The sequence below is a fragment of the Mangifera indica genome, chromosome 10 (assembly GCF_011075055.1).
Source record: "Mangifera indica cultivar Alphonso chromosome 10, CATAS_Mindica_2.1, whole genome shotgun sequence".
In the NCBI taxonomy this organism is placed as follows: Eukaryota; Viridiplantae; Streptophyta; class Magnoliopsida; order Sapindales; family Anacardiaceae; genus Mangifera; species Mangifera indica.
Genome location: NC_058146.1, coordinates 3727161 through 3866309, shown reverse-complemented (window position 1 = coordinate 3866309; position 139149 = coordinate 3727161). Strand labels below are relative to the sequence as shown.

The 139149-nt window shown below is 33.0% G+C and overlaps 19 protein-coding genes and 1 long non-coding RNA gene across 49 annotated transcripts in view; 12 read left to right on the top strand and 8 right to left on the bottom strand.

Moving 5' to 3' along the window:
• LOC123227457 overlaps positions 1 to 4083 on the top strand; it is a 6379-nt gene extending 2296 nt beyond the window's left edge. For 2 of the 6 annotated variants that reach the window (XM_044652258.1, XM_044652260.1), the window contains exons 2-3: positions 1 to 2383; positions 2831 to 3301. The exon at positions 1 to 2383 is cut by the window's left edge. In XM_044652258.1, the coding sequence (XP_044508193.1) occupies positions 1 to 2344 (2344 nt within the window). In that variant the 3' untranslated portion in view covers positions 2345 to 2383; positions 2831 to 3301. Of the gene's footprint in view, positions 2385 to 2830; positions 3302 to 3616; positions 3636 to 3763 lie in introns of those variants that run through there. The other 4 variants (XR_006504475.1, XR_006504474.1, XR_006504476.1 and 1 more) reach the window with 4 other exon arrangements.
• Positions 3394 to 3868, bottom strand: LOC123227458 (low temperature-induced protein lt101.2-like). The gene is made up of 2 exons (XM_044652261.1): positions 3746 to 3868; positions 3394 to 3662 (listed from the first exon to the last, which is right to left on the bottom strand). The coding sequence occupies exons 1-2, from the start codon at positions 3824 to 3826 to the stop codon at positions 3576 to 3578; spliced, it is 168 nt and encodes a 55-aa protein (XP_044508196.1). The 5' UTR covers positions 3827 to 3868; the 3' UTR covers positions 3394 to 3575.
• A 1674-nt stretch (positions 4084 to 5757) lies between the features above and the next one.
• LOC123227403 lies at positions 5758 to 8124 on the bottom strand. 4 transcript variants are annotated; one of them, XM_044652192.1, is made up of 4 exons: positions 7978 to 8124; positions 6499 to 6768; positions 6016 to 6131; positions 5758 to 5901 (listed from the first exon to the last, which is right to left on the bottom strand). In XM_044652192.1, the coding sequence occupies exons 2-3, from the start codon at positions 6715 to 6717 to the stop codon at positions 6018 to 6020; spliced, it is 333 nt and encodes a 110-aa protein (XP_044508127.1). In that variant the 5' UTR covers positions 6718 to 6768; positions 7978 to 8124; the 3' UTR covers positions 5758 to 5901; positions 6016 to 6017. The 4 variants fall into 4 exon arrangements, with proteins under 4 accessions (XP_044508127.1, XP_044508124.1, XP_044508125.1 ...); XM_044652189.1 differs by having other exon boundaries at positions 5758 to 6131; positions 7978 to 8123; XM_044652190.1 differs by having other exon boundaries at positions 5758 to 6131; positions 7672 to 8102.
• Positions 8125 to 8163: 39 nt separating this feature from the next.
• LOC123227402 (pentatricopeptide repeat-containing protein At2g16880) lies at positions 8164 to 14112 on the top strand. Of its 4 annotated transcripts, XM_044652187.1 has the most exons (5): positions 8164 to 10749; positions 12103 to 12181; positions 13061 to 13142; positions 13408 to 13533; positions 13702 to 14112. In XM_044652187.1, the coding sequence occupies exon 1, from the start codon at positions 8303 to 8305 to the stop codon at positions 10673 to 10675; it is 2373 nt and encodes a 790-aa protein (XP_044508122.1). In that variant the 5' UTR covers positions 8164 to 8302; the 3' UTR covers positions 10676 to 10749; positions 12103 to 12181; positions 13061 to 13142; positions 13408 to 13533; positions 13702 to 14112. The 4 variants fall into 4 exon arrangements, with proteins under 4 accessions (XP_044508122.1, XP_044508120.1, XP_044508121.1 ...); XM_044652185.1 differs by lacking the exon at positions 13408 to 13533; XM_044652186.1 differs by having other exon boundaries at positions 13061 to 13533.
• An 11058-nt stretch (positions 14113 to 25170) lies between these two features.
• Positions 25171 to 26558, top strand: LOC123228177 (LOB domain-containing protein 1-like). Its single transcript, XM_044653467.1, has 2 exons — positions 25171 to 25514; positions 26033 to 26558. Exons 1-2 carry the CDS (start codon positions 25221 to 25223, stop codon positions 26378 to 26380), a joined length of 642 nt encoding a protein of 213 aa, XP_044509402.1. The 5' UTR covers positions 25171 to 25220; the 3' UTR covers positions 26381 to 26558.
• Positions 26559 to 32635: 6077 nt separating this feature from the next.
• On the top strand, positions 32636 to 34848 carry LOC123227909 (ATP synthase subunit d, mitochondrial). Its single transcript, XM_044653043.1, has 5 exons — positions 32636 to 32857; positions 33642 to 33723; positions 34244 to 34308; positions 34406 to 34492; positions 34576 to 34848. The coding sequence occupies exons 1-5, from the start codon at positions 32687 to 32689 to the stop codon at positions 34675 to 34677; spliced, it is 507 nt and encodes a 168-aa protein (XP_044508978.1). The 5' UTR covers positions 32636 to 32686; the 3' UTR covers positions 34678 to 34848.
• A 359-nt stretch (positions 34849 to 35207) lies between these two features.
• LOC123227905 lies at positions 35208 to 40931 on the bottom strand. The gene is made up of 7 exons (XM_044653039.1): positions 39246 to 40931; positions 38498 to 38915; positions 37980 to 38124; positions 37180 to 37295; positions 37004 to 37082; positions 36272 to 36505; positions 35208 to 35865 (listed from the first exon to the last, which is right to left on the bottom strand). Exons 1-7 carry the CDS (start codon positions 40441 to 40443, stop codon positions 35518 to 35520), a joined length of 2538 nt encoding a protein of 845 aa, XP_044508974.1. The 5' UTR covers positions 40444 to 40931; the 3' UTR covers positions 35208 to 35517.
• Positions 40932 to 42140: 1209 nt separating this feature from the next.
• LOC123227906 (protein IQ-DOMAIN 3-like) lies at positions 42141 to 46363 on the bottom strand. The gene is made up of 6 exons (XM_044653040.1): positions 46025 to 46363; positions 45127 to 45216; positions 44692 to 45021; positions 44108 to 44335; positions 43867 to 43989; positions 42141 to 43294 (listed from the first exon to the last, which is right to left on the bottom strand). The coding sequence occupies exons 2-6, from the start codon at positions 45199 to 45201 to the stop codon at positions 42581 to 42583; spliced, it is 1470 nt and encodes a 489-aa protein (XP_044508975.1). The 5' UTR covers positions 45202 to 45216; positions 46025 to 46363; the 3' UTR covers positions 42141 to 42580.
• A 1773-nt stretch (positions 46364 to 48136) lies between these two features.
• LOC123227907 (cyclin-L1-1-like) lies at positions 48137 to 52351 on the bottom strand. 2 transcript variants are annotated; one of them, XM_044653041.1, is made up of 9 exons: positions 52223 to 52351; positions 51663 to 51828; positions 51463 to 51544; positions 51066 to 51206; positions 50688 to 50857; positions 49250 to 49523; positions 48727 to 49159; positions 48555 to 48593; positions 48137 to 48466 (listed from the first exon to the last, which is right to left on the bottom strand). In XM_044653041.1, the coding sequence occupies exons 2-9, from the start codon at positions 51812 to 51814 to the stop codon at positions 48405 to 48407; spliced, it is 1353 nt and encodes a 450-aa protein (XP_044508976.1). In that variant the 5' UTR covers positions 51815 to 51828; positions 52223 to 52351; the 3' UTR covers positions 48137 to 48404. The 2 variants fall into 2 exon arrangements, with proteins under 2 accessions (XP_044508976.1, XP_044508977.1); XM_044653042.1 differs by lacking the exon at positions 51463 to 51544 and having other exon boundaries at positions 51742 to 51828.
• A 145-nt stretch (positions 52352 to 52496) lies between these two features.
• LOC123226969 (nucleolar complex protein 2 homolog) lies at positions 52497 to 57630 on the top strand. 2 transcript variants are annotated; one of them, XM_044651559.1, is made up of 14 exons: positions 52497 to 52642; positions 52742 to 52867; positions 53104 to 53164; positions 53326 to 53434; positions 53529 to 53568; positions 53686 to 53780; positions 53996 to 54064; positions 54376 to 54906; positions 55219 to 55521; positions 55673 to 55996; positions 56206 to 56412; positions 56893 to 56982; positions 57062 to 57159; positions 57268 to 57630. In XM_044651559.1, exons 2-14 carry the CDS (start codon positions 52759 to 52761, stop codon positions 57308 to 57310), a joined length of 2079 nt encoding a protein of 692 aa, XP_044507494.1. In that variant the 5' UTR covers positions 52497 to 52642; positions 52742 to 52758; the 3' UTR covers positions 57311 to 57630. The 2 variants fall into 2 exon arrangements, with proteins under 2 accessions (XP_044507494.1, XP_044507495.1); XM_044651560.1 differs by having other exon boundaries at positions 52527 to 52642; positions 52750 to 52867.
• Positions 57631 to 58593: 963 nt separating this feature from the next.
• LOC123227812 lies at positions 58594 to 59250 on the bottom strand. The gene has a single exon (XM_044652937.1). It carries the CDS (start codon positions 59248 to 59250, stop codon positions 58594 to 58596), a length of 657 nt encoding a protein of 218 aa, XP_044508872.1.
• Positions 59251 to 62383: 3133 nt separating this feature from the next.
• On the top strand, positions 62384 to 65123 carry LOC123227642 (elongation factor 1-alpha-like). Its single transcript, XM_044652731.1, has 3 exons — positions 62384 to 62530; positions 63297 to 63777; positions 63875 to 65123. The coding sequence occupies exons 2-3, from the start codon at positions 63316 to 63318 to the stop codon at positions 64754 to 64756; spliced, it is 1344 nt and encodes a 447-aa protein (XP_044508666.1). The 5' UTR covers positions 62384 to 62530; positions 63297 to 63315; the 3' UTR covers positions 64757 to 65123.
• Positions 65124 to 66785: 1662 nt separating this feature from the next.
• Positions 66786 to 69426, bottom strand: LOC123226866. Its single transcript, XM_044651405.1, has 2 exons — positions 69273 to 69426; positions 66786 to 67664 (listed from the first exon to the last, which is right to left on the bottom strand). Exons 1-2 carry the CDS (start codon positions 69343 to 69345, stop codon positions 67012 to 67014), a joined length of 726 nt encoding a protein of 241 aa, XP_044507340.1. The 5' UTR covers positions 69346 to 69426; the 3' UTR covers positions 66786 to 67011.
• A 4994-nt stretch (positions 69427 to 74420) lies between these two features.
• Positions 74421 to 78268, top strand: LOC123226968 (transcription factor GTE1-like). 3 transcript variants are annotated; one of them, XM_044651557.1, is made up of 9 exons: positions 74421 to 74649; positions 74753 to 74877; positions 75004 to 75222; positions 75505 to 75582; positions 75777 to 75992; positions 76157 to 76255; positions 76427 to 76485; positions 77407 to 77569; positions 77661 to 78268. In XM_044651557.1, the coding sequence occupies exons 2-9, from the start codon at positions 74755 to 74757 to the stop codon at positions 77874 to 77876; spliced, it is 1173 nt and encodes a 390-aa protein (XP_044507492.1). In that variant the 5' UTR covers positions 74421 to 74649; positions 74753 to 74754; the 3' UTR covers positions 77877 to 78268. The 3 variants fall into 3 exon arrangements, with proteins under 3 accessions (XP_044507492.1, XP_044507491.1, XP_044507493.1); XM_044651556.1 differs by having other exon boundaries at positions 74421 to 74877; XM_044651558.1 differs by having other exon boundaries at positions 74424 to 74877; positions 77419 to 77569.
• A 1786-nt stretch (positions 78269 to 80054) lies between these two features.
• LOC123227060 (E3 SUMO-protein ligase SIZ1-like) lies at positions 80055 to 91995 on the top strand. 6 transcript variants are annotated; one of them, XM_044651684.1, is made up of 18 exons: positions 80055 to 80279; positions 80400 to 80447; positions 81432 to 81512; positions 82335 to 82405; positions 82611 to 82773; positions 82941 to 83071; positions 84392 to 84460; positions 85396 to 85483; positions 85599 to 85674; positions 86648 to 86721; positions 86900 to 87007; positions 87393 to 87554; positions 87802 to 87906; positions 87989 to 88069; positions 88164 to 89331; positions 90097 to 90276; positions 90367 to 90389; positions 91443 to 91995. In XM_044651684.1, the coding sequence occupies exons 2-18, from the start codon at positions 80427 to 80429 to the stop codon at positions 91518 to 91520; spliced, it is 2679 nt and encodes an 892-aa protein (XP_044507619.1). In that variant the 5' UTR covers positions 80055 to 80279; positions 80400 to 80426; the 3' UTR covers positions 91521 to 91995. The 6 variants fall into 6 exon arrangements, with proteins under 6 accessions (XP_044507619.1, XP_044507620.1, XP_044507621.1 ...); XM_044651685.1 differs by lacking the exon at positions 90367 to 90389 and having other exon boundaries at positions 80057 to 80279; XM_044651686.1 differs by lacking the exon at positions 91443 to 91995 and having other exon boundaries at positions 80073 to 80279; positions 90014 to 90387.
• A 1280-nt stretch (positions 91996 to 93275) lies between these two features.
• On the top strand, positions 93276 to 99776 carry LOC123228101 (beta-taxilin). Of its 2 annotated transcripts, XM_044653321.1 has the most exons (13): positions 93276 to 93391; positions 94554 to 94774; positions 94850 to 95011; positions 95708 to 95796; positions 96022 to 96130; positions 96631 to 96698; positions 96914 to 96991; positions 97487 to 97551; positions 97655 to 97721; positions 97819 to 98001; positions 98554 to 98610; positions 98711 to 98806; positions 99352 to 99776. In XM_044653321.1, exons 2-13 carry the CDS (start codon positions 94564 to 94566, stop codon positions 99532 to 99534), a joined length of 1368 nt encoding a protein of 455 aa, XP_044509256.1. In that variant the 5' UTR covers positions 93276 to 93391; positions 94554 to 94563; the 3' UTR covers positions 99535 to 99776. The 2 variants fall into 2 exon arrangements, with proteins under 2 accessions (XP_044509256.1, XP_044509255.1); XM_044653320.1 differs by having other exon boundaries at positions 94554 to 95011.
• Positions 99777 to 100334: 558 nt separating this feature from the next.
• On the top strand, positions 100335 to 102156 carry LOC123228273 (general transcription factor IIF subunit 2-like). Its single transcript, XM_044653622.1, has 6 exons — positions 100335 to 100604; positions 101085 to 101202; positions 101295 to 101425; positions 101507 to 101575; positions 101664 to 101810; positions 101897 to 102156. The coding sequence occupies exons 1-6, from the start codon at positions 100395 to 100397 to the stop codon at positions 102011 to 102013; spliced, it is 792 nt and encodes a 263-aa protein (XP_044509557.1). The 5' UTR covers positions 100335 to 100394; the 3' UTR covers positions 102014 to 102156.
• Positions 102157 to 106156: 4000 nt separating this feature from the next.
• LOC123226668 lies at positions 106157 to 108666 on the top strand. The gene is made up of 4 exons (XM_044651186.1): positions 106157 to 106324; positions 107007 to 107163; positions 107275 to 107559; positions 107789 to 108666. Exons 2-4 carry the CDS (start codon positions 107029 to 107031, stop codon positions 108413 to 108415), a joined length of 1047 nt encoding a protein of 348 aa, XP_044507121.1. The 5' UTR covers positions 106157 to 106324; positions 107007 to 107028; the 3' UTR covers positions 108416 to 108666.
• Positions 108667 to 109840: 1174 nt separating this feature from the next.
• LOC123228061 lies at positions 109841 to 117071 on the top strand. 8 transcript variants are annotated; one of them, XR_006504597.1, is made up of 8 exons: positions 109841 to 110064; positions 110180 to 110229; positions 110828 to 110911; positions 111247 to 111436; positions 112021 to 112555; positions 113165 to 113246; positions 115727 to 115802; positions 116043 to 117071. It is a non-coding gene; the product is annotated as an uncharacterized LOC123228061 (long non-coding RNA). The 8 variants fall into 8 exon arrangements; XR_006504595.1 differs by having other exon boundaries at positions 113165 to 116498; positions 116578 to 116640; positions 116734 to 117071; XR_006504592.1 differs by having other exon boundaries at positions 113165 to 116498; positions 116578 to 116640; positions 116730 to 117071.
• Positions 117072 to 117105: 34 nt separating this feature from the next.
• LOC123228060 lies at positions 117106 to 125763 on the bottom strand. 2 transcript variants are annotated; one of them, XM_044653260.1, is made up of 5 exons: positions 125369 to 125763; positions 124799 to 125077; positions 123562 to 124419; positions 121771 to 122913; positions 117106 to 120204 (listed from the first exon to the last, which is right to left on the bottom strand). In XM_044653260.1, exons 2-5 carry the CDS (start codon positions 125007 to 125009, stop codon positions 117224 to 117226), a joined length of 5193 nt encoding a protein of 1730 aa, XP_044509195.1. In that variant the 5' UTR covers positions 125010 to 125077; positions 125369 to 125763; the 3' UTR covers positions 117106 to 117223. The 2 variants fall into 2 exon arrangements, with proteins under 2 accessions (XP_044509195.1, XP_044509196.1); XM_044653261.1 differs by having other exon boundaries at positions 117106 to 120198.
• Between the last annotated feature and the right edge of the window lie 13386 nt (positions 125764 to 139149).

Below are 139149 nucleotides of genomic sequence, written 5' to 3'. Positions count from 1 at the left end.
TTCGATATCTACCCTACAAGCAGCTCTTGAGGCTGTCAGTGGTGAGAGTATGACTGTGGATGATGTTCCAAAATACGTGAATGTAGAAGTTCTTCATCCATGCTCTTCTGAGTTTGATGTTACTCTATCCTGCTCAGGAAATGAACAGAGCTTTAATGCTGAGGTAGTTTGTGCAAGTACAGAAATGTGTAACCAAGTCATGAATGGTGGTGAAATTGTTCTGAAGTACAGTAAACAACTTCTGGATTCCAATGTTGGAGGTCTGGAGCCGGCTTATCTTTATGAAGTTGATTTAACTGTAGGGCAAGAGATGCAAGTTGAAGAACAAGTTATTGATGCTGAACAGGTTGATTTGCATGAACCAGAGGAAATGGAAGTTGAAGAACCAGATAGTGAACACGGTCATACGCATGGAGCAGAGGAGAAATTTATTAAATGGACAACTGTGAAGGCAGGGAACTTAGTCAAATCCCATCAAGCTAGTTATCAGTTGTCGCTGGAGGATAAAGGAGAGTTTGATGTGTTTGATTTGGTCTGGGGTAAAGTGAGGAGCCATCCATGGTGGCCTGGACAGATTTTTGATCCTTCTGATGCATCTGAGAAGGCGATGAAGTATCATAAGAAGGACTGTTTTCTGGTTGCATATTTTGGGGATCGAACATTCGCGTGGGTTGATGCATCCCAGCTAAAGCCCTTCTATTCACATTTCTCCCAGGTAGAGAAGCAGAGCAATGCAGAAGTATTTCAGAATGCTGTCAGTTGTGCTCTAGAAGAAGTGTCTAGACGCGTGGAGTTGGAGCTAGCTTGCTCTTGCATACCAAAGGATGCTTATGATGAAATCAGGTTCCAAATTGTTGAGAATACCGGAATCCGACAAGAGTCGAGTATGAGAGATGGAGTGGATGAATTTGCGAGTGTTCAATCTTTTCAACCAGATAAATTAGTTGAGTACATGAGAGCATTAGCACAGTCTCCAGTTTCTGGGGCTGACCGACTAGAGCTTGTTGTAGCTAAGGCTCAATTGTTGTCCTTCTATCGTTTAAAGGGATATTATCGGCTACCTGAATTCCAATTTTGTGGAGGGTTGGTGGAAAATAGTGTGGATGCTTTTGACTTTGATGACAAGATGCATGCAACTCCTTTTAGTAAGGATGATGAGCATGTTCACTCTGCCCAGGAGATTCCTGGAACTCAAAGAAGCTCATATCATAAACGTAAACACAATTTGAAGAATAGCATGTACCCTAGAAAGGAGAGAAGCTTGTCTGAGTTGATGAGTGGTTCATTGGATTCTCTAGATGATGATGAATTTGGTACCAGCAGGTTGGTTTCACCATCGTCTGGAAAGAGGCGGAAGGTGGTTGATTCTACTGGCGATGACTCACTACAAGATGTGAGGAAAACTATTTCTCTTGCAAAAGTATCTGCCACGACATCTCAAATGCCTAAACCATCCTTTAAAATTGGTGAATGCATACGTAGAGTTGCCAGCCAAATGGCTGGGTCTCCATCTATCCTGAAGAGTAATAGTGAGAGGTTGCAGAAATTTGATGGAGATGGAGCTGATATTTCATTTGAGAATTTTGAGGATTTAGAAGGAAAGAAGATGATTCTTCCTGCAGATTATACGTCACTAGATGATTTACTATCTCAACTTCATTTAACAGCACGAGATCCCATGAAAGGATACAGTTTTTTGAACACTATTATTTGTTTCTTCTCGGATTTCAGAAATACAATAATATTTAGCCGGCCTGTGGATAAAGCAGGTGGAAAAAGGAAAAGATCTTCTCATTCAATTTTTGGGTCTCCAGAAACTTTTGAATTTGAAGATATGAGTGACACTTATTGGACAGACAGGGTAATTCAAAATGGCTCTGAAGAGCAACCATCAGGTAGGAATGGTGGAGGGTATAAAATTGTTCCTGTTGAACTGGAGAAACCTGCTCAAAAGAGTCGTAGATCATATTCCAGGAAGCAATATGCTGATGGCAATCAGGATCTTGCCCCTCCAAAACCGCCTGGCTATGTTGACGAGAATTCACCTGCAGAACTTATACTGAACTTCCCTGAGGTAAATTGCATTCCTTCAGAGACAAACCTGAATAAGATATTTAGGCGCTTTGGACCATTGAAGGAATCTGAAACAGAAATTGATGAGGAAACTAACCGTGCTAGAGTGGTTTTTAAGAAATGTTCTGATGCAGAAGTTGCTTCCAGCAGTGCTGCAAAGTTTAATATCTTTGGATCAATGGCTGTAAATTATCAGATCAGCTATATTATATCCCTACCATTTAAAACTTCACCCATTGCCACAACCTTAGGCGAGGGATATGCAACTTGATGTCCACACCTGCAAGTTGAGTTTTGATGTGAACTTAAGGTATATTTTTGCCCTTGGACAGAAATTTTCATACTTTTATTTCCTGTCTGTTGAAGTAGTATTGGTATCAGTTCTCAAGGACGGCAGAAGTTGAGGACTATATTACTGACCCTAAATTGTATTAGTCGGAATTGATGTTGTTTTACTCTCTATAGCTTAGAAAATTTGTCCTTGGAAAATTTCAACTTTTAAGCTGAGTGAGAGCTGCATTTGTTTATTTAGACTCTGAAACCATCTTGAAACATTTCCCTCGTGTATCACTGAATATTGTTACTTCAGCCAATTGATGTATGTTAAAGGGTTTAATCCACTCATGTGCCAGGGGCCTAACTAGGATTGATGTTGATCCAATATCTGTTACTGTAATGCTATATGTTGCAACCTTTAGTTTTTTTTTTTTTTTCTGGTGGCTTCATTTTTAACTATTGATTAATGAATATGTTATAGGAAAGAGCCGAGACTAAAGGATATAGGCTGATACAGTTCCGAAGATAACAATGCTATGGCATATGCTGATTAAACTGGCTGCTTTAGAAGGTAACCGGACTCTTAGTTCATCTAGTTATCCAATATTTCTTCGGTTGCAATATGTCTTTTCAGATTCCTGATGTTATGTGGTTAAAATTCAGTTAGTGTAATATATTAACTATGCTGTTCTTGAGGATTAAAGATTCCATTGACAAATCGTGCTGCATATCTATGGTTATCTGCTGGTGTCTTTTGCTTTGTATGAGATGGTTGCTAGTCACTGTCAAAAACTGGGTGAAGGGCCTAGGCTTTTGCTGTCTGCTTGAGTTATGCCAGGCATTGGAAACCTGAAGCCAACTGGGAAGACTTTATGGAACCCTGTTCTCATTTAATATTCAACACAGGAAATTCATCCCCTTAAATTTCTATTATGATTTTGTATTCATTCTACCGCTCTGTTTTGCCTGCTAAAAAGGAACCATGAAATTGTTGCATCTTTGAAAAATTTAACAACCATAGCATGAACACAAACCCTGAAAACATTTGCACAATTCATCTTCTTCTTTTGGTATTTCATCTTCAGCATAAATCTCATTACATACGGAAATTGGTTTTCCTTGTTTCAGTACACAGATACATACACCACATTTAAATGATCACATTATTGAGAAAGAAGAAGAAAATATTCTCATATACGTATGCCCAACATGAAAATGTTCTTCATTTACTGTACAACTAAGACATAAATTGCATATACAATCCCAGGTAAATATCCCAACATTGTCAGCACCAAATCTATCCAAAACTCCACCTGCAAAACAAGGCAAACAAAATTATCAGAACAGATCACAATGTTATTTTAATTTCTTCTAAAAGAATTGTATATTTACTGACTCCAAGGCCATAACGTAGGAGGACTCCAACAGGAGGAATCAAGATGGCCAGTATTATTTGTATGAATGTCTCTGAACCCATGAAGGCGACGACAGATGATGAATGTTGGAGCCTGAAACTGGTAAATTTGATAATGTGATGGATGTTTACGCTAAAAATGAGGGTGCAAGAAGGGGACAGCGGTATAATAGGTATTAACAGGTGTTAATTTCACATGAACGGTCCTGATGAATTATCAGGGTTTCTATCTGCCCTGATTCTGTTGTGGTCTTCATCTATTTCAGGGATACTCTCAACTCCATTATATTGATTGATAACAAGAACAAAGCTTTATTCAACTACAATAAATTTGTTCAATCATACGCTATTGCAACGCCAAAATTTATGTTTATATTAAAGAAAACTACGCGTACAAATTTATTTATATAAACTGAGGTGACAACTTATAAGTAAGTGATGTGAGTATTTATTTTTCTTTTTATTTTAAAGTCACTTAATCAAATACGATCATATAAAGTTATATAAATAATTTGTTTGTATATACAATATTATTTGTTCATATTTTATATTGCATATTTTTTATAAAATAAAATTATGTGTACAAATAAATTGTACAAACTAATCTGTATAGATTAAGGTAGTAGCTTATGATTAAAGAATGTGATTTTTTTTTTCTCATTTTAAAATTACCTAATTTTATATTACCATCTTACAGTTTATACAATTTTATTTATATATGTAGTTTCCATATCATGATTGGAAGGTCTAGCAAAGAAATGTGTTAATAGAAATAAGGAATATCAAATTAATGCCTAAACATAAAAACCTGCCTCAATCTAGCGCAACAGCAATGCAGATGTTGATAGCAAAGAAACTGACAAAAAAACAATGGGGATTTGTACCACTCTGATTTCCAAAACTTTGGCTCCTTTTGGTTGGTACTTGATAGCAAAGAAATTAAATCTAAAAGACAATAGTCAATAAGGGACTGAATCTAAAAAACAATATGGATTGGCTTTGCTTTCGGATACAGATGCAGTTTCATGTGGGTTAATGGACTATTTCCCACATAAAGTATGTTGATTTCTTAAAGTTCCTTCGTTAACTTTAAAAATTTTATTTATTTACTCATAATTATTTAAATTTGTTAATTTTAAAGATAAAATTGTTATTTTATACTTAATATTAAAAATAAACTTAAATATGATTTTATTTTCTCCCTAAATTTAAAAAAATAACTTTTCTTCCCTAAACCAAGTTTGAAAAAAATCATATTATCCCCTTAGGGTTTAGTTTCAAAACCTTGTCACTTTCTCTGGTGCCATTGTCGGCCGTCTCTCCCTCCCAACGGTTTTCCTTCCTCCGATAACCTATCTCAACTCTATCCCAAACCCCCAGCACCAAGAGAAATCGTATGGGAAGACGATTTCTCTTCTCATATGACTTTCCTCTACGTCGAAGAGCTTGGGGTGAAGTTAAGACAGACCTTCAGAGAAAGGAAAACCGTTGAGAGGGAGAGACGACCGACAATGGCATCAGAGAAAGTGACAGAGTTTTGAAACTAAACCTAAAAGGAGAAATATGATTTTTTAAAACTTGATTTAGGAGAGAAAATGTTAATTTTTAAACTTTTAGAGGAAAAAATGAGATTAATTTTTCAAGAGTTAGAATTCTATTAATTTTAACTAATTATGAGTAAATAAATGATAAAAAAATTTAAGAAATTAACATACTTTGGGTGAAAAATAATCCCTTGGCCTTTACCGTGCTACACTTAAATCATAGAAGTGACAACACCAAACAATAAACATGGTGGCGTGGTGTCACTAGTTGTCGCTTCGGTTGAACACACCGAAGGTCTCGAGTCCAGGTAACGCCACATGTCTATATCTATTTCATGTTTTAAAGTGAGGACCCCAATGCTCTGAAACAGGTAATAGGGGAAGTACAAGCTGATCATGAGAACAGACGGCTGCATTTTCACTATCAGAAATAATATATTCTTCCTCAAGTTCAAGCAACCATAATTTTATTAGTGCGGCAAATATTTCGGCCAGCAACTGGTTCAGGCAACAGCAGTAAACATACTTTGAAGAAAATGAAAATGGATCAACCAAAACACTGGTTCCATTTGGTTGACAGCAAAGAAACTAGACCTATAAACAAATAGGGATTGACTCTAATCAGATTTCCAATACAGTATTATGGGCTACACAGGAAGTAAAATTGACTTCAAAGTGAATATGTTAAGGCGCTCGACACCTACTGACCATCAAGGCTGGTAAGGCTCAGGAAGACGAAGGCCAACACTGGCAGCAGATTTCCCGAGTACTCTTTTCATTTCATCTGATCTATCAACAGCAATGTTGTAAGAGAACAATAAGTCCTGCAATAACCAAAATATGAAGGTAAAATTGACAAAATAACTAGCTCTTTCATTACAACAATACCAATAAGTAAACAGGAGAAATAGTTGTTCATTGACAAAAACGACAAACCACACAACTGATAAAACTATTTTGCCCAATAGTGGAAATAAGTATTATTTTAACCCATGCCATTATGTATCAATGCTAATAGAATAAGCTGAGCAATACTACATGCAATTATCTGGAAAACAACTGATTTCATGTAAAGTATGAGACAGCCAGAATCTGCCCGGAGATTGCACCAAAAAAAAAAAAAGTAAAAATACAATAGCCTTCAAAATGGAAGAAAGGATAATAAAATTAGACCAACTGAAGAGAGCATGCCTTATGATGGTGCACACTGTTAATAAGAAAAGTATAATCATAGGCAAGTCTAATCTTTTGTTGTATAGATGAAGGATCAGACAAGTTGATGTTCTTCCGAAACTCCTGTGTTATATATTCCCTGAAATGCCTCTTATAGTCTTCCTTGCCAATATGTTTCCCAACAGCTTTGAGAAGATGGCGATACACCTTAGCAGCTTGCAACATTTCAGAACTCATTTCCAATCTTTACCTCTAAATGTCAATTGTTTTCTTTTCTTCTTCTTGTTCCTAGATCAGAATCATAATTATAGCACAAAAAGAAATTAACTCTCATAAACTCAATTGACAAACATGAAAGAATGGTTTGTAAAAGAATGGATACAAAATCTAGATTGAACACTTTAGAGAAGTTTACTATTTTCAAAACAAAATTGTTGTGTCTACATGTCACAAGTTTAAAAAAAAAAAAGCACTGTGAACATACTGAAACCAATTAAAAATAGTATTAATACTAGAAACATTGAACTATGGCAATTACTCTTGTCCCAAAAAAATCTTCTTCTATTTTTTCAATAACCCAAAATTCCTAAAAGATTACTAATACTAAAAGTATGAACTAGGGTCATTACTCTTGAATCAAGCTTCATCTTCCCTTATCTAATAATCCCAATAACCCTAAACCGACTTAGCGAATTAGACACCGAGAGTGGACCTTCTCAACCCTCCCATCTGTGGAAAACAATATACTCAGTCACTTTTCCTCAGGAATGAGGCTCTGGGCAGTTCCAGAACTAGTAAAAAATTATTTCTTTCAACTCAGAATCGAAAATTTGCCGGAATGGAACCAAATTAATTCATTGAAGGTTTCACCGTCAATATCCTAAGTACTACGCTTTCTTTCTCTTTCAAGCATTTCATCAAATATTAAAACTCCATCCAACACTTGAAATTAGATCGAAATTTTGACTTGAACCAAATTCTACTCCATGATTCCTGATAAATAAACACATTACTAAATTACAATAAGTGAGAAAAAAAAAAAGCTTGCTTTAATACATTAAAATGCAGTATTCAAATAATAGTAAACTAATTAACTTACAATGAAATCTGAACCAAACCAATAATTAAAAGAAACTCATCAAAAATTGACGAAGTGAATGCAAACATATGAAATTAGGAAGCTAAGCGCACCTGGGAGCACGCGAGTGATGCAAGGAACCCTAAGAACCGAGACTTAACCAAGAAAGAAACTCAAAAATGGTAAATATTTTTTTCTTCCTTGTTCTTCCCCGTTTATTTTAATTTATTACATTTTTCGCTACCCAACTTTGCTCATTCTCTATATAGTCCTCATAAATTATAGGTTACTCGACAACATTTTTGAGATTGAAATCTCGGTTGGTTTGTCCTCGGCGATAAGCCTACCTTTGAAAGGATACCAAACCGAATACAACAACTACAGGAAAACAAGAAAGTACAAATACTACAACCACTTACTGCCTGAACAACCCAGCTCGGATTCAAATACGAAAACAAGGTTGCTAACAAGGTCAGATGTTTCTGTGATTATATACGGGTTTTCTTCTTCGGCTTTGTCCCAAACCTTTCCTTTCTTTCAGTCGAGCAGCTCCACCAATAGAGAAAAGGTGCGTAACGGAAACACTTGCTTCTTAGCCGCTCTCTTTGACTTCGAATATGGACGGACCTATCCCTAGGCCCAAGCCCAACTTGCTTACAGATATTCTTTCTTGAATGAATTAGTGCTTGCTTAGGGCATTTTTTATCATTATTCATAATTGAGAAAGACTACTGCTGAGTAGGGATGGCAACGGGGAGGGGCAGGGAGAGGATCTCACCACCTATCCTGAACCAAGAATCAACAGAATCTCAACTCTTAAGAACCCTTACAGAAATCCTAACAAAAGATAAAGCTCCACTTGAATCACTCGCTCCACACATTAAAAACGTCAGTCAGCCACTCCTCCTATCGCTTCTCTCCTCCAAAACCCTAGCCCAAAGACCCAACACTCTCCTCTCCTTTTTCAAGTGGGCACAAGCTCGTTTACCTCTCTCCCTCATGCAGTCCCCTCTTCCTCTTCTTTCTCTGCTCCCTTCACTTCTTCAGTATCACAAACATTTAGATGCCAAATCTTTACTCGTTTCTTTCATCAAGTCTGATCGCCAACACGTTCTTCATGGCTACATTGTTAACCCCAGTAATTCGGACCTCAAGAAATATGGTATTAAGTTGTCAAAACCGCTTTTCGACACGTGCATAAGTGCCTATGTTGATTCTGGGAAGCCTCACTTGGCTGCTCAAGTTTTTAGTAAAATGAAGAGGTTGAAACTTCAGCCTAGATTGTTGACTTGCAATTTGCTTATAAATGGATTGGTAAGACACCCTTCGTCACATTCAATTTTGCTTGCTAATAAAGTTTTTAAAGATATGATTAGTGTGCTTGGAGTCAAACCTAATACTAGTACTTTTAATGTTTTGATATATGGATGTTGTTTGGAGAATAAGTTCGTAGATGCACTTGAGTGGCTGAGAAAAATGGAGGATTTTGGTTGTTCACCAGATAATATAACGTATAATACGGTATTGGATGCTTTGTGTAAGAAAGGTAGGTTGAGTGAGGCTAGGAATTTGTTGTCGGATATGAAGGATAAAGGTTTGTTACCTAATCGGAGCACGTATAATATTTTGATATGTGGATTTTGTAAGTTGGGTTGGTTAAAGGAGGCGGTGAAGGTGATAGAGTTGATGACTTTGAATAATTTGTTGCCGGATGTTCGGACATATAATATGTTGATTAATGGGATGTGTAATGACGGAAAGTTGGAGGAGGTGTTCAGGTTGAGGAATGAGATGGAGAATTTGAAGCTGTTGCCTGATGTGGTTACTTTCAACACTATGATTAATGGATGTTTTGAATCAGGTAGTAGTTCAGAGGCATTTAAGTTGATTGATGAAATGGGTGAGAAAGGAGTGAAGCCAAATGCAGTTACTTATAATATTATAATTAAGTGGTATTTGAAGGAAGGGAAAATAGAAGAGGCGAGTAATACTATGAGGAAAATGGAAGAAAGTGGGTTTTCACCGGACACTGTTACTTTCAATACTTTGATAAATGGATATTGTAAGGCGGGGAAGATGGCTGAAGCTTTCAAAACAATGGAAGAAATGGGTAGGAAAGGTTTGAAGATGAATAGTTTTACACTTAATACTTTTCTTCATACTCTTTGTGGGGAGAAGAAGCTTGATGAGGCGTACAACTTGCTTAATAGGGCCAGCAAGAGGGGTTATTATCTTGATGAGGTGAGCTATGGCACTCTTATCATGGGATATTTTAAGGACGAAAAGGTGGACCGAGCTTTGAAGCTTTGGGATGAGATGAAAGAGAAAAAGATCATTCCTAGTATTGTTACTTATAACATTATAATTGCAGGGCTATGCCATTCAGAAAAGACTGAGCAAGCTATTGACAAGTTGAATGAGCTTCTTGAGAGTGGTTTAATCCCAAATGAAACCACATATAATACAATTATGCATGGATACTGCAGGGAGGGACAAATTGAAAAAGCATTTCAGTTTCACAACAAAATAGTTGAGCACTCATTCAAACCTGACGTGTTTACCTGCAATATTCTTCTTAGAGGACTTTGTAGAGAGGGTATGCTAGAAAAGGCTCTTAAACTCTTCAACACGTGGATTTCAAAGGGGAGGACAATTGATGCAGTTACTTACAACACGATTATATCAAGTCTATGCAAGGAAGGGAGATTTGAGGATGCATTTGATCTTCTATCTGAAATGGAAGAAAAGAAATTAGGGCCGGACCATTATACATTTAACATCATTCATGGTGCACTAATTGATGCTGGTTGGCTTCAAGAAGCTGAGGATTTCAAGTCTAAAATGGTTGGAGGAAAGTTAAAGGATCTGCCAATTCAAGTGGAACAGGGGGAAAGTGTGGTAACTTCTGAGACTTCAGAGAGATTTGATTCAAGGTCCATTGCTTACTCAGAACAGATGAATGAGCTTTGTAGTCAAGGGAAATACAAAGATGCAATGCACATTTTTGAGGAAGCAACACAGACGGGTATCACTGTAAACAAATCGACCTACATGAAATTAATGGATGGACTAATCAAAAGGCGAAAAAGCATTTCAAAAGCTGACCGTGGTAGCTAACTTCCCTTGGGTGTTTCACAACATCATCAAAAAGAAGAGTTTTATGCAAATTCAGCTGCTATTAAACACAGAAGGTAAGTTTTTTCATAAGTTGTTTTATTTACTGAAGCTCCTGCTAGCTTGTAATGCCCTTTTTGGTGTGATGTTTTTTGTGGCATACCATTGTATTTGAACTTTATCAAATTTCTATAATTGACTTGTAAGTGAGGGTTTATGAAATTTATATTTAAAAAAAATTGTAAAACAGTCTATAATAAGTAATAATGTTTCATGAATTAACAGTGGATTCAAAGGTAAAAAACACTGATGTGTTATTACATGATTAAATAATTTAAATTAAAGATAAAGTAACATCCAATCATATGATACTTTTATTTATACTTATTTTTATTACGTGTAAACATACCCATTGTTAATAAATATAGTATTAATGCTCCAAATAAACTTTTTTTTTTTTTGCACATACTAAATTCTAAAAAGAAGAGGTGTGTGCTGAGCTCTTAATTTGTTCAATTTTCAATGATTTAAATTGATTAGATCAGGAACACAATGCACTTTAAATTTCATAAGAACAATTTGATTTATCATTTGGTGTTAAATGCAAAACATTGAGAAATTAGTGAAAGTTATGAATGATAGTAATTTTTATGGAGCTCAACAGATGTACAAGTCTATCAGCGCATGGTAAGAGCTCGATTATTATCATTGTTATTATTTAATCATTGATATAATTTTGTTAATTTCTCTTGTTTTGGCTGAAACTTGTGTTTGTTATGGATTATAAATCACTTGAAAACGAGTAGAGTAGGGATTGTTTTATTGAAGTAAAAGTGCTTTCTGTAAAATCTGATTCTTTGTTGTGAAGCACTGGAATTGTCTCTTGTTCCCTTTCATGGTCTTCGAATTTGTGTTCGTTTGTTGATCATTTCAAGTGTTCATTTAGCATTTTATTTCAAGTAGAAGTTTTTTAAGCAAAATCTTTTCTTTTCTCGAGTGGCACCTGAATTTTTCTTAATCATGTTTTTCTGTAAATATGTGTTCCTTTGATTGTCATTTCAACTGTTTGTTTGACTTTAAACTAATATATATATATATATATATATCTAAAGCATTTGTTAAATGTTACATTATTGATTATTTGAATGTGTTTTTGATTGTATCTCAAGCATTTCTAGATACAACCTATATGCTCCAAATTGAATTTTTAAGATATTATTATAAAACCGTTGAAACTTGTGAGATATTGCTTATTCATTTTTGTGCACAAATCATGGCTACATGGTCCTTGACTGTGATTTCTATTTTCATTTTATCTCTGGCTAATAATTCTGGACTTAAAAATTCTTTTTTGTCTTTGTCATTTCACCAGAGGTTATTATTTGTTGTGGGAGTATTTTAGTTTAATTAACAGTCATGTCTTGGTACAGATATGTCAGTGCACAGAGATTTTCGGAGGCATTGGATGTTGAAAATTCTGGTGCATGCATCCAGCTGAAAAACAACCAGGTTTTCTCTTATTTCTAGTCTGTGATTCTTTTATCTTTTTTCCTTTTCCTTTTTTGGGTTCAAGGCTTTTGTTTATGGTTTGCAAAATTTGTTCAACCGAAAAGAGTACTAAGTTGCTTTTGCACTTCCAACAATATGACTTTAGCCAGTTAACATTGTTGTTGAAACTGTGACGGGTTTGAAGTTTGACCTGTAAATGACTTTGATGTAGGCTGATAGTTGGTTTGGTTTGGTTCTACTCATACCTAACTGTTCCAGATTAGATATGAGTTTAATTGTTGGATTGGAATCATTAGATGATAGTAAGATAGTGACAAAATGGTAACTGTGGTTGCATCTTGTATTAATGCCAAATTTGGATGATTTAGACCTTTGAGCTCCATATTAATTTATTCAACTTATTAATCTGGTTACCCAGTCATGCCATCTGTTGCATTTCCAAATTCTAGGTAGACAAGCTTAAAATTTGGTTATGATAGACTTTTATATAGAAACACATATATTGATAGATTTGCAGCCAGTGTTGAAATTGAAGATTGGATTTATATTGTAATGCGAGTTGACAAGGCATGAGGTTTGTTATGTAGACTATGGCTCATCCTGTCTGTAGTTTCAATGTTGTATAAGTAAAAGAATGGTCATCACTGCATGGATGAATAAAAATGCATATAGTACGATAAAACAGTGAATCTTGTGGTTAAATTGTAGAAACGGGCTTATTTACTTAAAATTCAACTCTTTAAGTAAAACACCACCCCCTTTTCGCGAAACCAAAAGAAATAAAAATCCTTTGTTGAAGGACCATGTTATAAATTTCTCATTTTGTACCCTTTCTTAGTATTTCTTTTATTTTAATTGATTTGCATGAAAATTTTTCAGATTACTTGTAGAGCAGAGCTTGCTGTGTTGTTCGTTGAGACACTTGTCAAGGCAAAAATTCCTTATGATAATAAAACCCTTGGTCAGTTTATACTTATAATCTTTCAAGTTTAAACTCTAACTCCCTTTGTCAATTGCAAATTTTGTTATGCAGGATGTAATGAATATTAGTTGCCCCTTTTTGAGTTCTTGTAACTTTATTTGAATAATTTTTTTCTCACATACAGGACTATAGGTGAAAATATTATTTAATATAAAAACAGCTATTGTACTAAATTTTCTAGGGTGTTTGTCTTCACAATTATAACAAAATATGTATGTTAGATTATATTAGAAAAATCTTTCAGCCATTTCCGTGGATCCCTGTACCACATGACTTGGAAGATGATGATGACATGCATGAACTTACTGAAGCCCATATGGCAAAAACAAATGTAGAGGGATGCTCATCATTTCTTAAAGGCTGCTATTGAGTGAGATATTTTGCCCTTACTAAACTTTTGAAACTATTATGTGCATGCATGCTTTTGCTGGATGTTTAGATCTGTTGTTTCCTTTTTCTTAGCAATGTTTGGGAGTGAAACTATACAATGTGTTTCATTAATTTTGTGGTTTGCCATGACTGTTTCTTTGTTTTTCAGGTGGTCGATGGAGTTTGGAGCTCCGAAAACTGGATTATGCTAGCTGAATATATGTATTTGGAATCGCTCGAACTGGTAGGTTTTGACTAGAAAAGACATGGGCTTCTAATTTGTCCAGTAAATGACCTTCACAGTTTCTCGGTAACTGTTCAAGCCATTTAAGATTCAGTACCATGAATTTTTTTCTCAATCCTCAATAATGGGGAAAATTAAAAGTCAAAATTTTTCTTATTCCGGACTGCATAAATGTACTCACATAATATGCCATGTAAAGAATGACCCCTATTGTGCGCAAGGTGGTGTTGAGGCCTCTGATTTGAGTCAATTTTTGTAGTGAAATTTTTTGAAGCCTGGTTCTGATTTCTGAACAATATGGGCCATTTAATCAGTTAATTTGGGATATTCTGTTTTTAAAATCAGTAATATCATGGAAAGTGTTCTATGATGATAGAAAACTACTATTAAATATTGAGGAGCGAGGTTATGAGAATCGTGATAATTGTCGAACTCTTATCTTTACTATTATTTTTGGATAGAAAGATCTATCTGCACGCTAAATCAACTTATGCTATTGATGCATTTGATCATTGATCGTGTATCTTGTCATTATCTTATGACTAATCACTTTTTGGATATTAAATCCATAAGTTTTACAGACGAAAGAGTTTTGACATCTTCAACACTATATCCCATAAAAGCTGAAAAATGAAAAAAAGCCATTCTTGATGGTTGAAGCTTTAATCATGCGGGCAAATGATATTATTGGAACCCAATTATTTGCAATAATCTAAAGTAAATGATAGGAATAATCTTGAGCCCCACCGGAAGATTCTTCGGAAGGGGAAGTTTAACCCCACTGCAACTACAGACAAGAATCGCTTTTAAATCATCTGAAAAAGTATTTCTCTCGGGCATTATCAAAACTTTTGCCCATAATGAATTTCCATTTTTGAAGTGTGCAAGTTCCATTCTTCTCCTCTCCTTTTATAAAAAGTGAAAGAGCTCTTTTAAAAAAGAAAAATCGATTATTATTTGAGATAAGTGTTTGTAGCCATGATCCCAGACATAATTGGGATCCAAAATTTCTTAATAATTAATGCCAATAATTCAACCACCATTTATTAATTTTATTATTTAAACGACAAAAATGAGTTTAAATATCAAACATCATAAACTTTTTACTATTCTAGTATAGAAAGTATAGGATAAATCAGTAAACCGTAATTATTAGATCAGTTATTAAATCTGAAGTTTCGTTTATTTGATGAGATTAGTTTAACTCCGATTAAATTATGTGGCTCAAATAATATTTTCTTGTAAAAAAAAAAAGGGTTTTGTTTAATATTATAAATTGCCAAAACCATCATAATAGTAGATAGATTTTTTATTTTTTTGGTACACTTAAAGTTGGAAATTTTACTTTTTCTTGAATTAATACAACAGAACATTCGCCAAAAGACCTGTTCAACGTAGCAACAAATTAATTTTGTATAAGAATTATAAAGCATCAAACGCATAAGGTTTATTATAATAACTTTTTTTTTTCAATAATTTGTTTAAAGAATAATGTTATACGTATATATTTTTAATATATAATTAAATATACAGATTATATATTATTATATGATAAAATCATATTTTATTTTTAATTTAAAATTATACAGTTATATAATAACACATTGTTTATATATTTAATTGTATATTTATTTATTATGTTAGTGCACCCAACTTTTTGTCCCTAAGATGGGTTCAAATTTTCTGGTAATTTAAAATTGCAAATACAAAGGTCAAGAATTATGTGGGACTTAATAAGTTATTATAAATCGGTGAAAAGACTTATTCCCACCCAATGTATAGTGAAAACTCAAACTCTTATTCTTTTATTTTGAAAAATCCAAACACTCACCCCTAAACAAATTTTTGTTAAAAATCTTAGTTAGGGTTAGAGATAAAATCATTATTTTTTAAAAATTTTATCACATTTTCTTCTTTAGATTTAAAAATCTTATAATTTTTTTTCCAATTCAAATTTTGAAAAGTGACAAATACTCTACTAAGGTTTGTGTCCCTTCTCTCTAATGATAATTTGCCCTCTATGATTGTTGGTTGTCCTTTCACCCACTTTATCTCTCTCTTTCACTCTCTTTCCCTTTTTTTTTTTTTTCCGGTCGTCTTCAATCAAGAGAAAGATGAGTTCAGGTTTTTGCTATACCTTGGGTGGGAGTAAGTCTTTTGGCCTTACAAGTTTAATCGTCAAAAGAGAAAAGAGACCTGAGACCTGAGACCTGACCTGACTTGCCTCCTTTTATTTTAATTGCTTAAAGTATCCACTTGCAATTCAACTCTCTTCTCTTGAAAGACTTCAATATTCTAAATAAATATTTCCTCCATTTCCTTCTTTTTAACAGTATCTACTTTAAAATGTGATGATGAGAGGCTGGAGACTTAGAAAGAGTACTGATTTTCTACCCAAGACTTATTCATAATTAAACAAACAAAATTTCAACAATAACTCATACTAATGGTCCAATTGTAAATGATGAATTTTGTATACTTTGTAATTTGTGGCATCCTATCCAAATTGTATACTTATCCACTTCAAAATTCATCTTAAGATTTTTCATTCAACAAGTATAGATAGACTTTATAAGAGAGGGAGCAATGTTATGTGCACCAATGGTGTGCAAAACAAAACCGAATCAAAATTGGAATCGTAAATACTCGATTTTTGGTTCCAGTTTCTATCTAGATCGGTCTATTACAGGTAGGTTTTGATTACAATTTTGTGAAACGTATCAGTTTCAGATTCAATTTTGGTTTTAGCTTGTAAAGAATCAAAATTGAAAACGAAATCGGAATCTAAATATGAAATGAGCTATAGGGTTCATTTGATTAGAAAAATCCAATAAAATCAATTGGAAAAACAAAAAAATTAAAAGAAAAAGAGATAGACCTTTAAACGAGAGTAATGTTATATATACGAAGTTTTAAGTATTCAATTGGATACTCAGAAAATATGTTATCATATGATTTAATATTATTGTATCATTAATTAATTCAAAATCACCTAATCACATGATGATATATCATTTACATAATTTGATACTTAAAATTGGATATACATATATTTATTATTTAAGGAATGATTGGAGGATAGACCCATTCAATTTTTTGGGGGGGTTAATTTCCTTTACATTAATTTTGAGCAATATTATGTATACTCATTTTTTAATATCTAATTAGAGATCCAAATAATGTATCATAATATGATTGAGTGTTATTTCATTTTTAGTTTAAAATAACTCAATTACATAATGACACATCATCTGAAAACTTCATTAAATACTCAAAACTGAATACACATAGTTTCACCAGTTTATTTTTCTCTAATTTGATATAATTTACCCTGCAAATTGATTTCATCCGTCTAAAAGTAGAACCAACTTTTTTTATATTATTTATCAAACAAGTAGGGTTTTATTTGTTTAAGAAAAAAATTTATTAATTAATTATATTTTATATTGTTTTCATAAATTAAAAGCAAATTAAAGAATATAAAATAAATAGTAAATAAAATATAGGTCTCAAAGGTTAGTAAAATTGATAAAATATTAAAATTTAAAAAAAAAAGACTTGGGTTATCAAAATTGACAAAACTTTGACTTATTCGATATCATACGAGAAAATCTCTAGTTGAAAAAAAAAAGGAAAATAGAATATAAACTCGTAGGTTTATCCTTTGTTTAGTAACTTTCTTGGTATATGTCTTTAATTAATCAATTATTTTTTGTCAAATTAAATGGCTGCAAAAAGTTATTTTCAATTTTTAAGCCATGAAGTCTGAACTTATAGTTATAATATGAATTCTCTAATAAAGAAATTAACAAGCTCAAGTCATGACCCTTAGTTGGGCAGGAGAAGTGGTATCCAACCTACCTTATTTGACAGGCCAAATCGTTTATAGCATCCACTTTTCTAACTTTAAGACTTAGAAAAATCTGTTAATGTGCTACACACATTTCACTGATCAAACTTCTTCTTCTTCATAAATATAATGAAAGAATTTGAAAGTCAGTCACTCTCTCTCTCCCTACGACAACTCTCCCTGTAACACCTTCTCTACATTGAAGCTCTCTCTCTTCGACTGACATTATCTCGCAGGATAAACGTTGATGGGGTTGTGATATTGTTTATAAGAATGTTTAGAACTGATATCTTTTAATTGACGTAAAAAGATATGAGAATTATTAAAAATTCTTGTTGAGATTTGGGAATCCACAAAAACCCTATTTATAATCATGTAATTAAGTGAATAAGAGCTATCACATTTATGTATTTACAGGAGAACAATACTATATGTACTTAGTTTTAAACATCGAATTGGATATCACAACATTTTGATATTCAATTTAATACTCAAAATTATATACACATAATTTAATTAATTTACTAAATTAGGAAAACTTAATAACATATAGGGGGTGTTTGGTTTGAGGAATATTTTATTACTAAAATAAAAAATTACCTTAAAAATAAATTACTTTAAAGATTTCTGAGTATAAATTATTACTATATTTGATAAAATTTAATAGAAATAGATAAATATAAATAATTATTATGTTTGGTTAGAGGTAATAAAAGAATACTAGTATATTATTTTACTTAAATACTTTTGGGTATAATTATTCTAAAATATTTTTTATATTATTTTTTATATTAATTGAAGATGAAATTATTTTCGCCCTAAAAAAATTAATAAATAAACATATAGTTATAATAAAATCAAAATTATCTGGTAATCTTTTAATATCAAAGATGGAAGTGGTAATTAGATTATCCTTTATACTACCTATTATATTACCATTGATAATAAAAGATTATTAGAATTTTTTATTATTTATAAACTAAATAAAGTAGTATAAGTAATAAAAGAAAAATTACCAGAGTAATTTTTATAGAACCTCAACCAAACACCATAATAATATAATTTTGAGATGTTAATGGTGAGGTAACCTATATCACTTTTTTTTCTAAGGCCAAATGACTATTTCCCACCCAAGGTTTAGTGCAAACACAACTCCCTACCTGTTAATTATTGAAAATATAAATATTTACTTTTTTGTTAAATTTAACTGTTACTGTTAAGGGGAAAATTATTATTTGATAAAAATATTTTAAAAACTAAAAATTTATCATATTTTCATTTCTCAATTTAAAAACTAACCAAGTGAATCCCATCGAAACTTTGAAAAACTTACATTATCTCTTGGGTTTGTGCAATAATTGTCGACAGTTAGAGGCGACGACGACGTTCTCCCTCCCTTTTGACTCTTCTCTCAGTCATGGTTGATTTTCGACCATCATCGATTGTCTTCTTCGCTCATTGACGATGCAAAAAAAAGATTAAAATTTGAGTCTTTTCGTCGCGTCATCGTACAACAAAGAAATCTCAGTCTCTTCATCTCTTTATTGTGCGATAAACAACAAAATGTAATGGATTTATAATTTTTAAAATATTTTTATTAATTGATAATTTTACTCTTAATAGTAATAATAAAATTTAATAGAAAAATAAATATTTTAAATTTTAATAATTACAAGATAGAATATTCAATATGCACCAAACCTTGGGGTGGGAAATAGTGGTTTTGCCTTCTTTTCTTAAAAGTGAAATTGAAATGGGAGGAGGAAGCCATGTGAGAAACCCACCGAAGTCCAACTAAGCAACGACGTGTGGAACTTAATCATCAGGCTAATTAAGACTATAAATTATAATTAATGATGGACAGGCATTTACGCTTAAGCTAAGCATAAATATAAAAATATTAATGTCATGTTTAATCAACACTAAATACTGACAGTACGTTATTTGTAAATTTTTATTTAAATATAGTAATTATTTAAATTTATTTTTTATCTAATATAATAATAATAATAATAATAATTTATTTTTAAAATAATCTTTTATTTTATCCTGACCAATCACACCCTGTATTGATTTAGCTTCGGCATCTTTATTATATAAAATCATCTAATATTTACTTTGTAATTATTTTGGCTTCTTAAATATTATATAGTATAGTTGAGTGATACTTCTGGTCACAGTCATTTAGTTAAAAACGTTACTCATATGGTACAACTGCTCCTACGTATCAATATTATAATAAAATATCATATATATATATATATATATATATATAAATAATATGTTATTATTTAATTAAATAATTTTAAATAAAAAATTAAAAAATATTAAATTATATAATAATATATTATCTATATATCTATATAGCTTTGTTCTCAATTTCTTAATATTATTATTATTATAATTATACAACTAACTGTGTGCTTTTGTATTTATAAAGTTTATAAGCTTCCTTAAATAAGAACAAATCTTTGATAAGAGTAAGGCCAAAGGATTTATTTTCACCCCAAGTTTACTCTCTTCTTAAGTTTTTATTTGTTATCTTACAAAAATTTAAATACCCGTCTATCAGTTATTAAAGTAAATCAAATTTATTAATTTTAAAGATAAAATTATCATTTAACCAGTTATATTAAAAAAATAAAATTTTATCTTATTTTCTCCTATAAACCTAAAAAATTAATAATTTTCTCTTAAATTAAAGTTTTAAAAAGTTACATTTGGCTCCCCCCCAGTCCCCTAGGGTTTCAATTTTTTGTTGAGATTTTCCGACAAATGGTCGCCTTCTTCGGTTGCTCTCTCGGCAAAGTCTCTCCCTCTTTGGGACCATATCTCTTTACCAGTAATCTCTTAGCATACCAAACAATGTCATCTAGATGAATGATTCACTTTGGAGATGAATCATTTGTTTGGACAATGAATTATTCATCTTTGGAGACAAATAGGGATGGTCGGGAAAGAAAGACGACGTCGGAAAGAGAGAGAGAGAGAGACTTTTCTAGGAGAGGGTCAGAGAAGACGGTCGTTTGTCGAAAAAACTTATTGAAAAATTGAAATTCTGAAGAAAGAAAAATGTAATTTTTTAAAACTTTAGTTTAACAAAATTTATTAGAGTTTAGAGGGAAAAATAAGATACAATTTTAAAATTAATAAATTTGATTAATTTTAATAACTTATGTGAATAAATATTTAAATTTTTTAAAAATAATGAATGAGAAAACTTAAAAAAAAAAAAAAATTGGGCGGAAATAAGTCCATCAGACTAAGACTAATCTTAATTTCACTGCATCAGCATGTTACACGCATTTTTAATTCCTTTTTACGTAAAGTAAGTCATGATGAAGCATCTGTAATCTCGTTGCCTAATTTTGTCAACCTTTATCGAAAGAAATTAATTAAGAATTGACGTTAGATTTTAGATTGACAAAACGTTAGATTGTTGGCGACAACCGTTAACATTTACTTTCACATCAAACGGTGTGATTAGTCTCAAGATTGAGACTTTCCATCATTTAATTAGCGATGAAATTTTAGACTAAAATAAATAAATAAATAATTACTGCCCACTTTAATTAGTTAAACTCTCAATTATTATACTATTTAATTACTTTTTGCATTGGAATAATTTTGTTTTGGTCCACACGCAAATGACTAAATGGCATGGCTCGCTGTCGCGACAAAGGTGCTTCTGCTTCTTCTTCTTCTTATTCTTCTGAGTTGAAGAATTCCTGCCCTTCTAGTGAACTGGATTGTAGACTAAGTAAACTCTTGCACTCTGGCATGCATTTGATCTAATTTAGTATTTCTTGTGTTCTAACTCAGAATCCGAAACCCAACTCCCGTCAACAAGCTTGAGTTACAGTAAAAATATGCGTTTATATTTTTGAATACGCAATTAGTTAAATAAACAAATGATATATTATTATGTGATTGAGTATTCATTTATCTTAATTTAAAACAATAAAATTATATGTATCTACTTTGAGTACATAAATAAATACAAACTTGATGTATGTCATTATGTGATTGGATGATTTTAGATTAAAGATAAAATAATACTTAATTGTGTAATGACATATATAAGTATGTATTAACTTGTGTACTAAAAGTGGGTATATATAATATTGCTTAATTTAAAATTATCTAATAACATTTTAGCGTATCATCTATATACCCAATTATGTATTTAAAAGTATGTATAAATAGTTTTATTATATTCTAAAACGACATCAATAAAAGGGGTTTTAGTTCTATCAACAAAACTATATTAACACAATTTTGAGTACACAATTAGATATTTAGATGATATGTCATCATGTGATTGAATAATTTTGAATTAATGATAAATTAATATCTAATTATATGATAATATATTATTTGAGTATCTAATTATTCACTCGTCAAAATTGTGTGAATAGGGTTTTGCTCTAGTCCTGTTAGTTTGTAAAATAGAAATTCCAAAAGGAATAAAAAGGAGCAAGAAAAGAAAAGTCCAACTACTTCCACTAAAAACAACGTTAAAGACTTGGAAAATTTCTGGTGTTGAGAAAAGAATGGCATTGGATGAGTGTGGAAAAAAATTGTACAACAAAGTCTTTTTCTAATAAGATACATCATGTGAATAGCCATGGCTGGTTCTCTCTCTCATTGTCTTGCTCGGCACGAGGCTACCGATTTACCGAACCATTGTCCCACCCTGGACCCAAATTTACTTGCATTTTGTTGGTTGCGTTTATCTCTTCAAGCTCAAGTCATCGTCAGTTACTTATCACCAATTCAATTAGTTGTAATTGTTGGTGGCTAGAATATATGCTGTCTCTCTTCTGCTTGCATATCCCTTCCATCCTTACTTTTCCATATTCTTTTTATTCATTTTAGGGATATCAATAGGATGGGTGTCCTCACTTTTCCATATACTTTTTATTCATTTTAAGAATATCAATAGGATCGATACTTAAAAATCAAATATGTTAATTTTTGTCTTTATCCTCAATATCCTATAAGGGAAATCTTTCTCTCTGTCCCCACCTTGTCCCTCGATACAGGGATGATAGGGAATACTTATCCCCTCCCTGTGGTGAAAATTTCTCTTTTCTTCCCTTCTTTATCCCCGTGGGAAAATTTTTTCATACTTTCCCCTTTCCATCCCCATTAGAAAAATAATTAAATATTTATTATGGTTTATAACAAATTTGTAATAATTTAAAACTTTTAAGGATAATATAATTTATAAGGATTTAAGGAATATATAACAAAATAGACAAATTTGAGATTGCATAGATTAGGAAGAGAACATATCGGAGATATAATCTTCATCCCTATACTATCTCTAACGGTAAAGATTTTAATTATTCTTATCTTTTTTCTCGTCTTTATAAGAGTATCATTTTTGCATTAGAGACTGAATTGTCATCTCTAATTTATTAATAAATAAATACATTTATCAACAATTTATTAAATATGTGTATAACGAAATGGTCATATTCGTCTCATCTAAGACTTTTTTTTTTTAATTTTTATAATAATTGAAACTTTTTTTTGTTATTATTAGCTAGATTCTGTGCATCTTTGAACGAAAATGTGTCGACTACATAAGTTCCACGTTAAAAATAAAAGCCAGAGCTTTAAAATATATGCAACTACGCATGAACTTTCCAGAGAGATCATAAAAAAAATCAACATTTTGACAGAATAGAAACCTAACTACAAAGATTATCAATCCTTTTGGCATAGCATATGATCAAGTACTCATAACTTATCCATCCATTGACTCGTTTATTCACCAAAATTCCTACTTTTTAGTTGAAATCAATGGCCTCTGGCATTCAAAACGTTTATTTTTTTTAATTTTTTAAGTAAACATTGAGTGAAGAAACAGAAGATTGGTTGTCAAAAATTCAATGAACTTCATATGTAAAACTGCTAATTAACATGGCAAAATTGTGCTTCACCTTTGAACAATGTAAGCAAAATTCAAGAAACCAAACAATTTGATTGCTGATTGCATCAGCCATGAGGCCACGAGGCCTTCCAGAATTACGTGCTTCAACAGTTGTCGAAGGAGAGCAAGTCGTGATCAATACCTACTCATATTTGAAAGATTTGACAATTTTGCTGACGATATTCATGAATATTTAGGGGTTAAATTACAGTTTTTTAACAGAAATATCGTCAGAATGTGAATTATAATTGTGACATTGATGTAAATTCAGTGATTAGAAGGAGCAAAATTATGGTTATTCCTGCAGAAAGAAGGAAAAAAAAAATTGTGGGAAATGATAATGACAGAAAAGAAAGCAGGATTAAACTTAAAAAAGAAGGAAATATCCAGTCCTATTTTGAAGTAATCAAGGCACTGTGATTGCATCAGCTTGGAGACAGAGTGGCTAATGGGATATGTATTTGGACAAGTTTCTCTGCGTTCTAATGGCCTTGTGACACGACCAAAACCAACAATTTTATCCATTATTAAGAGCTGCCTCCCTATTCTAGCTGCATGTGCTTAAAACAAATTCATTAGATTCTATGAACAAAAAAGTCAGCTCCTTGTGAGATACTGGGAGCTTGTTTATTTGATGTGATCTGGGTTTAGGTAAAATAATAAAATTATGTATATATATATTTTTGAAAATATAATTAAATATATAAATAATGTATCATTGATTGAGTGATTTTAAATTAATAATAAAATAACACTTAAATTATATTATAATATATTAGTTATGTACTCAAATGTGTGCACATATAATATTACTTTTAGGTAAAAAGCTGCACAATTTTTCAAAAAGATTAATATATATAAAAATAAATTTTACTAATTTTTTTATATAATTTAACGTAATAATATATAAATGAGTGATTTTAAAATAAAAATAAATAAATAATTATATTATTTAATCACATATTATTAAATGATACAATATGTGATTAAATGAAGAGATCTTTAAGGCCAAATGGCCAAGGTGGATTGTATATCAACCAACAATCTAACCCCTCAGAGAAGGGCAAAATTAAGCAGGAAAATTCAGCCATTAAAATCTGCATGTTCAAACACAACCTAGGAGACAAATGGAATCATGTTATGATTTGACTTGGTCAATCCTTTTATGCCAAACATAGTGTGAACCTCATTGCAATGATCAAAAACCATGACCAAACGTTAATCTCAAATATTAAAAAAAAAAACACAATTTCTTTTTGATAACAAAAAATATTATTTGAATTGAATTTTTTTTAGATTGAATTAATCACAAAAAAATAATAAAATTTTAGATTTAATGATCGTCCTAATAATTATTATACTAAGTAAATTAAAAAAAAAAATTATACCCTCTTATATGTATAACCGCTCCGTACTTACTCAAATTAGCCTCAAAGGCTTCAAGTGACAAATTGCTTTCTATTATTTTTTTGATCAAAATGGGAAATATTTTTTACATAAAAAATATTGATATAATTTCAAACTTATGACATCATATCATGTGCTTCGTTTCGAGCTTTGTCTCTATATATATCCCATTTACCTTCAGTTTTACTTCAACTAAAGCAGCTGTTTTTCTCTTATTCTTCCATTTGCTTTCTCACCAAAAACGCCATGGAATGTAAAGACAAACTTGCTCTTGTTTGTCCATTCTCATCGTCTCCATCTTCTTCTTCCATTTCTTCACAAAACCCTTTGCAGTCTTCTCCAAGTTTCCCTTCTTCTTCACAGTCATCTCCACCGTCTCCTCCACATGTTGTTCTCAGCCCTTGTGCCGCCTGCAAAATCCTCCGCCGCCGCTGCGTCGAAAAATGTGTTTTAGCTCCGTATTTTCCACCAACTGAACCTTACAAGTTCACCATTGCTCATCGAGTCTTTGGAGCCAGCAACATCATCAAATTCTTGCAGGTTTGCACTGTTTTTTTTCATTCTTTCTTTCACCATGTGAAACCAACATTTTACTTTTCTGTTAGTTCCGCACAACCCATTTGGGAAAAAAAAAAAATTTCCCTTTGACATAGTTGTTTTGTTTAGACTTTAAACAGTTAATTTTTTTCTATTCTTTTTTGACAAACTTGAGGACTTTAATTGCCCTCAAAAGAAAAGTAAAACAGAGACATTCTAAGTGGACCCTTCTTTTATTTTCTCCTGTAAAGCATAGTTGTTCAATTGGGTATCTTCACTTTTCTTCAACAACCAACATGGCTCAGACCTAAATTTTTCTTTCTCTCAGAAGTAATGTAAATTATATGTACAATTCCAAGACCAATAGGGGTCCAATCACTACCTAAATTACATGATAGTAAATATTTTGATAAGTCATTATTGTACTACCAAAATAACTATTGCAAATGGGTTCAAGTTTTAATTTTCATAAAGACCAATCTTACAGAATTTTGACTAACAAAAATTTAAATTTTGATCAGGATCTTCCTGAGTCTCTAAGAGCTGATGCAGTAAGCAGCATCGTGTATGAGGCAAATGCGAGGATACGAGACCCAGTTTATGGTTGCGCTGGAGCAATTTGTCATCTTCAAAAACAGATCGGTGAGCTGCAAGCGCAGCTGGCCAGGGCTCAAGCAGAGCTCGTCACGATGCAATGCCAACAGCGCAATTTGATCGCCTTGATTTGCGTGGAAATGGGGCAATCTCAAGAACCGATTTTGCAGCAGCAACAATTACAACAACAACAGCAGCAGCAACAATTCACCGACACAAGCTGCTTTCTCGATGACAACAGTTTTGGCTCCTCTTGGGAACCACTTTGGACATGATCGAATTGAGAGATCAATGTGTTAAAATATAATTAGGGAAAACTAAGTGTCAACTAATAAGGGAGATTTGGTCTGTCAGCTAGAATTTGAGTGATTATGCCTTTTGATTCATGTCAACAAACGAAATTAAATTATGGGAAATCTCTAAAAAAATTATATATATATATTTTTTATAGAATTTCTCTTGTGCTTATTGATATCGATTCAAAGCTCTATTGGGTAACCTAATTCTATTTTCTAAAATTGTTTTTCTTAGTTTCTTGCCAAACAGTCTCTTGACTTTATTTTGCCATGTATCACTTTCTTAAAAGGCATACCAACTCTTGCTGTCCTGTCTACTGGCAGGGCTTGCACAGTTGTGGTCGGGTTCCTCTTTTAGGCTCGCCAGTTTTTCTTCTTTAATTTATTTTTTTTTTTAAAGAAAAACTAATAAAAGGCATACCGGTGGACATGAAGCATATCATTAACATTAAAAATTCCTTCATTTCAACATTTAATTGCCCAATTAATTTAGTAGCTCGTATATGCCAGTTGAACAATGCTTGAATCCAATTAATATACCCAATTTATCATCTCAATAACATTACTATATTCATAACTTGGAGTGCGGTATAACGCTGACCATACTACTATAATATAATGAATTCCCTCTTAATTAAGAAATATAACTGTAGATATTTTTGTGCTATTATACTTCACCTTAGTCAAATACATAAGAATGACACCAAAGAAGCTATCAGCTTCCCAATAACACCAACCTAGCTTGGCACTTGGAGTGCAACCGATAACACTTGATGTAACGCATGATTGAACAATGTCATTCGTGATCTAACTAATGTTATCACTGATTTAATCCAATGAATGGACAATTATGCCTTGATAACTTTATTTGACACCTCAATCCCTTCCAAACAGTAAACAAGTATGAGAATATAAGTTTCTTACACGACTAAAATTGAATTTAAATTGAGTTTATTCAAACTTAAAAATAATCTTGGTTCAAATGAATCTGAAACGAGTTTGATAATTAAATATTTTTGAACTTAAGTTTAAGCTCAAGTTTTAAGAGTATTCAATTGCCAAACCTTTCAATAACAATTAACATGGGTTGAGCCATACCTATCTTCCTTTAGAAGAATATGACCGGTGGGATCCTAGCTCTAGAGTCAATTGACGTGGCAACGTGACAACAGAAATTAGGGCAGTATAATCCTCATTCGGGCTTTTCAAACTGATTTGCTGCAGTATTCAGACGGCAATTGTAATTGTGAATTGCAGTCATCGGTCTTTTTCTTGTTTTCCATAAACAGCTGAGGAACGTGCATGGCTCGCTTAATGCGTGGGTGATGACAAACGAAGAAGCTTCATTTCTTCAGTAATTGAAGAATCAAGACCTCTAGCTAACTTTTGACCAACTCCATTTGAGAAACAAGACCCAACTTCAATTCCAAGCCCCTCAAGTACGTACAACATTAAGCCTAACTAGCTATGTCATTCAAGCATGAACATTCACATTATCAATAGCATTACTTTCATACCAGAATTGTAATATTACTGATAAAATGATATTTTATTTAGTATATATATGATACTAGAATGCCCTAACCTAACCTAATCATTAAGTAAGAGAATACTTACTCTTTTTAAACGATAAATTTTATCTAAATTAGATTATTTTTTTAAAATTAAACCAATCATATTTAACAAATAAAATCTTCGATCACTAACCTTACAATCATTAACACTCGTTGGTTGGCGTTTATGGCTTTTGACCTAATGTATATTTTAAAATTATTTAAAGATTTCACATTTAACCGATCAAACTACTCTTTTCGAACGTAAATACTAATGCCAACACTTAATAATTTTGAGATGATATCTCAGCGATCTCAAGGGCCATCAGGCATAAGAGATGATACGTACCCATTACTGTAGTGACCTTATCCAAATCGCCAGATTTCTTTTCTTTTTGTTGTTTTTTTAATCTTAATTTCTGGGTGTTGCTTGCGTTCTATGGTCAATAGACTCAATACTTATCTTCTAAATTGGTAGCTTTTTTTTTAGTACTTTATTATTACTTCCAGTGAATGCATGTAAAACTTATAATGAGATAGGGCCAACTCTTGATCTTCTTCTAGGAAAAATGAGAATCCGTTTTAACATATGATTGACGCTCAGTAATCCTCTTGCGTGAAACTGTAAATTCATCATCCCTAACAAAAATTTTCTAAACTCTTCTTTTTTTCCTTTGAATAATTGAAGATTCCACTCGTATTTATTGAACTTGGGGCATAATAAATAGACTTATAACTATTATACCAAATAAATTAAAGTTTTATAAATATGATAGAGATTCAAACTCAAATCTTTACTGTTTTATAAATGTGACAAAGACTTGAACTTGAGTCTTCATTAAATAACTCAAAGTTTCACAAACATGACAGAGATTCAAACCAAAGTCTTTAACTTGAAAGTTTTAATATTCAACAAGTTTTACTAACTCATTGTGCCATATTTTATCTTTTCTCTAATCATCCCCCATCATCCACAAATTTTAAAAAATAATTTTATATGTATATATTTTTAATACATAAAAATATATATATTAAAATCAATCATTATATGATCAAATATTAATTTATTTTTAATTTAAAATTATATAATTATATAAAAATATATATAAAATATATATCCATTTATATATTACAATCATATCAACTTCTCAATTGTACTTAGACAGTTGCACTGCTCTTCCAGTCTCATAGTCTCTATATAAGACAATAACTCTTTATTAATTCCTTCTTAACAATGAAGAAAATTGGAAGTGATGTTTATCGTCAAACTCTTGTGCTCCTATTTTCCCATTGAGTACTTTGACACCAGAAAAAAAATGTTTTCAAATTGGTAATCAAAAGCTTTTTTTTTTTTTTTTGTTTATTATAGTTGTTATGATATATATTTTATCATGTAATATGATATAAATAAAAAATAATATATATAATAAAATATATTAAATTAATATGATATAATAAATATATCATATAATATGACACATATTATTGATATAACTTAATACATATTTTTAAAAAATAATGATTAATAAAATTATATATACTTATTTTGAATATATAAATATGTACATACTTATACGTATTGTCATATAATTAGATGATTTTTAATTAAAGATAAAGTAATATTCAATTATGTGATGACATATATAAATGTGTACATAATTATATATTTAAAGTGGATATACATAATATTGCTCAATAATGATATACTAAGGGTGTATATGAGAAATATTAAATTTTTAAGAGTGTTTATGACATTTTCTAAAATGATGACATGTTATTATATTTTTTTATTATTTTATTTTTTAAAAATTGTATCATATGATACAATATTTGATAGATGATATAAAATATAAAAGATTAAAATTTTGATATATGATAAAATACGTAATTTGATTACCATAATGTTAATATTTAACCAAAGAATAAAATTAAAAAAAAAAACCCTTCATCAATAAGAAATTTCTGATGATTTTACTGCAGTAAAAAAATGTATGGGAATGTGACATTTAATTTAGATGCCATTATCTTATTATAATTATTTTTAATTGTGTTTAATTTTTCCATGGATAGTCCGTCAAATAAGTATGCTCAATTGCATTGACAAGTCACAAACTTATTGGTCTAAGTCAGTAAGTCTAGATAGAGATCAAGTCTATTTAATAGCAACGATTTGTGATGAGCAAAATAATCAAACTTGTATTGTGAATAAATTCTTGCCAAAAAGGGTTCGACTGGGACAGACATGTGCACACACCAGCAATTAAATCAGTCAATTTTTAGACCTTGACTTTTCCATTAACATTCTAATAAAATATTTAAAAAAAAAAAAAAAATCTATACTGAAGCAATATTTACTTAATTCAGAGAATGAACCTATAAACTTAAAAAAAAAAAAAGAAGATTTTTTTGGTATTTGTCTTTTATAAATAAAAATTAGGCCAAACGACTATTTCCCACCCAAGGTTTAGCGTTTTCTCAAAAGTCCCCCCTTTAACTATGGAAACACCAAACACCTACCCATGGCCTATTAGATTTAACCAAACCCTAACGGTGGTAGGGGTAAAATCGTCATTTTGGCTATAATATTAAAAATAAACTAAAATAGAATCTAATTTTGCCCCCCTAAACTTTAAAAACTAAAATTTTCCCCCACCCTAAGTTTTAAAAAATCACAGTTTCACCCTAGAGTTTGGTTTTGAAATCTCCGGCGACCTCTCCGGCTCCGTTGCCGACGGCCGCTCCCTCCGGAAGCAACCTCTCCTTCCGACGATCTCTTTTCTCCCATTTGGAGGTCCGATCGGCGCCCGAAGACGCCGTGGGAGACGAAGACTTCATCGGGAAGACGAAGTTCTTCGTCTTCCCAGAAGAAGACCTTTGGGAAGACGACCGTCTTCCCAGACGAGGACGACGGCGTCGGCTTCGTCTGGGAAGACGAAGAACTTCGTCTTCCCGACGAAGTCTTCGTCTCCCACGGCGTCTCCCACGGAGCCGGAGAGGTCGCCGGAGATTTCAAAACCAAACCCTAGGGTGAAACTGCCATTTTTTAAAACTTAGGCGGGGGGAAAATTTCAGTTTTTAAAGTTTAGGGGGGCAAAAGGAGATAAAATTTTCAGCCGTTAGGGTTTGGTTAAATCTAACCGGCCATGGGTGGGTGTTTGGTGTTTTCATAGTTAAATGGGGGACTTTTGAGAAAAAGCTAAACCTTGGGTGGGAAATAGTCGTTTGGCCATAAAAATTATGTTAGGGATCGTATAGATTGAGTTAACCTACCATATATTAAAAACCTATGACATGACCTTCATTTTAGTAGGTCGTATTATGTCGAACCCGTAATGGGTCAATCTAAGTGTTTTAATTGGTCAATCTACTAAGTTATATGTTTTAATAGTTTTTAATTATCTTAAGGCCAAATGACTATTTCCCACCTAAGGTTTGATGTTTTCTCAAGTTTCCACCCTTTAACTATGGAAACACCAAACACCCACCTATGACCGGTTAGATTTAACAAAATCCTAACAGTGGCAAGGGTAAAATAGTCATTTTCTTTATAATATTAAAAATAATCTTAAATAGAATCTATTTTGCCCCCCTAAACTTTAAAAACTAAAACTTTCCCCCAGCCTAAGTTTTAAAAAATCACAGTTTCACCCTAGGGTTTCTTTTTGAAATCTCCGGTGACATCTCCGACTCCATTGCCGACGGTCTCTCCCTCCCAAAGTAACCTCTCCTTCTGGCGATCTCTTTCCTCCCATTTGGACCCCCCATCGGAGTCGGAGAAGCCGTGAAAGACGAAGAACTTCGTCGGGGAAGACGAAGTTCTTCGTCTTCCCAGTCGTCGTCGTCTTCATCTTCCAACTGCGATCGGGCTTAATCTTCGTCTTCATCTTCCAACTACGATGAAGAAAACTGCATCGGCGTCGTCAGATAAGTCGTCTGGGAAGACGATTTCTCTTCCCAGACGACTTATCTCATGCTTTGAATGAGTAGTGCAAGAGTTTAGGGCGGTCGTCGGTGGAAGAGAAACCGTCGGGAGGGGAAGACGGCCGGTGATGGCGCCGGAGAGATAAACTCTAGGGGGGAAATGCGATTTTTCAAACCCTAAGGGGGGGGGAATGCAATTTTTTCAAACTTAGCTTAGGGAAAAAATGTTAGTTTTTAAACTTTTAGGGGAAAAAATGAGATTAAATTTACCACCGTTAGGGTTTTGTTAAATCTAACCGGTTATGGGTGGGTATTTGGTGTTTTCATAGTTAAAGGGTAGAAACTTGAGAAATCATCAAACCTTGGGTGGGGAATAGTCGTTTGGCCTTATCTTAATTTTTAAATTTTCTTTTAGTACCAAGTCAACCCGTAATCCTTATCTTAAGGTCTCAGCACGATTTGCAGGCCTAACACAATCTATTACAATTATAGATCGTACCCCTATCGGCCATATCGGAAAAAGGAGACCTGAGCCGTGCGCTGCTGGGCCGGCCTCCTTTCATGTCTAGGGAAAGCCAAGCCTTCTATGTCCTTAAACAAAATTGACAGTCCCTATTGGTTGGGCCTAATTGAAGACATTCAGGCTCACTTAAAAAGCCGAAATTGAGTACTGAGCCTCAGTGGGGAAACAAACAGTAAGGCCCAATTGAGCCCAAGAATCCAGGTAGCTAGCCACAGCTAAAGTTGATGATTCCTCTTTTCCTCGGTTTCTTTGACAGCCGGGAAAGTAAGCGAGAAAATCAGAGAGAAAATGAGCGGCGCAGGAAAGAAAATCGCTGACGTGGCATTCAAAGCAGGCAGAACCATAGATTGGGATGGGATGGCGAAGATGCTAGTGACCGATGAGGCTCGCAAGGAGTTCTCCACTCTTCGTCGCGCTTTCGATGAAGTTAACTCTGCTCTGCAGACCAAGTTCAGCCAGGTACCGTCTCCCTTGATCTCTATTTTCTTTTCGTTTTCATGGTAGATCTTTTTCGTTTTTTTGCTAGGGTTGTTTAAGTTGTGATGTTCTTATTGTTGCTGTTGAAACGATAAGATTTTGATTCATTTTTTTATTTTGTGCTGTGATCAATTAAGTAAAATTGTGAAACTTGTTTTGTTTGTTGGCTTTTTCCCCTTAAATTTGCTATTCATACGTGGGCAATGTAACTGAAAATTATGCTTTGTGAAATTGACAGTTTCATTTCACAGAGAGGAATAATTTGATGTATATTTACCTATACACACTTATTTTAATACACTCTTCGATAAATGGGTGCTTTTTGTTTGATTATATTAATGGGGATAGAGGCTTATGTATACTTGAAATTGTTCTGTAGCAGCAAATGTTGTTAATGCTTTAACTCTTGAATGAGCACCAGGATTGTGATCTTGACATCCAAAAGTATGATCTTTTGTTTTCCAAGTGATTTATATTGTGTAAGTTTTTTCCTTTATAACAAGGAAACTCCGGGTTTAGTAATCGGTCTTATAACCACTGCCTTAGGTTAATTAGGAGTTTAATTTTGAAATATCACTCGAGGGATTTGAACTCTTACTCTCATGCTTGAAATCTCACTCTTTTTTCACTCTAGCTATCCTTTAAGGGTTATATTGTGGAAGTTCCTCTAGGCTTTTTGTGGTTGAATTGCTGTTTGATTTCATTTTTCTTCACTTTTGGAACGCCTTTTGGTTTCGGGTGTGATATAGGTATTTACTTTATGCAGGAACCTGAACCTATTGATTGGGATTATTACAGAAAAGGGATTGGATCACGCTTGGTGGACATGTACAAAGAGGCTTATGAAAGTGAGATTCCTATTATACATTTTGTGTGGATTTTTGTTGTCATTTGTGTGCCTTATGTCTGATTGCTCTTAGAGTGGTTGCAGTTCTATAGAATTCGTGTGTCATGCATATGAAGTCCATGGATTGGAACTTTGTCTTTTGAATTAAGAATCAACTATTAAGTGCTATTCCAAAAAAAATGCTAAACAGTGGGATTGTAACATGGTAACATGCATAATTTTGTGTAAAGTAGCATATTTTCTTTCCTAGCATAGTACTTGATCGAAAAGGTATCTTTAGTATTTTTTTTCCTATCATTAATCATGTTAACAACATTGATGTGCAATACCCGGTTTTTTGACACAACTTATATATCCAGTTTGATTTTAGTGTGTTCTAGAATTATCAAGATAACTTAAACTGCTACCTTTTCTTAGTGGATCTTTGTTATCAAATTTTTTGCAATGAAACTATTTTGGTAACTTTTGTTTCTTTCTTTTTCCTTTGTTCTTGTTTATATGTTTACCTGTTTCCTTTGCAGGCATCGAGATCCCAAAGTATGTGGATACAGTCACCCCTCAATACAAACCTAAATTTGATTCATTGGTGAGAATCGAAATGATCACTATTTCTTTTTGGGGTTTTCTTAATCTCTCTCTTAAATGTTGCATTTAACCTGCCATTTGCTTTTTATGGCATGTAGATTGTGGAATTGAAAGAAGCAGAGGAGAAGTCCCTGAAAGAGTCTGAACGGTTAGAGAAAGAAATAGCCGAGGTTCAAGAATTGAAGGTAACCAAAAATGAATGCACTATTTCAATTTCCGTTCATGCCCAGTGTATGATTTTCTCATGGGTTGGCTATTTTTTGAACAGAAAAAGCTCAGCACCATGACCGCGGAAGAATACTTTGCAAAGCATCCTGAGCTGAAGAAGAAGTTCGATGATGAGATCCGAAACGACTATTGGGGCTACTGATTTTATTTACTCAAAGCGTAATCACGGCGCAGCCAAGATGTCTGAACATTCCATGTTTTCACTGTTTGTTTCGCGATAATAATTTCCGAATTGTTTTTCAGAAAATGTCGGTCGCACTGGATTTACAGAAAATGAACTTGGACTAAGGGAAAAAAATGAATTTTTCCATCATACCTTTGCTTCTTTTGAGTAGCACCAATTTTCCTCTATTTTATCTATGAATGTGCTGAGAGTTGTAAGATTGTTGCAATTGGAACAAAAAGAAAATAGTAATAAAGAGTTACTGAGTTCTCCCCTAATATTTGCTAAAAGCTCAGTACTTTTTATATTAAGTAACTTTTCTTTTAGCAATGCCTTACGTACATTTATCAATGAAGTCAAAGTTAAGCAGTAGCTTACAATCTTTGGAACAAAAAAGTAAAATTTGAAGAAAATTATACTTATATATCACCTGGCTGAAGCACAGAACAATGAAGCATCAAAAGCAACTGCCAGAGAAGTGTGAATATTGAAAAAAAAAAAAAATAGCATTAAAAGCAAAAGGCATTAACTGCACAGAATGTACATAAATGTAAATTGCGAAGGCAAAATACAAAATTTAACCGAGAACGTATATAAACTACCGTTCCTGGTGCAACAAAAAGTTCAAAACAAGGGGGCAAAAAGGCAAAAATTATAACAAGAATTACAATGAACAAGAAAGGCGGAGTTTTAGATGAACAGAAATTTGAAGCACATCCTGTTTAACTTGTTTCAGCAACAATTATTTGCAACTATTGCAAACAAAATCCAAGGCATCTGTTGAAAGTTATGTTCTTACTTTATAAAACCTTGTATTGTTTACGAACTAGCCAACTTTTTCTGGGATAACTGGTCTCCTGCTAGTTCCTCATTTTTTACCATGGCCTTCCGAGCTAGCTCATAACCTGCAAAGTTCATGGCACCCAAAGGAGCAATCCAGAAAAATCGAGGTACAGCTCCCTTGAATAGGCCAAGGGCTCCTTCATGACGGAGTATAGAGTACACTACCATTGACATTGTTACAGATCGACCTCGTGGAGCAGTCATCATTCTAGTTTTCATAACATCGAAAGGTGTAGTGATCACAGCAGTTAGCCCTCCAGATAAAGCTCCAACAACAATTGTTTCAAAGGGCTCCAGCTCCCGGCCAAGAATTTGCTGGACAATCTTCAAGTATCATCCAAAAATACAGGTTATTATCATTCAAGAAATAAATAGCAGAAGATATATTGTGCTAAGATATAAAAGGTACGCACAAAACAAACCAATATAATCAAAGCATTGTTAAGATATAAAAGTTTCCTCAGGCCAACAAAGAACTTAAGATAACTTCAAGATCAAATTTATTTATGCCTAAATCTACTTTATCATGCGTGGAAATAAATTAAACAAACCAAATGCCTTTTTATTTCAATTTTCAAGACTCACAGCCACATTCCCAACACTACCACTTTATGTTGAAAATTAAAACAACTAATAAAATTGCAAAGCAAAAATTCAAAACAAGTATGCAAGCAAACACCATGAGGGATAAGAATGGTTTTATTGTTTATTGAAAGTGAAATCTCTCTACCTTCTTTGATTCAGCATAAAGTCCTGTGCCAATAACATAGAATGGAACCTCTCTGAAAAGAGTGGCACCAGTGCCACGAAAAAAACCCTTGAGACCATCTTGATGCCATGTTCCAACAATGGCTTCTCCCACATTGTCGAAAATGCCAGCCTGTAAGCGCTGCTTTAGTACTTCACATGGGATTCTTACTGCTGTCCCCAAAAATGTGCTACAGAATGACGACATAGATTGAACCTGCTTATCATGCCAACAAAACTAAACTCACAAGAGATCACACCAGCTAAGCTACAAACATGATAATTATAGGGGAAAATAGGAGGTCACGAAAGACATATCAACCAACACAAGCATGTTAACTTGAAATAATTGGAACACAAGACAACTGAACATCCTCAAGAAATTAAAATTATGACAAACTTTTTTTTTTAAAAAAAGAAATGTTTGGGAAGGTAATAACAGGTAAATGACAAGGTATTGATGGTGTAAGACTCTAAAATTGAGACTTCAGGAAACAATGTTACAGCTAGAGTTTCATATCCAATCATAAGATAGATATTATCGTCATTATAATAATTTGAGGCAGGTAGCTTGTTGTTAATCCCTAGCAATAAAAACATACCACTGAGATCCCTCTTTACTAGATATTTACTTTATCAGACAGCATCAAGTCAAACTGTTTCACAACCAGATGAAAATTCATTACCAATCAAACACTATAGACGGGAAAACTACCTGGATTTCAGGCAGTGTTGGAGCAACATTTAGTAGCAGGAGCTTACTTGCTTCAAATATTCCAGTTCGCAGGCCATGGCTGTGAAGTCAAAAGAAAAACAGACTGAAGACCAGTCAATGATATTAAGCAGAATCATGAAAGGGATCAAAAGGATAACAACAGTAACAATAAAAACCTTGAAAACTGCCCAAGAATTGCAGGGATTGAACCCCTATATAATGCCCGTACGCCAATTTGAGGAAGCTTTGAGATGATTTCAGGAAAGGTTAGAGTTGAAGCTTGAACTCGTGTCTGATAAAAACAAAGATAAAACAGAAAACCTTGATCACAACAAAGCATTACAAACAGTAAATGGAAAACTGTACAAACAATGTCAACTATCCAGAACACTTTTATGCTGTTTTTATGTAACAATCATAAAGATGAATAAACTACTCTCACTGGAACTTGTGTTCTTAAATATGCACATTCTTGGGGAGAATGTATTAAACAAGAAGCATTACAGTTTTCTAAAGTCAATTCAAATTTTTTTTCTTCTTTTGTTTCCTTGCTTTGATGAACTGCCTAGCCCATAGGGAAGGTTAAAAAATAGCCATGAAAAGACGACTATGCTAACCAGGATGCCTCCTAGGATCAAGATTATGGCACTCCACCATGTGGCAAATGAGAGAAAAAACCAAGGGAATCAGCACAAACATCCTCATTGCACTTACATGACAAAGAAAAGTATGAGTTCAGACCTTACAAGTAAGATATTCCTAACTCTTCCAAAATACTCATATCGATAATAATTAAAACATGACTAACACATAAGGCTAGCAGATCAGCTTCCTAGGACTACAATTAGACACCCATGGTTAGTAATTCACATTTACCATAGATTTTAATACCAAATAAAGCAATTATTGAAAAGGATTCACTAATATTAGCCAAATGCCAATACAAGAGTACAGATGATTATTCCAAAATAATTGCCTTTATAGAATCAACAGGGTGCATTAATGCTGTGGAAAGTGCACATGAAAGGCCGCCTGCCAATGCAGCTTTCAGAACACTTCCAGCAGGTATTTCCACGGGTGGAGGAACAGCAACAACTGTCGCAGCTTCAAACCAGATGTTCCTGTATGTATAACAAACAGATGTTACTAGCAGATAGGAGTAACCTAGTAATTTGTAAAACCATAGACTTCTAGGACTACAAACGATTCTTCATCGTCCCTCATTTCATAGGAAAAAAAAAATTTCTTTCCAACCTGTACATGGATACCAAGAAACAGGGAAACTGGCACCATCCTATCACCAAATAAATGAAAATTCATAAATGAAAACCATGCTACTAAATCAAAGAAACTATACTAAGATCCATAGCCAAACTACAGATTTTAATAACAATCATACTTTAACCAACAAAATAAAAAGTCAGACAGAAATCATATTTCGAGCAAAAGCTAAAATTTAGTGTACAGCTCTTTCAAATGGTAAATTCATCTTACCGAGGATCATCTTGCAGCCGTTCAGAAGGCAGCAAAAGCATAAAATTCCGAAAATGTCCATATGAGATAGATTCTTCTGTATCTGCATTCAGAAATCGCATCATAGCAACAGCATTGTCTTCATTTGCTGGAAGTCCTGCATTTTTTAGTGATGCCAATATTTCACTCTTTTGCAGTGTACCAGACTTGCTTAAACATAAAGAAGTATATGCTCGAAGGATGGTTGGCTCTTTCTGTTCCATCAATGATAAAAATTGTTTCCAACCAAATGATTTTGAAAATAGATGTCTTCTAGTACGGCGCATGAATTCCCGAGCATATCTCCGTGGTAATTTTCTCTTTCTCATTGCAATTTCAAGATCTTCCAATGTCACTTGGCCATCACCATCTCTATCCAGTTCCTCAAAGAACCTCCTTCCTGTTGGAAATATGAGGGTTTAAAAAGGAGTTCTCACTTTTGATGATAGTATTGACAAAGACTGAAATTTTCATCTCTATCAAAAGAGAAACAACCACATATACTATAGATTTCTACACAATAACACAAAGTGATTGAATCCTAAGAAAAATAAGCCTATGATATGTATATAAAACCCAATACTCTTCAGTTCCAGCAATGAGACTCTACCACAGTATAGTTTCATGACTTCTCTACAGGTTTTGATGTTAAGCATATTTCCAGTAAAATATTAGAAACAAAACATAAAGCAAGATGGAATAAACTACTAAACTGCATAAGGAACCATACCTTCAGACTCTGTGTATCTAAAAAAATCTTGGACAGAGAATAGCTTTTTCTTGTCTGGATGGTCTTTAGAAGATCGCCCCAATTGTGGTACAAGCTCAATCAGTTCTGTCAGTGAAACAGTAGACAAAGTGGATCTCAAACGCTCCACATTTGATAGAGGAATACTAAAAATCCCACCAGCCAGCTTCTGTGGTGAATTACCCCCTGTCTCTTCCCCACTGGCTGTACTAACACCACCTTCGCCATCTTCATTGACTGAAGAAGTTACCCCAACTATACTAGAAGGTACACCTCCCACTCTCGCAAACTTCAAGTTCCCCAAGAATCCGTTAACATCAGATTTTCTACCTTCCCAAATACTTATAACTGCCTTCCAATGATCAAACTGAGAAGAAGATGGCAGCAAGGTCGAGGCCGATGTTGAATGACCATAACCCTTTTGATCACTTTCCTGCATAAGTTGATCAAATTTTTGTAGGTTTTGAATCAAATTGTCACATATAAACCCAATAAAGCACTCTAGTGACACATGTTTCACCTCATGTGCTAAAGTCTCATCCGTATACACATTTGCAGTCTGATCTTTTGCTTCCCTTTGCTTAAACTCACAAAAACTCTTAGATTTCAAATCATATGCACATGAACTCAATTGCCCTTTGTCTTCATCCCCAACTTTCTGAATCTGTTTCTTGCCTGCCTTAAATGGACTCAGCAAAGCCTGAACGAAACCATTAACCAACAAAGACCAAGTAACAGCAAACTGCAAGCAGTTCATACAAGACCCATCGGCCTTATTCAAATAACTCTCTCTCACTCCTTTCTCGGAAACCACCCCAACTTTCCCATTCCCTAGATTCGGTGAAAACATTCCTAAAAATGTCTTCATTGGCACCTTAATTGACAACAATCCTTTCTCTTCACTAACCACACACTGCCCACTGCTATTACTGTTTCTGTTATTATTACTATAATTATCAATACCATCACTCTTCTTCTTCACAGAAAAAATGTGTATTTTGCTATTGCTGTTTCCATTTACATTCAATTCAAGAGTGTTTTCATTCTTCTTATGAATTGCCATACAACTCTCAAGATCTTTGGCCGCTTTTCTAATACCTAATTCGAGCGGTGAAATTGCATCTTTCAAATGTTGAATCGAATTAAAAAACGACTCAATTGGATCATTCGCACTCACCATCACTTCTATCAACAATTACAACTCAGTATCTCAAAAACAATTTCAACAAGATTTCCGTATAGATTCACAACACGTACCAAGCATGTCCGCACAAATCATCAATAAAGAACAGTAAGCCGGTAAGAAAAGAAAAAGTTACAAGCGACTGGGCGATCGATTGAAGAAGAAGCAGCCAGACGACAGAGCGGTGCCGGTGCCGCAATTGAATCCGACTCTGAATGATGAAACCCCAACTGTACGGACAGAAAGTCAAAAGCCTCGAGTTTGACTTCACCTCATTTGTTTTCAGCTGGAACCGAAATCAAATCAATCCATTTCCTATTTAACTCAAGTGTTATTGAGAATGAGGAGATGTGAAGCTTGGTATAATCCTGAGATTTGTGGAAAAATAAAATTGGACAGTTTATGGTTTTGAGTGCGAGATACACACGGTGAGGGAAGAAGATGAGTCGCCGAATAAGAATGGGCCTTTAGTTAATTATGAAGGAAATAATTGTTCGGCATAGATAAATAAATAAATAGTTTTTTAAAAAATAAAATAAATAAGGAATTGTTTGGATAATGAATGTTGATGGATCATGGATGAATGGATAGAAGCTGACGTTAGGTCTAGTAGGCAGGTACAGGTGCGGGTGCGGGTCTTGGGCTTTTTAAGAGTTTAAGGGCAGTTACGTGTCGCTACTTGGGACCGTTTCTGTCATGAATTAAATAATTTATTTGTGGATTTATTAAATCTTATGTGATTGATCTGTAATGGGTTCTACCAGAAAAAACCCCGCAAGTTTTAGTATCAATAATAAGGAGAATAGATCCCATTACAGTTGAGGGGATATCAATATAGCTATGATTTTCAACCTTCAATAAGGTTATTTTAGACTTTTCAACTTTAACGAGACTGATCTAGATTCAGTCTGGCGTTAAATTATGACATTAAAATATTAAATTGGCCAAAGGACTATTTTCCACCCAAAGTATTATCTCAGATTTTTTCCGTTAATTTTAAAAATCTCATTTACCCACCCATAAACAGTTGAAATTAATAAAACCTTAACTCCTTAAAATTTTATCTTTTTCCCTCCTAACCCCTAAAAACTAACCATTTTCCTCTAAGTAAAGTTTTAAAAAATACATTACCTCTTTAGGGTTTAGCTTTCAATCTCTGATGTCAAATCTAACGTCATCGTCAACGACAAAACTTTTCAGAGGCATCATCATACTCCAACCATCTCTCTTTTCTCCTCTGAAATGTTGGTCAATCGAGATCTGACCTGAAAAGTCGAAAAGTTTCATCTCTCGATAAAACTGTTTTTTAAAACTTAACCTAAGGGGAAATGGTTAGTTTTTAGGAGTTAGGGAAAAACTAGATTAAATTTTAATTTATTTTTAATATTATAAATAAAATAATGATTTTGTCCTTTAAATTTAAACAATTAATTTTAACAGTTTATAAATGGGTAAATGAGATTTTCATAGTTAACGGGATGAAAAGTTGAGATTACACTATACTTTGGGTAGGAAATAGTCCTTTGGCCTATTAAATTTATAAAAATATATATTTTTTAAATATACTTTAGATTATTTAGTCAATGAAAAGTGGAGTACTTGGGGAGATATTCTCGTAAAAATTTCAAAGCAAACGTTCATTGCAAGTCTTTGACAATTCTCAATTGAAACAGGTGGTGCCATTTGGTTAGTAATTGTTCACAAAGTGTGGCTTGATTCCACTACTTTTTGCTTATGTTCCAAGCAACCAAATGAAGCATTATAATGGGGAAAAGATACACCAGATTTTACTCAGTCATAAAGAAAATTCACACTAAAACTTGACAAACAAGAAAAATCATCAACAAATATCACCACCCACCAGACCAATCCTGCTAAATGATAAGTAATCTTTCTAACTAGAGTGGCTGTTCAAGAAGATGAAGATGATGACAGTCCACCACAAATATAACACGTATATATGTAGCAATAATCCATTTTTATTCATTCTTTCTTCCCTGCACCTCTTAATGGCGCAGCCGATAAGGAAGATAATGAAGTTGAAAACAAAGTTTTAACCCATCTTTTTATTCATTCTTCATCTGCACTTTTATCTAAATTTTTTTTTTCTATTATTTTGGTTGTGTTTCCTGCACTACCTGACAATGATTCCATTGGTAACTTTCTCATCTGTATGCACTTTGATATCCTTTATGGAGATAGATTCGATCCTGGGAGGACCAGAATGCCTCCTTGGCCCAGCTGGAGAAGTGTGGAATGAGAGCCGCTTCTTTGCAGAATTCATTAACACCTTCTCTGGTGTCCCATTTTTGTCTGCTCCCAACGGGCTTAGGCACGATCTAGCCTTTGTCGACTTCGTTGGTGCCATGTAACTTGGAACCGAAGGGGAAATTGCCAGACTCTCATTGTCACCAACTGATGAGCCTGCAATACTGTACCTCCTGTGTTGTTCAGATTGTGCACTAAACATGCTTCTCGAGTCTTCATCCCCACCCCATTGACTCCACCGTGGGCTTGGTGGTCTTATTTTATCGGTTACTGATGATGAAGATGGTGCTCTGGAAGGAGGGGTTGAAGGTGATTTATGACTGGGAAGTCGGTTTAATTTATGTGCAGTTGGGGAAGGTTTATTGAGATCACGAAGTGAATATGCTCTGCTGATTTCCCCTATAGACGTGGCATGGCTTGCTGCACTCTTAAGAGAACCATGGTCAAAATTATTGACAGTGCTTCGATTCTCCCATGGTCGGGCTGCCATCCATCGCTCTAACCAACTCCAACCCCAGTGGGGATTGTTTGGATCCATAAATGTTCGATTTGCAGATTTTGAAGAGTTCTTCAAGACATGCTGTTAAACAAATTATCATCCAGATTAACTCTACTATGTAGTTCAACCAAAGGATGCAAATTACAGACTTTTAGCAATTAAAAGATATTTAAATTCCACATGAACATATTTTTCGATTAACCAATATATAAAAGCTGCATGACAAGAGAATAATCAATGGTACACAATCACTCTATATTCTGGAGACTAACTTCCCTCAGTTAGTATTTTCCATAGTTAAAACAAAAACCATCAATCAAAAGCCCCATTCATCTAGAAGCATCACAGTTTTTGGTTCCCTAGAAAAATTCATATTCGAAAGACAGAATTCAGAAACCTTAAAACTAAATTTAATAACAGTCAGTACACGAGAAAGTATAAGCCGGAGAGAAAATATACAGAAGAATAAACAACAATGCACATTAGTGGCATTTCTCAAATCAGTCTATCCTCTTTAGTTAAAGGAACAAATAAATAACATGTGCCTCCTCACCAATCAAATCCCAGGTTTAAATTGTTTTTTCTTTCAAAATTAAAAAAATAGGCCACAAATTAATATTTCAGAGATGGTAAGAAAGAGTATAGTCTGATACCTGATGAGAAAATGCATAAGCCAATGCCCTCTCTCTTCTCATAGCAGCTTCTTGCTTGTGCTGTAGTTTTGCTTCAATTTGCTCCTTAGACTGTATGCTATCGTTCCATTCTTCTCCAACTTGCTGTAAAAGTGTGTGAAATTAAAATTTATGTATACAAAAACAAAAGTGGGGATACCATTCACCACATATTTTAACACTCTCAAGCCAAAGGCTAAGAGTATAGAATGACAGCACTTACAGAAGCACTAAACCTCTCCAGCTCTTTCTCATGTTTTTGTTGGAGTTGCTGTTGCAGAGCATGGTTCTCCTCTGACAACCTAATCCTCCTTTCTCGAATCTGAGCCTGAACACAAGCAAGAGTCTGCATGCATTTTAATGTGGTAGTTGCTTGCCGCTTAACAGATTGTCCTTGTATCATTGATTTCAGCCTCACCAACCCTCTCAAAGCCCGCAAGGCCCTCCTTGCCTGAAATGCTCAAAGCAAGAACCCAGTCACATATAAAGCTCATTGCTTGCTAATGGGGCATTATATTTTAAGGAATATAACAATTATCTTTCATTACTCTAGTTTCCTAAATTGTTCTTAATGCCCTTTATGTACTGTGAATGCTTGAATAACCTAGTAAGAGATCACTTATACAAGCAGGCAAATAATGCAAGGCACATGAATGGTCTGTCAAGTAAAACCTTTACTAATAACATAATTATATTAATTTTTTTAAGTTTGATCAACAACTGAATTCAGTAAATTCTTAAGACCTCCAAATTCCAGCTTATGAGTTTATGTGCATTAAAGTAGAAGCAAATGGGTAATTATCATACTAAGTATCCTCTGAATGCTGTTTGAATCTTGATAACTGCGATTTCTTCCTTTGATTTTTGAGGGTAACGCACAACAGCAGTGAGGCGAACAACTTCTGCAGCAGCCTGAGCAGCTGCAACAGCTGCCTCTGCAGCCACAGCTGTGGCGAGAGCCACGGTGTAAGCATGCTTGCTCTGCTCATTCTCAGCTTTGGTTAATTTAACATCTTCAACTGGAGCAACCAGAGGAGTGGAAGCAGGCACAGCTAATATGGTGATCTCTTCAGGCACAGAAACCAGATCTGACTTCCCATGCTTTCTGAACCAACTTTTCTTTGATTTATTGTTATTCTATAGAGCAAAACCAACAAGTTTCCATCATAAACACATTCAGAAAAGCAAAATTAATTCACAATATCAAGTTATGAAAATAAGAAAATTTTAAAAAATCCAAACCTTATCTTTCTTTTCCTTTGATTCAGGGCTAAGAAATCTCTTCACAGAAGAAAACCAACTCCCTTTCCTCCCCATTTCCTAAAAACTCATCTATGAAGTAAAAAAGGCAAACAAGTCAATTTCAGGCCAAATGAATCAAATGAAAAGAAAAATTACCAAAAAATTCGGAAAAAATTGCAAATCTAGCATAATGTAAACTGTTATTAAACTCAAATTCTAATTATTTGGGAGAAACTAAAGCCTCAACATCAAACAGTTGAAACAAGCAAGTAAAAGACCAAATTGTAAAAGTAAACTACCAAAATAACTAGGTACACCGTTCTTAGAAGAAGTCTCAAATCATGGCCATCATCCTCAAGAGGGGTAAAAAAAAAAAAAAGGTCAACCATTTAAAAAAGATTAAATGTAGAGAGACAGATCAACGATGAACACTATCATAAAAAGCATCATTAAAAGAATTTAGACGTGATAATAAACAGTAAAATTGCCATGAACCCGCCACTCCAACAGATAAAAATATTCAAACTTTGAAGCATTTGTTCTAACTAGGCAACAAATGCCAAATTCCCTGGGTTCACAAACTGCAAGATCTTTAGAAAAAACACAAAAAGTTCAACCTTTGACAAGAATAAATGCAAAGCAAAGAAGAGGAAACAATAACAGAGACTGACATGAATGATACAAAAATGGACAAAATAGATCACAAAAACAAAAACCAGATCAAACCGGTTAAAAGAGAATGGCAAAGCGATTTACATGGTAAGACAAAAGGTGGATAAATGTGTCAAATTTTAAACAGAAAAACAAAACTGGTTGATAAGAAATCATGAAACCCAGATGAAGTTTTCCAATTTAAGGTACACTTCACTGAGACGGAAATGGACAAAATCCCAGATACCTGTTATAATATAAGTGAAAAAACCACTGAGATCTCTCTGAATGAAAGTGTTTTTTCGGCTTCTATTTTCCTTTGTACAAAACAAAAACAAAAACCGTAGTAATGAAGAAACATGTAGAAAGGTCTTATTTGTGTGAGAGGATTCTTGGCGAAGAAAGAAAGCTTCAAAGATTGGGAAATGGAACAATAAACAGCCTGGTTTTGTTCGGATCCACCCTTTTTTTTTTTTAAACAGAAAAATGGTGCTCCCTTGGTTCGGTTTCTGTTATTATGGATTTATGCAACACTGAAATTTTAACAATTTCCTTTTTTGTGTAACGGCGACAAGCCAACAACCTCCCTTATCTAACAACAACCACCTTTCACCATCTTTCCGTTTGTGTTCTGTCTGTTGTTGTCATAAATTTTGTCAGTTCTTTCTTCCTTATCCTTTGCTTCACCCACTAACTAAACTATCTTTATTGGCAAATACATTGTGACGCCAATCTATAATGAAAAGACCCTCTCCCCCCCTTGGTTTCATAAATTCCCACCTCAAACTTTGATGAACCAAACACTCCAATTTTTTAGTTTGAAAAGTTAATTTTTTTTATTTATTAATTTTAATAGCCAAATAGTATTTTTGTTATTATACAATATATAATAAGATTAATGTCACTTATATCTCTAATTATATAATCAAATTACAGTTTTATCTTAACTATTTTATATATTTCTTTTTTTCTTTCTCAATTTTTTTTCTTCTCTTTTCTTAATTATTTATTACCAAAAAACACCTAAAAGGAGTTGTAGATGTAGAAGTGACAACTTCCAAGTTTGAAATGTGTTGTCGTGGCTCAAGAAGTCAAGTAGGGTGATAATTGTTCATGTTTGGAGCTTGTGCAAGTAGCAATAAGATGCATCACCAAGCAACAAGGGAGACATGTGGAGGTCTACATGTCGTAGGTTCAATGGCTCAAACCCCTTCAACTTTTTTTTTTCTCGATCTTACTTACTAATGAGACCAAACATATTGACTTGACTAAATCGTAAAGTTCTAACCAAGTGGTGGTTGGCCCAGTATTGTGGGGAGGGCAACATGACATGGTGTGGTTTCCATTCAATTCAAGCAACAATGAGGGAAAACGACTAGTTTGGCATAGGCAAAGCCAAACAAAGGGGGGAGTAGCAAGATGGATAAACATTTTATAAATTTTGGGGGTGGTAAAATTAAAGGAGAATGTAAGGGAGCATGCGCTTGTGCTTATGAGACAAGGATGGGGTTTGAATTGCCCGTTTTATGGTTCTTCGAGATGGTTTTAGGGTCGGAAAACAATTTGTAGTAATAATCCTTTAGCCAACAAAGTAATTTTCGTACATGAGTGTGGCGAATGTGGTCCGAACAACTACGGTTATCTTTATGAAATGACATCGACGCAGACTATTTATTTAATAAAAAGGCATGTTTTTGGGTGGTGACATTAATGACATCACGTGCTTCCTTTGCTTACAACCTTATTTTATTTTTATTTATTTTCGCCAGGAAAAAAAAAACAAAAAAAGTGATGCATTTGAATAGAGTTTGAAGTATTTTTCACTTGTTATGATATGTTCCAGTAAAAAATTATAAGAATTTGTACAAGCTTTGCTAAAAAGCTCTAAATTCTATCATTGAACCGACAAAATCTTTGGCAACGATGACAAAGATCCACAACACTTTGCCTGCTTCTTAAATGACCCACTCAAAATTCTAGAAAACACAAAATTTGGGTAAAAAACAATTCCCGGCAAAAAGCATGCTCACACTCAGTTTCTCCTAATTCAACATTATTCTTCCACGTTTATTTTCAAAAAAAAAAAATTATTCTTCTAAGATCTGATACTGAAGACATTAGTAGTAAAAGCTCTTAGCATTTCCAGATTGGCACATGACAGAAAAAGGCTACAGCACCACCAGTAAATTTAGTACTTTACTGTTATTTTATTATAAATCCTAATCAATACACTTACACAAGATAAATAATAGCACGCTAATGGCAGCTTTACAGATTTCTGTAATTATATTCCAGAGTTGCACCATAAAATGACCAGCTGGTAATGTACTGGGAATGTGCATGTGCCCACACAATTGGGTGGCCAAGAAAAGGCTTAGTTGTCAAATAACATTGTACAAAAATTAATCACCAAATCAAGATTGTGTATCTAGAAATCAGAAGATTATCTGTACTCTTAAATAAAATTCAAGTACAACATGTAATATTTTATGCTCCTGCATATAATCATCTTGAATAAAACTGCTAGGGTATGGCTACTTTTTTTTTCAGATCCTTAAAATTTGGGAGAGGCTAAGGCAAACCTTTACGAATGATTGAAGGTTCTAAGTTGTGGCAGTTTATCGATATTAATAATGTCTATGACGATCCTTCTCCCTTGAAGAATAACCGGAGCCATAGTAGTCACGGTCTGAAAATGATAAAACAAACTTTCAGCTCAAAACCAAGAACGAAGAAATTTGTATTAATTATAAAACAAAGAAATGTGAGATGCCTACCTCGTGATGAATGGCGTTTTGATTTCTCAGAATGTCCTCCTGTTTTCAGAATAAAAATCCACATTTAACATACTTCAAACAAGATAATTAGAATAAAAAACATTTACAAAACTAATAATACAGTTTAGGCCTAGGCGTAGGACCATGATGATGAAAGATACTGATAATTCACCTGAATCCTTAGATCTATCCTTAGTACGATGACCTCGATCCTTAACTCTGTCTCTTTCAGTATCAGATCTCTCTCGTTCCCGGTCAGAATCTCTGCCCCTATCACGATCTCGGCTTTTTGTTCTGTCCCTGTCCCTCTCCCTGTCTCTCTCCCTATCTCTATCTTTCTCCCTTTCCCTGTCTCTGTCCTTGCTTCTTTCCCCAGTCACCTCTGACCGGTGCTCAAACTTGGATTTCTGTACAAGCTCTTCTCTTGCCTCTCCTTCAGTGGGTATGTTCTTGGATTCATCATCACTCTTCTTAGACTCCTTCAGCTTATCAACTCCTGCTTTTAGTATTGAACCCTTAGATCCATTAGATTCAGGAATAACAGGTGCTGAAGTTGTCTTGCTAACAGTGGTGTCATTATTAGCAGATGGACTTTGTGGAACTTCCTGAAAAAAAAAATTGAAAAATCAGCACCACATTAATTTGATTACAAGAGCGACAGTGTGAACCTAAAAGACAAAGAAGAAATATATTACCTTTGGAGTTGACTGAGGTTGTGAATCCACAGACTTAATAGAAAATGTAAATACAGTTCCATCCTTAGAAACTGGTATATATTGTGCCTTTGGAAGGCTGTACAAGTGAGCCAGAACCTTACAAACTTCATCAATTCCAGATTTTTCTGCATCAAATGCTTTCCACCACGGTGGATTCTCTGGAAGAGGTACCTGAAACTTCCGCGCAGCAGCGTACACAACCCCGCAAGCCACAACCTCACTCTTGAATCGAACACACAATGTTGTACGCAAACTATTCCAGAAAGAGAGTAAATCAACAATTCAACCATCAGAAGAAACTAAAATGATATAATGGCTACAAACAGTGGAACATAATGAACTGCTAACAAAATACTAAAAATTGAATGGTGTGCACAGAAGTTCCTCCTCTATTTAACCATCCTTTTGTTTCTTTTGGGTGCATGGTTAGAGCATGACTCTTTACACAAACCATCTTGTTTAATACCATCTCTTCCACTTAAAAAACCTTCAATAAGGCAACCAGATTTGATAATCAACTTTGAGAAAGGTTTTATAGAGCCATAACTCAAACTATTCTACAACATTTTATGAAACTAAACATGAAAAAACACAGCACATTTTAGATAAGAACACCAATATTGATTCACAAAAAATGGGTAACAGAAACAGCCCATTCAACTTTAATTTTAAACCAGTCAGATGAAAGAAAGTCTTAACGTCTAATGAGACCTCAAAAGGCCCACATCTTTTCAACTCTTGCTCTAGCCTTGCTGTCTCTAACACCTTCACAAGATCCTTATCATTCAATATGAGAATCATCTAAGAGTTTAAGCCAAATCTTATAAATTAAAGAATTGTAACGCTACTCCCAATATGCTTCTTTTGTTACTATGACTTGTAACAACACCAAAATATGCATTGTAATCATATGTATATGTACCTCTTTCACTTCTACAACTCAGAAGTCAGAACATTCTCTTTCTTAGAGCCTATCTCAGACAATTCTTTTCACAAGAAAAACCTCTACTTCCTATGATTCTTAAAATCAGTCTTCCTACGAATAAGTTTAATGGCTAATTTAATTAAATGAAACTAAAGTATTTTGAAGAACTTTCTCTATTTTACCTAATTTGTCAAACTTAAAAATTCTAATACACTTGAAGAATTGAACATGGTTTGGCCAACAAAAATTTAAAGAGTGTACTATTCTTTATCTTGAGGCTTCACAAATACACCATGAGCATACATTCATCAGAATAGGTAGCAGAGAAAGTTCGAGCACATGATTATTTAATCAATATAAACCAAGTGCTATCCAAAAATTATCACAATAAAGGATTAATTTTACATAAATTGTGATGCAAAAAATTGGGACCCCAAAAAAAGATTAAAAAAGAAGAAATGTGCTCAAAAGTAAGCTTGATGCAAGGCATACCTATCATTTGCTAGATTCCAAGCAATTTGCCTCAACTCTGGAGGTGTCTCAAGGGTGGCAAGGTAGTTTGATATGAACTTATGAGGATGTTCAACATGACAAACAAAACCCATCTCTTTCAATATATGTCTTTCTGTTCTGCTCAATTCCACTTTCAACTCTGAAAATTTCTGCATAACATGAGTAATTATGTGTAAACAATTAGTCCACAAATGGATAAACAAAGCAAACAAGGGCTTCTAGAAGCGCAATAACACTTGAAATGATAACCTAATCACTCATACAGTCAGTTCAACAACTGTCACAAAACTTTCAGCCAAAAGAAACCTATACACAGCAAAATTGTTGAATAAATACGTGCATAATATCAATACTAACCTTCGAAAAGACATCCAAATGCTCAATAGGTAAGCCCTCCCTTCTACATTCCATTCTATGGAAAACAATGATGACTTGCCTGGCTTTCCTAGGGCTCTCCTCCAGCTTTGATGCAAGCCACACACTACTAGCAGCCACGATCTACAAGATATCATCACAAGTCATCAAGATATTACAACATGAATAAATCTAACCAAATAAAAAGAATGGCTTTGCATTTCTTTTAATAATACAGATTTCAATTAGCCTTAAATTTTTAAACAAAAACCTTTACTCTAGTGGACAAAAATACACAAAATGAGATGCATAATCCACCTAAAACACCCAGAAGCAATACCATATTCACATTTCAAAAAACCTTCCTTCTGATTTCAGTCATCTAGAAAACAAAACTAACCTTCACATCAAAACGAGCAAATGATTTCTTGCAATAGAAACGATGAAATAGAACCTGAGCAGTGGCCATTACAGCTTGAGGTCTATAATTATGATCATAGGAAACAATGTAACTGGAATAATATAAATAATACAAAGTAAATGGATGAACCATGTAACAACTAACATTCTAACACTAAGAATAACACAAAAGCAGGATACAATTTAAGCAAAATGCCACTTTCTTGAATGAGATCACAGCCATAGATTCTTAGAGTAGTTTCTGTTGCTTCATCAATACCGTCTTTTCTCGAAGATGAATTCTGCAGCTGCTCATCAGTCAAGTAAAAATTGTCGATTGCTGTATAAATCATCTTCGCTCAAAAACCTAAAAACAACAGAATAATTGATTAACTATTTCTCGTCAATTCAATGTAAACGTAAAAACACAACAGAATAATTGATTAACTATTTCTCTTTAGTTCAATATAAACGTAAAAACCTTATACTAACTAAAAAAAAAAACCTAGGCTCCTGTTTGGCTGCTGGAAAATTGAGGGAAACAACGGAAATGAAGTTGTAATAATGATGCAAGGAAAATAATAACTTAAAACGAAGTGACGTAAGCTTAATTGAGCTCGTCCATCATTCATGGAACGAATCGAAACGAAACAATAGGCACGTTACTTTCTCTTTCTTTATCAATTTCGCCGAATTTCTCTTAACAAAATTAAAGAATTCCAAAAACATACAAATAAATTCAAATATAAAGAGAGAAGTACCAGGCGAATCGAGAATGGTTAATTTGCCCTTGCGAATCGCCGAGAACACAACTCGTTAAAGCTCCGCGGGGAAGAAGATCTCTCCGCCGTTTTATCTTATTATTCTGGTTTTATTTAATTCAATTGATTAAAAAAAAAAAAATTGTTACCAATTTAAGTACAAATGTGAAGCGATTGACAGGCCCAAAATGAAATCCTTTGCCCAGCCCAAGCGAGCAGTCCGATACGCTTCGGAATTACTAAAATAGCCCTATGACTTTTATTAATGCCTTTAAAGTCTTCTCTTTCAATACCAAAACCCTGGGTTTTTGAACTTTTCCATGCAGTGAACTAATCGCCGAACCATAACAAAGTACTCTGTACTTTTGGATATTCCACTTCTCTGTTTTCACAACGAGCGGTTTCCAGCTACTCTAGCCGGTACGCAAACTCTCTCTCATTTCACAATTGTTGATAATTTTCTTAATTGATAATAGAATTATTTCGATTCGATTTTAGTACCAAGTTTTTTTTTTTTAGGGTTTTAGATTTAAAAAATGGGAAAACTGGGGAAGAAAGCAAGGAAGTTCGCCAAGAAGAATCTGCAATCTGTGTTAAGAAGAAAAAGAAAGGTTAAGTCTATGTTCAAGAAGAAAGCTTCAAAAAGTAAGGGGTTTTTTTTTTTTTGGGTCGGTTATATCCATTTTTTCTAAGCTTTGGAACGTTTAATAAAATGCTAACATGAACTTGTAGTGCATTTGTTTTGTTAAAGTTTATTCTAGGTCGTTTTAAGTAGTGGATTAGTTCATCAGTTTTTATTATAGAAGCAATAAGCTTTGGTTAAATTTCTACTTGATTAATGTAATTTATATGTAATGTTTCTTGTAATTCAATTCCTATAGAAAATGAGAGGGATGCAGCTGAAATTAAGGAAGAAGATTCACAAGAATTGTCTAATAGAAGGTAAAATTTTGAAATTGCAACCGACCAATTAATTTACTGTAAAATAGTTTGTTTTGTTTTTACTATGTCATGCTATATGAATTCTTAAAGGATTTTATTTGATAGTTAAATATATATTGGTCTTGAACCAGTAATTTGAAAAATCTCAATTTTGTCCTCAGAAACCATGAAGGTATTGATATTGAGGAGACATCCCTTGATGAAATATTTAGTGAAGATGATAGTGACGTTGAGGGATCCAATTCAGGCAGTGATGGATATCTTTCAGAGGTTTTGAAACCTATCATGCAATATCATTTTTTTAATTTTCCCTTTGATTCCTCTGGTAGGTCTTTCAATATTAATGTTAATACTTTATGAGCAGGACTCAAGTGATACATATGTAGCTGAAATTCAACTAGAAGGTGAAGATCTTATTACTCCTTCTGTAACTTGTGTTTACAAATTTTTTTGGGTATCATATTTTTTTCTTTTCCTTTGGTCATCTTTTTGTTAAAATTTTATCATAAGTTCATATACAGAGAACGGAGTTGGTCTGGAGTCATCTGCTCAGAACCAGGAAATTCTTTCAGAACTTGAGAGTAAAATGAAAAAATTGGAAAGACTGAAAACAAAGGTAAGAGGATCCTTCAAAATATCAATTTTCTGAGGAGACCTCAGAATATATGAATGTTCATGAATTAAAATCAGGATCCTCTTTATTTTTAGAATTTGCCCCAAAATTTTGTGAATTGTGTGACAGATCTTGATAAGGTGGTTCTCCTTTTCATCTCAGTGTCTTTTCTCATTTTTTATTTATTTGATGAAGCAATTCTACATGGAAATTTTCAGGATCCAGAGTTTTCAAGGTTTTTGGAAAGTCATGATAGTGGTCTTAAATCATCCAGAAATGAAGATTCTGTAAGTTACTTAAGACATTTTTCTACTTTGCGATTGATATCTCAATGATATAATGTTCTGGACTGATGTAGTTGTTTATATAATTACTGCTGTATATATTGACTAAGTAGTTTTATGTTCTGATTTTCCACATCTTTGAAATTACGCACTTGTAATGGGTTTGACCATGCTTTCCCAATTGTGAAGGTTGATTTTTTTTTTTTTTATAAATATCAAGAGTTTGGCCTTTAAATCCTCAGATTTAACCTTATTTATCTAATTTTTCTGGTTTTTCCATTCGTTAATTTTCATTGTATTTTCCTGTATAACAGTATTCAGATGATGATGAGACAAGTAATGATGACATACAGTCAGTAAATGAAGATGGCCCAAATTCGTGTATGAACAAGCTCTTGACTAGCTCTGCTGTTAATTCTTGGTGTAACCTAGTTAAAGAGCAGCAGAGTGTTCCGGCCCTTATTAGTCTATTAAATGGATATCGAGCTGCATGCCACTATGGAGCTGAATCAACTGGTACCCTAGATACTGACTCAGGCTATAGATTTCATGACAGTGAAACCTTTTGCAAGACATTGACATTTGTGCTTCATGAGACTGATAATGTATTCCGTGGGATGCTGGGAATTTCATCCACATCTAGCAAGAGGGGGACCATTTTGGAACTGAAGAATACTCCAAAATGGAAAACTCTGAGGCCACTTATCAAGTCTTATTTGAGAAGTACCCTGTTCATGCTGAATCAGGCTACAGACTCTGAGATATTAGCTTTATCCTTAAGCAGACTGAGAGCTTCTGCAGTATTTTTTGCTTCTTTTCCTCCTTTACTGCTTAGACTCATCAAGGTATTTTTTATGTAAAATTATGTATGTTATGTTCTATTATTAATCAGGTTTAGACATTTTGTCAGTGTATAACCAAGATGTTTGTTGATATTTGTATGAGTTCATTTGTATTACACTGTCATTACAACCACATTGACTTTTTATGTCATGGGGCTTTCACATTGAGACAGTGCAGTGAATAGAAATATCTTGGAACTTGATTGTTTTGCAGTTTTGCGAAAATGTGATATCCATAGTTTATATCGATATATTTTATCACAATCAGTTTTTATGCTATTTAAGCTCATTCCCTACATTTTGAATTTAATGCAGATTGGGGTTCATTTGTGGGCAACGGGTGAAGAGATTCTATCATCTCACGCCTTTCTCCTCTTAAAAGATGTGTCTTCCATGTTTAGTTCAGATTTCTTTGATATTTGCTTAATTAAGATGTTCAAAGCCTTCATTGGTCACTGCAAGTTTGTGGAGCCAGCTTTAATCAAACACATGCAATTTCTAAGGAACTCTTTTGTTGAGCTATGCTCTCAAGATCTGCAGAAATCATCAAGCAAGGCTATGATTTCCATCCAGAAAATGTCTAGAATACTGCAGTTAGGTCTACGAACAAAGAAAAAGGTTTGCAGATGTATTTTGCATGCTTTACATATCCATTCAGAGATTATTCACTTGCTGATTAGACTTCGTGTTAATAAGAATTAGATTATTTTGAATTTTGTGACCCAGAGGAATGCTTTCATCATTTTCTGTTTTTATTGTTTATATGCAGGAAGCAGTGAAGAAGATATGCAGTTGGCAGTTTACTAACTGCATTGATATCTGGGTTACATTTATATCACATAATGTATGTGATTATGATCTTCAGCCATTGATATATATCATCATTCAGATTATAAACGGAATAGCTGTACTTTTTCCAGGACCAAGATATTTGCCTTTAAGACGCAAATGCATTGAGTGGTTAAATCATCTCTCTAGTTCTAGTGGAATTTTCATCCCCGTCACTACATTGGTGTTGGATATTTTGGAATATAAAATAGGGAGGGAGGGTGGGAAGCTTGGGAAGGACTTCAACTTTTCATCTACAGTGAAGGTCAGAAATTAGTAATGTTGCTCTTGCATGTTGAAATTCCAGTTCTTTTTAACTGCCTGATTTGTTTATATGGTTTACACAGCATCAGCATCTGACTTGAGTATATTATTTTCTTCCTGATCACTCATTGTTCTTTTAAACTAATACATTGTCAAGAAGTGTATATCCTATATTTCAGGTATGACTAATTTTTGAAATTTATGGTGCAGTTGCCAAAATATTTGCTGAAATCCCGAAACTTCCAGGAAGAGTGTGTTTTTGCTGCCATTGAACTGCTTTCTGTGCACTTTGCTCATTGGAGCTACCACATTTCCTTTCCTGAGTTGGCGACCATTCCACTAATCCGTATAAGGAAATTTCTTGAAAAAACTACTATTGAGAGTTGCCGGCGAGTTGTGAAGCGCTTTGTTGATATGGTAAGCATTCTTATGAATGAATTCAATGTTTTCTTGTACCTCCACCCTAACAAGAATTCATTATAAGAACATCTAGCGACAAAAATGGCCTACCTGTTTGCTACTGTCTTGCTCCCATTTAATAATTGTAGAAATGCAATATAAGGAACTTAAGAAAGGAATAGCATATCATGCATATGCATGGAATGGTAATTTGCTGGTTGAGCTGAAAGCCCCATGGCACAAATTCTTGAGCTTCAAAGATATTGAAACCTGTTGCCAGCACAAGACCTAGCTTTCATTTGGAATCTATGCTTTCCCAAAATGATTTTGATGCTGAAACCAAGCTGTGTAAACCATATTGACGAGTGTGAAAAGCCTTAGTTTTCTGTTTCCTCTATAGCATGTTTTGCTGGTTGTTCTAAATCTGATGGTCATATTTCTCATTGAACAGAACCTTGATATTCCATTTTATGACGAGCATTTTTTCTGGCAATATAGGTGGAGCAGAACATTGAATTTGTGCAAAAGAAGAGAGATGAGGTGGTATTTTCACCGAAAGATCATCAGTCTGTTGAAACATTTCTTCAGGTTTGTTTGATCTAATAATAAATTTTGGATTAGATAAATCCAACAGTCTCATCTCACTTTGATGGATTTCCCTTGCCAGCTTGAGAAGCACAGCAGCAATGCCCCATTTACACAATATTATAAGAGTGTTATGGAAAGGGCTGCTTCAAGGAGTCTGATCTTGAATGAAAAGATAAGGTATAACCCACCTTAACGATTCTGCAATTTGACTATTCCTAGTAGAAACCTTTGATATTCACTCTTTGCTGCATCTTGAGCTAACTATTGTAACTATGTTTGCTGCAGTTTCCTTGAGCAGAAGCAATCAAAAAGGAAAAGAGGACAATAATCAACTATCACAGTGTATGTTAGCCAGTGTCAATGGTGAACAACAGTGGGAGCGAAGAAAGGTAGAGCCCTTGTTCATCGATGAAAGAAGAAATAGAATTCAAGGCAGAATTAAAAAGCTTGATTGTTACTGCCTTCCTACCTCTAAATTTTGATGTGTTGTATGAAGTAATACTCATTTAGGCTTTTGGAAGTTATTCTAATTATGAAAAGGGAAAAATTTTGTCTACCATATTAGGAAAAGGGAAATTAAATTTTGGAACACCGCACCGTCAATTTATGTAACTTTCATTCTTTTCTATATTATTTGTGTTAAACATAGTTATTAGTATCTTATGATATGATACAGATGAAAAATAATATGTATCATGAAGTATATCAAATTAATATGATATAGTAGATATATTATATGATATAATACATATTATTGATATCGATTAATATATTTTTTAAAAAGAATAATAATATAATAAGAAGGTATATGAGAAATTTTAAATTTTTAAAAGTATTTGTGATAATTTTTAATATGGTGATGTATTAATTATATTTTTTATTATTTTTATTATTATATAATTTTTTAAAAATTATATTATATAATATAATATCTAATGTATAATATAAAAAATTAAATTTTGGGATGTAAGAGTCAGCTATAAGAGAATGAGAACAAAAGTATCGCCTAAAGAAGGGGAGAATTTCCATTTAATTCCCCTGAAATTAAGCCAAAAGATAATTAGATTCATATGAATTACTGTGATTTTGCTTCAGACATACGCAAGGAGAAATGAACATCAACATTATTATGAATTTAGAAAACTAAAGTAGAAGCCGTCCAATAGCAAGACTACATTTTCAAGTAAAGATAAACGAAAGAAGGCTGTGAGCGAAATAATTCCTGAATCTATGACATGGAAAGCACTAAAATGATGTAGACTTGCTGGGAAAATTAAATAAAAGCGTCACGTCTGCTTCCGTTAATTTTTCTTTGCTGTTTACTAATCACGATATCTGATAGGATTGAATCAGATTTAAATTCTAATAAATTCAGTTTGAATCCACATGACATGAAATTGGAAGAGCTCCGATGAAGAATTAGAACAACGTGCATGTAAATAAAATATTTTCGTTTCATCTAATTTGGATATTCTTTTATTATGGAAATCTGATCACTTGTACGTAGACTGCAGTCTGAAGGTTCTTTCTAAAACAATTCTAAGACAATAAAAAGAAAGACCAGAAAAACAATCCTCAACTTATTACTAAACGCTTCCCTACAGCAGCTCCTCACGAACATGGAGATCGCAGCCCAAACGATGCCTTGGCAACAGGATTTGCTTTCAGGCTTTTACATCCCAAACCTTTAAGCAATCTCCACAAACCCTTTTTGTGATTACTTTTATCATTACCAATTTCACCTCCATTGTCGTCGTTGAATTTAAACATTGTTACAGCTGCATTATCTTTAACATCCCTCCGACGACTCTGCCGGTTCTTTATATCTCTCAGCTCCATTTCAGAAGGAAACCTTTCATATCCAAACACAAACAAATACCACCTCGATTTCCCCCGAGTTAATGGCCTGTAATTAATGATCGCTGATTTTTTCTCAAGTCGTTTTCGTTGCTGGAGAACGATGTCGTTTATGATCCGGGTTTGTTCAGGAACAACACGTTGCTTGAGTGGAATGAGTTTTCCACAGAACATAACGTTGTCTGTTGGGTAATTAGTTGAAGATGTAAAAAATTCTTCGCTTGAAAACTCGAAGATATCTTCAGAGCTTGACCTTTCTCCTTGATCTTCAATGTCGAACCCCTTATCCTTCCAGTTGTTATAATCTTCTGTATTGCTGTTTACTGCGAAATCACAAAGAGAAAGTGTTTCTTCTGCTTCGTCATCTTCTCCTTGGAGAACATGATTGAACTCTTTAGCCACCATTTCCATGTAAACACAAAGAAGGGAAATTTTGGTTTGAGTTTTTGATATTAGGAGATTCAGAAACGATTAAGTTGAAAATATATAAGTAAGGCTGAGGAAGAAGGAGGGTGATTCGGTCATTGAAAGAGACTGTAACAGTTGAGGATGGTGGTGGGTTCTAGAGGGTCAAAATAATCAACAGAGGAAGTCAGTTTTCTAGAAGATTAGGCTAAGATTCATTAAAACTAATGTATAAACATTATAAACATTTGAATTATTACAACAAAAAAAATAGAAGCTTCTTTTATTTTTAATTTGTTTTTAAGAAGAAAACTGGCTTTAACCCTTCAAATACTTTTGTCGAGGTCAAGAAAAAATATATATATATAATGAGTATTTAATCCTTAAACACTTTGTGATTAATGTAATTATACGTCATTATTATTTTAAATAAATATTATATTTTTCATTGGCCATTGAGGATCTGCCACGAGGACAGTTCTGGAGAAATGTGATTATAACAAGTCAAAGTCTCTTCCATTAATGAGTCAAAACCAAATTAATTCTATTTATTTATTTATAATTTTTCAATAACATCTAGAGAGTGGAATCAATCTGTAAAATTTTTCTATTCATCAAATGAATTATTCAAAGGGAAGCTCATCATTTACCTAACTACAAAAAGTCTAGAATATAAACAGCTTTTTGTCACCTTCAAATGATTTTTTATTATTTTTCTCTCCATTAATTATCAACTTTAATTTTATATGTATGCAAGATCTTGTGATTCCAAGGTGAATAATATTTTATTTTAAAGATTAACAAAATTTTAAAAAATATTATAATTAAAAAAACCTAAATTTGAATTTCAATCATGTTTATCAAATTTTGATTTATCTAATAAAATGATTATAGATCTGATTATTATACCTTGAATTTATCTGTTTAATCAATATAGACAAATTTTGATTTAAAAAAATAACATCTTTATAATAAAAACTTTAAATGTTATAAAATATCGACACCTTAGTATTTAACTTTAAATATTAACTATAATTTTAAAAAATAGAAAAAATCTATTAAAAGAAGCCAAATAATAACGGTATCTAATTTGCCATGTCTCTCCCTCTTCTCCTTCCTTTCACTCGGTGGCCGTTATTTCTAGCACAATCATCATTCTTTCATAACTCACTCCACTTTCTCCACTAATTCAAACCCCACAAAAACCTCTAACAATCCCCAAATCTCTTCCAAGAGACACAATTGTTGACTTCAACAAGCACAAAGGAAAATTTTTATTGGGTTGGTGCGTAAAAAATATCAATTAGAAAGAGCAACCATCATCAGAATCTGCAGCATCACACCAATCACCCCTATCCTTCACTTGGCAGACCCCTTGGCCCAAAGAAAAATCATTACCTCATATTCTCCCTCTTCGTGCACTCTGATTCACTCTCTCTTCTCTCCGTTCTAACACAATGGAAGAAATCAAAGATGCCTAGGATTGATTCAAAGCTAGTTTTCTTCAGCCAATGTTTAAGAATTTAGAGTACTTTGAATATGATTTATAATTTAACTTTCTGAAACTAAGTTAAAAGAGCTAAGAACCTTGAAAGTTAATGATAAACAGGAACATATTAGACATAGCAATTGACGCTGGTATTAACAGTATTCATAACGAAGCTTTGTTCTATCGATGTCTAAACAAATTTTATTTAAATCATATTAAACTTCATTAAAAACTACTATTAGATTTTTACTATTACTATCGTAATTTATCTAATAAAGACTATAAATTACATATATCAGTTAGAGACGAAAAATCTTAATAATAATTTATTCTTACGTTAAATATGTCATCATTTATATTTAATTAATTTTCACAATTATTATCATTATCTATCTTGTAAAGACAACTCTTCAAAAATTACAAATTTTAAGAGTTGTCTTTCAAGATTTTAACATAACTCTTAAAATAAAATATTATGTAAAAATAATATATATAATTTTATATATAAATAATAATATATCATCATATAATTATATATTATTTTATTTATAATTTAAAATTAGTTAATCAATTAATAACGTATTATTATTTATATATATAACACTAGTATAACTCATAATGGGATTATTAATCTAGATGCCAAATATTATCACATTTAAATTCCTATTCCAAATAAATTTAATTACAAGTTTATCTGAGAAATGGTTTCTTTTGATTTAATGAAGTATAAAGGCTAAATAACCTTTCTTACCCAAGGTTTCATAAAATGACAATTTTTACACTTAAAGTTTGGAAACCGGTCGTTTCAACAATTAAAAAGAATTCAACTTCTACATGACTCAAACGTGAACAATAGTACAATGATATAAATAGACATTTTTGCTCTTGCTTCAAAAATTGTCATATTCATTTTCATATATTTTAAGAATGTATTAATTCTTACAATTTGTAATATTACATTTGCATACCAAATTTATTTCTTCATACAACCACCAAGAAATATATCAAAATTTTAAATGTTTGGAAAAACCCAAAACTTTTTTCAAATTTCAATATCCCTTAAAATTTTCATTGACAATCCTAACATTTTTTAAAATTATATTTTACTTTCAAGCATACAGCTATACATTATTAGTACTCCTATCTATTTATATAAGTAAATTTTATCTTTTTATTGAAATTAATACAAATTAGAGTAACAAAATTATTCAATAAAAAATTGTTACTTAGCTTAGGCGTTTTTGTGTCTTTTCAGCATTTTAGACATTTTGTTAAAAAATTTAAAAGATGGGTGGAAAACAGTTTTTTAAGTTAAAGGGTGTAATGTTATTTAATCAAAAATTGGGTGGGCAAGATTGGCCACACATAAAATTTCTTATGACTAATTATAAGTGTTTTCGTTATTGCTAATCCAGCTGGCTCCGCCGCCAGATCATAGTCCACTCGAAAAATCAAAGATTTTTCCAAATAAAACGACGTCGTTACACTGCTTTTCGAAGTTTCCCTTTTTGCACGCATCTCAACAGCGCGTTTCAAATAATCTTGTACATCAAACCGATGTTTAAAAAACGCTCATGATTGCGAGTGGAAAAAGATCTTCACAAAACCACCGTCTTTATTGCAGTAGAAGGACACGTATGTCATTGGAATAGAAAGCAAGGGTATGTTTGGAAATAAAAAAACAAAAACTGGTATAAAAATTCACAAACCCTATTATATCTCATAGTTTTACTTGTCTGCTCCTCTAGTCTCTCTCTCTCAGTTGCGGCTAGGGTTTAAGCAGCGCTCCCTCTTCAGGTCTAATTTTATTATTTTTTTATTTATCTGTTAATTTTTTGTTGATTACTTTTAATTATGATGTGAATTTTATTGGTTAGTTTTCGAGTTTCCGGATCTGTGAAATTATACTGAATTGTGGTTTACAATTTGTTTTATGATTTTGGTGCGATCGAATTGATTATATTGATATCAGATCCAGGAATCGGATTGTTTTGTGTTAGATTAAGTGATCTGATGATCTCAATTGTCCTAAACTGATGTTTGTAAAGTTGTGTTGTGATGCGATTTGATATTGGAATTACATACGTTGTATTTTAGTCGATTCAATTTACCATAAACGATTTGTATTTCTTATTTGTCGAATATAGGTTAATTTGGGATGAGGTTTTAATATGCTGTAATCTTTTTATATGAGATTTAGACTAAATAAAGATTTGTGTTTTTAACTGTTCTCTATTATGATTAGTTTGCTGTGATTTGTTTTCACTATGAGTTTTCTGCTTTTGTACTCGTAGAAATTATAAATTTAAGTTCTGAATCTTAACAGATCCCATTATCTGGTATTTTTTGTGATTTATGCTTTCTTAAAGTCGTATTTAATTATTTGCGTTTTAGAATATACATTTATTTCTTTCAAGTGTGTTTGTAACTTTTCAATTAGATGATATGGTTTTCTTGTAAACACTTCCGTTTCCTTCTTTTTTATGGTAATATAATTATTTTCTAATGGTTCTAGATGTGTGTTTTAAAATTTTTCTAACCTGGAATTCTGATTCCTGAGCAGTTTAAGCTAATTCTTTATCATGGGTAAGGAGAAGGTTCACATCAACATTGTGGTCATTGGCCATGTCGACTCTGGGAAGTCCACCACCACTGGTCACTTAATCTACAAGCTTGGTGGTATTGATAAGCGTGTGATTGAGAGATTTGAGAAAGAAGCTGCTGAGATGAATAAGAGATCATTCAAGTACGCCTGGGTGCTTGACAAGCTCAAGGCTGAGCGTGAGCGTGGTATTACCATTGATATTGCCTTGTGGAAGTTTGAGACCACAAAGTACTACTGCACTGTCATTGATGCACCGGGACATCGTGACTTTATTAAGAATATGATTACTGGTACTTCCCAGGCTGACTGTGCTGTCCTTATTATTGACTCCACCACTGGTGGTTTTGAGGCTGGTATCTCTAAGGATGGGCAGACTCGTGAGCATGCTCTTCTTGCCTTCACCCTTGGTGTGAGGCAAATGATTTGCTGCTGTAACAAGGTAATGCATGATGTTTGACACCTTGATTCCTTATTCTGTTTGTGTTTTACTGTTTCCTGTTCTAAACTACTGATATGTGTTGATTTTTTCTTAACAGATGGATGCCACCACTCCCAAGTACTCAAAGGCAAGGTATGAAGAAATTGTTAAGGAAGTCTCATCCTACATGAAGAAGGTGGGTTACAACCCAGAGAAGATTCCATTTGTCCCCATCTCAGGATTTGAGGGTGACAACATGATTGAAAGGTCCACCAACCTTGACTGGTACAAGGGACCTACCCTTCTTGAGGCCCTTGACCAGATTAACGAGCCTAAGAGGCCATCAGACAAGCCCCTTCGACTTCCACTTCAGGATGTCTATAAGATTGGTGGTATTGGAACTGTACCTGTTGGTCGTGTTGAAACCGGTGTCCTCAAGCCGGGTATGGTTGTCACATTTGGTCCATCTGGATTGACGACTGAAGTCAAGTCAGTTGAGATGCACCATGAGGCTCTTGTAGAGGCCCTTCCAGGTGACAATGTTGGATTCAATGTTAAGAACGTTGCTGTTAAGGATCTCAAGCGTGGTTTTGTCGCATCAAACTCCAAGGATGATCCCGCCAAGGAGGCAGCCAACTTCACATCCCAAGTTATCATCATGAACCACCCTGGGCAGATTGGAAATGGATATGCACCAGTTCTTGATTGCCATACCTCTCACATTGCTGTTAAGTTTGCTGAGATCTTAACGAAGATTGACAGGCGTTCTGGGAAGGAGCTTGAGAAGGAACCAAAATTCTTGAAGAATGGTGATGCCGGTATGATTAAGATGCTTCCCACAAAGCCTATGGTGGTCGAAACTTTCTCTGAGTATCCCCCACTTGGTCGATTTGCTGTGAGGGACATGCGCCAGACTGTTGCTGTTGGAGTCATCAAGAATGTGGAGAAGAAGGATCCCAGCGGAGCTAAGGTGACTAAATCTGCTGCCAAGAAGAAGTGAACCGTGCGGGTGGCCGCATGTGCCAGTGAACGCTATCAGTGTCAAATTAATAATGACTGGGTTCTTGTTAGGAGTCCAGAAGTCACATGTTTAGGTGTTAATTTTAATTGTTATGGTCTTAAGTCATTGCCTTGGCGGCGGGGATGCTGTTCCCAGAACTGGGTTCTTGACCGGCGGTGGCGAGATTATTGTGTCGAGTCATTTTGTGAGTCTTTTTAATTTTGGTCTTTGTTTTTATCGACTTTCTATTATTGATGTCTAGTTTGCGTATTAAAAACTTTGTGCGACATGATTTTTGCGGTGTTGGTGTTAATTCAACAGTCTCTCTTTTTCACTATAAATTCTCAAATGTAAGGGCATTTTTTAACTGTCTGTTGATGTCAAATTCTGTTTTGCGAACGTTTGAAGCTCAGGTATTACTATTTTCTTCTCACGTTGATGGTTACGGCTGGATTTGGTAGATTTTGTTTAAGTTCGAGTTCAAGCCTGTTAATGTGATGTCTGAATCCGGTTTATTTTAGAAGAGTTAGTTTGAGTTTGAATTTTAATTTAATTTTAAGTTTGGTTTAGTATTGAATCTAAAATAATATTATTTTAATATGAGATAATAAAAAAGATATATAAATGATTAACAATTTTATGTAAAAATAAAAAACAAAAATACAATGTTTTATTCTTACGATTCCTATTGGGCTGATATTCCATGAAAGCCATGTTACAAGAAATCTATTGGATCTGTACTTTTTTTTGTTTTTGCAGCAAAAGTCAAATGCTCGCTCAATGTAATAATATTTTACAAAATTATTCATAACATTTTAGCTTTTTTTTCAACAACATATACATATATACCATACAATCATTTATTTAACAAAAATATCATAACAATATTCTCTTAAAATGTCTTTATTAATATTATCCATATAGAGAGATCTCTCTCTTTTTTATCATCTTTCTAACAAAAAAAAAAATTTTTATAACTCTAAAAAATAATTGAATTAAACACATGTGATTGAACAATAAATTTTGTGAAAGAAATTTAGAGAAAATAATCATTAGTTATTATAAAGGATTCATATAAATATAAGACAGGAAGAGATGAACATTGCCAAATTTCTTTAGAGAAATCACATTTCTTATAAAAATTTCACAGCAAAATCATTCAAATTCAAGTCAATCTTGATTCAAGCTCTTATGTTTTGTGTTTTTTTCTTTAACAATTGAAAATTAAATAATGTAAAATAGATTTATGTTTATAACTTCATATGAAATATAATTTTATTATGATTTCATATTGTTTATATTGTTTAATATTGTGATTTCATATTGTTGTAATGTTTAATGTTGTATTGATAGTTAAAAAATATAAAAATTCAATTTTGAATAAAAACCAGACGAAAAACAAGTTGGTGGCAACGTCAACCTGTACTTCATCTAGTTTTTATCCAGAATTGAATTTTTATATTTTTTAACCATCAATACAACATTAAACAATACAATAACATAAAATTACAACATTAAACAATCTAACAATATAAAACCACAACAATATTATATTTCACATGTGAATTCTCTAAAAAAATTTGACAATTTTCGTTTTTTCCTCCTTTGTTTCTAAGTTTAATCTTTTATAATGATTTTCTCATATGAGTTTTATTGTTCAATCACAAGTGTCTTCTTTATTGAAATTTTTTTTTATATTACAAGGATTTCTTCTCTTGCTAGAAGGTTAAAGAAAAAAAAAATTACTTTTTTCTTTCTACATAGGTTTCATCATCGAAGATATTTTAGAAAAATAAATTACTGTTGTGATATTTTTATTTAAAATTTAAAATGAGTGACATATATACATACATGGTTTAAAAAAAGGTAAAAAAATTCAACATCCCTTCTCTAAATCCTGTTTTCCAATTATCATATGGAATGTGTTTCCATTTTGTTCCAAAACTCTAAAAACATAGGCGCCAAAGAGCCTTCAGAGGAAAATATAGAGAATAAAGATCAAAGGTAATCCAGCTAAACAACTCAAAAGTTAAGAGTTAAAGCCATATATTATTACAACTACCAAACCTCATTGGCCAAAACTTTCGGGAAATGTAATCTCCAAAACTTAAAAGAATCAAAAGTCAAAACCACTAAATTTGGCCCCCCTCTCTCTCTCTCTCTCTCTCTCCCCTTATCAAAAGGCAATGTTTAAACACCCTCCAAAAGCTGAAGCTGACCGAGGGCTTGTGAAGAGTACACAACATGTAAATAACTTACAGATTCTTGAAAGCTGATTCTTGATTTGACTTTTGAGGGGTCAGTCTTGCCAACAAGGCCTTATTATGACAGTGCTCTGTATCAACAAAATAGAAATTCCCATTTGCTTTAAATGTCACAAAAGGCCTTTGGGTCTCAGGTGCTCGAATATCAGCGAACTTAATAGTCCTTGGAACATATGTTGCCAACCATGTCATCATCTCCACCTCAAAGCTATCTGAACCTGGCTGCCACTTGAGTTTGTGGATATACGGGCTCACAAACCAGTGAAGGGCTGCGGTGGTAGTAGCACTGAGAAATATGACAGATGATGCCACTGCACCCTTTAGGATCACATTCATATCTGGAGATGTCATGAAGGTTATAACCGGGCCTAGAGATACAGAAAGGCAGCAGGTCGAAAGAGAGAGAAGCTTCACTTTCTTGATGGTTGATGAAATTGGACCATAATAAACAACACCAGAGTCCTTATCATCCTTCTTAGTGTCTCCCTCTTGACGTGGTCCAATGCTGATCCTGCTGTCATCATTCGTGGCTGAATATTGAGATGCCCATCTTCTCTGAGGAGCTGCCAGATGGATGGGAGGGTAGAAACTGTATGTTGCCTTCAGGGACTGTGACCTTATTGCAAATGTACTAAGATGATAACCTGAAACCATGAAGAATTATTAAGAAAACAAAAGTAGGCCAAGAAGTATTTGCATCTTACAATATTACCTTTGTTGAAAAAGCTAAAACAGTCATGATTAAATTATAAGTGTACTCCCAGTCTGAATATAGGATCAGTTGTTTATGGTTATCAAGGATGATACCCATTGCAGTAATTACCACCACTGAATTATGTATTTGCAAAAAAGCAAGAAAGAAACGTAGTCATTTGTGTTTGGCCACTCAAATGCAATCACAGAACTCAAATTTCTACTCCAAGACATAAGAACGAAGACTAGAAGGAATATGCATCTTACTGGGCATCTCATGACCATGACATTAAACCGCACAATGTCATACAGGATCTTCTTATCAAATACAAGGCAAATATTTGTCATAGAAAAAACTAAAAATCATGAAAATCAGTGACTCAAAACAAAAAAACAAAGAATAAATGCCTAGATCATTCATTAGAAAGTACAAAACAAAAGATCCATCTAATTCACCATGACAAAATAGAATAGTATGGAGGCACTTTACCACTAAACAAAGTACTACTAATTTGTTCAATCTATTTTTATCACATGTATAATGTAGTTAAAAGAAAAAAAAGTAGAGAATGCAACAACAAATTTCTATTTTCTCCATCTATGAGGTTAACACTGTTGAGAAGCAAACTCCGAGTTGCTGAACATGAAGACGACTTCAGTATTAATAAAAACTGAATTGACCAGAGCCACCAAAATATACAAGCCCAAAAGCTTATAACATTGAGTAAAACAATTGATCCTGAACTCTAGTGTTCTTGAAATTGAACTCTTATTAAAGCATACCATTATAATGAGAAATAGACCAAGTAGAGCCATTTGTAGATCCCACTATTATCAACTCATATGGATGGGATGCTTAAAATGCCTTTTTTACAGCCATATCAATAGTATGCATGTCTAAATTCTAAAACCATTTAAGAAAGATACAATGAGATTTGACAAGAACAGGAAACAAATCAAACCCAAGTCCAAAGTAGACTATCTATTTGATAAAAGGTGGATTTTTTTCCTTTCTGGAAATGAAAAACCAAGAAATTTGAAAAAAGGCTCTAAATTGAGTCTCACCCTACAATTTCAAGAATTGGGGAATTCTTGATATTTTCGTAGATAGATGGCCATGAAGTCGGGGCAATTTTAAAAAGCTAAAAGTCGTCTTTTTCACTTAAGAAATGGAGTTTCACAAACAACCAGCAACACGATATCCACAAAAAGCCAAAAAATCCCCTGACACCATAACTATTAAGGCAACAGAACAGATAAAGAAGCATCCCCTTAGTAATCTTCTAAGCCCAGATCTGGCTTCATTTTATCTTTCTTTAAACAAAAACACAGAAAGCAAAACCGTCAACAATAAATCTCCTTAGTTACCAAATTCCGGGCAAACAAAATCCTAAATTCGTAAACCGTAAATCTTGAAATATAATTATTCAATTTTTTTCCTTGAGCCATTTAGGCAAAATATCAAAAGCACAGTCAAAGCTAGAAGTTCGCTATCGATTGGTTGTGAAGTTTCAATGAAAAATAAGGAGTTCAAATCGAAATAGAGAAATCAATTGAACCTGAATTGAAGCTTCTTGGTGCGAGAAGTTGGGATTTTGATCGTAGCAGGTGAGAAAGAGCTGCCCTTGCCATTGCTCTCGACTCCAGTTACAGAAGTTACAAGGGTTTTGCATTTATGAGTTTTTATAGCGAAACCCCGAAATTACACAAAATTACAAAATATAATTTATTTTAAGGAAATTAATTAATAGCCCACCTTGAGATTCATATGAATATGATTAAAATTCAAAATTAAATAAGCATATGAGATACATATATTTTGATCATTACATCTCGATGATCCTAAATGATTATTTGTGCTTTAAAATATAGAGAAGGTAGGAACTTTTCAACCGCAACCAAACTCTCGTACTTTCTCTTATGGTTGGATGCAACATTCAATTACAAAAATTTGAATAATTCAACTAATTTTCATAATATTTTGACATGTTCAAACAAAACAAGAACTAAAAAATTCATTTCAACCAAAATTTCATACATATTGCACACAAATCGCTTATACAAAAAAGAAAAAAATTCAATTACCTCTACCACGAAATTTTATGTAACCTTCCATTTTGAAAAATTATTAATTTTCCCCACCATGCGAGACTATATAAGTCGCGCTTGACAAATTTTAACTACCCCTACCGTACATATTTAACAAACAAAATGTAAAATTTTAATTACCCCACTTGTAAAAAATATTAATTAATCCCTACCATACACGTCACACATGTCTATGACAAATATCGTTTACCTTTTACATTTATCTAGCCCTCTCATGTATGACTCATATGGTGGGAATAGATCACATATGGCGGAAATGAACTCAAAAAAAAAAAAAGATTTTCATATCGATTATACTAACACTTGATTCTAACCTTATTTAATCACAAAAATATACATATAACTAGACAAAAACACAACTAATTCAATTTATTTCATAAAGAAAACACTAAAACGAAAAATCTGAGAAAAAACTTGGATTTTTATGTCAATTTTAATGCCAAAACAAGCAAATATTTTACATAAACAATACAAAGATGGAGATGAACACTTTACTGAACTTTATTTTTTTTTTTCCCAATTTTTCTTAGAAAAACAAATGAAATGCTTTAGAACAATGAAAAAAATATTGTATGTGCCACAATTGCTTTGTATGCAAAGTGTTCACAGGCTTTTAGATGGTCAAATTGACTTAAAAACATTTGTACAAATGAGGATAATTTCGTCTGTGTATAATTATAATCTATTGGGTAATGATTATTTTAATTAATTACCCTTTATTTTTAGTGTATATTTCAGCAATGGGCATTGGGCTTCCCGGTTTAATTATCCGAATGCCACTAGGGCCCAAGTTTAACACAATAGTTGGGCCGATTGGGCCCAACAGCTTTCTAGAAAAAGCGAGTTTGTCTTTAACAGCTGAATGGTCAAAGCAAAAGTTTTTTTTTTACAAAGAAAGACGCGGTCCGTCTTCCTCCTAATTTTTTAACTTGTTTTATAACTCGTCGTTGCAATTTTTCTTTTATCTCTCTACCAAACGTGAACATCTCCAACCACTTTCATTTTTATCTCCTTCTCCTCTACTTTCCTCCTCAATGGATCATCAAGAACACAACAACAATCTTCAATACCTTCAAGACTTAGACGACTCAGATCAAGACGATGTCGTTTCTTTCTCTGATCTCCCGATTGATCCTCCCCACGATCAACAACAACGACTATCAACCACTGATCCTCGTGACTCCTTCGACTTCTCTTTCACCTTTAATACTCCCATCAACAACACCAACCAAACCGACGTCTTTTCGTACAACAGTCAGATCAGACCTCGTAATTCATTGGATGAGGGGAACAAGATCAACAAGGCACAACTTCATTCGATGAAATCGAAGTCTTGTCGGAACCCGGAAACAGGGAGTTGCCGGTTGAGTTATCGGAGTAGTTCGTCCAGAAAGCACAAGGTTTTTATAGGATATGGATTGGCCAATATTCCAACTAAAATGGAGCTGAGTGATATAAAGAAGAGGCAAAATAGTAGGAGAAATCCGGCTCCCATGTTCCCGGATGTCACTGCTCACGGTGGTTGTGATATTATAAAACCTGCGGCAGCTGATAGGAAAGGTCACCGGGTTGTCTTTACCAACTTGTTGGCTAAAGTGATGTCGTTCCCTTGTGTTTCGCCGAACTAGCTTGCATGCATGGCATGGTTGATGAGCTTTGACCTGATTAATTTTGTGAATATCTACAAGAATTCTTTGTTTTTAATTAAACTATTGTTTAATCGTTCTTTCAGGGTTCTCGAACCATTTGTGCTGGAACTGAAATTCATTGTCGAGCTTAAACCATAACTTAGTTTCAACAAATCAAGTTTGTTTATAAGATTATATTTTTTTAATAAATAAATAGAGTTTGATCACATCTAATTATTTAAATTTGAATGAGTTTATATTGAATAAAAAGTAAACTTTCCGTACCGATCAAGGTGAAACTTGATTTGTATTTGTGTTAACGAGCTTCTTATTTTTGTTAAATACTTTTCTACCTAGATATAATGAAATTTGTTTTCAATTTGTTTTTAAGAGGAAAAGGTTCAACTCAGGCTCGTTGCTTCATAGATGAAGAGTTCACATTCAATTCAAGTTTGTCTAAACAAGTCGAACTTGGTTCGAGTTTGTTAAACGCATTCGCTCAAATTTGTTTATTTTGTGACTTATACGACATTGTATTAAAAATAAAATATTTTTTTAGCTTGGGTTTGTGTATATCAAGCTTAGATTTGGATTTATGATCGATTTTTAAATATATTTTAGTTTAAATTTGTATATACCAAATTTAAATTTGAATTTATTTAAACAAAACTTGTATCGAATTATAATAAATTCATGAGCAAATCATATTTTATAAAGTTTACAGCTCAATTCTCTTGACTCTTCTATCATTAATTGTTTGGATCGATAATATCCCACATTAGCTATGGCCGGTTTGAAAACAATTAATATATGTTCTAGGCTTTCTTTTCTCCAAAGTAAGATTTGGATTCCATCTGTCCGTTAGCAAATCCAGCCCACATTCAGCCGGCTAGGGCTAGCTGAACGATTGACCACTTTGGAATCACATGTTGTCTTGGAGCTTTCATTCTACTCTGTGGAGAATGAGCATATTAACAGTACTACATAATATTTAAATTCCATTTTAGTAATTGAAAAATCGGAACCGTCTTACTTTGGATTAACAAGTTAGATATTCATAAGTGGTAAATGGATTTAAATCAAATTGTCTCAAACTTAATTGTTAATTTAATTCAATAGAACTTAAAACAAATTACTTTAAGTAAGTTAAAACCTAAAATAAGATTTTTTATATCTAGTTTTAAAACCGAGAGAAAATAAATTATATTAAATATGATAATTTTATCACCATTATATATGTCTTTAGTCGCATTTATTACATGTTTATTAGATTTTCAAACAATCGATAATCTTTAAAGAAGTTTTTAGAGAGAGAGTTAAAAATACATTATGAAATTACAGGATACTCGATTCAAAGGTTAACAAAATTGATAAAATATTAAAATTTTTACGAAAATAGTTTGGATTCGATTTTTTATCATACTTATGAAACTCTAACTATTACAAGTTTTAAAGCTACATATAGGTTTGGATTGGCCACCCCACCAACCCATAACATTTACAAATTTAAAATTGAAACTTTTCAACTAGATATGTGGGAATTTATTGTTTTATTTGGGGGTTTTGCATGACATTTCCCACTCTTGTTTTGATGAAACGATTTTTTATAGTAAAAAGTTTTTTTTGGGTCCATGGGTCATCTATTTCTATTTAAAGAAGATCGTGTCATGGAATAATAAAAATGTCAATTTTTACTATGTATTTACCCATTCTCTTTATAAACGATAAACTTAAATTAAAGGGTAGGAAATCTAGGTTTCGTTAAAGGGAGGAGCTTTGGAAGAGGGAAGTTGATCAATTTCTTGAAAGTAAAACACTGTATTAAGAAATAGGTTAATTAAAAGTGAATTATTAATTTTTAAAATTTTAAAAAATAAATTTTATATATTTTTAATATAGCCAATAAAATAATTATTTTATTCTTATTTTTAATAAAAAAATTTATAAAAATTGAGTTATAAATGAGAATTTAAATTTTTTAATTATTATATATATGATTTTAAATTTGAACTAAGATTAAGAAATAATTATTTTCCTTTTAAAATTAGATGATTTTTCTATTTTTGGGCACGGAAAACACAGTAAACGCCATCGTGGCTATATACTCACCCCCAAGTACGTGTCCCGTCCACATTTTGTCTCCTAATTTCGTTACACAATAAGAGTACCTGGGTGTGTGGCAAATTCCGATTTGTGCCCCTATAAGTGCTGCGCATACCTGAGGCCCCTCATTTTTTATAAGTAGTGTTAGGCGATAAGCATTAAATCAACACGATTGCGTTTATAAGATTTTTCAAACCCAACAAAGTGAAAATCATCTCATTTTCACCCAAAATCACCGGTTCACTAATCTAATTAATCAATAAATTAACACAAAATAATTTTTGATCATCAAATAATCAAATTTTATTAAAAAAATCTGATATGCTAATTAAATTTAAAAAAATTACATTAACCCCAAACTTCTGAATGGGGAAATTCTCTAGCAAACTTAATTGGTTTTGCAGACAAATCATACCCTTATTAGATGAAATTTTGGATGAAAAAACCCGAGAGAGGCTAGAGTTATTAAGGTTAAAAATAAAATAAAATAAATATTAATTTGAAATATTGACTATATACATATAACATATGAACTATTATAAAATTTTAATTAGAACAATATTATATATATTTATTTTGAATATATAAATAAATATATATTTATGTGTGTTACCATTGATTAGGGGTTATATTTTTTTTAATTTAATAGTAATTAATCATATAATAATATATATAAATATATATATATATATATATATATATATATATATATATATATATATATATATATATATCAAAATAAGTATACATAAAATTATTAATTTTATATTTATAATTTTTGATGAATGATAATTTTGTTATACCTGCTCAGATTTGTCAACTAAGAAGCCTTTGCAATAAAATCCCTTATAGTGCCAGCATGCCTATTTCCTAAGAGCAGGATAATTTAGCATGAAATAGACAAGGAATAACAAAAGCAACAAAAAATTCAAGATCAATGTGTCCCATTTTCCCTGAATTTTAAGGGGACATACTGGAAAGAAAAGATCAAAGAAAAAGGGTTTCCGTTTTACCACACAAACAGCTTCAAGTTCTCACTCTCGTTATACGCCGCCTACCTACGTCAGAGTCCATTTCTGCTGTTCCCTCTGCCACGGTATGTGTATATACGTTTATGTATAAATACAACTGTTCACGGTCAGCTTTAGCACAGAAATTACAGTCACACTTAACATCAATTCATTCACTCGGTGTTTAAGCCATGCCCATGGATGCTTCGATTTCAAATTTCTCGACCGTTAAGCCTTCAAATCCCGAACCTAGTGCTGCCGAAGTGGAGAGTTTCAGGCGCTGTGTCGATGAAATTTTTCAAAAAGTTGATAAGGTAAAGATAATTAAATGATGTGTATTTTATGTAGTTTTGTTTGTCAAAGTACCAACTGAGATCTCGTCCGCCGATTCGCACTATCGTGAGTTGTGATTGATTATTGTTGTGATTTTTGGTTTGTAGCTTGAGCAAAGAGTGAACGAGGTTGAACAATTTTACTTGAGTAGTACGAGTAAAAAGCAGGGAGGCAGTTCTAAAGGTAGCTCAGTGTTGAAGGATAAAGAGAAGGAAAGGCATGTACCTAGCATTAGGAAGCAGCAGCAAGAAGCATCGCGGAAAGAGAAGGCTGCTGAGAAGCGAATGGAAGAGCTTATGCGTCAATTTGGCACAATATTGCGTCATGTAATGAATAATCCATTCAAGTAACTGATTAGCAATTTATTTGCGTTGCTCAATTTTGAAAATTGAAATTCTAATTTGGACCTGGAAACTGCAAACTGGTAGAACAATGTATAATACCTGGTTTCAAACCACGTGCAATGATTGTTTGCAAGTCTCATTTAGAATTTGAAGAGATTTGTTTATAGTTTGTTAATAGTTGGTTACTTTGAGCAATGAAAGAATATGCTGTTGTCATTGGAACCTTAAAAGTTCATTCCCTAATTTATCTTGGCTTGCTCTCAGATCACACAGCACAAATGGGCATGGCCATTTATGCAACCTGTTGATGTTAAAGGTCTTGGTTTGGATGATTACTATGAGGTGAGTGACTGTAGCTTCCTCGGTTTTATTTTCTTATAAATGTTGTTCTGTTACTGCAGCTTGTTTTCTTAGAGAATTTTAACTGACGCATAATACTAAATGTCATTGCCTGTTTTTAAATGTCCTTCCATTTTGGTTGTAGAATTCTTTAAGCATATGGCATTGTTTAACCTCTTGTATATGCTTTATACTAGATTATTGACAAGCCCATGGACTTCAGTACAATAAAAAAACAAATGGAGGCTAAGGATTATAAGAATGTTCGGGAGATTTGCACTGATGTGAGGTTGGTTTTTAAGAATGCAATGAAATATAATGACGAGAAAAGTGATGTCCATGTTATGGCAAAAACTTTGTTGGCAAAATTTGAGGAGAGGTGGCTGCAACTCTTGCCTAAAGTTACTGAAGAGGTAACATATTGTCCTTCTAGATTTTTGCTTCGCTTGGACTTAATAGCTTTTGTTTCATGACTTCAATTGGGATTCAGTATGGTTGCTTTTGTGGAAGAGAAATGCCAAATAACCTTCTTTGTGATTTCTGGATCATTTGTTCACGTTCAAGCATCTACCTGTAGGAAAAAAGACTAGAAGAAGAGGAAGCAGAGGCACAGTTGGATATGCAACTTGCACAGGAGGCTGCAAATGCCAAAATGGCTAGAGATATAAGTAATGAGGTATGTCACACTCTTTGTAGCTATCACTTTAAAGGATATATTTAGAGGGGGAGGGAGGTAAAGATAGATTCCTTCTAGCAAGTTTAAGCTCTTCCTATTTGCTATCTAATTCAATCCAACTGTCATAACGGAATATAGGAGGAATTTCTGAAAATTCTATATTCTTTTCAGCTTCATGAGGTCGATATGCATTTGGAAGAACTCAGAGAAATGGTTGTTCAAAAGTGCAGGTTTGGCTATAATTTTGCATAAAATGGTGAAATCTGTAATGAAAAGTCAAATTGCATTTATAATATTGCAACTTACTTTGCTAATTTTTCTTTGTCAAGCATATTCTTAAATTTACCAGTTACTGAAGTGCTATAGGGTAACTCTTTTGAATGTTTGTTAAATTCCTGCACCCTCCACATGAATTTTTCATCAAAATTGAAGATGACATTACTATATATTGTTACTGAATGGAAAATGGAGTTATCTGTATGCATGTTGCCTTATCAGGACTCATGCAAGTTCTTTATGCATATAAAGTAAGATTGCTTGGTCTTTTCTAATATTCCCTTTGCGCTCAGACCTGAGAACCTACTTTAACGAATGGTAATAGATTCTTGAAGGGTGGCATTTTTTTTTTTTTTTTTGTGTATGAAACAAGATTGCTTGATTTTTATCATCTCAAACCAAGTGATTGTTACTGTACTGGGAACATAATTTGACCTTTTCTGGGCACAGTAATATTATTTATTTGATCAAGTTTCTAATTAAGAAGACAATGCAAAATCTTTTTCGGCACTATATTTGTTAAGTTGGGCCTTGTTTGGTTGGACTAGTATTAGGATTGATAAGCTTTTAGTGTAAAAATGGATTTTGTGGATCAAACGTATTGAGTTACAAGATCATAACCAAGGCTGATAGCCGTTTGAGGAAATGAAAGGAAATTAACAACAAAACCTTGATTTCTTAAGCAATGACACCAAAAGAAGAAAAGATTCCACCTTCAAGATAGCTTTTAACTTAATGTTTTGTTTATTCATCAGTGTTATTTGATAGTTGCATGGTTTTTAAATGTAAGCAGATTTTTTTTTAATAGATTTCTTTTATTGAAGTATCTGAGCCTGAAAATTACAGTACTTTTGTGACTAAAGATAATATTGAAGCCACTGTTTCAGAAAAACTTCAACTGAAGAGAAAAGGAAGATTGGTGTTGCACTTACCAGGTTGTCTCCTGAGGATCTCAGCAAAGCATTGGAGATTGTTGCTCAAAGTAACATCAGTTTTCAAGCAAAAGCTGAAGAAGTTGACCTTGATATTGATGCTCAGGTTGTGGTTATGGATCACTATAAATGCAGTGTTATTTTTTTCTACAGCCTGCTAGTTTTATAAGTTACTCAGTACTATGTTCCTTGCGCAGAGTGAATCCACCTTATGGAGATTAAAGTTCTTTGTGAAAGATGCACTTGAAAGTCAGGGCAAGAGTGCGGCAAGCATAGGCGGCAATAACAATGACAGTAACAGAAACAACAACAATCATAGCAACAATAACAATAGCAACAACAAAAGGAAAAAAGAGATTTGTGCTGCTATTGCCAAAACTGCCAAGAAAAAGAGTAAAAGGCCTTCTTCTTGATCATTTCTGAACATGTCAAATGGTTTTTGTTTTGGTTGCATTTTGTTGGAACGAGCCTCCTTGGCAATGATCAGAATCTGGTCTAACAGGTTTGTGGGAGGAAAGGTAGAGCATCGTTTTGTCGTTGGTTTTGTCCATGCTTTGTAACTTTATTCCAAGAACTGAAGCCACACACACTCATGTCCCGGACTACTTGTAATATAAACAGAAAATGACTATCATTTTCTCTTCTAATTTAGCACCTACTTGGCCTTATGCAAAGTTGACTGCTAAATAAGATACTTCCTCACTTTCTGTGCTTTTGTAACCTGAAGTAACATCAAAAATTTCGACTTCCATATGCTGGGGGAGATCTCACAATCTCGTGCAGGGACCTTCTCTATTTCTTGTTATTTTGGTTTCGATTTTGTTTATGATTTATTTGATGGATAACCAGAAATTATTGAACGTTGGTTTTTCATACTATGGAAGTGCTTTTTCAAGCTACAATTTAGAGATATATAATCTTTCAGTAATGCTATCAGCACACACACCTTAACATACATGAGAAATATAGATAATGTGTTATCATGTAATTAGGAGATTTTGAACTAAAGATAAAATAATATTTAATTATATGATTATATATCATTTGTATATTCAATTATGTATTTAAACATATGTACATATAGTTTTATTAATAATCTTTATTAAAAGACAAAGCCTTGAATCAAAGTGAGGTATTGGAGTGCTACAATCTATTAAGGAACAAAATGAGTGATGAATTCTAGGGTTTACAAAACCAGATTAGACCAATTGGACCGTGAATCGGCACTGTAGATGGGTTTTATTGGCAAAACAATCTGTCATATACAAGTTTTCGGACTAGACCGTGGCTGGAGCAGCGGTCCGCTTTCGGTTCGCAATCTAGTGCAGTTTAAAGTGGTTCGGTCCTTCAAAATTTTTAAAATATAAATTGAAAAATCACTAGAAGTCTGCAACCCTTTCTTTTGCATTGTTGTCTTTGCTGTAACTTTGACAACAACATTTGGTTGACTTTCGACAACGTTCGGCCATTCTTCTCAAGCGCGTTGCCGACGGTGAACTGTTCTTCTCACGCGCGTTGTCGATGTTTGAAACTTCGTCCACAGTGGACTTCTTCTTCAGCTTCGACACTTCCTGTTGGTTTGCTTCTCTGTGACGATGATATAGGCGATGACCTCCTGCTAGTTTGGTAGATCGTGAAACTGCTGCCATCTCATCACCACTCTGATCATCGTCATCATTATCATATTCAATCTGCCGAAGGATAACGTTGGCTAAAGACGGAAAAAATGGCCCTTGCCAAGCAAAGGATGCGCTGGCTAAAAAATGCGTGAATTTTGATAGTGCATTCAGCATTGAATAGTTGTAGTTTCGGCGATGACAACTTCTTTAGCTTCTAATATGTATTATAATAATATATATTAAAAATTAAATTTTTTTTATTACTATATAAATTGCATATTTTATCCCATTATAAAATCCATTAACAGTAATATATTATGAACTTCTTATATATGTTGTTATGTAATTTATTTTATGTGATTTGTATAATTTTATATTAAATTAAAAATTTAATTATATCGACCTATCAAAATTGTATTATCAATTTAATTAGAACCAAACCTTAAAATAATTCATAATTTGATAATTAAGCAAAGCTTCTCATGATTTGGATCCAGTACGCAGATCTTTACTTATTTTTCATGTGCAGTTGTTTCCATTGTCAATTATGAACTCAATCTCGAGAATCTTACCATATTTGAACAGGTAAAAATCAACTTAAAATGTGCGTCAAATATAGGTTAAGGGAAAATTAAAAAAAAAAAACCTATTTCAATATAAATAATTCTGCAAGTTTTAATATTTTTTATTAACTTACATACGTGTTTTAATATGATTGGGCCGTTCTAATGATATGAAGCAGCTTTTAGGTTGGAATAAACCAGTACACGGTTCGTACTGTCACTGACAAAAATTGAAGCTACAGCAGCGTGAAAAACGCCCTTCGCGAGAACTAAATATTACTGCACGACATGACTTTTCGCGCCAGCCGACTTGTTGCAAATGCATTGGCTTATGATTAAACAACTAGGGACCGTCAACGTGCAAAACAAACGTAACCGAAACGCCTCGAAACACAGGAACAATCCCCGGACGTAAACGGAAAACAGAAATGCTAATTTAGTAAACCAGTTTGACGTCCGCCAATAAGTCAAGTTTCAGCAATTGGCAATTTCTAGTCGACACGACTGACCGCTTACTCTCTCTCTCTCCCTCTCTCTCTCTCTCTCTCTCTCTATAAAGTGAAACAGACTCAAGTCAGATGACTCTGTCGGAGGAGGAGGACTGAGCTGCTAAACAATCTAAAACCCCAACTTTGTAAGTAATTATTTTGTAAGTTGCCTGTTTTGAATCTTGAATTGATATGGTTTTGTGTAGTTTTGATCTTGAAGCTCTAACGTTTTGTTAATTTTGAGCTGAACTCGTGATATTCTGCAGAGGTTTGGGATTCGTAGTGGAAGGGAAATGGATTTAATATCTACCCAGGTAATAGTGTTGGTGATTGTCAGTGTGTTTTATTGTATTGGAGCTTTTGTGATGACAAGATGTTGATTAATTTAAAATTAGTTGGGTTTTGTATTGTTTTCGCCATTGTTTGAAGAATCGCGCATAATTTGATACCATTTTCTACAAAGATTTACTGTGTATCAACAAGAGCCAATTAACTTGCGATCTATGGTGTAATTTGTTCGTGGGTTATTTATATACTATACTGGATGTGTTGATACTAGTCGGTTGTGGACCTTTGGATGAGGATTAGTTATTTTTTAGTCCGAAGTTCAACCTTATAGGACCTCGCGGAAGCTCTCAGGTTCTCTGCATCCTGATGTTTGAGAATAAAACTTTCATAATTTTCAGCTGTTCACACATATAGCTTCCTAAAGAAGTATTATGTACCATATATGGACATGGAATTGCCTTGTTGGTAACTCTTTCTTCTACTACAGCAAAATAAATATAAGCTATGGAATTTTCACGATGGTGCATTGAGAAAATTAAAGGCATGAATCAATATAAATAAGATCATGTGGTGTTTTTGGTGTATATTGTTTCAGAAATTACTACTGTTACACTCTTCATCTATTGTATATGTGAGTCTGGAAATATGATTATCCAGAAGTTCTTTTACAAGAGGTAAAACAAAAAATTTGACACAGTAAAGTACCCAATGTTCCCCCTCTCTTGAATATCTGTTTGCAACCTTGTCCCTTTGCCAAAAAATAAAAAAAGGTGGAAGCGTCACGTGTAACAGGGACCTGTGGTCAACCTTCCATTAACCGAGGACAAACAAAATCTATTTTAATATTTTCCAGACTGAGGTGGTTATGTAAATATAACTTTGTATTTTGTGTTGCCTATCAATTATTTGAATTTGGCTATTAATTTTGTTTGAGCTACAACTTCAAGGAATTTTATGCCAAACTTAATGATTGGGAAACCATTTGAGGTTTTGTTTTGCTAAATTTGTAGGGCAAGTTGGCCTATTTTCGAATTAAAGAGCTCAAGGATGTTCTAACTAAGCTAGGTCTTCCAAAGCAAGGAAAGAAGCAGGTAAGTCTGTTTGATTACTGTTAGTTGTGTGTTTATAATGGCAATTTCCTGCATGCAATTTTTAAGTAGGTAAATTTCTTGGAAAGATTCTAAGTAGTATTTACTAAAGGAATTCTGTAATAGACTTCCCATCATGATCTTCAAGTTTCAATATCAATTCTTGTCACATATGACTTTAATTAGTTGCATGACTGTTTTGATGTATGTTAAAGATTATCTATGCCCTCTGATGTACCTAGAACTTCCTGGTTGGTGACTCAGCATTTTGTTTGCTGAAGTGAAGATCCTGAAGGTAGCAGATGCAATAGTTATTTTGGTTGTTTTTAGTTGCTTGTGTCTGCACCATTTGAACCAAAATTTATACTGTTTCTTGCCTATAAATTACTAGAGCTACCTGAACATGCAGTGAATAACTGCTTCTTTAGTCTGTGTCTGCTCTTTGGTGCTTTTGTTGTGGAAGATAATTGCTGCAATTTTAGTATTGGGTTTGTGCCACAATTTTGCAGGTCTCTGTGTGGATCAAACTTTTGCACCTTTGGTATCTTTTGCCTGCATTTATCTGCCACTTGTTTGTTTATTTCTTCTATTTGTTTAAGCAGTATATTGTCTTTTGGCTAGTAAAATCTGATTGCACCCTTTTTATAAATATTGATCTTCTAGAATTTCAATAATTATGTGATTTTATGTTGTCTCTTGCTATCTGTGGTATCCTTTACAACTGATGATTTTTTCTTAAAATTTTTTATTTCTTATTATCTTCAAGGATGATGTTTTTTCACCTGGTATTTGAGGTTTATTCACTATGATACATATCAATTGCAGGATTTGGTGGACAGAATATCACGCGTATTGCCAGACGAAGGACTGGTGAATATAATTAATGATACTTATAGGTGCTACTTTCTTTTAGTTGTACATAATTGTCATGGATATTCATGACTGATACTTTTTTTTGGGAATATTTTAACATTTATGTTGCACAATTGTTTTTTGAATTTTAAATTTTCTTTGCCTGCCAGTTTCTTATGCATTAAGATATTGGGGAACTTTTCTGCATTTATGTTTCATCATTATGCATTGAATAAATGTTGCTTCCAGAAAAATGCAGATTTCAGAGGCTTCTGAATTGGCAAATTCGGGACAGACTGATATGGATTTGTACAATTTGAAGCTTGAAACAGAAGTTGAAGATTCAATAACTTCAGATGTGAGGATTTGCTGCCCATGTGGAAATTCATATCCTACTGAGTTAATGGTACAGGTAATGATAAATTTGCTCTAGATTAGGTTTGCATATATCATTTATGTAAATGAAATATTGAAGAACTTTGTTCTAAAACATTGGAGGGCTTTCTGTAGTTTGTATATCTTGCTTAGTTAATCTACATATTATAAATCTGCTGTAATGAAAATTTATGCTATGTGCAGTGTGTAGATCCAGGATGTCTGGTGCAGCAACATGCTGGTTGTGTTATTATTCCAGAGAAGCCTATGGAGGAGATTCCATCTACCCCTCCTCCATATTTTTGTGAAATGTGTCGAATCAAAAGGGCAGATCCGTATGTATTTAAAATTTTCCATATTCTATTTCAATATATATGGTTCCTGGTGGTGCATTTTACATCATTAAATTTTAATTTTCGCTATGACTGTATATCATGGTGGGCCCTTAACTGATGGCTTAAACTATTCAATTGCATAGCCTTTTTTAGCTCCTGGTAGCTGATTAAAATTGTTTTCTGTACTCTTTTATGATTTAGTGCTTAAGCCCATTTGCTTAAGTATTATATTGGCTTGCAAATGTGGAGAGGATGCTACTATCAGATCCCACATTGATTTAGTTCAATGTCAACTGTGGTTATTGGCCTTCCACTTAATACCCTACTTTTTTAGGCGGGATTTGTCTAATAATTGCAATTTTTTTACTGGATATTCCACCTGCTTCTAATTAAACAGGTAGATTTGCAAATATTTTGCAGTTTTAGTTTCTTATTTCAGTATTTATACTGCATATAGAATTACACTCTCTATTTAGTATGGCTTGGTTCAATAACCTCGAAGAACTTTGGGTATCTTTCCGCAACCAAATCATTTGGGTTGTTTTGTTATCACTAAACCATATGTTCTACCTCCTCAGGTTCTGAAACTGTTGAAATAAAGAAGAGTTGCCAAACTGGCCCTTATACCTGAGCCTGCTTTTAAATTGGTAGAACAGTTGTCGAACCCATCAATTAGACCATCATTGTATACTGTAGGAGTCTTAACTGGACTTTCTTTATTCCGGTATAAAAGAATATGAGAAAGACCTTAAGGAAATCCTCCGGTCACTTTTAACCTCTGTCATTTTCTCAGAAGACTGAACTTTAAGCCAACGGTCAAGACTCAATGGTTGCTTTCAGAGACCTGTAAGTCTGGCCTTACCTAGTTTATAGGTCTGTCATCCTTAATGTCTTTGCTTTTGAAAGGGATCTCCTGCAATTTAAAATCTGGTTTTTGCTTTGGAAAACTCAAGTTTTTGTTCTTAGTTCACATTATGTTAGATTCTTTGGATATCCATGCTCTGCTTGTACCTAATTTTTCCCAAAAGTGTTGGTGACTGGATAAATTATGGATCTTAAATAAAAAATGCCGTTAATAGATATGATTATTTATTAATCTCATCATGGACAAGGTTGATTCTTGATGAGGTTGATTCTTGATGCATACATCAAGAATCAACCTTGTCCATGATGAGATTAATAATAACTTCTTCATTGGCATTTAGATGCTATTTAAAAATAATGTTAGTGTTTCATGTTATTTAACTAATTTTCTGAATTTCCCTATTATCTAGGAAGTGAAGAATTTCTTGGTTCATTAACATATTTTTCAATGCTTAGATTTTTGTTGACTGTGGCATGCTTGGTATCCCCTATGAAGTTGGTCTTTTCAAATATTCCACCTGATGGGTGAGTTCATTCTCTCTCACTCTTACTTTTGCTTTTGCTCTGTTCCCCCTAAAAAGTTCCAAACATTGTTAATATGAAATATGATTGGAAAAATTATGGTTGTATTCATTAAATCCATTATTAGTTTTTGCCTCAAAATATCAAATTATGATTTCTTGCCTATGGGCTTCTAATCTCTGCATCAGAGGAGTTACATTATTACATTTTATCATAGTTTAAATATTACTGATTGTGCTTTCTTGCAACCTAAGCTTTTGAGATTAATGGTTATATTTAACTGAGGGACTTGCATTTGAATTATGGCAAAAAAATTTGGTTCTTTCTGTTGATTACAACATAGCACAATGTGATTTCTGCTTGGATAGATATGACAAATATGTTGACTAATTTAGCCACACAAAACATAGGACAGGATTGTAGTTTAAATTCTATTATTGCATCCTTTTTCTGAGTTATTTTTTTTGGAATTTGTAGTCATTTTCTCAAGCCTTTTCTTGGCACTGCTGGTAAAAGCACTGGATTTGAGAAAGCAAATAAAACATTTTTAAGCATGCTGGTCCATTACTGCTTCAACTATGGAATTTTTTCTAATGATCTTTTGATTTAATCCGAATTTCTTGACACAAAATTTGTAAGTTCTTAGTCAATAATTAAATAAGTTACATAGATAACTGATCTTATCCATATTCTTTTAGAATTATATTGTTAAAAATTTCAGAAAGCCTGGAGTGTTAAGATGTTACTTGGATCTCCAATCTTGTTTTAAAGAAGAAAAGTCAAACCCAAGCTTCATCATGTTTAGGATTATACTCAATACCTTGTGCCATCCATAATTCAGGAGAATTGAAGGAATTATTTATTTTATTTTTAGCTTTATTTTGTTATGGTTCTCCTGTTTCATTCTCTTTAATTTACTTATATACTCTGATCTTCAGGACAAACCCCCTGCAGATTGCAGAAACAACATTTCTGCATACACAAGCTCATAAAGATTTACTACAGAAAGATGGATATGATATTCAGGTTGGTAGCAAGACAGAGTAGTAAAGGGAAAATTATGCTTGTTAATAAGTTATGTCTTAAATGGAGGGTTCTATGTATTTTGGTTATTAATATATGGTCATACGTTGCCATGCAGGCTTGGTGTATTCTCCTAAATGATAGAGTTTCATTCAGGATGCAATGGCCACAGTTTGCAGATTTGCAGGTTAATGGTATGGACTTTAGTAATCTTTTTCCACTTGTAAAATGTTCATGCACAGCTGCTGCTTCACCTGCTTTTTCCTGTGTTCTTGAGGAGATCATGGTCTCTGAAAAACCGTGGTCTCTTGAGATGCTTCCCAACTGTTTTCACTATTTGTGCTACTGTGGTGCTTGTTTAGTAATCAGGCTGTTCCTTGGCTGAAGCATTTGATGTCTTACATTGCATAACCTCCTGGCATAGCTTGCTCAGGAGGTGGATAATTGCCTATTTGATCATTCTTGTATGGGCTTTACTTTGAACATCTGTATTTCTTTGCCTTTTTGGTGGATAGGAATTCATCCTTTAATGTCGGATTGCAGCATCTTTTCACCTTTTTTTCTAACTTTATTTGCAACAATACCTAGTTCTGTTTCTTACTGAAAATTAAAAAATTGTGATAAATTGTATTGTCAATCTTTTAGTAAGTCACACAAGTCAGAGGACATGAGTAGTGGACAAATTGCATGTTGATTCTGGGTGTAAGTAACCTCACCAAGAGAAGAAGCATGAATCAAGTTGCTTTTGGCGTAGACAAGCATGCCCTTTGAATTTTTTTTCTGGCAGTCAAAATTCTAATCCTTTGTAGCACTTTCCAATGTAAGAAGTTCCTTCAATAATGTGGTCATGAAATGCCCACAGAAGTAAAAAATGAAATTAAAATTTTCAGAACTCTTTTTTGCAATATCATCACTGGCTCTACATTGCACACCTGGTTGAGCTTTATACATGGGGCCACTATGGCCGAGCAAGTCCTTACTCCTTAAGAATGTATTGGTCTGATGTTGTTCATTAGGGCTAACATTGTGGAATAGTCCATCTGCAGTTTTAGATTTGTTTGTTTGACTATATTTGCCATATAGTTCAAGAAAATGTTTTTATTCTAAGTTTCCAATGATAGGGTTAACTATTTCTTGACTGTTTTAATCATACATGTTTTTTTTTAGGACATCAAGTACGAGCAGTTAATAGACAGGGATCACAGTTGCTGGGTGCTAATGGTCGAGATGATGGCCCCATAGTGAGTCTCTGTCACCTTCTACTTTATTCTATTATGGGATTTAAAATCTATAAGCAAGGCACTATATGATTGCTTGGTTCGATCTGTATAATCTGGCCTGAAAGGAATAATAAATTCTAACTTAATAATTGCACTATTCATCAATTGATTTTTCCATAATTTTCTTTAATTTTATCAGATTACATTCTACATCATTGACGGGGCTAATAAGATTTCTTTATCGGCATGTGATGCTCGCAATTTCTGCTTTGGTGTCAGACTTGTAAAGAGGCGTACGGTTGAACAGGTATTCCTAGGATGTTTATGTATTCTGTTGGACAGGACAGGAGAAAACATGCCACACTTCTTTTCCCCTTCTTTTATTTGTTGAAAATGATTTTCTGTGTAAACTTTTACATCTTTAATTAATTATCATATAGGAAGTATTATTCTTCCATACTGTCTACCAGACTCTCCTAAGCACTAGACTATCTAGTGGATTGTATTGTTTGTCTTAAAAAGAATAGGCACCTGTGTGTGCAGAAACTATCTAGATTCTTTGCATGCTTTCTGAAGTGTTATTGGATAAGTTATTATGTTTTTCTCGCTTGGCTCTCTTTTAAGGTTTGGTTTTATTTTCATTTCCCTTAATGCATCCACTTTTTTGTCTAATTCAATGTTTCAATGTTAAGGTCCGCAACCTGATCCCCAAAGAAACAGATGGTGAGCTTTTTGAAGATGCACTGGCCCGTATTCGCCGGTGCATCGGTGGTGGGATGGCTACTGGAAATGAAGACAGCGATAGTGATTTGGAAGTTATTGCAGAGTCAATTACAGTTAGCTTACGTTGTCCTGTGAGTAATAATATATTATTTTTGGAACTATAGTTGCTTTGCCATTTTTTTTCTTTTCCACACTTTTTCTATTCCATTTAGAGGGTGGATTCAACTAATTCACTTTGACTTTTAATAATACGATACAATTTTTTCCACCCTGAAAAGGAAAATAATAATAATTATGAAGATGATGGGATATTATTTAGTGTCTTCATTAATTGTATTTCCATTGGTTGATGTTTACATAGTTACATGTAACTGGCAGATGAGTGGTTCTAGAATGAAGGTTGCTGGCAGATTTAAACCTTGTGCTCACATGGGCTGTTTTGATCTTCAAACTTTTATTGAGCTAAATCAGCGATCTAGGAAGGCAAGTGATAATCTTATCTCATGATTAGTGTTTATTTGATTTCCAAGCATAAAGATGTGAGCAAGATATGTAATTATTGCAGTGGCAATGTCCCATTTGCCTCAAGAATTACACTTTGGAGGACATCATCATTGACCCTTATTTCAATCGCATTACAAAAATGGTAATATCCTTACTGCATGTCCTATAATTACCAGAGCTTATATAGTCTAGTGAATATATATAAAGAACTTTTTCATTGCCATTTTATGCGACAGATGCAAAATTGTGATGAAGACATAACTGATATTGAGGTGAAGCCTGATGGTTCTTGGACTGTGAAAACCAAAGGTGAGCTTGGCGATCTTGCAAAATGGCATTTGCCTGATGGTTCACTTTGTAATGCCAGAAATGAGATCATCTCCAAATTAGGAACACCAAGGCAGATCATCAAGGAAGGTAGTTCAGTTCATACTTCTGTAGTTGGGATTAAACAGAATTTCAATGGGACCGCAGAACTCAGTAAAAATCAGCTTATCATCCTCTCCCCAATATATCAAATGGAGGATCGTGTTCAAAGTTATGAAGAAAATTTTATTACAATGAGCAGCAGTGCCTCTGGAAGTGGCAGAGATGATGAAGACCCAAGCATTAATCAGAATTGCAATGGGCATATTGATAACTCTGCCAATAATGGCAATGAGATAAATTTTATTCCTGGCAGTTTTAATTCAACTTTGGAGTTTAAAAACCAAACATCTGCAGTGACAAATGACACAGATATCATTATTCTCAGTGATTCAGAAGAAGACAACAAATATTTGGATCCTGCTGGAAGTGTCTACAAAACTTTTCCTGAAATTGATAGTGGACCTCCTGGGTTTTCAGGATCATACCTGTCAGACTCAATGCTTGATGCTGCTGCGGATTCTTGTTTGGGTCTTTTCGGCTGCAATATTAGCGGCATTGGCATACCTAACTGGCCATATACTTCTGTTAGTCGGGAAGGTTCTGGATTCCAATTGTTTGGTACAGATTCAAATGTTTCCGAGGCTTTTGTTGATCTGGACCATTCTTCAGTAATGTGTTCTGCTCCGATGAATGGTTTCACATCAGTTTCTAGGTCAACTTTAACATCTGGCAGGGAGGTCCTAGATTCTCAGGTTTGCCATTCCAATATTGACATAGATGAGCATTTAATTGGTAATACCTCAGCATATGTTGGTGATGATCCCTCTCTACAAAGTTTCCTTCCATCTCAGCCACCTGTAGTGTTGTCAGAGTCTGATTTGGGACAGCAGCCTCTGAATGGTATCCATACTGACGATTGGATTTCTCTTAGGCTAGGTAGTGATGGTGAGCATGTTTGTGGTGATCTGGGGTCTAATCCTCAACCTGCTGCCACAAATGGGCTGGAATTGAGACACATTTGTGGACCAAACGGAGGTAGAATTGTCTAAGTAATGCTGTATTGTTGCTTAAAGCAAGCTTTACATTCTCAGCAATACTAAATTCTGTATTATCCTTTTTAGAAATCTGTATTAACTGTCATGAATCGCCAAATACTATTTCTCTTAATCTATTGGCACTAAATTGTCACTGTTTTTAATTGCATAGTGATGCTACTGTCTGCATTCAGTTTGTTGGAACTGTGTTTCATAAATTACATTTGCTTTCTTGAGTAACGATGTGATAATGTCTTAACCAACAAACTTGTAGTGTAATATTTAGCTATGAAATGATCTGGTAGAGTACTCATGAAGCAGATTGGGTGGATGTAGAGATTTCTTGGCTGGGGTGATAGTGTCGAAATCATTTTAAAACTATGCACCGGTGCCATACAAGGCCAATTTATTATTTGCAATGAATATTACTTGTTTCTCATGGGTTCAATCATCTCTGACTCTTGTTAATAATTGTGCATTGCCTCATTTATGGTGACACTGTTTTCATTTGGATATCAGATGTCTGTTGTTCCTTTGATTGTAGTCAGCAATAGGACATCATGTTAATTCCTCTTAGATCTTTCATGTAGTATACTTTGGATGTGTTTATAGTGTTATTGTCATTCGTACACTTACTAGAAAAAGATTTTATATGATTTATTAACTCATTTTTCTGTGTGCAGCCGCTTCTTTGAGTGGTGAAACTAAGTCTAACAGAAAAAATAATAAAAAATTATCTGATGGCCCTTTCTCATTTCCACGCCAGCCACGCTCTGTGAGACAAAGAGTGCATCCCTCTTAAATGCAGAATCTGACTATAGATGGAAATGGACGTTGTTGAAGATGACTTTTGAAGTTTCGTACTCTAGTTTCAATATCTACTTTGGGTTGATGATGGTTTTTTTAATTTTATTGAAAAAGAGCAAAGCCAAGCTGTCTTCTGTAGGTAAATACAAGTTTCAGTTGTATGCATTTCCTACCACTCATGATTTCACATTGTTATGACATCTCATCTGCTTCATAAATTTATTGGCAGCTTCAGAACCTCTTCCCCTGATGGTGAGCCTAAACTTCATTCATGTTATAAAATGTTAATGCCTCTTATTTGTAGACATGCCCTTTGATGCACTTATGCTGAATTCTGACTATTGTGTTGAATATCTTAAGATGTTAAAAAGCGTGGAAATATGAATCATAAATGACATATTACTAAGGAAATCTGTGAATAACAATCACGTCTGTTAAAATGCAATTTTTTCTCTCTGCTCACCTGCTTAAAACAAAAGAAGATAGAACATGAATGTCTACCATACTTCATTTTCTTACCCGATATTTTATCTATATCAACATCTAGGCAATGTTATTTATATTTATTATTGGCAAAATATTTTCATAAGTTTTGTGGTTTTTTATGAAGCTTTCCTAGGTTTAATGATTAGCTGGAAAGTGTCTTAAATAGATATTCATCCCATAATTCTTTTCTGGTACATAAAATAATTGGATTAGTAATTTTACTGCATCAAATTTCCATCCCTCACTGTAGAAGGAAGCAGAAGCATGTATTTAGAATTGTACTTGAACATATTTTTGAGGTTATAATGTCTGAGGTTACAAGTGTATGACCTATTTTTATGTAGCGGTATCTTTTGGTTTAAGAAGTGATCATTGTTATGAGTTGTCAATGTTTTCCTCTTACAGATTGATCTTTTGAATAAATAAATGTTGATTATGAGGTTAATCAAACTGCTGCTAGTAAAATGTGGCATTTTGAAATTGTTATTAGTAGTCATGAACGCCGGTTATGGAGTCGGTCATTTGTTTTGGCTTGTAGAAACTTTTTATATTTCTGTCAGTCTGCTTAAGTACCATAGTTATGGATAGTTGCGTTTACATGTTTTTTTCTTTTTCTTTTAAGATAAGTAATTAATTAGAGGTTTTCACAAGCATAGTAAAAACTCGAACCTAGGATTTTTCTTTAGAAATTGTAATACTCCATTAGTTTTGTTAACCCTTCATTTTTTACATGTTGATAGAGACTGTTAGCACAAAATTTTAGCTATATTAGTTTGAATACAGGGACTGTAATGACACTCTTTGGTTTCCTCCAATCAGGCATATAAAATTTCTCTCGCCTTATGTGATGAAGAATGCAAGTCTGCCTTTCAGCTTCTACATACTTCTATATTCTAGAGCTGAAGCATTATATTAGGTAAAGAGAGAAATTTCAAAAACTTTGAGCATTCCCTGCTTCTTAACCTTTGGATATTATGGAAAAGCCGCAGCTATTTTGTAGAACAGCTTAGTCTTCCTTGAATATCTATTGTGGCCTAGTCTTCCCTGGATAAATATGTTACATATTGCTGAGATTCAGCTGTAAATGAAATTATTATTCTGCTTTTTCAAATTCTTGTTATGCCCAATCTGATGGGAAGCTAAAGAGAACCAGGCAACCAACACAGGATACATGCACTGCAATGGCAACCACCTGACTGGTATGTTCGAGAATTGGAAAGATGATTAATTGCATTTGCATTTCCTGTGTTGATGTCTATATGGGAAATCTGCTAGTAAATCTGTTGTAATTATTGAACAGAATTGAAATGGTATGTAAAGTAATGCATTGTGCTTTTAGATATGAATCTGATGGTTGGACATTATAGCATCATTAGTATTCCCATGTTGTGCATTGATTTTAGAGGTGCAGAAAACAAGTGAACATCAACTATTTAATGCCTCACCAGGATGGAACCTGCGGATAAATATGTTAAGATGTTGGTTATTCATGGAAGTTTTATAAAGAGAAGAATGTGGATGATGATTTCTTTCACCTCCATTTATAACTTGTTAATATGATCAAAAAGCCTTCTGAATTCATCTTTGATTTGCAGTAAACAATGTTTAAAATGATTCCAAATATGCAAGTTCATTTTTTACCATGAAGCAATACCGCTCGTAGCTATTATGAGTATATAAATTAATATATATTTGTGTATTATTATATAATTTAGTGTTAAATAGTATTATATGTGTAATTTTATGTATAAATACAGTTAAAAATTAAAAATAAAATAATATTTAATTATATTATAATATATTATTATTTATATATAAAATTATGTAAATAATATTATTGTTTAACAAAAGCACCGAATTAGCAGCGTTAATTTCAGTTTAATGGTAACTGAAAGATACATCGGTTGTCGTCTTCATTTTGTACTGCAATAGCCTTATGATTGAGAGGAAAACAATACCAAATTAACGCTTAGAGAAAAAAAAAAAATTGTGACACTTTATTTAAAAAGAAAATTCACATTTTCCCAATAAAGATCTGGTTTAATGTTTTTTTTTTTAATTTTTATGACATAAATAACACTTAAAAAAATTTATTAAGATGAACTAATAATTTTATTATCGAAAAATTTAAAAAATTTAAAAAATTAAAAAATTCATTTAAATATTTAAAATAATATAACAATTTAATTCATTTGTAAATTTAAAGTTTTAAATTCAATCACTCCACTCCGTTAGAGAGGATCAGCAAAGATCGGGAATTTGGGACAAATGGTGGTACGCGAGAGAGAGAGAGATAGAGGGGTTGGGAGTGTGGTGTGGGCTGTTAAAACAAAAAAGTAGTGGGAGTCAATTAGGAGCATGAAATAAAGGTTTTTTTTTATAATTAATTTAGAGTGATATAATAATTTGGAAAAGTGAAATAATAATTAATAATAATTGGATGATTTAACTTTTTGATATGATATTGTGTTAAATTCGAAGTATATTTTGGGTGAAAAGTTGTTATTTATGTCATAAGGGGTTAAAAGGGTTTTGGGCCAAACCTTGGGTGGGACATGAATTTACTTTATTACGGAAAAAGGAAGTCGTCATTTTCAAAATGTTTTATTGTTTTTACATTTAAAAAAATTCATCTCACTGAAAATATTTCATTAAACTTTTTTTTTTTTTTTAAGCTTTCTTTTCCTAATAAAACAAAAACCCCACGAGTTGTTTGTGTCCTTCTCTTCAACGAAAGCGAAGACGTTTCTCTCACTCACAACTTACTGGTATTCTCTCACTCCGATTTTCTTACTTGCTGCTTATCTTAGATCGCTTCAGTTACTGTTTGATCTGTTTTCTACATTTTAATTTACGAATCATAACACTTTTTTATTTAAGGGTTTAGTGTATATTTAAGCTCTTGGTGAAATGGTGAAAGCCCAGTTGCGGAATTAGTATGCTTTTCTTTTTGGCTGTCTCTTTGTTATACACTCATATTTTAAGACATGGGTTTCTGTTATTATGTCATTTGCCTGGGATTAGGAGTTTTTTTAACTTTAAACTATCAACGATTTAAGCATGTTTAGTCCTTTACGCTTTTTTTCCCTTCTAAATGGGACTATACTGAAAGTTTTAAATATTAGCAGTAATTGCTTTTTTTGTTTGACTTTTGAAAAAAATTAAAGGGGAAAAAATGGTGCAAGAAATTGTGGTTTCCTTAACAAGTAATGTATTTGTGTGTTAATTTGGTTTTCTCAAGTGTGATTTTGACATAGGGTACACAGAATAGCCCCTTTTTCTGAGGTTGTGGTCCTAGTAAAGGAAATGTTGTGTGTTTTCTGAACCAGTTTTGTTTTTATTTCTTTCTCTGTTTGAAGGTATGAAACTATTTAAGAAATCTTCATAACAAGATGGGCATGGTTATTGTCGGAAATATAAATTGGGCTTACAAGTGTGAAGATTGAAACCCATGTTACACAAAACTAATTGGCTTGTGTTAAGGTCTAATCTACAACACTTATATACCTCTCATTTTAGTTAAGTTTATTAGATGTGGGACTCTTCTTTATTTGAGTCTCCAACACCCCCGCTTAAGTGCAAGCACCTAGGCCGTTTGGCTCAGTCGGTTTTTGACTGGGTGCGTTGTCACTTGTATCCAGGAACACTTAGGTTGTTAAACCCGCCGTTTGGCTCGTGCTCTGATACCATGTCGGAAATATAAATTGGGCTTACAAGTGTAAAGATTGAAACCCATGTTACACAAAACCAATTGGCTTGTGTTAAGGTCCAATCCACAACACTTATATACCACTCATTTTAGTTAAGTTTATTAGATGTGGGACTCTTCTTTATTTGAGTCTCCAACAGTTATGATTGTTTTTCCCTGTAATTGTTGCATTAGTTGTGGTAGCTGCTGTGTACATTGATATTCTGTTTTTGTGGTGAAAGTGTTGGGATAATGGAGAGCGCAGCTGCAAATCAACTTCCTGAAGCTGATTCGTTGCCAGATGGGTTTGTTGATAGCTCCACAGAAGCATTAGCTCCTTCAATGCCAGCTTTGGAACAAGAAAAGTCACATGGTGATTACAAGGATGAGGGTTTTGTGGAATTGGATAATTCTAATGAATCAACACATGATTTGGCATCAGAAGAGTTTCAAACAAGCAAGGGTAGGACTGAGAAGACTCAGAAACTGAGAACTTTTCCTGTTCCATTATCTGAAATAGATAATTTTGATGCTTCAGTGGACTTAATAAAAATGCACAATAAGGATACAGTGGAGCAGACAGATGTTATGCCATCCATGCCTACATCAGTAGCTTCAGTTTCAGAAGCTTCAGCTGGGGTACCTGGATGCAGCGAGGTAAAAGGCCAAGTTCAAGGGGAATGTCAAAATACAGAGAGATGTAATTATATTCAACCTGAATGCAATTTCTTACTTTTCCTTTTGAATAATAAACTGTATAGAAGTGTTTGTGACTGCTCATTTTACTTTTTTATCTGGAGAATGTACTGCACTGACTGGAAACATCATATTAGATCAGATACTATATGAAGCATTATGATAATGTGAAAGAAAGTATATACAGGAAACTTCAAAAAGTGAGATGAGGTGGTTTTTTCCTCCACCCTGGGAGGTAGGGGATATATGGCATTGATTGAAGGTGTAGACAGAGTACTACAAACATTTTTCTACTCTGTTACATATAATTTTATCCTGATTTTTCTTTTTAAATAATTTATTTTATAATATAGTTGAAAGCAGGAATGACCAAATGAATGTGTGTTATGTAACACCATTAGACTATACATGAACCAATATTCAACCCTTAAAACAATTTTGGTAGACACATCTGAAAAGTTTGATATAGTTCAAAGAACTGATGCTTTAGGTGATTGGCTTTTGTATTGCAATGACAAAAGGAATTGAGTTGAGTTCAGTTGTATTCTGAAGGCTCCAACTTGTTGAAGGATCTTAGAAGTAAAGCATCATTAATTCAGGCCATGCATCCAGAGACTTCTTCATACATACGCATCTCTATGAATGTCTTTGTATTTCTATTTTTTTTTAACATTTTCAGGATGTACCCCCTTTTTTGTAGCTATTGAAGGAGGATCAAATGTGCAGGGGAACCTTACAAAGGAGTTATCCGCGTCAGATAATAATGATTCTCTGAAAAGCAGAAAACCAGTTAATAATACTTCTGTATTCTGATGTTATTTTTTTTTTATAAATCTCTATGATGATCCACAGAGTTTTTTATTTTTTGTTTAGTTTTAAATATTTGCTTTTGAACCTATCATATTTTTCATTTTGACTATTGTGAATATATGAATTTACTTTTCATTTTTTGATTGTTTTCAAATGTCAAAATATAGTTCACTATGCTTTATAAGTTTACTGCTTATAACGCAGGAAAACACAGAAACGAAACGTAAGAGTTCAAAGCGCACTTTCAAATCCGAAACTGAGTTTCTTGAATTCACTCTGAGATATCAACAAGTTATTGCTGAAAGAGATGCAGGTAAGTTATCCTTCAGATTAACTATAACAATTTTTGTGATGGCTGGGATGAACCCAGATTCCTAGGGTGCTTGTTCAGAGGTTTAGTCATATCATATGTGTGGTGCATATGGGTAAAGGGGACTTTTCTTATTATTTCACGGTCTGTCTTTGTTATAAAGGTTTTCTATCAATAAATTGCTGTTAAGCTTATGTAATTCCATTTGGGTGTGCTGAGATGAATATGTTAACAAATCAGTCAAATGAGATTGATGTATTCTTGTAATTCAAAGAGTCTGGAAATTAGAGATACCATTATGTGATATTTATGAATATCTCTTTTGTTTTATAAAATAGATATTTCCTTTTAACCTTTTATAAAGTGTTCAGAGAGATTGTAATAATCTTGTTGAAAATTTTGCTTGGTGAGGTGAATGTAATTTCTGTTGATATATATCCTAGTACATTATTATTGACATTTATCATTTCACTGACTTCACACTTTTTATTTTCTATTTGTAGCTATTGCTATTAGAGATAAGCTAGAGTCTCTTTGTAGAGAGTTACAACGTCAGAACAAGATGCTAATGGTATACTTTTACGCAGTTGTATCTGGTTTAACTGGCTGCATTAGTGAGATTTTTTTCTTTTCACAAGTAGTTTTTTTAGCTTTATGAAATGTATACTTTGCTTCCGTTGATTTTCCATACAATTTTGGTATGGAAAGTTGTAAAGTGATCCGTAATAATCCTTCCGGTTATTCTCTGCTTTCACGGAGTATTGATGTTTGCTCGTTATTGTACAGGATGAGTGCAAGCGGGTCTCAACAGAGGGGCAGAACTTGAGACTAGATCTGTCAGCCAAGTTTCAAGATGCAATCAAGGTTTAATTAACGGTCCTCACTAGTTGAGAATTTGTGAATTATTCTTTATGTCATGCTTTTCTGTCCTGTTTTAATCAAGTTTTGCATATTAAGCTAAGCATATGAATGAATGATTGTTCTGAAATTTTGTTCACATTTATGGGAACGTTTTCTGTGGCTTGTGTTCTAAATGCTCAGTTTTGGCCAACATCTTTACTGCTACCATTAATTGGTTAGTTAATTTGTTATATCCATTGGTACAGGCTATAAAGTTTTAAGGTGAGAACTCCAGTTTCTTAATGCTAACAGGAATTGGAGAGTCCCAATTACCTTGGTTTCTTAATTCTGTTTATTTTTTATATTTTGTTTAAAAGGGTTTTCCTGTGATTTTATATTAATTTTCCTTTGTCCTCTCTTCATGGAGCTTATGGTTCTCTTTGTGTGTTTTTCTCTTTCCATTTACATTTTTTTTCTATATATGCTCATTTCTGCTATATTTGTTTCCTTCTGTTCTAGGATGTTAGCATTAAGCTGGAAGAGCAAAAGGATGAGTGTCTTACTCAGCTAAAGGAGAATGAGATGTAAGAACAAGAGAATTCAGGAAATTTTTCAATTTTATTTTTTTAATGAATTTTATGCCACCCATATGTCTAGCTGTTGTTTACTCTTATTTTTTATGTCTAGGTTAAGAAATAATCTGAAGCAGCTAGCTGATCAATATGCCCTTACCGAACAACAGTTTGGACAGAAGGTTTAGATAAAGCTTTACTTGTATATCTGATGTTTTCTGACATAGGGTTCTTGACTTATTTATTGATGTTATACTGCTGTGGAATCTGGATACGCAGTTAAAGCAGAAAACCCTTGAACTTCAGCTTGCTGAATTAAAAATTAAGCAGCATGAGGAGAAACTAGTTCAGGAGCAGTCCCAAATGAAATTATATGCTGAACAGGTGTCCCAATTACTATCTACTGAAAAGAATTTGCGTTTGCAGTTGACAGCTGATGGAGAAAAATTTCAGCAATTCCAGGTTTACCTCATTTGAGTTAATTGTCTTAAAATGTTGCATGAAACTTCACTGACTGCAAGTTGGAATAGTTGCATAGGAGACATATTCTTTATATATCTTGTACCTAGCATTCTTAAAGTCTCTTTAAAATAATAATACTGATAATAACAGCTAAAGGATGCTTTTTGTGATGTTGGATAATCAGTTAGATTTAATAGCATTTGGATGTATAGCCTGTTATTAAATTTGTGTCCTCATAATGCATGGGTTGGTCCTTCTGACTTATAGTGTGGTGTCAGAATCATTGTTTCTTTGAGTTGGAGATGATCATAATCAAAGTGCTTGTTAAAGTAATCAAGGGACATTTGTATTACATTTCATATTGGCCATTAATTCAATATGGTCCATTGGGTAGAACCTTTTTTTTGCTTGGGCTATAATGCATGATCTTATTAAGTATCTACTGTGCCTGATTAGAGCAGGTGCTTAATTAGTATAGACATAATAAAGGCATTAAAGAATATATTATATGGTCATTTTTTGCCAGAAATAAAAATATATTTGACTTTGCAGGATGCATTGTTGAAGAGCAATGAGGTCTTTGAAACATTTAAGCAGGAGATTGAAAAGGTATTTTTTGTTTCAAGATTAGAGATATGCATTTAAGGCTTAGTTATTATGATTGCCCGATGCTAATTCCCATTTTTATATCTTTCTACCAAAATGCTAGATGGCAAAATCAATCAAGGAACTCAAGAAGGAAAACGTATTCTTGAAGAGCAAATGCGAGAAATCAGATGTTACACTTATAGAACTTGTTGAAGAGGTTAGTTGGTTTTGCGTTTGATCTTCTTTATATTCTCTTTTTTTTTTTTCCCCTTTTATCATAAAGCCTGAACCCTGAACAGTGAATGCCCCCCAACCCAAGATCCTGTGCCCTCTAGATACCCAGGCTGTTGTGGCTTGGATATAAATAATTATTTCTTTTACATTTAGAATATTTATGACATGTCACACTGTCTCTTGTACTTAAACTTAATGTAGTGAGTGCATGAATTGTTATAGAATGCTTCTCTTACGGTTATTGAAGTTTATGTTGGATGCATATGGTTAATAAAGCCCCAATCCTCACGGATTGGAGCGGCTGGCTGCACTGATTTTATTGCTAGTAACTCCTTGTAAAGATGACAAGTCTCTTCTACTTGTCTGAGGTTGTCTTCTTTGTCACCAACTTCAGTCTTTGTGCATGACACAATCTTCGACTGCTATTTTAATTAGTTTCATCAACAGCACGCCCCCTACCTCAAGATATGCTTCTTCTACATTAGCATAAAAATTTATAGTATATAAATTATCTGTCTGACCATGCAGCGTGAGAGATTGAAGAAACAATTGGAAAAATCCAAGAATCAGAAAGAAAAACTTGAATCATTGTGCCGGTCACTTCAGGCAGAAAGGAAGCAAAATATGGCTGGAAGCAGCAGTTCTGATTCAGTTCCAGTAGAAATCCCAATGGATGAGAAATCTTACAGTGGATCTTGTAACCACCATTAAGAATTATGTACCATATTTTGTCGTTTCTATGACTTGCGCGTTGAGAGGAATCATGGGAGATGTGTAATTTGTTTGAATAGAATGCATTCTTCAGCAATCACTGTATTCTGCTGCATACTATATTTGCTACTTCACTTTTACTATCCTTGAAAGAGGACTTTAGGCATGGATTATGTTGTTAAATAACAAAGCCAGCCATGCCTGGCTGGCCTGAAAAGCACGGTTGAAAGCTCCCTTTTGCACCTCTTGCGTTTTGTTTGTCTCAGCTTGATTATATGACATATAGGGGGCATTGTCCATTTTTGTTACATTGATTGTTTCTCATGTATTCCCATAATAAAAAGGCCAAAAGACTTACTCTGACTTAAGGTCAATTTTAACTTTTTTGTTTAAATTTACTTTTTGAATTAAAGGAAAAAATATTATTTAGTTAAAAAATTAATAATTTATTATATTTTTAATTTAAAAACCTAATTTTTTTTTTTCAAAAGTTTGAAAAATGATTATTTTTTATAAGTTTTTTTTCGTCATTACTTTTTGGTGAATTTCATTGTCTCTAGCATATTCTTTTTCTGTCGGCCTTTTTTCGCTCTCTCTCTCACGGACCATGACGGAGATGAATGGGACAATTTTGCCCTCGTTAGATAATTATGATTACGTTTTCAATAATTATTGGTAAATAACCATACTTCAATTTTATATTAATTTGTGACAAAGAGTAAATAATTTTTATAGGAGTCCTTTTGATCTGGTCTTCTAAAAACAGTTTTGACAGTAAGTAAATAAATAAACAAACTCCAAAATACATTTTTACTTTTCCTTCTTTTGCATTTTCACCCTCGTCTATTTTCTTCGATCTCATGGACGAAGCTACTAATCATCGCAGTACCGGCTATGGTGGATTTATTGACACAAGGCAGGCTGAAAGAATAATGTATCTAATGAAATGTCCCGCACTGGTGTCTCGCTCTCTTCAGCCTCCATCGTCCGATGGCTCTTCTCGCCATGTTGCCAAACTTATCATCTCCATCGACCCCCTTCAGCCCGAGGAAGACAAGACTCCTCCACAGGTTTTTCTTTCCTTTTTTTTTTTTTCTCATAGTTGCATTTTGTTTATTTTTAAAGATTCTTCTTTTGTTTCTTTGCTTGCATTTGTTTTTTTCCTTATTTTTTTCTGGTATTTGCTTTGTGCACAAAATTAACGTGCATTTTGATTTTGAAGTTGGAACTTTTTTTTCCTTCTGTGGTTTTTTCATTTGATGGGCTCAATTTTAAAGATTTTACTGGGTTTTTTTGTTTAACTTTTCATTGTGTCTTTCTTTCAGTTAATGATTTTTCAATGGTTGGTGCTTTGATTTGAGTCTATAGTTGAAAGTATAGAGTAGCTGACAGCATAAAACTTGTGGAAAGTGAGAAAATCTATGGTGTTTTCACAGCTTTAGTCATGCAATATTTCAATTCAAAGAACTGATGAAAAATTTGGCACATTTATTTTAGATAGATGTTTGTGTTTTTAAGCTCCTAATAAGAAAAACTGGAATGATAATCAGTTCTCCATGGAATTTCTTGGCTCCGAATCTGGGTTTGCTCCCAAACATTACGCGATGGACATGGCTGCTGAACCTGGTAAATTTACTCCAATGTGTGCATTTTCCGAGTCCACACAAGGTAACCATGGCGCTTTTGTTCTGGTTTTTCTTCTACAGCAGTTCATTAATACATCAGTCTAACTGTAATTATCGAATCCTTTTGAATTTCAGGGAAGATTTCTTGTGAGGGAAAAATACTGAACAAGTTAGACATGAGACCTATTCATGATAACATGGATAACTATCGAAAACTCTGCCGTGAAAGAACCAAAAAGTATACAACCAAAAGTAGACAGATTCAGGTTCTCCTTTTCATTTATTTGTATTCCTACTGAAACTTGTGAAGTTTCCCTTGTGTCTTTCATCTTCTGGCTGTTTTTCAGGTTATTGATAATGACACTGGAAGTCACATGCGGCCTATGCCAGGGATGATAATTCCCACTGGATTCACTGTAAACTTTGAATGTTCAAGGGAATTGTATTTTTCCGTTTTTCCTTTTGAATATTTGTTTACTAAGGGAAGTTATTTGGTTGCAATAGGAAAAGAGGAAAGCCCCTACTAAGGGATCCGAAATGAAAAGAACAAGAAGAGACCGTGGAGAGATGGAAGACATTATGTTTAAGCTCTTCGAAAGGCAATCGAATTGGACTTTACGCCAACTAATTCAAGAGACAGATCAACCTGAAGTATGTATTTAGATCCCATTTAGTGTCTTAAAGCTTTGTCTTTCCAGTTGTTTTTTGTTCTGACTTTTATGTTGTTTTTCTTGTAGCAATTTCTGAAAGACATACTTAAAGAACTCTGTGTTTACAACAACAAGGGAACTAATCAAGGCTCGTATGAGCTGAAGCCGGAGTACAAGAAACACGACGATGAACCCAACTCTTAGATTTTCTTTGCTTTAAGATGAGGCCTTTTCTTGTGTCCCATGGTAATGTTTGAATCAGAACTCCTGGCATCTGCAATTTGTTTTATGTCATGAAATCCAACATTTTGTTTGTTTCTGTAAATAAATATCAGCAGCACTTCAATTAATTTTTTAAAATATTTTTCATAATTGATAAAACAAAATAGGTTACATTTTATTTTTTGCACGAAAAATTTTACCAACTTTATGTTACATATTTTAGAGGGGATGTGGAGATTTTAAAATCTAACCACAATGATCAAATAAAGGGCATAATAGGTAATAACAAACATGACCTTTTTAACCCACCCGTTTGAAAAGGTTAAGGTAATTTTTTCCAAGTTCCCCCTTACAAATTTAGATGTGTTGGTTCGATTAAAAAAATAAAAAATTATCACAAAAAAATATATTATTTTTAAATTATTAGTTATAAATAATAATTATGTAATAAAATAATAATAAAATATTATTTTATTTAAATATTCATAAATTAGTATTGTGTTTAATTAAAGTAATATATCTTATACAATCAAATATCCCTTAAAAGTTAGGCGTATCTTAACTTAACCTAAACTCTTTGTGCTTTGAAAATTGGCCGAAGGATTATTCCTACTTGATGTTTGATAAAACAACAAATTCTCATATTTTATGTTTGAAAATTTTAATTGAACTGAAAATAAATGACTAGAAAAATCCTCACCACCATTTACGTTCTTCCATCATCTTTCAAATTTGAAAAGTTTAATTGAATTTAAAAGAAATAACTATGAAAACGATAAATTGGCCAAATGATTATTTTTTATTTTATCTATAATTTAAAATTATTTAATCACAAGATGATATATTATTTATGTATTTAAATTAGTATAAAAATATATACTTATAATTTATTGCTTTCAAATACCGTAGATTTATATTAACTTGAAATAAAAAGAAATGAGATAGAAGAGGAAGAGTACGATATTTAATGAAAAGAAATGAGTTAAAGAGAAAGGAGAGAGAAAAATAGTCTTATAGATTATCATTTATAAAGAAATATGTGGGAGAAGAAAAGAGAAGTGAGGATAATGGGCAAATAAGTGGGAGAAAAGTGAGAAGGAGAGAGATTAAGATTAATAGAAAAGAAATGAGTGTCAGAATAAGAGGAAGAGACAATTAAAAAAAATTAAATAATATATATAATTTTATATATAAATAATAAAATATTATTTCTTACCTTTAATTTTAAATTAATTAATTACATATAGCATTAATTATAAAAAATTTTAAAAAAATAATAATAATATATTTATTTATTTTAAATATATAAATATATATATATTTATATATATCATCGTATGATTAATTATTAATTAATTATTAATTTAAATTTACCTTATTATATAATAATATATATATATATATTTAAAATAAATATATATAATTTTATTGAAAAATAAATATATAAATATTATTTGTATAAAAAATTATATATTTTAATTAATTTTTTAGTTTGTAAAAAATAAATTTTAATCAAAACTCATTTATAAAATTTAATGATGTAAGAAATTTGACTGGTTATAATTTATTTGAAAGTGATTCTATCGTCAATATAAATTTTTTTTGTTGTTGTTCTTTTAAGCAAAATTATGAGAGTAACCATATAATCTAAGATTTTATTTATGTAATATAGTTTATTCATAAAAAATAATAATAATGGTAATCAAGTTTCAAATTCCACGTTAAAAAAATGGTGGCTAAGGTTTCACAGTTCACACATAACCATTAGGCCAAATGGCTATGTCCCACTAAAGATTAGGTACGTTTTTGAACTCACATTTAAAAATAAGGATAAAATCATTATTTTATTAATAATATTAAAAATATATAAAATTTATTTAAATTTTTCTTTTTTAAGTTTTAAAAACTAATATTTTATCCTTTCTAAAGTTTTTAAACTTTGAAAAATCACATTTTTCCCCCAAAACCGTAGAATTTTTTTCTTCTCCTCTTGGCGGAATTGCCCAATCCTATCTTTCCTTACCACTTGGCTCCTGTCACTTTCTCCAACGATTTGGAAAGAACAACGATAAAGTCTCTTCGTCGAAGAAGAGATTTGAGTGAAAAGTTCTAGATCTCTTCGTCGACAAAAAGATTTGGGCTCTTAATCTTTTTGTTGACAAAGAGATATGAAACTTTTTGTCCAGATCTTGATGAAGAGATCTGTTTCAGATTTATTTGCGTACGTTGACCAACAGTTTAGGGTAAAGAGGGAAGGTCGTCGACGCCCGAGATTGTGGCCGAAGAGATAAAGTAAAAATTTGAGGGGAAAAATATGATTTTTCAAAGTTAAAAAACTTTAAGTAAGAATGATATTATTAGTTTTTAAAATTTAGGAGAGAAAATTAATGAATTTTATATTTTTAATAATATTAATAAAATAACGATTTTACTTATATTTCTAACAAAAAAATTTTAATGGTAATTATGTTATGGGTGAAACTTTAAATTTTTTAAATCTCGTGAATATAACTTTAAAAACGCATTTAAACTTGAGTGGGAAAATCCTTTTGCCAAACCGTTTTAAATTTTTTAAGGTTGAAAATCAGCCTAACCGAGCCCTACTCATTTTTGGCTCGTTTTAGATTTTCAAACACATCCAAATGAAACTCATTTCAAAGTTCAAACAATAAACTCGCTTTAACTCTAAGATTATCCATATCACCCAAAAAATCACAATAAATGGAATCAGGTTGTACAAACGTCACATCTCATGATAAAAAGTGTAGGAGCGTCATCCATGACGTTTATGTAACCAACAACCAAATCCATTAACTAATGATTTTCATTTTAAATATTTTATGATATTCTTTCAAGGGTAATTTTGTAAAAGTACTTAGCACGGTTTTAAAAATAGAAAAAATAAAAAAAAATATTAATTACCTTTTAAGAGAATAAAATTTGTCAATTTTCATAGCCAATTTAGTAGTAATAAATATTATTTTGGATATATTATTAATATTTTCCAAATTAAGTGAGGAAAATCTTAAATTTAAACATGAAATAGTTTGTTTTATTTTAGAGGACCCGAGAATTAACGTGCAATTTTATTATTATATTTTCTATCACAAAACGTGAAAATGGAGAGATATAATTTCTAGAAGGCGAAAAGATTTGTTCTCACCCAACATTAAGTGTAATTTAAAAATTTATACCCTCTAACTTTTGAAAATTTAAGCATTTATTTATAAATTAAATTTTATTAAAATTTTTAATTAGTTTTAAAAGTGAAATATCTATTTTAATAATATTATTAAAAATATATAAAATTTATTATATTTTTCCTTCAAAATTTTAAAAACTAACAAATTTATCTAACAAAAATTTTTCAATTTTAAAAAATTATATTTTTACCACCAAACTAAAGGTTTTTTTTCTTCACTCTTTGACCACTGAAAAACAACTTTTTCCGTCCTAAACAGTCATCAACATAGTCTCTTTATGCCTTAGACAAGAACCCATCTTCATTTGGCCTAGAAACTTATCATCTAGATAAGTTTCGTTTGGATTTGACAAATCCAAACTAACTATTCAGATGATGTCGACATCCAGATGAAGAGATCTCAAAGTGATTCTTTGATGTCGATGGACAATGCACGATGGAAGACAAAGGATGAAGGACGAATGAAATCGACGACAAACGAATTCTCTTTACTTGATTTCGTTGTTGTTCCTCGATGATGGACAAAATCGACAACATCTAGAGAGCAAGGGAGCATCGAAGAGGGAGAGAGTGCCGGTAGGAAGAAAGAGACGATGATAGAAAAGCCTGCCAAAATAATCTAAGAGAAAAATTAAAATCTAGGGGAAAAATTACTATTTTTCAAACTTTGATAAAAAAATTTGAGATTTTCAAATTAAGGGATGAAGTGATAAAATCTTAGTTTTTAAAATTATTTTATTAAATAACAGTTTTACCCTTAATTCGATACTTCTAATGGAAATTAGTTGATGGATGGAAGATTGAGTTTTTGAAAATTGATGGTATGACTTGGAATTACACTTAACCTCGGGGGCAAAAGTTTTTGGCCTTTCTAGAATAATGACGCGCGTTTATTATGGCCCTTTACTTGGCGTGTGGTTACCACGGCGTCGTTTCCTTCTCCAAAATTCTGTGACAAACAAACAGGAGCGAACGAGAGTATCACCTCGTTGTCTCGTATTTCCCACCTAACTCTTTGATTCCTTTCCTTCATTCTTTATTTACTTTTCTTCTTAGTCGTTCTTCTGGTCTCTTCGGCCGCTTCTCTTCTGGTATTTACTGTCTCTGTTTTTTTTTTTGGTTTATTATTGTTTGTGATTGTTCATATTTGATCATTCTTCTTTTTTGGTGCTTTTTATCTTGATTTTATTTTATTTTTCAATTTTTAGATGATTAAAATTGGGTGTTCTGTCTTTTTTTTTTTAATCTCTACATTATTAATTTATAATTTCGTTACGTTTAATAATGGTCGAGTTCGTGAATTTAGATCTAAACATATTTTTAAATCCTTCTATTAAATGAATTTTGAAAAAGAAAAAGAAAATCTTAAATTTTGATCTGTGCATGATTATATGCGACTTCTGTTTACTCTAATGGTGATTAATCTGAGTTTTAGGGGGTTTTTGCTAAAGTGTTGTAGTGGATCTGTATTTGGACAACTATGAACAACTAACCCCAAAATGTTTGTTTCATTTTGTTTGTTTTACAGAGATTGATAAACTAATTCATGGTTGAATTCTTGTTGATTATATGCTATTTAATAGACGTGTTTATGTTCATTTTTTTAATTCAATTTCATATAGAGGGTTAATTGTATGTTCTTCGGGAAATGCATAAAACTGTTTATATGAATCAATCTATATTATTGTTTTTTAATTCTGATTCGGCTTTTTGTGTTTTCTTGCTTCTAAAATCTTTCGGCTGTTTTACTTGTTGCACATCTTTTATGTGAAGGGGATATTACTTTGCAATAACAATGGGGAGTTTCTTCAGAGGCCTAAATGAGGATACAGTTACTTCTCCACTAGACATTCTTAGATGTCCATTTTTGAGGAACATTAATGAGCCCACTAATTTCTCCTTCGCTTCATCATTGCCATTTCCCATGCCTGTAAGCTATCTACTTATGCATATCAGAGCTTTCTTGCTGTACTTTCATCATCTTGTGGATTGCCTTTAAACTCCCTAGAGTTGTGTCATTTACTGTTTTTTTCCTGCCCAGGTTCACACAGCCAAAGGTCCAATTTTTGAGGATGGTCCAAACTTTGATATGGCTTTCAGGCTTTTTCATGGGCGTGATGGAGTAGTCCCACTTTCTGAAAGATCATTAGAGGCAGCAGAACCTGAGTTAGCCCCACCGCAGTTTAATCCTTTAGCTGCTAAAGCAGCCACTATCAGTCTTTCATCTTTTGGACTTGGAGGACCATTCAGTTTTGATTCATTTTCAGAGAAGTGGAAGAATCAAAAAGGAAAATCAAAATCCTCCAAAAAAGAGTCTTCTTCACAGGTAAAACTATATGTATTTTCAAATTTAAGGAACAATTCAAATTCTTAAAATTTGAATTTAATGTTTCTTGTATATTTTTTTTCTGGAAAGATGATTTGTTTTGGGATTTTAATGGTTCAAGAAAGAATATGAATTAAATTCTGTTTTCTTTCCAAATACTAAAACATCAAACTGATGTCTGGTTTTCCTTTGTCTACCTTCCTCACATGTTTGTGTGTTTGTCTTTCAGGGAGGAAAATCTAATCACGAAGCTATGAGCAATGAGTGGCTACAAAATGGTAACTGTCCAATTGCGAAGTCATATCGTGCAGTTAGTGGTGTCCTGCCACTTGTTGCAAAGGTTTTCCAGCCTCCTACTGGCATGCAACTTAGGTGCCCACCAGCAGTGGTTGCAGCCCGAGCAGCTATCGCACGAACTGCTTTTGCAAAGAACCTTCGCCCTCAACCCTTGCCTGCAAAAGTACTTGTGATTGGGATGTTGGGTATGGCGGCAAATGTCCCACTAGGTGTATGGAGGGAACATACTAAAAAGTTTTCAGCATCCTGGTTTATTGCTATTCATGCAGCTGTTCCATTCATAGGAATGCTCAGAAAGTCTGTGTTGATGCCAAAGACAGCTATGGCATTTACCATTGCAGCGTCTGTATTGGGACAAGTCATTGGTTCTAGGGCAGAAAGATACCGTTTGAAAGCAGTAGCCGAGAAAAGATTGGCTCTAGAGGAAAATTCTGTTGGTAATACAAGTCAGTTACAGGTTGTTGCGGTTAAAGGTGGACATTGTGGCAATCCCAGGGAATGGAATTCAGCACCTCTTCAGGTGGTCACACCATCTACTTCTGCAGACGTTTTCTGCTGATTAGAGGTAATTGATCAAATTATATTTTATTGTCCCATATTTTGTGTTTGTAATGTCTGCCTTGCAAGAGGCTTGTTTTTGGCTATTGGGGAAATAATAAGAGGTAAAAAAATGAAATAATTGATATTTGTAAGTGAAGTATTATTTGATGTTCTCTCTTTGTATGCAATTGTTCATGTGTTTTTCTTTTTCTTGTAAGAAACTTCCTTTTGGGACATGGAACTAAGAATAAAAGATGAAATTTGAGCAGATGTAATTTGGTTTTGAAGCTTCCAACTTCCATTGGAAATTTCAACAATGTGGGCTGCTGACTCTCACTTTTCAACTGATTCTGAATATTTTGTTAGTTGCGGTTTGAAATTGTATTTGGTGCAGGTACAACAAAGATTTGTGACTTGGTCGTTGTTTGTTGTGGGACTAGTTGGATTCCCACCAAGATTTAGATTTTAAGGACCATTTGCATGGCTAAATAATGGTTCGCTATCAATCGTTTGCTATTGTTGATGATGACGCAGACACTGTTAATGCCCACATGATAACATGATCCCTTCCTTCCGTCTGAGATTGATCTTGGGATTATAGTTATAAAACAGATCTTATATTAATTGATAAGATATATCAAATTAATATAATATATTGAATGTGTTATACGATATAATGAATATATTCTACGATATATATTTTACGATACATTACATATTAATAATATGGGTAAATATATTTTTTGAGAGGAAATGATGATGTAATAAAGACATATATGAAAAATTTTAAAATTTTAAAAATATTTGTGATCTTCTTTAAAATGATAACGTATTAATTATATTTTTTATTATTTTATTTTAAAAAAACATATTATATAATACATAATATAAAAAATTAAAATTTTAATATATAATATAATATGCTATTCAACTACCTAATTGGGATCATTAAATTGCTTCCTCAAACCATGTTACTGTTAAGTTAGGATTGACTACTCATAAAAAAATGAAAATTAATAAGGAGATAGAGTCTTTTTTTCGATTTGCATCCAAATAATAAAGTGTGAATCATTTGATTTAAAATTTTAAATTAATGGGTTCCGATCCGGTAGGCAAAAGCATGGGTCATGCTAGGCCCATGGACTATATTGGCCGTGCCCAAACCTAGAAGGACAACCCTTGAACCAGTTTGATGCAGTCAGCGATGTCAGCCCAACTATCCTCTCCCAGATTCACAATTTCATATTACAATTCAGTTATTCTCAGTTTTCTTAATCTTTCTATTTCAATTCTCATTTCTCAAATTTTCAAATTATTATTTTTCAATATTTTGCTAATTTTATTCACATAAAAATGGATTCGAGATTAAATTTAATTATTTTTAAATGATATTAAATACAAATATAAAGAATTCATCATATTCTTAATAAACAAAAAAAAAAAAGTCAAATGATTAAGATCACTTTTGTACAGTCTTCATGTGCAGCAATGCAAGGCTTTTGTGTGGTCTTCATGCGGAAAGCCTTTCCACTTTCCGCCTCTTATACGTACAAGTGTCTCGCTCTCCAGAAACGAAAACAGCAGAAGTACCCCAATATCGCAAGAAGGGATTCGGCCTGCCGTGGTCCCATCTCAACAACAACGACTTCGTTTCAGCCACTAGTTCCAGTCTCTTCTTCACTTACTTTTATTTCTTTTTTTTTTTTCCTACTTTTTATTTTTATTAATAAATTGTTTTTTGAAATTCCGATGCGGGACTTTTTGTTTTTGGTTATAATTACAGAATTGACACTGATCGAGTTTTACTCTACCAAACTCAGCTCCCTTGCAAGGGTAAGTTCACGTCGTTCTTATTGATTTTATTATTCATGCTCTGTTTGATTGCTGAGAAAACTGAAGGAAATGTAATGGAAGAAAAATATGTGCCAAATTTGCAATTTTATTTCGACGACTTCGGTTGATATGAGCTTTTAGCATTCACTGAGATCAATATGGCAGTAACTTGAACGATTGAAGTCGAAACTTACTTTGTTTTGTTTTCTTCTCAACCTAGCAGGCCATTACGTGGATTATCTCTTTTTTTTTTTTTTAAAGATTATCTATTTACCTACTACAAGTTTTACCAATAAGGAGCATTTGGTTGCAGAGAATTCAAAATGGATAGGTAAAATTTTAATTTCAACAATATTACAGAGGTACTACCAAATATATCCTGTCATCAAATTATATTGGATTTACTATATTGTTTTGTTTGGTGCTCTTCAGTTAACAATTGATGGTAAAGCTGTTAAAGATCCTGACACGATTCTCTAGTTTTGCGCTTGATGATGATTATTATTATTATTTTTTTGTAGTGTCTTGTATACAGTGTACTTAGTGTATACAATACAAGAAGTTCTTATGTTGTTTGTTTATCAATAAAAAATTTCAGTGCTGGTTCAGAACTAGTATATCATAGGCTGCCTTGGAAGGGACCTGATGCACTCTACATGCTGGAGGTTATATGAAGACAATGGTATGGTAAATTGCTATTGCACATTGCTTCTTATATATGACTGTATATTAAGTCACTTGTTTTCATGAGTTTTGACTGTTAGATGCTCAAATTGGTGTAAACTTTTGTTTGAATGTCTCTGTGTGGTTGTTTGTACAGCAGTGAAGTTTTGTATTATATGAATAGATTGGTGTCAATTTTCATTTGTTATGGTCAATGTGTCTAGATTGTTTCTTATAAATCTTGTGTTTTAGATTGTCTTCCTTTTTTGGTTTTTAGGAGATTATGCTTTTTATGTACTTCTGTCTTTGCTGTTTTCTGGTTAATGTGTTCTGACGGAATGATTTTGTATTCAGGTTGCCTAAACAAGCCTTATGGTCTGCAAGTTCTTCCAGTAGGATTTTTCCAGAGCAGCTACAGTAGCCAGCAGAGGTCTTCGCCATCAAATCAAGATTCACACCTTGTTCTTGTACATCGTTTGGGAAAGTGCACATCATGTTAGCTTCATGACTAAAAAAATTACCAAGATAGTGTTTCACTGTAAAGGTGACTCTGTATGCTCTTTTTATTTATTTATTTATTTTCATTAACCACTCTAGACCTTGGAAGGAATTTATTGATCAAGGTGCATGTACTTGTCCCTGGTTTTCAATAAAATGCTGTGGAAGGATAAAGAGAACAATGATGAAGCTGAGAACTGAAATTTGATAAATGTGACTTCTATTTGTTGTTAAAAAATTCTCATATTTGACTTGAGATGTCTGTTGACATGTTAGTATGTTCACTGGTGTTGCTAAACAAGAATTTAGTGTAAACAGTGGACTGCCATAATCAATGATGGTTTTGTGCTATGAACCTTTGGGTTTAGGGACACTGTGTCCTTTTGTACGGATATCTTGTCCACTCTTGTATACTTGTATACTTCTCATAGAGAATATTTGTTTCTTAGCAATAATAATAATAACAATAATAATAATAATAATGATTGTTACTAGTTTATTTCTGCCCAAGATGACAAATCAACACTTGACATTCCTAAACATCTAATGCTCCAACTTTACTTTTCTAAATTTAATTTTGGTTATGTATAGCAATTAGGTAAATCTGGTTATTCTTCCCTGTATTTTCAGTGAGCAGGGTTGAGTGGGGACCACTTATTGGGAAGGTGTACCGAAGGAAGAAAAAGGGTGAGAGCAGCGGAAAAATGCTAAGTAGTGAAATGGAATCAGTTAATAAAGAGATAACAGTAACCAATTGGCACACGTGGAGGTTGGATATGGAAAGATGGGATAATGAGCAAATCAGCATATTAAAGGTAGAGGAAGAAATGGAAGGCAAGAATTTGGAAGATACTTCAGTAAGTTTGGGGGCTCCGCCCTGGGAGGATCTGGCAACTGTGTTGCCAGAATATTTTCACTTGCATTTGCTGTGAACTTTGCTATTTCTGTTGACTGTGGATTTTTGGACTGCTTTATTATTTTCTGGATAATAATAATAAAGTGCTGTGTTTGGGTTTCTTGTTTGTATCTCTGTTGGATTACATTTTTTGTGGTGTTTGAGGGTGATTGTGGCTGGAGGAGAGTTATTGTGATTAAGAGAAGTTGCAGGTTGCAGGTTGCAGGGAATATTGCTGGAGGGAAGCCATAGCCGCATATAACGGATCAGGTATTCATCAGATTTTCAGTTAGAGGAACTTTTTTTTGCTGTTCCATGCTTCTAAATCAATTTAACAGATGCAGACTACTAGGAAAATAGGCCTTTATTTCCTTTACCAGATGGTAAAGTCATGTATCTATATTTCTTTATTTTTTTCTTTTTGAAGACATGATGCGGTCACCAGTAGTAATACCCATCTCACTTGTTACAGTACGCAAAGAACCCCTCAATCACCAATTTTCTCGTTCCTTAAAATTGAAGTAAAATGTTCGTATTCTACGTGTTCTTATCTATTAATGTTGGAAAATGAAGAGAATATCTACAGGGATGAACCTGATCTGGACTGCATTTAGAACAATAGTTAGTTAACTGACAGATTCTGAACGAAAAATAGCAGAATGACATGCTGGCCGCACAATCCTCAGTACAACTACAACCTACATACCTTTGGGAGTTTTTTTTTTTTTTTTCAAGCATGAAAATTATTATTTGTGTTGCGTTTTGTTTTAAGTACTTTACTGATCCAATTTATCATAGCCATGAACAAGTACTACTCTGGATGCATTTTGTGTTAAATCATTATTTGATTGATTAAACCTACTATCCTTTGATGTGCAGTGGTACAAACTTGGAGCTTTGTACATGGTAAATTTCAAAGATATACTAGGTGGTAATAAGTGGGATAGTTGAGGAGGATGAGGTAACAACACAGCAAAACATCTTTTTCAGAATTTCCCTATATAATTTTGCCATTAATGTTTTTGTGCTTATGTGATGTGTTGTCATTCTGTAGCTTAGCTAAGAATTGTTCTTGTACAGGCCACAAAATGAGCTAACCATCTATATCGACTCTTTTTTTGTATCTATTATATTGTTACTTGAACATATTTTTATGTAAATTGAAACTTATTTCTGCATTAGAGATAATCATCAAGTAGCCAATTGGAATTATGTGATGCACTGGTGTGGCCAAAGAGCTGTATGTCTCTACTCCTTCAGGTTTATCTAGCTATTGAATTGTGTTCAATTAATATATCTATAACTTCTATCTAGTTGCTGGACCACAGATTTAAAATGATGAACATAATCCTTTTTCTGTTTTTGAACTTGAGATATATTGTACTGTTCACCATATTCCTCCTAGTATTTACTGTGTCATTCACCCTCAGGGCTGTGCTTGGTTTTCCACCTCCTTTATCATTTGCCTTTTTTTTTTTTCCCCTCACTGTGTTAGTCCCCAGTTAATTTAGGAAATTTGGGGTAATTTAGGAACTTAGAGTGATTTAAGAATTTACTAAATTTTTGGCAAATTTTGGAATAAGGATTAACAATTAGATTATTGATTACCAATTAGGAATATTAGTATATTAGCAGTCCAATTAGGATTTGAATTGAACAAATAATATTACCAATTAGGATTAGGAGTAAGGTTTGGTTCTTAATTCAATAAATAGTAGGTTTTAGGGAGGATTAGGTCAACTTTTGAGAACCCAATTTCAGAGTAGCTCTCCGGGAGGTGAAGCACCACCAGTGATCTCTTGATGGCTGGAGATATTGGATTTTTCAATTGAACTCATTATTTCAATCAATAAAATTCAATTTTTTCAATATAAATTTCAATTAATTCCATTACAATCAAAAGCCAACCCTCACCATCGAAGGTCGCAACATGTTGTTTTCTAAACAATAAGACTAGAAGTTAAAGACCTTGAGAAAGATGTGCAAAATATATCATAGTTGTTAAAAGCGAAAAGCACTTAAAGGTGCAATGAGGGGTCCTATTGTCTAGGCGAAAAAAATAAGGTGAAGGTGTCTCCTTTGGATGAAAGGCGATAAAAAAAATAAAAGAGATGGTGAATGAACATGAAAATGAAAGAGAAGAAAAATCGGTAAATAATAAGTTGGTAAATGGTTACATTTAATGTGCCAGGTGTAAAATTTTAATAAAGGAAAAAAATATAAATTAAATATTATTAATTGGTCATCATCTCTCCATCGACCTCTATGGAAACCTCAAAACTCTTCGGTGATCTTTTGGACAACCTTAAATCTCTCCAACAAACGACCTTAGAACTGGCCGACTACCTTTTCAATGACCTTAGAACTTCTTGTCAACTTCTATGATGACCTTGAAACTCGCCGATATCTCTCAAAATTCCCTCTAACATCACCAAAGTTTTGTGTGATAATAAAACACACTTTTCTATGCCTAAAGCTTCTCCAAAGGTGCCCAAAGCCATTGTCTTTGGACCACTAGTCTCCCTGACAATACTAAAGGCGCCTCGCCAGGCACGCCTTTGACAACTATGAAGGAAACTGAGTATTGGTTCAGGTACCCCTTCTGCTTCCTGTTATATCATCAACCATTATGTTACTAGATGTTATGAAATATTGTGGAGGCTATATGATATCTGTCATGAATAGACTGTCCTCGTCCAATTGTTTATCAAGAATTTCAGGGTGTTTGTTGCATTTCCTGTATCTGAATAGAAGTTTTCTGATCTGTCTATGAGTTCGACAGGTTGCAATTCAGTCTGGCTGGCCACACGAAAGACACATTCATCTTGCTTTTGTATGACATCCTTTAGTGGGTAAAAGTTGAAGTCTTGACATCTGTAGGGTACTGGTTTTTGAGTAACATTCCAATTTTGTATTGGAATCTTGTCATCACTTCTAATAACTCTCATGCCAGCATTAGCATTAAATGAGGACTCAAAACTTTATAGGATTTTTGCACCTAGATGGCATTTAAAAAAAAAAAAAAGGGATGAGGTGATGGTGAACTGTATTTGAAATTAAGGGGTAAAGAAGGTAAAAGCCAAAGGTTACAGTTTGTGATAACAGGGAGCTTGCATATGTTTAAGGTCATAAAGTTGTGTTAACTCTATCTCATTTTCAAGATCAAGTATAAAGGAGACTCTAAATGTCGAAAAGTTCAACTGTAGTGGTTAAAAGTTGTCTTGATTGCTTCAAATTTCTGATTTATAATCTCATGTTGCTAGTTATTATCCTGTCAATTGTACCTTTTTTTGTAATTGCAGTTGAGGATTAGATATCTCCCATCATTAACAATGCACAAAGTTTCACATTTTGGAGCTTAAAATTTTATCTGCCTGTGTCCGTCTTATGTTTTATTTAAAGTAAGACTCTGAAAGTTTTTTTTTTTTAACTGATAAGCAGGTGATCCTCTCTATGTTATCTAGAGGCCAACCAAGGTCCTTTGACTCTGAATTTGCTGACACAACTTATAGGATGGGTACAGAAAAACTCTTCGAGCATGGATGATTTTTTTTCTTCCCTAACTTTTTTTATTCATGAACTGCTGTCAAATTTCATCTAGTTCACTGCATATATAGAGTTGGTTTTTGGGTCTTTTGACCAGTCTGTTTCTGATAGAAAAAAAATCTTTCATTGGGAAAATTAGTTGATACTCTTAATTTTTTTAAAGTAGTCGCGTTCCTTTTATAAGATGCATGCTTTTTTGCTCTTCGTACAGATTGTTATTCAGGGACTTGTTCCAAGAGACTCTGTTTGCTATTTGCATGCACCTCAATTCATGCTTTCGCATCTGATCATAGGTGAGGTAAATGCATCCTTGTGTTGGTAAATTATTTCAGGATTTTCAAAGCTATGAGTAACATTTTCATAAATAAAAATTGTTAAGCCCTGAGAAGTGTATTTATTGTTTATTTATTATAGTTTTCATTTAATTCCTATTGCAACAATTTTGTTTATCTGCAAATGCTGGTAATAGAAATTATAGAATTACTTGAAGCACCTCTTCCATCCGTCCTCCAAAAACAAGTAGATTAGTTAGATTTTAAGGCAACACAGATCACTGCCACGTGTATGGAAGAAGATAAGGCCAGAAGCAATGCGAAATTGGAGCCAGTTGATGTGTTGTGGTCACACTCAAAAGCATACACAGCCACACGCCATTCATGTGGCAATGGTAATCCTCACTGCATCATATTTTCTGTATAAATTTTAAAATGACAAAACTGCAACACTGTTGGTCCGCATTTGTTTAGGTGTCAATATAACGAATTTTGAAGACCCACAGGTACTCTGCAAGTTGAACCTACTTTGTTCTGGTATGTTTTTTTGACTAAACTTTGTGAGCAGGATTTGGTGAAATGTCAATTAAGTGAGCCTCATAAATTTCCTTTTGCTTTTGTGATAGACAGCTCAGTGGACAACAACACTGCACATAGTCAAAAAGTATTCGGCACATTCACATTTTTAAAATGACAAAGACAAAAGATGTTTTGATTTCTGTATTTCTACAAGCACAAGCAATCAACATCCAATTATTGGCCATGCCCGCTTTAGAAACCCGAATGTTTTAACAGAAGCCCCTCTCTGTAGGTCATAATTTCTAGAAAGAATTGTTAGCCATTTAAGGACGAGTGAAGAGTTGGCAAATTGGTAGGTGTTGGAATTGCCCCTTCAATCTTTGACAGATTATTTTTGTATTTCCCAAATACAACAAATACAAATCTGCCTGCGAGAGAGATTACAACCATCTAAAATATTTTACCCGAAGAAGGGAAAAGATCTGAGAAACTGTCAACTGCCCTATCATTTTCATTGAACGATACAAAAACTATTATACAAGGTGCAGCAAAGATCATTTGCCGCAGAGGGCTTCTTTCCGGAGCCCTCAAAGAACAACTACTACCTTCCTAAGTCCCCATTGCTTCTCCAAGATTCTTCCTCCCGAATAATGGTCCCACTCTGCCCAGCATACTGATCAGCTTTAGCATAGTGCATTTTAATGGCTGCCGTTGGGTCTGAAACACCTTGGCATGGTCCACCTACCAGTATCCCTCCTCTTCTTACAACATTCAACGCAACCATCCCTCGTCCTGTCTGTGGAAGAGTCGGGAGACCTTCAAATCCATTTCGTCTCTGCATCTCAGAGAATAACAAGTCCTGCCTCTGCTTTACATCTACGGTAAATGGCTGTACTTTACTATTATCACGACTCCTATACACCTGATAGTCCACTACTCCATTACTACTGCTGCTAATTTCCCTTGGAGGAAGAACTGCTACACCATTCATATTGCACTCACTACTCTTGACTTGCAAAGCCTGCTGCTCCAGTTTGGATGAGCAGGCAGCAGGATAATTGCCCAAGGCTGCTGGATACTTGGCCAGTAAAACAGCCGAATCAGGCAAAGATGAACAGCCAGTTTGTATTCTGTTCCCGTCCCAAAATCTGTAACTCCCCAGAGGAACATTCTCAAGACCTGGATAGTTATTACAATCAAACTTCAACATCTCAGCTGGGCGAGGAGCAGTTAATTTCATATTTGATACCTTGCAGCTCTGTTTGTGATGATGAGTCCCCTTTTCTTCAGTCTCATGACTACAGGAATTTGGCTTTTGTGAAGATGAGGGATGACTAAGAATCTTACCAAATAATTTAACATCACCATTCTTGCATGGTCTATCCACTTCTGTTAACCCGAGCAAATGGCTTCTTGGTGGATCATTCTTTTGGTCTAAGTTTGGCAACACAAGAGGAAACTCAGGAACTGCTGCATGAGACAGAGAACTAGTACCCTTCTGAACGTGGCAACCCTGAGCCACGTGCACACTGTTACTCCTGTCTGGTTTAGAAATGCCCTGAACTTCAGAAAGTTGTCTGCAGCCAATATCACCATTCATCCCTTTCTTTGCTGAAATCTGCGACAGGTACCTCTTGAGAATCTGGGAGTGTTCAACATGGTTCACTATGGAATGCCCCATACGGTTATGGTGATAGTCTTCACTGCCAACAGATATATCAGCATTCTTATCTTTATTCCCCTCAAAGTCAAGTTTGGTAGAAAATCTATTTTGTTTAGCAGTTTTTTCGCATTCAATGGCAGCAGAATCATGTGCCACAGAAGTTGCAGGAGCAAGAGAGTTCTCCGGTGGCAATGACATTACAGGAAGCTTATCCCCACTATCCAACTTCAGAGGAACAGAACAAGAACTTGTCTCTATCGCCAGATCAAAAATATTCCCAACATTTGAACCTCGCATCATATCTCTGTCACTACTATCAGCTGAGCATGTTTTATTATGTTCATTTTGTTCTTCCAAACCATTTTGGAATCCCTTAACAGGAGCCTCAGTTGTCTCAACTACAGCATTTAAACCAGGCGGGTATGATTTCAAGGCTTCTCTAATCATTGCTGGTACTGGTACACATACAGCTTGTTCTGTCAACTTATCTTTTTCACCTTCCTTCTCAACCAATAAGACAGGAAGTTTTTGGGCCTGCAGTGACTTGGACTGCCTATCAACATCATCCATTTTCCTTCTCTCAAATTCAGAAACTACCTCTGGACTATGCAGTATCTTACATTCATCAGAAACCAAAGGACCTACATCCTTGGATCTGGGATCATCAAAATGTCTCACCCCATTGTCATCCTCTGTTTTATTCAGGTCAGTTTGTAAGCTCATGGGTCCTGCACAGGATGGGTCCTGATTTTTGTTAACCCCAGAGGATGGCAAGTCATTCATTTGAGAGTCCACCTTATCACTGCAGATGACTGAGCTAGCCTCCAAGACACATGCATCTTCACAATCACTCCCTCCACCATTGGCATCATCACTTACAGTGGTTCCTGCAATTCCACATCCGGTATGTATCAAATCCAGCCCAAGGCACCTTCGTGCCTTGCTATAAAAAACCTTGCATTGATCCTTGGACCTTGTTCTAACACATCGTGAGATCATGGCAAAATCCTTACCATAGGATGACACCGCCTGTATAAAGATGGATTTCTCCTCATCTGTCCAATCAGCAGGATCCATTTCCCCACAACTGTCATCTGAGCAAGTGTCATCAGCAGCATTCTGAGAAACATCAGATGTTGAATGCCATCTCCTCACAGAATCCGTTTTCTGGTGCATCCACTCTCGTTGGCCCTCCCCTGGATCAACAGAGCTTGTGATGCAAGAACTCATTGCCTCAGACGACAAGGAACCACATATTCCAGCTAAAACATCTGCAGCAGCAGTTTCTCTCTCATTCCCATGCACATCAAAACTGCTTGACCTTTCTGTCATGCCATCATCACCCAAAGACAATTTTGAATCACTACGCCCTCCCAAAGAGATTCTAACAGAACAAATCTGACGAGCATTGTTGGCTTGGAATGTAGCTGCCATCTCAGAAGCTTCACCCAATATATCAAGGGATGCTGCATTCATCTGCCGATCCCATTTTTTGCCTGATGCAATTAAATAGGTATTAGAGCACTGCTTCATTTGTTCAGGCCTTTTCTTTATTTTCTCAAAACAATCAGACTTGTGGTTCTTATAGTAGAACTCAACACAATCAGCAGTCGTCTTATAATCAAGAAATGATGCAATTTTCCTGAAATCTTTCCCAAAAGTGGCTAATTTATTCATGAAAATTTCTCTCTCTTCCACTGTCCAGGGATTGATCATAGCTCTTTCCTTCTCCACAGCACATGGATCTTCAACCAGTCCATTACTAGAGATAAACCTTGACACCATCTTCTCCTTCTTGTCCAATATCAATGCAGGCATCCTCAAAAAATCCCTATAAACCTTGATCTGGGAATCTGAAAGCAGTTTGCTAGTGAAATTAATTATCTCTGTGGTCGAAACAAGGCTTAGGTTTCCTGTTGCTAATACAGTAAAAAACAATGAACAAAAAAATTGTCAGTAGTAGAATTTTTTATGAATGAGATTACTATGGAAAAGAAAAGATGGAAGTCATATGGTCAACACAAAATTTAACACTGGAAAAGGAATTCATCTACCACCAACCAGTAATTAGAAACAAATGTCCCTGAAACTATAATTAACAAAACACCTCAAAAGTAAAAGAAACAATAAAAAAATATTGAACATACAACAAATGTCAAGGGAATGTATCACATATACCATTTTCATGTTTTATAATTTCCTATTGTAAGCAATATGAAAACTTAACATGAACACCCAAAGCAGAACCACGCTAATAATCAGAAGCTTGCCTCACTTATAAAGGTGACTGTGAGTACAACCAAGCAGCAATAAATGAATCACCATCACCTAAGAAGCAGTAAATAAAATTGTGTAACATGATATGCATTTAATATCAATGCATCAGAGAAAAAATAAGAACCAACAACCTCTCATGAAATCTTGGGACACTTCTATCTTGCCCTTCAAATATTACACTACCACTAATCCCAGAAAATGCTGCTAATCCACCTACCGTTAAAATGATGCAGTGACAGTTGATTCAAATTATTTTACAACTAAATGCTTCTGACACTACTTTTATTAACATTTGCACCCGCAGATGGTTTCTTTTTCTACATGAAATAAAAGCAAGCTTTCCAGCTTTTTTACTAAACACATTACAGAGAAATGAATCATCCAAAGAGGAAAAAAAAATAAGGGACAAGATCACCAATATAAAGAAAAGGAAAAAATTGTTCCATCAGCTATATTGACTAAGTATAACTCTATGGTAACAATATTGTAGCTTCTGTAATTTTCCCCTAAAATTACATCCCCTACAAGTCCTCACACTGTCAGCATAAAGGTCGACAGGACATTCAGATGCAAGGTCTTGTAACCAATATAAACAGAAAGCAATACAACACATAATAGGAATTTTATAAATGCATTGACATTGCTTATCAGTTCGGAAAAAAATTCGCATTTACACTTCGCTACTTTGTCATGCTTCTGGTTGGGCAATCACTAATAAAAAATTTTCATTAGGAGATCAGAAAGACATCAAATAAAAAGAAAAACACATGCTTCCATGGAAACAGTTAAATGTAAAAAACCAAAATCCTTAACCACAACAAAAACAATATGGAACTAACAATCAAGCAAAATCACCACTTGCTCACCTCATACATCTCTCTTTCAATTATAGTCAACAACAAAATATAAAACAAAAAGCTATCAATGTCCAAATGTTAAAAAGAGAGAAAGAGAGATTACAGATATAATGCATAAAATTTATCTCATACTCTTTCCAGATTATGCAGAAACACCAACATAAATCAGAACACTTCCCAAATAAAAGAAGTTCATAAAATTAATCATCAATTATATAAATCTAATCAGAACTTCTCCACTGTCCTGCATAGAGACATTATCATCTAATAAAATTTTTCAATTATATTCAAAATTTATATGACTAATCAGCAAAACCAATCAACACATAAAGAAATTAAGGGTCTCCTTACCAGGAGAAGAAAATCGAGAGCGTATAGAAGACCGGTGCTTCTGACAGCCACTATGGGTTGTCCTCAAGCTCAATTCATATTTCTTTTGAGACTTAACACGATATTTCCTTATTGAAAGCAAGCGCATATCTTCCTTCCAAAGATGTTGAAATGCTTTAAACTTAAGAGTCAATACTCTCTCCTTAAACCTTAAAAACTGTTTCCTCTTTACAAACTTTTCTTTGGCTGACGAGTTGTCCTGACAACGCAAGACATTGGCAACTCCCCAAACATCAACATTACAGTGATCTCTTGGCAATAGCTTATTAAATACTTCAGAAGCCCTAATAGCATATTCTCTATTGTCACCCAAAATTACATCACACAAGTTTTCTCCATCAGCATATAGACTCAAATCGCCAGAAACAAGTGCACCAGCTTCATTCTCTGTAAGTGTAATGCCATTCCTGCCAGTGGAGCTACCAGTTACCTCTTCCTTAGGCAGTGTGTATCTAAGTTCAACATTTTCTGACTTAACAGAACCATTTTTAACCATGTCAGATGGAGACTCTAACTTCACCTTGGTTGACAGTTCAACAAATTTAGAAGTAGCAGTTCCAGGACTATCTGCATCCTCATCTTTAACATTAGCATGAGCTTCTTCTAAGGCATGACTACAACCAAGCATTTGATCCAACAAAGCTTCACCACAAGAATCAATTTGCAAAGGAGCAGGTCGTGCAATTGAATTGGAGGCAGTCCCCTGTTCTTTTAAATTATCTGTGTTCTCTGCTGACAAAGAACTGGATGTTGCAGGATAAGGACATCTTCCCAATTCAGATTTTAATGACTTAAGTTCAGTTTCCAGTGAATCAATTTCAGACTCAGTCATCTCCAGGGTCTTCAAAATATCACCTTTCAATACAAGCAACTTATTCATTGCAGTAGATTGAACAAAACTAGAATCTAAAGAACTAGGATCATCAGAATGGAGCAATTCCACAAGTGAAGCGCCTAAATTAGATATTGAAACGCCATCCAACTTCTCTAAATTAAATAAAAATCCCTCAAGATGATTCTGCGACCCAATACTGGGTGAACCACATAAATTACTGTTATCATTATCAACACTCACTGCCTTGCTATTTGCTTTCTCCTCTACACCTGCAACAAATGCCCACATACAATTCAAAATTGTTTGGTCAGATATGCAATCGTGAACACTAGAAAATGATATGTAGGAGGGTTGATGGTCAGTGGTAGAGTCTTTCTGTGTCTAAACAACGATAGGATAAAAATATTCAAGACACACACCAAATAAAACCTGATTAAACACTAAAGATATGTCAAAATTGAAGACGATGGCTTCATCCAATCCAAATAAGTGAAGGGGTAAAAGATAGCCAACACAAATAATAGGAATGGAGAACGTAAAGCAAACAAATCACAAATCATATGCTCACATCAAATTGCATGGAAAACAATGGGGCAGGAAAAAATATACTTGTTTTAGCCATCAAGTCCAAGCACTTAACACTTAATATGAAACATGTTACACAACTCACCTAAGGGGAAGGCTCATTTTTTAACAATCCTTGAAACTTACATATTGACATGCTTACCCAGGCCCTCTACCATCAGCTTGAAGCAAAAGTACATATTAGAGATGGCATCAGGTTTATTGTACACATTACATTACCAAACATGAATATTGTGAAAACAGAACAAACAGAATACTCAAGCTTTGGTTTAGTCAAATCCTAATATTGAACCAACTTAATTATAATGAAAAACAATGTAAGAAACAAAAACCTGATGAAGAACTGCAAGCCACAGAAGACGGAGTTGCAGGTGATGCACAGTCTGACAAGCCCATAACTCTAGGACTTTTTTCAGCAAAGTTTGAAGAGAGAGAATGAGCAGGTTCTATGTTACTAGTCAAAACAACAGCTCCATCTTTGTTCCCACACACATCAGGACCTTCAACTTTCTTTTTCTCATACTTTGCCAATCCTTCACCCCATCCAAGACGTGGCTTCTTCCTTGAAGTAATCTCCTCGGATGGTGTGGCAGACATCAGATAGGTTGCTGCATCCCCTGAAGAAGACTGGACTGGAGTTGCATTTTTTGGCTGTAACTCAGCCTTCCCTTCATTGGAATCTACACCACCCAGGCTCTTCGAGCTGCTCGAATGGCTGAACCCCAAACCCCGGGAAGACAAACTTCCAGAACGAGTCCACTTAATTGTCTTCCAATCCAGTGAATTCTCTCTCTCACATCTTTGGCCTGTGCCCAACCCATTGACACCACCCATTTTATTTTCATGCCGATCTTTCAACTGAAGGTGATCCCATGTGTTTACAAAGCTAGATTGAGGATGAGATGGATATGTTATCACATCATGAACTGACCTCTGATCATTACTCAGGTCTTGTAGCCTCCCAGGGCTGCTGGATGACCCATGGCTCATTTCCCATGAATGCCCTTTCCCGTCCTTCTGATTAAAAGAACCTTTATTCTCCCTACTATTCCGGCCATACTTCCCATCTCCACTCGAAACAGACAAACGGGTGCTCTCATCTTCCATCATCTTGTCACCGGCTCGAGAGGGCACATAACCATGACAAGAATCCTCTGCAAATGAGTACCAACCTCCCTGCTTACCATGACCTTCATAAAACATTTGAACAAATAGGGAAAACCACAAAAAATTTAGAAAAGCAAAGTAATATTCTCCCAAACCAGAGAAAATAAAGTTAGTAGTCAATAAATCCACCCCAAAGAGATCTCAGAACAAAATAAAAATACACAACAACCCCAAAAATACAGATCTAGAAGAATCCGAAATAACCATATATTTAAAACACAACTAATCAGATCAGAAGCTACATGTCAAATAAATCATGACTGCTTAGTTTCAAGAAAAGTCTCGTTCCGATGCCCCTCCATACAAAAAAATATGAATGAAAAGTGAGTGATCTAAGGCTACTCTCAAAGCAAATTAGCTCTCACAATAGATGAAAATGAGCTATTAGAACACTGACAATACCTGTAGGTCTGCGAGAGTCGACAGATCCCCAGCGGGGGAGCTCTCGACTGTGAGAAGAGAACGAGGAGTAATCTTTCCATCTGGTCAGGGGACCGCCGCCACCTCCTAGCAAGGAGTCAGACGCCGTCCTGTCGTGGTGGTTATTATTGTTATGGTGCTTCCTCTCTTTGAAGAAGTCTTTCCGATCCCAGGGCTGTGGTTCTGGAGGCATGAAATTACAATTCCAACCAAACGCATCGGCAGGAAACACCAATTCCCCACTACTCGCGCAACCAAACGCTACATTAACAACAATAAAAAGCGTCTTAATCACGCTATGCAAGTCCAAACACACCAATAAAAACCCTCCATGACTATATTTTACAGAAAAAGCACCTTATCATATATGACCGCACCTAATAATCTAAGGTTTTAAAAAGCTTATTAATGGCTAGATCGACCAAGAGCTTGATAGGGCAACAGCGAAGAACTAACTGTAAGCACCGAACCAAACCGCACAGACTCTAAGGTTTTGTGCAGCACAACAGAGAAGAAAAAGAAAAAGAAACTTAAAAACAGATAAGAGCAAACCTGGTATTCTCAAGATCGAAGGAGAACCGTTAGAAACTGCTCACGAAATGTAAGCTCTGAACCGTATAAAAACATACGGTTCTGAGAGAGTGAAAACCTGAGAAAACTGACAGCAATAACCTGATTTCAAATGAAACCGTGATAAAGCGGCTGATGTCTACGGTTTGAGAATCAAATCCGCTACGTTAGATAGTGGTATTTTTTTAGGGTTTCAAGGCACGCCTCCATGTATTGTAGTTACAGAGAGAGGCGGATTTTCTCGAGAATTTTCTCTGCCTTCTGGTGTTTGGAAGAAAAAGAAAGTGAAAACGTTAGCCGATAAGGAATGAATAGCGCCTTCAGAGAGGGAGAGAGAGAAAGACGAAAGGGAAAAAGAGGAGAGAAATGTTTGAGAGAGGGAGCTATTAAACCATATTTGAATGTTATTTGGCGTCCGCGATTAAAAATTTTAATTTTTTTATTTATTTGTCTACTTTTTTATTTTATTTTTTAAAATTTTGGCCCCCATCGTTTTTTTTGTTATTTCGAGAATGCCCTTGAATTAAGCAATAAATTTACAGGCTAGTCGCAACCATTTTACTATGACGGATTTAACCTTGAAAGCTCTACAATGACAATAATAACGTGTTAGTCAAAATGGCACCATATGTTTTGAATTTTAAAATGGCCAAAGGATTTATTTCCACCTAAAATATATTGTATTCTTAAATTTTTATTAATTAATTTTAAAAATTTTATTTATCTATTATAAATAGTTAAAATTAACCAAATTATAACACTTTAAAATTTTATCTCATTGTTTCACCTAAATTTTAAAAATTAATATTTTTTCTCTTAAACTAAGTTTTTAAAAAAAATTATATTTTTCTCAGGGTTTAGTTTTAATATCCGGTCACTCTCTCTGACGTCATCTCTCTCTTTCGATGGTTCTTCTTCCTCTGACGGTTTGCCTCAACGAGACTCTAACCCTCTAGCTTCGTGCGACATTATCAGGGAAGATAAATCATCTTTCTAAATGATGTCACATAGCGCCAAAGGATTAGGGTCTCATTAAGGCACACCATCAAAAGAAAGGAAACCATCAGGAGAGAGAGGGGGTCAATGATGGGGCTAGAGAGAGTGATTAGATATTGAAACTAAATCCTAAGGGAAATAATGTAATTTTTTCAAACTTGGTTTAGAGAAAACAATTTTAGTTTTTTAAATTTAGAGAGAAAAATTAGATAAAATTTTAGTTTATTTTTAATATTATGTATAAAACAATGATTTCACTTTTTAAATTAATAGACCTAACAGTCTATGGGTGAGTAAATAAAATTTTTAAAATTAAAGGGTAAAAATGGAGTTTGCAACATACTTTGGGTGGGAATAAGTTCTTTGGCCTTTTAAAATTTATTGATTATAATTAATGAGATCTTCTAACAAGAAATTTATAACAATTAAAAATGGTTTCGAGGCCGCAATCTCAGATATCGAATTCAGAGACGTTGATAAAAATAGTATAAATTAATATGTCAGGTTAATTGACAGTAATTAATTTTTTTTATATAATTATAGTTAATGCAAATGGCTTTCTGCCACTAGGGTTGGATTAAATTCATCTGCTCAAAGTTTAAATCAAATGAGAAGTTTGAGTTAAAAATTGTGTTAATTCACATCAAATTCAAATTTAAATTATTTTCGAATCAAGTTTAAGTCTCAATTAATTAATCACGAACTAATTATCTTAAAGTCAAATCAATCTTAAACTGGATCTTGTTTGAATTCTATCAAATCGAATTCAACCCTATTAATTATATATGTATACCAATTTATATAAAAGAGTTTTTCTCTTTGTTAATCCACTAAACAAAATTTATGATAAAAATAGGGTTTGTGAAATAAAAAAGAAAAACAATGAGAGTATAATACTTTTCACTTTGAAAATAGGTTCAAGCGAGTAAGATTAGAAATTTTGAAATGAGAAGTGAATTAGATATTTTAGATAATTTGGACTTCGACAGTTTGGGTTGAGCATTGGGTTAAAAGTATGAATAATATGTTTTTTTTTTTTTTTTAATTTAGGGTATATTTGGTTTATCTATTCTAATTTTTTTTTTTTAATATATGGATAATAAGCTTGGATTGACCTTCATAAAGCTCAGATTTGCCCTTGTATGCATGTTGTTGTAATATTATTTAAAGCTCGATATTTAAATGGAAAGAAAAATTAATTAAGACCGGCAATCCAAAATGATACATTTGAGAATGTAAAAACTCTAATGAATAAAGACTATTTATTGCTATGCGTGGTAGAATTGGTGCATAGACATTGTGCTATATACATACATACATACATACATACATATATGTATGTATGTATGTATGTATTAACATTAACAAAGTTAGGTTTTAAGTAAGAAACTGTGATTTGTGCATTCAGTAGGTGGGAAAGTATTTTTAGGTCAAATTTTAGCTGGAAAAATGTTAATCACTCTTAGGGCAGTTTGGTTATGGTTTTTAAATATTACTTTGGTAATTTCTCTTTTATTTCCTTGTTTAGTTTATCAATAATAAAATATTATAATAATATTCTATTATCAATGCTGACGTGACAGGTAATGTAGGTGATAATCTGATTACCACCTTCACCTTAAGTATTTAAAGATTATCAACATAATCTTGATTTTATTATAATTATATTAGTATTTATTAATTTTTGAGACAAAAATAAATTTATTTTTAATTAATATAACAAATATTTAAAAATAATTATATTCAAAGATATTTAAATAAAATAATTTACTAGTAATCTTTTATTACCTTTAATTAAACACAATAATTATTTATACCTACTAAATTTTATTAAATATAGTAATTATTTATACTTAATAATCTTTTAAATAATCTATCTTCAATGTAATTTTTCTATTTTGATAATAAAATATTATCCAAACCAAACACCACCTTAGTTGTCATAAAGAGAAAGAATTTATTTATGCATACGTGTGGCTTTGAGGAAGTGTAAGAGTTCCTTTATCATAGCTTCCCTAAGTAAACATTATGAAAATATATATTTAATTATGTCTGATAAGATTTCTTGTCAATCAAATAATGTAGCAATTTAGATTATTGCCCCAGATGGGCTACGGTAATAATTTTCTACCTCTAGGGCTTTTGTTATTTAAGAACCTACATCCACAATTATAGTATTAATAACTTTCGGATAATACTAGAACAGAGCATATGTGTGTATAAAGATTACAAAGAAGTGTCTAATGAAAAACTCAACTAAGAACGAGAATCTTTAAGAGAATTGTTAAATTTTTAAAAGTTGTTTCGTTTAACTTATAATGAAACAGAGTTAATCATAAGCGTAAATGAGATATCTAATTTTTATTAGTGTTTTGCATCTTTCTCTTTCTTTTAAAATCTTCGTAGTCTAAAGGATGAAACATGATGGTTACAATCGTATCTATTACATTTAATAACTTTATAAATGATTATATTATAGATAAAATTACAATTACAATTGATAAGGTAGAAAGTTATTGTTTTTTTACCGAAATATATGATAAAAAATGAATGTCGATTGATGAATTATGTTCTCTAAATAAAAAATGTTTATCTACTAATTGAGGTACAGACTTGTTAATGGTCGTTTACTGAATGGATGCACTGCTGGTAAGAAACTATTATATAACATATGAAAAAGAAAAAAAAACTTTTTAATTGTGTAATTATCAAATAAATAAGTTTAAAGAATTAAATTTATATAATGGTATGAAGATATTTATGAATTTCAACCTATCAAACCTGAGAAATAAGAAATAATTTGTTAGAATTTAGGAGGGAAATAAACTAATTTATATAAATCTTATAATTACTTTTTGGAATATGTTTAAAAGACTAGTGATATATGTATAACTTTGAATACAAGTAATGGTTTGTTATCATATGATTGGATAATTGAAATTTAAAAATAAAATAATATTCAATTATATAGTAATATATTATTATTTATACACAAAATTATGCACATACTCTTATTAATGTTTGAAATGCAACTTTGCATATTTAATAAGGCCAAAAGGTTATTTCCCACCTAAGTTTTGATGAAATAATAAATATATACCCACGATAGATAAAAAACTCAAATACCCATCCAAGTTTTAGTTTGTTATAATACAACCACAAATTTTCTGCTAGGGTTAAGAGGTAAAATTATTATTTTACCAATATATTAAAATAATTAAAATTATATCTCATTTTTCTCTTTGATTTAGAAAACCAATATTTTATCCCTAAATTAAGTTTTGAAAAATTCACTTTTTTTTCATAGGATATCAAACCTGAAATCTAATCATTTTCTCCAACGAACGATGAACCAACGGTAAAAGAACAAGATGGAGTCACCCAAAAGACAACGAGTATCGTCTAGATCTGGATAACGCTTTATCTTCCAGACTGAATGACAAGTGTCGTATTGATTGGACGATGCTCCATCATCTAGATTTGGATGATGAGCATCATCTCCGTTGTCCAGCAACATGTCGCTCCGATTGTCAATGGCTGAAGGGAGGGGGTGAAGGAAAAAACTTAGGAATTTGAAGGGAAAAAGAAATCACTTTTCAAAATTCAAACATGAAATGAAATATTAATTTTTAAAACCTAAAAAAGAAAATAAAATAAAATAATATATTTTTAATAATATTATTAAATAATAGTTTTATTTTTATATCTAATAATAATTTTAAAATGAGTGAGTATTTATATTTTTTATCTATTATAAATATATTTTTAATATTAAATTAAAATTTCGGCGAGAGATACTCATTTGCCCTGTTAATAACTGGAAAACCACGTGCAAAGGAAATCTAGAAGATCATACACCAACAACTTCTTTGTTTTGTCAGAGTGTATCTTTTAGGCCAAACGACTATTTCCCACCCAAGGTTTAGCGTTTTCTCAAATGTCCCCCCTTTAACTATGGAAACATCAAACACCCACCCATGGCCGGTTAGATTTAACCAAACCCTAACGATGGTAAGGGTAAAATCGTCGTCCCAGTGGGAGGACGATCGTCTTCCCAGACGAAGACGACGGCTTCGTCTTCGTCCCTCTTCCCGTTTTCGACGCCGATCGAGCCTCCAAATGGGAGGAAAGCATTCGCCGGAAGGAGAGGCTGCTTCGGGAGGGAGAGACCGTCGGCAACGGAGCCGGAACGGTCGTCGGAGATTTCAAAACCAAACCCTAGGGTGAAATTGCGATTTTTTAAAACTTAGGCTGGGGGAAAATTTTAGCTTTTAAAGTTTAGGGGGGCAAAAGGAGATAAAATTTTTAGGCATTAGGGTTTGGTTAAATCTAACCGGCCATGGGTGGGTGTTTGGTGTTTCTATAGTTAAAGGGGGTACATTTGAGAAAACGCTAAACCTTGGGTGGGAAATAGTCGTTTGGCCTATCTTTTATGGTTCATCTGCCACTACCCATGGTATTTTCTATATCGTATGCCCATTTGCCCAATTTATCAATCATTAAATGGCCAAAGCACTATATTACCCCTAAGTTTTAGTGCCCTCTCAAAATCAGACCTATAAAATTTAAAAAACCCAAAATTTCACTTATGAGCTAACTTCTGTTAAAAAAATAAGGGTAAAATCGTTATTTCATTAATTATATTAAAATAATATAAAATTCATTATCTTTTTCCCCCACAGTTTTAAAAACTAATAATTTTACTCCTTCCTAAAGTTTTTTTAACTTATAAAAGTAACATTTTTCCCCTCAAAACCAAAAGATTATTTTCCAGAGGTTCTTTGGCCACTATCTCTGGCAACTGACGACAATGCTTCAACCTACTACTCGTTGGTCACTAGATCTTCACTCTCTGGTGGAAAAAAAGACGACTAAGATGTGTCTTTGTCGATTCCAAACAAATCAACGAAGATGTGTCTTTGTCGATTCCAAATAAATCGACGAAGACATGTCAATTTGTTTGAATCGATGAAATCTTCGTCAATTCCAAACGAATCGACAAAGACCCTTGTATCCATTGATTCTTCTGGAATTGATGAAGATAAGTCTTCGATGAGTCATTTAGAAGCTTTGGAGGTGGGCAGTGAGATGGTGGGTTAAAGCTCTTTCTCTGGTGGCCAGTGATGGTAGTCGAAGAGCCTCTAGAAAATAAACCCTAGGTTTTGGGGGGAGGGGGGAGGGAGAGATGTTACTTTTGAAAGTTAAAAAACTTTAGACAAAAGATAAATTTGTTAGTTTTTAAAACTGTAGAAGAAAAATATAATAAATTTTATATTATTTTAATATAATTAATGAAATGATAATTTTACTTTTATTTTTTAATAGAAGTTAGCCTATAGGTAGAACTTTGGGTTTTTCAAACCCTGTGAGTGTGACTTTAACAATGTACTAAAACTTGGGGGTGAGATGGTCCTTTGGCCTTATTAAATCCGCACACTTGGGAACCTATTTTAGTAATTTTACACATCATGGTTGAATTAACAAATAAAAATTGCGAATTCAATTTTATGGGCATATTTTCTGCAGCTGGAGTTTTACTTTAAGATTGATTCATGTGAAGCAAGCAAAATGTCTAACATGTATAAATTTAGTAACTAAAGGGAGGAATAATAACCTAAAGCATCTTACAAAATGCCCTATTTTAAAATCAAAACAACAAATGTCGGCAATTTCATGTGATTTAAACTGTTTATTCTGATAACAATTTTAGTGAAAAATATTTAGACTTAATGGGCCGAGTAAATCACGCAATAAAAAAGGCATAGTTTCTAGAAGCTATCCGCCCTAAAATCTGCACCTAGAGTAAATTTAAAGGCCTGTGTTATATATAATAAATTACAGTTTACCACCCAAGGTTTGTTTGTCTGATACCTTTTGACCTTAAATGGCATAAAATCACTTTCTCACTCACTATCAAATTTTGTTCAGAAAATTTAGTGTAAGGATAAAATAATTTATCATCAATTAATATTAAAAATAAATCTTTTATAAATTAGATTCAAATATTTAAGACATGACTTCTAACCTTTAAAATGGTTAAAAAACTTATAAACTTCACTTATTTACCATCGTCATGATCTCGCTATTGTTAGTTCCATTATCATAGCTTCTATCATGATAAGAGTTGTCATCAAGGACAATATGAAATTATTAAACAAAGGAAGAAGATAAAAGGGGTGACGATAAGGGAATAAATGAATGAGGAAAATGGTGAAATCAATAGTAGCTTAAAACTGGGATAAGAGAAAGAAGTAGGTGTCTAAATGGTCTCTAAATCATACAAATTATAAGAGAATTCAAAGAGTTTTTCAATGAGCTATAACAACACTCATGATTCATCAATAAAACAATCAAAATGAGTTTTCTTTAAGATTTTAATTTTGTTTTTTGGACATGAGATAATGAAAACAATTCTTTAATCTTGTTTCTTCACGTGGCAATGTTTTATGAATCTCGTCTTTTTCTTCACATTTGCCAATGAAAAGTTTACTTACTCTAAAAAATTAAAGTTTTTATTCTCCAAATTCTTCCACGGTCGTCGCCATCTCTATATCTTTAAGACAAAAGGAAAAGGAAAAGTAAAATAAATGAGATTTTATTAAATTTATATATTTAATTTCACTACTTGACAATGTGTTAAGATTTTTTATTAACAAAATTTGATTTTAATTAAAAAAATTATTTATATCATCTAAAAGTGGAAAACAATTTAGGTCAAACATTTGGTAGAAAAATATTATTTTCTTCTTCATATATTATAAGGAAATTTTTGTAAAATTATAAACATGTTTTATTTTTAATTATAAAATAATTTATTGTCCAAAACTTAAGTTAATGCTATTTTTCACATACAAAAATGGTTATCAAACATTTCAAGTACATGATGAGAGAATTTTGTCACAACAACTCAAGTCTAGAACAAGATACTTGACTTGAGAATGGAGAAAAAGTTCATTTATAAGGGGCTTCTCACAAGTAAAGGACTTCTTTGTAAATTAGAGAAATACTGATTTTTTAAAAAATATTTCTGTCCTTTTTCGATATTTTGTTTAAGGTTTTTGTTCGCTCCGATACGGAGTCAAACAAGAAAAGGACAAGGTGTCCCATTGAAGCTTAGACACGTGCCAACACACTTGTATAATCTCTTGTTCAAGCTTTGATATACAACATATTTGTTGATTTGATGTGTAACTGTAATTTTAACCACACGTGCCAAAACACTTATTTTAGTTCAATCGCTTAATTTGGCAATAACTCAGATCACCCTTCGACCAACACATGAAATATAGTTTTAAGGCTTATACCGTGAATGTATTACCATTACGGTTAGATTTGAATTGAATCTATTGAAGCTCTAATTCTAGCTCGATTTAAATGAGTTTGAAACGAATTAACCTTATACGAATTCGATCGAGCTCAAACTACTCATTAAATTTTCTAATTAAAAATTTTGATGTAAAACGACGTCATTTTGATCAATATATATTAATACGATGTCATTTTAATAACAAAAAATGAACTTAATAGAATTTAAACTAAATTCGAGTTTAACGAGTTCAAACTCAGTTATATATAAATCAAATTGAACTCAAACTTAATTCGATTTGAATTTAACCATAGTTACAATATCTTTTATATCTGTTATTAGTTATGGTCCTTTCTAAGAATTTTTCTTTACTCCGGATTTAATCTATTTTTTATTCTTAGTTTAATTTCACACTTCTAAAAATTTTAATAGTTCTTTTTGGGCCATGTACTTTTTCATAATTGCAATACTGACACAAAGACAAATATGACTTTTCTTTTAGGGGACTAACAAAAAAAAAGTAAAGCATTTTTTTATAAATGGTTAATGTGGAGTAATTAATTATTTTGACATTAGAGTAATCGATTGAAATTAACATTAGTGGAAAATCAATTAAAGAAGATAATCATGTAAATTCATGACTCCTTATGGGAAATTTAGAAGAACCGTGTCAAATAAGTCAAAAAAAGTAGAGAAAATAATGACAATTATTCTGGTAAAAACAAATTTAAAAGATTTTTATTAAAAATGCATTACATTTTGGTGCTTTCAAAATTTTATGAGAGAGGTTTTTAAATTATTATAAGATTTCCTTTTAAATTTTTCCAAAAAAAAAAAAATTATGTGTTATATCAATTTGAGTATAAAAAATAATGTATTATTATATGGTTAAGTAATTTTACAAATTATGTAAAAACAAAAAAAAAAGAAATCAAAGTTAACAATCAAATGAATTTTTAAATTCAGTTTAGCCATAATGATTTAATTAAGTGGCTAATAAACTTGTTTAATTGAAATTATAAATAGATTTTTTTTTTAACAATATAAACTTTGAATACAAATTGAATTTACTTGAACCATATCATGAAATGACGTTAAGAAATTTATTATATAAATTGCATCAACTTTATCCTATAAGGGTTTTTATTATTTGTAAAATTTTAAAAATTTAAATATTCATATTTTTGTTAAAATTACCTGATAGAGTTAAGAGTAAAACTATAATTTAACAAAAAAATTTTATCTTATTTATCCCCTTTCTCTTTTAATTTAAAAAATTAATAATTTTTCTCTACCAAAGGGTTTAAAAAATTTACTTTTTCCCTCTAAAATTTTTTCTTCTTTCTCCGAAGATTGGAATTCATTCCTACTGTTGGGCCTCCCATCGTGTTTGTTTACAATATCAATTTTAAATTTAAATTGAATCTATTCAAAATCATATCATAAATTGACGTTGTATTATTTTATTGTATCCTCTCTCTCTCTCTCTCCTATATATATATATACTGAATTTTTTTTGTATAAAATAATGCAACGTAAGTTTGAGAAATGTTTAGGCATGAAATAAAGAAAGCAACAAATTTCTTCAAAAAAAAAAAAAAAAAAAAAGGCCATAATGTGAAGGAAAGTTGGAACTTATTATTACATGCTTCACCATCATGTAATTGGTCCCGTTGGTGGGTTGGTATTCAATTGATTCGAGTGCGTGATCATGCTCATGTACCTAATTCTGTTTACAATTTCAACCATATTCTTAGCATAATTTCATTAATAAAAAGAAAAATTACACTCTACTTATAAGGCTTTTTTTTCACTTTTAACTTAGCATCAATATACATGGCTTTAATTTCAAGTATTGCTCATTTCCCTTAACAAAAATACCAATCAAATATATTTATTTATATATATATATATAAAAATTAACTAATTTTAGAAAGAAAATGTTAAAAATAATTAAAATAAAACCCTTGAAATCACTTTTTCCTGTCATACCGGCATTTGGCTGGAACGCTGACAGCAAATGAGCCCCCCTTATAATTTTTAAAAAAAAAAAAAAACTCTATAATATATATATATATATATTTGCTCTGTCTGACTCTGAGTCTTTCAGATAGTTTCAACAAACTTTCAGAGATAATATGGGCTAGGTGAATTTGAATTGCAGGTGTGAAGCCCAATGGTGGAATGCTTGAGAGCCCAAGTGGTAGCCTAGTTTACATTTGTATTGTGATAGGGGGTTGATTATAATAAGGATGACAATGCGGGTGGGAATAAAAAGTCTTAATCTTTATTCCCTATACTAGGAGAAAATTTTTTATCGTTTTCATCCCAATCTCCAAAAGGGATGATGGGAAATTCTTGTCCTCTCCTTATAGGAGAAATTCCTCACACTTTTTTCTTTTTATTCTTATTAAAATAATAAAATATTTATTAAATATCAAAATAAATGTATAATAATTTAAAACTTTTAAAAGTAATTAATATATAAAATTTAAGAAATATATAAAAAAAGACAAATTGAGAAAGGTATGGTTAGAGAAGGATATGTTGAGAATATATATATATATATATATATATATCCATTATTGATTATGGAGTTTTAGTTATCCCTGTTCTTGATTTCATTTTTATTAAAAGTTTTTTTTTTTGTTTAAGAAGGAGTGAGTCAAATATCCAATTTTGTAGACTGAATTTTTGTCTTTAGGGTATAGAACTATCAAAAACTTATTGATAGATGATTTATAATAATTTTCACTAACAACGGATACTTGTAAAAGTAAATAAAATAAATTTCTCTCTCCTTTTAAACTCAAGTTATACATAATAATATATTAAAGTTTGTATTATACTTTAGTCGTTCATTTGTATGCAAACAAAAGATTGAAAATTTCCAAAACATGTACGTGCATTATTCAATCAAATCAATCAATGAGAAAAAAAAAAGTAAAAAAAGTAAAAATATATATATATATATATATATATATATATATATATATATATCTGGCAGGAATGATGTGATGAAATTGGAAGGGAAGGACAAAAGCCATCATTTTGATGGTTTAACTTTCTGAAATCACAACATGGTAGGGCCTTTCTTGTCCTTTGTATTTTTGCATGCTACTTGAAACCCTTAATTTGTGAAGGCAGGCCCTGTCTCTGCATTGATATTGAACCTTCCTTTTTCTGTAGCTTTAGTGAGAAGCCACCACTATTAATCACTCCCACATGAGTCAATGTCACACTTCACTCCCAATTTGTCGTCTTTCTCATGGTCAATTTGGTCATTTTAAACCAATCCTGCGGAATATATTCCCTTGAACATATAAAACTTCTTCGTTAACTTTCAAACTACACCTTAAATAAAGGCATTACTTTTTTTTTTTTTTTTTTTACTGAGAGTTTTACTATTTTGTCCCGATATGCCGCTCTGAAGGCATTTCTGGACTGGGCCCAACTATTAAAGTAGTGAAACAGTTTGCATGATAAGGATGATGACAAAAAGAAACGACGATGGTGATTTAATATTTCGCAAAATAAAAATTATTACTTTACATAAAATAAAAAATAAGAAATATTTCTGTTAGTGCATCTAATTTAACGTAGTTTCACGTGATTCTATTTAACTTATGGCGTTTTTTAAAGGCCCAAAGACTTATTCTCACCGACACTTCTGTGTATTTTCATAATCATATTTATAAAGTTTTAAAAATTAAAACAATAAAATTATATATACCTATTTTTAGTACATAATTTATATACACAGATAAAATATTATCATATAATTGATTTTTTTTATCATATGATGACATATATTTTAAAATTACTTAATTACATGATGACACATCACTGTGTACATAAATTATGTATCAAAAATAGTTACATATAGCATTGCTCAAGTTAAAATATCTATTTATTAACAAAATTTTGTTAAAATTATTATTAATAATAAAAATAAAATTATTATTTAATAAATAATATTAAAAAATAAAATTTTATCTTATTTTTATCTATTAATTTTAAAAAATAACAATTTTTTCTCAAAACTTAAGTTTTGAAATTTTCATCTTTGTTGGTGCCCAAAATCTATCAGCGTCACCATTGCTCGAGCAAAGATTGGGTTCTTCTCTTTCTCTCAATGCAATCTCTCTCTTTAGATCGACATCTCCTTTGAGCATCATCGTCGCTGATTCGATCTACTAAGAATCGACTAAGATTTCTCTCTGTCGATCGTTTTTGTTCATCTATCATTTCATTTTGAAAGTCAACAACGATGGACATTTTGTTTAGGGAGCTGAAGATAGACGTTTCGTTTATAAAGCTGACAATAAATGAGATTTGGTTAAGAAGTCAACTGCTTATGTATTCATCAGAGATGAATGAGATTTGCTAAGATTTAACCAAGAACGACCAAAGCCACTGGTCTTTCTATCATTGAGAGTAACAAAGAGAGCTGGTTAAAAGTCGTCAGTCTTGGAGAAGGTAGTCGAAGTGGATTTTGTAGTTGAAAAATTAGTTGGTTTTTGAGTTAATCCTAATTGGGGGAAATGATAATTTTTCAAAACTTGGGTTTTGAGGAAAATTGTTATGTTTTAAAAATAATGAGTGAAAATTAAACAAAATTTTATTTTTTAATATTACTTATTAAATGATAATTTTACCTTTATTATCAACATATAATTCTAACGAAAATCGGATGACAAGTAGGTGTTTAGGTTTTTGAAACTTTATATTAGGATTGATTTGAGTCGAACCGAACTTGAGTTTGACTCGATTTGTATATAGCAGAGCTTGAGCTCGTGGAAGTCAAGCTCGAACTCGATTTGAATTCGGTTCGGTTTATTTTGAGCTCGAGTTTTTAATTATTTTATTATTAAAACGACGTTGTTTTAATACATATTAGTCAAAACAATATCGTTTTATATTAAAATTTTTAATTGAAAAATTTGGCCAGTAGCTCGAACTCAACCGAGCTTGTATAGGGCTGACTTGTTCAAACTCGAACGGACTCAGTTCGAATCCAACCTTACTTCACGTAATATGAGTTTGAGAATACACTAAACCTTGGGTGGGAATAAGTCTTTTGGCCGTTTTTAAAAAGAGAGAACTAATATTTAACTTTTAAACCAAATTTTAAAATTTTTACAAATTTGAGAAAATATAAGGGTGAATTTAAAATTTTAATATTTTTAATACTTTAAAAATTAAACATACAATATTTTTTAAGTTATAATTATTTTTTTAATCAATTGTTTATATAATAAAATTTAAATTAATAGAAATATTGATAATGTAATAGTTATATCAAATATTAATAACGATTTTATAATTATAAGACATAATAAAATAATTATTTATAAAAAATAAAACTCATTAAAAAAAGTAAATATACGATGAGAATTTATTTTTTAAAATTCAAAAAATAAAAATGTATAGTTTTATCCTAACGTGGGATATAGTCATT

Coding starts and splice junctions, on each gene's coding strand:
- LOC123227060 (XM_044651684.1), top strand. CDS start 80,427: ATGGATTTAATATCTACCCAG. Junction 85,675..86,647: donor TGCAGATTTGCAGGTTAATG/GTATGGACTTTA, acceptor GTTTTTTTTTAG/GACATCAAGTACGAGCAGTT. Junction 87,555..87,801: donor CAGTTAGCTTACGTTGTCCT/GTGAGTAATAAT, acceptor TGTAACTGGCAG/ATGAGTGGTTCTAGAATGAA.
- LOC123226969 (XM_044651559.1), top strand. CDS start 52,759: ATGGGAAAACTGGGGAAGAAAGCAAGGAAGTTCGCCAAGAAGAATCTG. Junction 53,435..53,528: donor GTGATGGATATCTTTCAGAG/GTTTTGAAACCT, acceptor CTTTATGAGCAG/GACTCAAGTGATACATATGT. Junction 57,160..57,267: donor ATCTTGAATGAAAAGATAAG/GTATAACCCACC, acceptor TGTTTGCTGCAG/TTTCCTTGAGCAGAAGCAAT.
- LOC123227403 (XM_044652192.1), bottom strand. CDS start 6,717: ATGAGTTCTGAAATGTTGCAAGCTGCTAAGGTGTATCGCCATCTTCTC. Junction 6,132..6,498: donor ACAGTGTGCACCATCATAAG/GCATGCTCTCTT, acceptor TGGTTATTGCAG/GACTTATTGTTCTCTTACAA.
- LOC123226866 (XM_044651405.1), bottom strand. CDS start 69,345: ATGGCAAGGGCAGCTCTTTCTCACCTGCTACGATCAAAATCCCAACTT. Junction 67,665..69,272: donor ACCAAGAAGCTTCAATTCAG/GTTCAATTGATT, acceptor TCATGGTTTCAG/GTTATCATCTTAGTACATTT.
- LOC123226668 (XM_044651186.1), top strand. CDS start 107,029: ATGGGGAGTTTCTTCAGAGGCCTAAATGAGGATACAGTTACTTCTCCA. Junction 107,164..107,274: donor CATTGCCATTTCCCATGCCT/GTAAGCTATCTA, acceptor TTTCCTGCCCAG/GTTCACACAGCCAAAGGTCC. Junction 107,560..107,788: donor AAAAAGAGTCTTCTTCACAG/GTAAAACTATAT, acceptor TTTGTCTTTCAG/GGAGGAAAATCTAATCACGA.
- LOC123228060 (XM_044653260.1), bottom strand. CDS start 125,009: ATGCCTCCAGAACCACAGCCCTGGGATCGGAAAGACTTCTTCAAAGAG. Junction 124,420..124,798: donor CGACTCTCGCAGACCTACAG/GTATTGTCAGTG, acceptor TGTTTTATGAAG/GTCATGGTAAGCAGGGAGGT. Junction 120,205..121,770: donor CTCTCGATTTTCTTCTCCTG/GTAAGGAGACCC, acceptor TTACTGTATTAG/CAACAGGAAACCTAAGCCTT.
- LOC123227907 (XM_044653041.1), bottom strand. CDS start 51,814: ATGATTTATACAGCAATCGACAATTTTTACTTGACTGATGAGCAGCTG. Junction 49,524..50,687: donor TGGAATCTAGCAAATGATAG/GTATGCCTTGCA, acceptor TTTCTGGAATAG/TTTGCGTACAACATTGTGTG. Junction 49,160..49,249: donor AACCTCAGTCAACTCCAAAG/GTAATATATTTC, acceptor TTTTTTTTTCAG/GAAGTTCCACAAAGTCCATC.
- LOC123227642 (XM_044652731.1), top strand. CDS start 63,316: ATGGGTAAGGAGAAGGTTCACATCAACATTGTGGTCATTGGCCATGTC. Junction 63,778..63,874: donor TGATTTGCTGCTGTAACAAG/GTAATGCATGAT, acceptor TTTTCTTAACAG/ATGGATGCCACCACTCCCAA.
- LOC123227905 (XM_044653039.1), bottom strand. CDS start 40,443: ATGGTGAGTGCGAATGATCCAATTGAGTCGTTTTTTAATTCGATTCAA. Junction 38,916..39,245: donor TAGATACACAGAGTCTGAAG/GTATGGTTCCTT, acceptor TATTTCCAACAG/GAAGGAGGTTCTTTGAGGAA. Junction 36,506..37,003: donor CAACACTGCCTGAAATCCAG/GTAGTTTTCCCG, acceptor CATGATAAGCAG/GTTCAATCTATGTCGTCATT.
- LOC123227812 (XM_044652937.1), bottom strand. CDS start 59,250: ATGGAAATGGTGGCTAAAGAGTTCAATCATGTTCTCCAAGGAGAAGAT.
- LOC123227458 (XM_044652261.1), bottom strand. CDS start 3,826: ATGGGTTCAGAGACATTCATACAAATAATACTGGCCATCTTGATTCCT. Junction 3,663..3,745: donor TCCTACGTTATGGCCTTGGA/GTCAGTAAATAT, acceptor CTTGTTTTGCAG/GTGGAGTTTTGGATAGATTT.
- LOC123227402 (XM_044652188.1), top strand. CDS start 8,303: ATGGCAACGGGGAGGGGCAGGGAGAGGATCTCACCACCTATCCTGAAC.
- LOC123228273 (XM_044653622.1), top strand. CDS start 100,395: ATGGACGAAGCTACTAATCATCGCAGTACCGGCTATGGTGGATTTATT. Junction 100,605..101,084: donor AAGACAAGACTCCTCCACAG/GTTTTTCTTTCC, acceptor AATGATAATCAG/TTCTCCATGGAATTTCTTGG. Junction 101,576..101,663: donor TAATTCCCACTGGATTCACT/GTAAACTTTGAA, acceptor TGGTTGCAATAG/GAAAAGAGGAAAGCCCCTAC.
- LOC123228101 (XM_044653320.1), top strand. CDS start 94,564: ATGGAGAGCGCAGCTGCAAATCAACTTCCTGAAGCTGATTCGTTGCCA. Junction 97,552..97,654: donor CAGCTAAAGGAGAATGAGAT/GTAAGAACAAGA, acceptor TTTTATGTCTAG/GTTAAGAAATAATCTGAAGC. Junction 98,611..98,710: donor TTAAGCAGGAGATTGAAAAG/GTATTTTTTGTT, acceptor CCAAAATGCTAG/ATGGCAAAATCAATCAAGGA.
- LOC123227909 (XM_044653043.1), top strand. CDS start 32,687: ATGAGCGGCGCAGGAAAGAAAATCGCTGACGTGGCATTCAAAGCAGGC. Junction 33,724..34,243: donor GTACAAAGAGGCTTATGAAA/GTGAGATTCCTA, acceptor TTTCCTTTGCAG/GCATCGAGATCCCAAAGTAT. Junction 34,493..34,575: donor CCGAGGTTCAAGAATTGAAG/GTAACCAAAAAT, acceptor TTTTTTGAACAG/AAAAAGCTCAGCACCATGAC.
- LOC123228177 (XM_044653467.1), top strand. CDS start 25,221: ATGGAATGTAAAGACAAACTTGCTCTTGTTTGTCCATTCTCATCGTCT. Junction 25,515..26,032: donor ACATCATCAAATTCTTGCAG/GTTTGCACTGTT, acceptor AATTTTGATCAG/GATCTTCCTGAGTCTCTAAG.
- LOC123227906 (XM_044653040.1), bottom strand. CDS start 45,201: ATGGGGAGGAAAGGGAGTTGGTTTTCTTCTGTGAAGAGATTTCTTAGC. Junction 43,990..44,107: donor TGGAGAGGTTTAGTGCTTCT/GTAAGTGCTGTC, acceptor ACACTTTTACAG/CAAGTTGGAGAAGAATGGAA. Junction 43,295..43,866: donor CTTATGCATTTTCTCATCAG/GTATCAGACTAT, acceptor TTTGTTTAACAG/CATGTCTTGAAGAACTCTTC.
- LOC123226968 (XM_044651557.1), top strand. CDS start 74,755: ATGCCCATGGATGCTTCGATTTCAAATTTCTCGACCGTTAAGCCTTCA. Junction 75,583..75,776: donor GTTTGGATGATTACTATGAG/GTGAGTGACTGT, acceptor GCTTTATACTAG/ATTATTGACAAGCCCATGGA. Junction 76,256..76,426: donor CTAGAGATATAAGTAATGAG/GTATGTCACACT, acceptor TATTCTTTTCAG/CTTCATGAGGTCGATATGCA.